The 138,876-nt window shown below is 39.8% G+C and overlaps 4 protein-coding genes and 1 long non-coding RNA gene across 5 annotated transcripts; 2 read left to right on the forward strand and 3 right to left on the reverse strand.

Annotated features, from left to right (window-relative positions):
• Positions 1-2,731: 2,731 nt before the first annotated feature.
• Positions 2,732-10,028, reverse strand: c20h10orf88 (chromosome 20 C10orf88 homolog). The gene is made up of 6 exons (XM_048551458.1): positions 9,896-10,028; positions 7,651-7,851; positions 6,225-6,297; positions 5,935-6,141; positions 4,492-5,000; positions 2,732-3,825 (listed from the first exon to the last, which is right to left on the reverse strand). The coding sequence occupies exons 1-6, from the start codon at positions 9,994-9,996 to the stop codon at positions 3,597-3,599; spliced, it is 1,320 nt and encodes a 439-aa protein (XP_048407415.1). The 5' UTR covers positions 9,997-10,028; the 3' UTR covers positions 2,732-3,596.
• A 17,793-nt stretch (positions 10,029-27,821) lies between these two features.
• zgc:174164 (uncharacterized protein LOC570656 homolog) lies at positions 27,822-79,212 on the forward strand. Its single transcript, XM_048551200.2, has 22 exons — positions 27,822-27,971; positions 32,816-32,907; positions 34,541-34,617; positions 40,212-40,290; positions 41,398-41,474; positions 46,422-46,611; positions 48,819-48,884; positions 48,982-49,053; positions 49,612-49,781; positions 53,398-53,482; positions 56,323-56,456; positions 58,128-58,299; positions 59,512-59,601; positions 67,496-67,691; positions 68,094-68,199; positions 68,283-68,457; positions 70,379-70,459; positions 71,141-71,246; positions 72,310-72,445; positions 73,106-73,169; positions 73,795-73,844; positions 76,333-79,212. The coding sequence occupies exons 1-22, from the start codon at positions 27,911-27,913 to the stop codon at positions 76,487-76,489; spliced, it is 2,436 nt and encodes an 811-aa protein (XP_048407157.1). The 5' UTR covers positions 27,822-27,910; the 3' UTR covers positions 76,490-79,212.
• On the reverse strand, positions 67,368-82,825 carry LOC125461884 (uncharacterized). Its single transcript, XR_007249566.2, has 3 exons — positions 82,762-82,825; positions 71,921-72,015; positions 67,368-68,441 (listed from the first exon to the last, which is right to left on the reverse strand). It is a non-coding gene; the product is annotated as an uncharacterized LOC125461884 (long non-coding RNA).
• Positions 82,826-82,948: 123 nt separating this feature from the next.
• On the forward strand, positions 82,949-107,273 carry LOC125462044 (L-seryl-tRNA(Sec) kinase; the record flags this gene model as incomplete). The annotated part of the gene is made up of 6 exons (XM_048551523.1): positions 82,949-83,197; positions 89,312-89,600; positions 93,192-93,393; positions 99,285-99,360; positions 101,281-101,374; positions 106,042-107,273. Coding segments are annotated over 6 exons (1,116 nt in total), but the record flags the coding sequence as incomplete, so codon positions are not given.
• Positions 107,274-113,838: 6,565 nt separating this feature from the next.
• Positions 113,839-133,611, reverse strand: LOC125461987 (zinc finger protein Pegasus-like). The gene is made up of 4 exons (XM_048551446.2): positions 133,367-133,611; positions 125,283-125,449; positions 122,561-122,740; positions 113,839-120,944 (listed from the first exon to the last, which is right to left on the reverse strand). The coding sequence occupies exons 2-4, from the start codon at positions 125,413-125,415 to the stop codon at positions 120,013-120,015; spliced, it is 1,245 nt and encodes a 414-aa protein (XP_048407403.1). The 5' UTR covers positions 125,416-125,449; positions 133,367-133,611; the 3' UTR covers positions 113,839-120,012.
• Between the last annotated feature and the right edge of the window lie 5,265 nt (positions 133,612-138,876).

The following is a 138,876-nucleotide window of genomic DNA, read 5'->3' on the forward strand; positions in this document are numbered from 1 at the left end:
TGCAGGTCTGTGAAGGAATCAACATTCATATCTTATAATATTTGTTGGAATTTGTGCATGCTTTTCATTCAATTTTCCTGCATTGTAGATTTATGGTCTGTAGGGCTAGTGATGATTTCCCTCGAGTGTTTCTGGAATTTGATTTCCTATAAGACAGATCAAAATCCACCAGAGGAAGAAGTGATATTGTGATTGGACGTACTCAGCTCTGAACAGTACTCTGTAGGTACAATTAACAGCTAGTTTTGCATTATCTGTACACATTCGTCAAAAATTGTGCAACATCGTGACTTAAAAAGGTTTTTAAAATTACATATCAAATTTTTCACTTTTATTACACATTTTTTATTAAGTAGTGGGTCAAGCATATTCTGTACCCACATTTCAAATAATGAACAAAATTAATTTGAAAACAAACTAACAGAGCCTAGCAAAAATACAAAGCACAGCATGGAAAATAAATTAGAACAATGAACGTGATGGAACTATTTAACAAATGGAGTAGGCTCCAATTTTTCAGGAGTCTGATAGAAGGAAAACCTAGTATTAACCTTCCTGCAAATGAGGCCACCTCCATAGTACACCATTGGCAGATGCGGCTTCTACATCCCTGATACTGAGAAAATGTGTGTTCCATCTGGTCCATTAATGCCAGTCAGGTTTTCATGCTCCACCTTCCTCTTTCACTAAGTGTACACACGTTTGTTGGCTCTCATGTATTTTATTTCTTTCTTAAAACCTCCCTTTGTCTTACAGTGTCATATCAGTTAATTAAGTGGATCCTATTCTCCAAGTGATCCCTTTACAGATCATTTTTGTTTTCCTTTGCAATTTGCCATTCCTTCAATCTACTCTTCAGGTTATATAGCTGTATATATTTTATTTCTGATGAATTGCTATTCCTGGAATGATTAACTTAACACTTCGCTCCAAAGTTGCAATGCCTGACTTAAACAGTTTCTGTCACAAGCAGAATATCTAGTAGCTCACCCCTGTTTTAGCTGATGCAATATTTACTTTGATGGTAAAATGCTCCTCTCCTCTTAAATGCCACTTACCATAGCAAAGCTAAAAAAAAAAAACAGATTTTGCATAAAAAGGTTAGACTTATTGGCTTTAAAGAGACAGATTATATTAAACTTTGTTGCAACTACACAGAAGGTTAATATTTTCTATAATAAAGTGTGATGTTCTGCCATATCAATGTCTATTGGCAAACTTACTATGAATGTCACAAATTATTACAGTACATTTATAAGGAACACCCGACTGAATGTTTTAAGGACTGAATTTTAGCAGTGTTTTATGTAATTAACTGTAAATTCAAAATCCCATATTCAAGCAAAAACCCTATGGTAATCAAAATCAGTTATCAATCACAACCATTGAATGCTGGAAAAAATCTGCAAGTCAAGCAACAATCGTGGAGCGAGAAACAAAGTTAACATTGTGCTTAGTACAACTCCTCTTCAGAAATGAATAACTAGACTCAAAACAAAAAAAACACAAAAAAAATCGCTGGAAAAGCTCAGCGGATCCAGCAGCATCTGTGAGGGAGCAAACAGAGTTAACATTTCGGGTCTGGTAACTGTTCCTCAGAGCTAATGTTAAAACCCTGCTTTGCCATCATATATTTAAGTTTAATGAGTATTTCTGTCACAAGAACAATCAAACTTATAACTGATTCTTCAGAATTCTGTATTCATATGACTAAGTTCACACTTAAAACAGAAATAATCTAATGAGGTACTTGTTCATTTGTGCTAATTCTAGCATTCAAGCAGTCAGAATAAACCAGAAATTACTCATTAGTTTGTCTGAACACTGCAAAAATTTAAATTCCACAAAAAAAAAACTTAATTACATACTTTGAAATTCAGATAGAACCCTGCATAAATATATCATGGGTTTTAAGACTTTAAAATGTCCGCAGTGTCTGCAACAAATGTCTTTTACAAAAACTATTTCAAATACAGTTCACCACAAAAACGTTTACAAGAAATGTATTTCATCTAGAATTGGACAGTCAATATATTAAACAAACTTTGGAAAACCTTATAATAAATTACAAATATGTACCTCCCCCCTTTTCAGTTGCTCACTTTACATTTTATCTGGATAAATTCCCATTGAATTGTATCTGCTCAGCTGATAGCATAATTCAAACATTACTTGCTATGTATCCATTATAATTTCTCATTCCTGCACTCAATCACTTCAACTCCTTAAATGGCAAGCCAGCCAGACAAGAAAATTAAAGCTATTGGGAAAAGGGTTGAAGGCAGTTTTTCTGTTTGAAGCAGCATATTCAAAAGAAACCCACGTACCTTTCCTGCTTCTAATATATTGCAGCTCCACCTTGAGGCAGCTTTTGTTTTAAGCAGCATATTCAAAAGAAACCCACATACCTTTCTTGCTTCTAATACATTGCAGCTCCACCTTGAGGCAAGTCCACTGAGAAGTTAACACCATCAACTTACAGTGCAACTGTAATTTTACACTGCTACTACCTTGGTATGAATGCCAACAGGATACAAATTGTTCTCCTTAAGTTCAATATGTATTTAATCACACTAATTACCCTCTGGGGAATTAGGGCTAGCGAATAAACGTTAGCCTAGCCTACAACACCTACGGCCAGTCAATGAATAAATAAAAAAAATTAGAATGGTGATTAATGGCAGTGATTTACAAATCTTTCTAACACGTTGAAATGAATGTTTGAGAGTAGTGAGACAGCAAATAACGTTTAATGATTTATCATTTCAAGTAGTTACGCTAAAGTATACTTGTCCTGGAGTTTTAAGTTTCTCCTGCAAATGTCCAAACAGGTCAAGGTAAGCATGTCAAAAAAAAAATCAAATTTCAGGACTCTTTATATTCTTAATATTAACCATTCCAGGGACTAGTAACAACAACTGATAGGATATCAAAAATATTTAACACCAGTAACACATTCTCTCAAAATCACAATACAATTGCTAGACAACTTTGAATTTTAGTAATTTTGTATTTGCTGCAAATAATTTTGTTTTTTTAAACAGAGAACACATTAAATCCAAAAATGTCACAAATTGAAAACATTACAGGAGGGAAACAAATTATATGTTCTAGTTTTCATTTCAATTTTCTGGTGATGTGTTCATTAGATTGGGCAAGTCCAAGCTTTTCTGTGGACCATTCAAGTGCATTCCCCAGACATTCATGAGCCACGTATATAGTTTCCTGTTCCCAATAACTTGCCACTAAAATTTTTGACACATTCCAGCATCACAGTTTATCACTCATCCATTAGTGTGACAATAAAATGAGAAGTGACCATCCCAAAACTTACTGGCCCATAAAACTCAAAGATAAAATGTCACAACAAACAAATGCAGCAGAGTTGCCTGGGTTACTTGCCATGCATACTGGCTGTATATAGGAGTGTGTTATTCTGTGAATCATATCTGCAGCAAATTTAATGGGCTCAAAGTTTCAATCTATATGGCCAGAGTCATAGTTTGGACACCCTTGCACTAAATATAACATTCAGGGCATCTTGAAACTAAACCAGTTTCACAGTAATCTTTCAAAGGATGAGAAGAAAAAAAAAATCAAAGCTCCCCATTTGTTAAAAGTGTGTCATGCTCGTAGTTTTTAGTTACAGTTCTGTTCAAGACAATAGTTTCAAGCAGTTTGGTGAGTGAAATAAACTTTTCATCAAGATCAGCTTGTAGCATGTTTATTCGACAATCAATGTAATCCTTCAGTCTCCTTTCTATGGACTCCATGTGTTCAGCAATGTGCTTTTCTAATTTTGAACATAAAGCCTCTTGGTAATGCCTGTGAAGAAACAGAACAACATGAAAACAAGCAGTATGTTTTCAAAACGTACCTTTAAAACAGACTGTACCTACAAGGTTTCCTTCCAGAACATCCACAGTTCATAAAAAAGATCAAACTGTTCACATTTCTACCAAGGTTTCTTTCAAGGAATATTTTCTAAATTTCTCATGAATGGTCTGGTTCTTTTGTTAAGGCTTTGATAACAGGCCATGAATTGAAATGTTACTCCCTCTGTAGATACTGCCAGAGTTGCTCAGTATTTCACGCATTTCCTGATTACAGACGGCAACCTCAGGACCTCTGCATTTAACTGTACATGTGCTGGCACCAGAAAACAAATAATGACAATGTCTTCATTACCACCATACAATTCGGGACATAATAAATCGATATCACACTGTCATTTTATTCCATTTAACAAGTGAATAGCATTAATTTCATTATCACAATCTGCAAGGGTTGAATCAAAAGCCACCATGAATCATCACATTCCACATGTTATACAGTGATCGTGCAAAGCTAGGTCAAGACTGCTATATATTTCTTAGTTTCTAACAATGGGTAAGAGAATTAAGAGCTAAACTGAACTCAATTTTCAAGTTTTTTTTTATGAAACAAAATACACAAAAGAACAGCTGTGCAATGAGCTGCACAAAGTCATACCCGTCATTGGTTCTGTCCTCAGTGGCTGTGCTATTTTCAGTAACTTTAACCTTTTCTTCCAAACGAAGTTCATTCACCTGACCACAAAGGTCCCGAAGGAAAGGAAGCATTTCAGAACGAAAGACATTTGGTTCTCCATTACTTTGCTTGCACAGAAATGTTGATACAAGCTCTTTCAAATCTCCTCTCTCAAATTTTTGTTGATCTACATCTTTTGTGCTGTCTTCAGAATCAGAAGTTCTCTTTTTATTGTTTGCTCCAATGGGCAAGACTGAGCCATCTATTGTTTGTGTAGATTCAGCATTAAATATGGTTACTCCTTCAAGATCCTTTGTTTCTTCCAGTTTTGAGCTAGGCAATGGGTCAGTGTTGCTGAATACATGAGAAGAGATCACACCACCCTCAGATTGTGTGGTGAACATCTGCGGTGAATTCACAATTTTTCCAACTTCTGTTACATCTTTTCTTCCAAGTAGACCTTGAAATAGTCCACCTATTGCTGCTTGATTCTACATGGAAAAACATCAATAATATAAAACAATTACTATTATTGTTACAGCTAACTAGCAAAATCCATCATAAGCAGAGCTGTTGATTTAACTGGTGCAGATGCACCAAGGCCAATTGTAATCACCAAAGTCGAGATCAGATATCTCTGTATTGACCAGAAATCACACGAAGAGCCTTAAGGCTGTAGGCATCAGTTAGATATAGCATTTTCCAATTGAGCTATCAAAGGTCAAGGACTCTCACATCCCTCTAACATAATCCATCATATTCAAGATACTGTCTTTATTAGCATACAGCCATAGGTAACACACAGTACCATTCATATTATTGATCTGTAAACACTGAATTAGTCTTATATAAAAATACAAACTACCAAGCTTGCAACGCAGCTGTTTGACAGACAGTTTATGTCGTGAAGAATAGAATGCAAATCTCATGGGGAATCATTCACCAAGCTAAAATTCAACAGACTCATTATATTTCTTAATCGTATCTTGGTATTTAATTATTGTGTGTTCAGGCATGTCGTAGTCTTTATTGGATGTTTACAAAATCACAGTGTCTGTAAAATAATAAAATGTTTTGAAGTGTTTCACAGTAGGTTTATAAAACAAAAGTAAATCTTGAACCAAATAAAGCAATATTAGTGCAAATGGCCTAAAGATTTATAGAATATCTCAAAGGACATGGAGTCAAAAATGTCCAGTGATGAAAGTCCAGAGCCGGTATTTATAATTCTGAAACAGGAAACTGCTGTAAGTAAGGCTATGGGCCAAGTGCTGAAAATGGAATTAGAATAGATGGATGTTCACCGACTGACATGGACATAATGAGTCAGAAGGCCTCTTCTGCATGTTATAAAAACTTGAACTCTATTTTACTGCAGTCAGCATGTCTTTTTCAAGTCTTTATGCTGACCAATGCATTACTCACCTTCTGTTGAAATTGGACCATGCTAAAGAGTTGCTGAGCTCCAGGTGACAGCTTTGCTCCCATTGAATCCATCATCGTTTGTACTCGTTCCATGTCGATGCTTTTTCCTAATGGAGAAAAGCCTCTCGAGATCCCAACTGAAGCATTTTTTATTCCCAGCAATATTTTACCAATTCGTACTTTCTCCTTTCCACCTAAAGACAGCAGCTAAAAATAGGATATTAGTCAGAAGATTCACAAGAGTAAAACACAATGAGTGCAAAGAAAACAAAAATAACTCAACAAATTACCTTTAGTTCACAGGATGAACTAGGAATATCCAACTTAAAATACTTCTTAAATAAGCAGATTTGTTCATGGTCACTGAAAGGCAATTTAAACACAGATGCATTCTTAGTGACAAAAGATATATACAAAATATAAAATAAATATATTCAAAATGTCAATAGTTCCAGGACAGCAATTGCAACCATAGTGATCCCTGTTTCTCTGAAGTGAACTGTCATCCTTCTTTGCAAATCCTGCTGAGGTCTTACCCCTCGCTAGCTCCATATTCTCAGAACAGTACCAAAATGCTTTGAATACTTCCATTTCTATAATTTTGGCCTCTTGAGAGCCTTAAGCTTAATTGTGTCACAATGGTGGCTGTACCTTCAGCCACTCCAGACCTAAATTCTGGAATTTCCTCCTTAATCCTCTCTTTACTCCTTTAAGACATCCCTTCAAATCCAAGCATTATACCAAACTGTTAGTCTTTTGCCTAACATGTGATAATGTTCCCATAAGTTAGTGTTGGTTCTCCTACCTGGAGACAGAATTCTATCACAGTAGCTGCTGTTGGAATCTAAATCAGTAATTGCAGGAAAAGAACTCTATGCAAGATCTGTCAATATTGGAAACGAAGAGTCATGGTTCTTTGACTAAGTTTTGAAATGTCTCTCCCTTGACTATTTTTTTAAACCTGTACTGACATAGATGCAAAATTGGTTGTTAAAGCCAGCAAAGGAATTTGGACTGTGTATATAGGGCACTAGTATTATTAAATAGGCCTAAATTTGGAAGTGTTGTGATCACCTTTTTGGAGGCACAGCAAAACTATCCAGCATTAGTCTCGATCTTTAAACACAATCACATAGCATCACCCCTTAAACCAAACCATTGTCTAACAGTAACAAATATGTCATTAAATGTAAACAATCTGTTAATGGAACTGTACACTGAAAAACAGCTTCCTATAAACCACTGTATCCTCCTACACATAGCTGCAAGTGGACCTATTTTACTGTGTGTGTTTTTGGCAACACTGATAAGGTCAGCATTTCTTGCTCAGCCCTAATTGTCCTCAAGAAGGTTGTGAGAATTTGTCTGGAACTGAGTGGTCTGCTAGCCATTTCAGACAGCATAAAAAAATCAAGTATATTGCAATGGATTTGGAATCACACAAGCCAGACTGTTAAAGATGACAGATTTTTTTCCCCCAAAAGCAGCACTAGTAGGTCAGATGGTCTTTTTTTAAATGACATTCTGGTTGTTTCATAGGCAGTGTACTAGAGAATTTAAAAGGCAGTGAATTGGACCTTTGAGAAATATCAGAAGAATCTAACTAATGGCAAAATTTATAATAATCATTTAGAGTGCTCAGCTGATATTTTACAAACTCTATTAGTCTGCTGACTGCCGATTCGAGGTTAATACTGCGAGCTAAAACAACGTTACCCATTTAAATGTAGGTTGTCTAGTCTTAGGCCACGGCTTGTTCCGCAGTACTCTCCTGTGTAAACCTCCATCATTCTTGCTTCGCTCCATACCTCTACAAAGACTATGTCAGCAGGTTGTTGAGGAGAGAACCGTAGATAGAGTATACATGGAGTTTCCACAGTATTGGTTTGAGGCCGTTCCAAAGTAACAAGTTCTGCACTGAATCATAACAAAGGGAACAATGTCACCTTTAACTTAAAGTAAAACATTTTATTTCAAAGTTATAGCCTATTGTAATTTTCTTTTCGTCTTTCCATCTCAAATAGTGTTATATTTCTGGTATACCACAACATTTTCAATGAAGTGAAAATTGAATACTGATTAAATCAAATACTTCACAATTACGACATGCCGTTTGCAATTCAATAAAATTGTACTCCCGGAGTTTAGAGACTCAGAGGAAACCTAAATTGAGGTATATATTGAAGTGGACTGACAAAGTGGACATAAACAGGATGTTTCCTTAAATGGGGCAATCTAGAACATGAGGTCATAGTTTTAGGCTAAGGGGTAGAAGATTTAAAACTGAGATGGGAGAAATTACTTCTCTCAAAGGGTCATGAATCTGTGGAACTCACAACCCTAGACAAGAGGGAATGCTGGGACGTCAAGCAAATTTAAGGAGATAGATGGATTTTTAGTTAGCATAGGGTTGAAGAGTTTTAGAGAACAGTCAGGAAAGGACAGTTGAAGCTGAGATGAGATCAACCATGGTTGTGTTAAATGGTGGAACAGGCTCAAGGAGTTGAATTTCCTATTCCTCCTCCTAGTTCTTTTGAGAATAAGTTACTATGGTGGAATGGGAAAATATATGAAAATATTTAAGGTAAGCAAGTAATAGCTAATATTTAAATAAATATTACATGTTTACCATAAATATACCTTCCCCTAAGACATCAAAACCAACAAAAAGGGTGAGTCAAACATGGCTAACAAAAGTTAAAGTCTGCATTAGGTCAATGGAGGCGATTTAAAAGATTGCTAGAGAAAGCATTAAAGTTACTCTTATCCAGCCTGCCCCAGGGATTTATCTGAAACGAGCAAGGGTAATTGTCAGTGGGAAGCCTCCCTTGGCCAGTGAATCTAGAACCCAGAGACAGTTTCATTATAAGGGGTGGACCATTTATGATAGGGATGAGAGAGAATATCTGCACTCAGAGGGTGATGAATCTTCAGAATTCTGTATTCCAGAGGGCTGTGGAAGGTCAATTATTGAATACATTCAACACAGAAAGTAATGGCTGTTTTGATATTTAAAACATAATGTAATATGGGAATAGCTTAGCAAAGTGGCATTGAGGCAGCAGATCAGCAATAATTTAACTGAATGGCAGACAAGGCTTGAGAGTAGCAAAAGTAGACTACATTTAACATCACTTTATATCACAAAGAACTGACCAATCATCAAAATCACATTGCTTATTATGTTACCAAAAAGACAAAACATTAAAGTGTATTTGTTACCACCAATGAATGGAGATAAAGATAATAAACCCCAGGATTTATGTCTATTATCCAATTTTATTGTGTGCTAGTAATCTGGAAAGTTGTTTAACAACATCTGGATTTTCAATCAGTCATGTGTGACAAGCAGCCAAAGTACTCAGCAGCACCACCACAGGCAGTAAGATGGGTCAGCCATCAGGAGCTGGGAGTTAGGCTATGAATTTAATCGTCACAACGTTGCCCAAGTAAGTTTTACTTAATTTCACCAGAACCGTCTGCGGTCTGCCACTTAAGCAGGGCGAGTGGAAAATTCAGCTTCCCCAGGCAATGCCTACAGAATCTGCTGTGGTGGGTATTCCATGGGTAAGTCCCACCTACATTCAGATTAACGATTAAATAGCCAATGGTTCTAAGGGATACCATAGGCATTTTGACGGTATTTGTGGCATCAGCGGCGGCGAAATAAACTCACAATAGCAAGACTCTGTTTAAAAAAATCAAATCCACAATGAGAAGAAACAGCGGATCAGTCTTTTTAAAAAGATTTGTATTAGTGTCTACGTTTTGTCTATAGTCCAGTGGCTCGCGATAGAAGGAGGCAGTGAGGGGCTGGATGCACTACACTAACGCCGGGCCTGCACACACCCCTCTTCCCCGGAGTGGGAGTAGGGCTCCGGCCCAGTCTCCCCACCGAGCGGGGCCCTGATCCGGCGGGTCCCCGCAGAGACCACGAACCGATCCCTGATCTCCCCCTTACCAGGCAGCGACCTCTCCATCATCCGAATCGCACTCAGTGACCGAGACCCGCAACCGGCCCAGGCCGCACGGCCAAGCGGCTCGGACCGAGACCCGCTCCATCCCCGGCCGGAAACTGACAGCGCGCAGCCGCACTCCCTGGCCAGCGAGCTCAGCTCAGGGAGCACGGTTAACAAGCACTAACTAGCGCCGGCACAGCTCAGGGAGCACGGTTAAACAGCACTAACTAGCGTCGGCACAGCTCAGGGAGCACGGTTAAACAGCACTAACTAGCGCCGGCACAGCTCAGGGAGCATGGTTAACAAGCACTAACTAGCGCCGGCACAGCTCAGGGAGCATGGTTAACAAGCACTAACTAGCGCCGGCACAGCTCAGGGAGCACGGTTAAACAGCACTAACTAGCGCCGGCACACAGCTCAGGGAGCATGGTTAACAAGCACTAACTAGCGCCGGCACAGCTCAGGGAGCATGGTTAAACAGCGCTAACTAGCGCCGGCACAGCTCAGGGAGCATGGTTCACAAGCACTAACTAGCGCCGGCACAGCTCAGGGAGCACGGTTAAACAGCGCTAACTAGCGCCGGCACAGCTCAGGGAGCACGGTTAACAAGCACTAACTAGCGCTGGCACAGCTCAGGGAGCACGGTTAAACAGCACTAACTAGCGCCGGCACAGCTCAGGGAGCATGGTTAACAAGCACTAACTAGCGCTGGCACAGCTCAGGGAGCACGGTTCACAAGCACTAACTAGCGCTGGCACAGCTCAGGGAGCACGGTTAAACAGCACTAACTAGCGCCGGCACAGCTCAGGGAGCACGGTTAACAAGCACTAACTAGCGCCGGCACAGCTCAGGGAGCACGGTTAAACAGCACTAACTCGCGCCGGCACAGTTCAGGGAGCACGGTTAAACAGCACTAACTAGTGCCGGCACAGCTCAGGGAGCACGGTTAACAAGCATCAACACAGCTCAGGGAGCACGGTTAAACAGCACTAACTAGTGCCGGCACAGCTCAGGGAGCATGGTTAACAAGCACTAACTAGCGCCGGCACAGATCAGGGAGCATGGTTAAACAGCACTAACTAGCGCTGGCACAGCTCAGGGAGCACGGTTAACAAGCATCAACACAGCTCAGGGAGCACGGTTAAACAGCACTAACTAGTGCCGGCACAGCTCAGGGAACATGGTTAACAAGCACTAACTAGAGCTGGCACAGCTCAGGGAGCACGGTTAAACAGCGCTAACTAGCGCCGGCACAGCTCAGGGAGCATGGTTAACAAGCATCAACACAGCTCAGGGAGCACGGTTAAACAGCACTAACTAGTGCCAGCACAGTTCAGGGAGCATGGTTAACGAGCACAGTTAACCAGCACTAACTAACACTGGCACAGCTCAGGCAGTATGGTTAACCAACACTAACTAGCAATGGTACAGTGTGGAGAGCACAGTTAACCAGCACTGGCACACTTCAGGGAGCACAGTTAACCAGCATTAACAAGCATTAACCAGTACCAGCACAGCTCAGGGAGCACAGTTAACCAGCACTAACTAGCATTAACACTGTGTGGGGAGCAGGATTAACAGGCATTAACCAGCACCAACACAGCTCAGGGAACAGGGTTAACCAACTCCGACACAGCTGAAAGAGCAGGGTTAACTAGCAGCGACACAGCTCAGGGAGCACGGTTAAGCAGTACTAACCTGCACGGACACAGCTCAGGGAGCAGGGTTAACTAGCGTGAACCAGCACCAACACCTCTCAGTGACCAGTAATAATTAGCATTAACCAGCACCAACATAGCTCAGTGAGCAGCGTAAACCAGCTCCAACACAGCTCAGTGAGCAATGTTAACCAGGATTACCTACTGTAATACCAGCACCAACACATCTCAGGGAGCAGTGTTAACCAGGATTACATGATGAAATACCAGTAATAACATAATTCAGTGGGCAGCTTTCCCTGGTGTAATACCAGCACCATCAAGGCTCAGTGAGCAGCATTATCTGACATAATAAGACATAAGATATAGGAGCAGAATGAGGCCATTCAGCCCATCAAATCAGTTCCTCAATTTGATCACGGCTGATACATTTTTCCTGCCTTCTCCCCATAACCCTTGATCTCTTTGCTAAGCAAGGGCCTACTTATTTCTGTCTTAAATGCACTCAATAATTTGGCCTCCACAGCCCTCTGGAGTAATGAGTTCCACAGAGTCACCACCCTTTGGTTGAAGAAATTCTTCCTCATCTTAGTTCTAAGGGGTCTTCCCTTCATCCAGAGGCTGTGCCTTCAGGTTTTAGTCTGTCCGATCAATGGAAATATCTTCTCCATGGCCATTCTATTCAGGCCTCTCAGTACCCTTTAAGTTTCAATCAGATCCCTCCCATCCTTCTAAATTTCATTGAGTACAGACCCAGAGTCCTCAACCAGTCCTCATATGACAAGCCCTTCATCCCTGGGATCATTCTTGTCAACCTCCTCTCGACCAACTTCAAAACCAGCACATCCTTCTTTAGATTTAGGTCCAAAACCACTCATAAAATTCCATATGTGGCCTGACCACAGCCTTATGCAGCCTCAGCAGGACATCTCTGCTCTTATATTTTTGCCCTCTTGTAATCAATGCCAACATTGTGTTTGCCTTCCTAATCGTCATCCGAACCTACATGTTAACTTTAAGAGAATCCTGAACTAAGACTCCAAAGTATCTTTGCACTCCCGATTTCCAAAACTTCTCCCAAATAGAAAATAGTCTATGGCTCTTTTATTCCTACCAAAATAAATAACCTCACACTTTGCCACGTTGTGTTCTATCTGCCATGTCTTTGCTGTCTTGCCTACATGTCTGACTCATTCTTCAGTCTCCCCACCTCCTTAACACTACCTGTCCCTCCACCTACTTTTGTGTCATCTGCAAGCTTAGCAACAAAATCTTCAGTTCCTTTGACTCGATGGTTAATGTGTAACGTGAATATCTGTAGTCCCAACACTGACCCCTGTGGAACTCCAATAGTCACTGGCTGCCATACTGAAAAATACTCCTTTATCCCCACTCTCTGTTTTTTGCCATTTAGCCAATCCTCTGTCCATGCCAGCACTTTACCCCAACACTATGGGGTGTTATCATATTCAGCAGCCTCCTATGCAGCTCCTTTGTCAGAGGCATTCTGATCGTAACAGCTCAGTGAATTGCATTAACCAGCATTACCTGCTGTAATACCAACACCAACACAACTCAGTGAGCAGCTTTGCCTGGTACAATATCAACATTAACTCAACTCAGTTACCAGTCACCACCTGGTGTATTAACATAATTAATTCAACACAGTGACCAATCTCTGCCTGGTGTAATAACAGCACTAATGCATCTTCATGTCCAGTCACTGCTGGGGTAATATTAGCATTAGCTCAACACAGTGAGCAGTCACTGTCTCGTATGATATTCGTATTTAAATAACTCAATGACCAGTTATTACCTGATGTAATATCCATATTAAAAAAAACTTGAAAACCAATCATTTCTTGGTGTAATATCAGCAATTCCAAAGCTCAGAAACTTGTCATTGCCTGGTGTAATACCAGCATTAACACCACTCTGTAACCAGGTCTCGCCTTGCTGTTGTATGATATATACTCCGACATTCATATTTTCTATGTGTGTGGGTTCTTTGGGGTGACACCATTTAGTGAATGTGACAATAGACACTTCCAGTCTTATAAGAAGCATTGTGTACATTAAACAATACATAGTTCATTACATCTCTGCAACTATCTACACGTAATAATAAACACTACATTATTACACTAACTTTTAGGATGATCAGTTAAACATCTGTTTTGCACAAAATCCTACTTTACTTCCAACCAAATCCCCACAACAACATCACAGTGAGTGGTGCAAGTAGGTCTTAACCTTTTCAGATCCAACAACAACAATGTCAGATCAGCTTAAACCCAATTTGGAAACTATCATTGATAACAAGGTGAAGAGGTGGATGAACACAGCAGGCCAAGCAGCATCTCCAACATCTGCATTTCCTACTATCTCTAAAACAATTTTAACCCCACTGTGAAGCTTTTTCTAAGGATGCTTCTCCAGCATCTGCAGTTTCTACTATCTTAGAATCTGTCATTACCTGTTGTAAAATCAATACCCAAGAATTCTGGCATCTTTCTACCCAGTGGATCAGATTTTTTTTGTTTTGGGCTTGCATAATGTCATTACGTCTCGAACTTTTCAGTTCTGACAGGAAGCCACAAACATGACAATTTGATAAACGAGCAAACTCCATAAAAAAAGAAATGTGACATTAAAATAAACCACATAAATGACTTTTAATCTCGCCATTAAACAACTACCAACCTTGGTGACTGCAGGTTTTCTGGTGCTCTTCCGCCATTCTCAATAATTCTTAGTGCGCTTCATTCCAAGGACACACCGCCATCCCTGTTTGTGCCATGTGCATGGCAACCAGGCAGTGCTCCTGTTCCCTAGCTACACCAGGCTTCTATGTGACAACCATTTGTCTACTGTTCAGTTAATTTGCAGACCTCTATAAGACCCCAGTTGTCTGTGGAACCCAGTTTGATAGACATTGATGTAAAGCACTGTTCAACTCTCTCCTTGAGGAAATACTCTCACTACTCTAAGATTATCATGGGCTGTAACCCAAACTCTTCATATTAATACAGCCTCCATTCCCCCCACCCAGGATGTTTGAAGGCACAGTAAATTGTGTAGATGATAAGTTAGGAATAGAGATCATCTAGATGAATTGGGCAAAACTACGGTAGATGCAAAGATATTTGATCATCCGCTTTGAATCTAAGAAATAAGAATGTGAATATTTTTTCATGTTGACAGACTAAAAGCTGAATTGGAACAATGGGATTTTCTATTCTCATCATAAATATCGAATACAAATGTGCACAAATACAAAAAGAAACCAACAAGGATATTGGTCTGTTAACCTATATTTGAAGAGGTTTAGGAATTCAAAAGTACGCAACTATATTTCGGTTGCACAGAGCTACAGACAGATCTGATCTGGTGATCTGTGTTCAATTTTGAGAATTAAATCTCCAGAATCATGTTTCCCATAAAGTTGTGGTCAGTTTAAAAGTACAAGCCTGGTATTGAGTCATTAGGTAAGGGTATCTGCAATAATAAAAACAACTTGCTCCTATGTAGCATTTTTAACTTAGAAAAATGTTCCAAGGCACTTTACAACAATATACCAAACAAATTTTGATACTGAGCCACCTTGGAAGATATTAAGACTGATGATTAAAAAAAAGGTTAGCCAAAGAGATAGGTTTATGAGCATCTGAAATAAGAAGTGAAAGATGCAGGAATGGAGAGGTTTAGAGAGGGAATTGCAGACTTAGATCCCAAGCAACTTAAGACATAGACACCAATAGTGAAGCAAAGGAAATCAGAAGTGCACTAGAGGATAAAATTAGAGGAATACAGAGTACTTTAAATTTTACAGTTGGACAAAATGACAGTGATAGGGAACGGTGGTAAGGAACAAAACAGATGGTAAACACACTGACCTTACCGATGAATCATGATCTAGTTGATTGGTAGAACACGCTTGAGCGGTGGATAGCATTGTCCTATTTCTATGTTTCTGCCCTCTTCATCTTCAACATTAATGATGAGGACTTTGAGGATTTTTGTACCTCCGTGACCAGCTGCCTCAATTACCTGCTGCCCACTTCAAACTCTATCCAACCATTATATCGTTGCCTTAGAGCCAAATCACAGTGCAGCTTCCCTGCATTTTTTCCTCAAATATTCACCGAACCTAGCTCCATCATGGTACCTACCTTCAACTCTTTCAAATAAGTTGTTAGTGCACAGGCCATCTGTTGCACACCCAATATTAAGGTTAGTTGATATTTGAAGATGTTCTCATTTCTGAGCATTTTTCTTAATCTCTACCTAATTTATTTGCATCAAATTCAATGCTTAGTTGCTCCAAGAAGAGCACTGCCTCTCTGCTATAACAAGGTGTACAGGTGGATGAACACAGCAGGCCGAGCAGCATCAGAAGAGCAGGAAAGCTAACGTTTCAGGTTTGGACCCTTATTCATCTGGGAACATAGTAGGTCAGGCAGCATCAGAAACATCAGCTTTCCTGCTCCTCTGATGCTGCCTGACCCACTGTGTTCCTCTATCTCCACACTGTGTTATCTCTGACACCAGCATCGGCAGTTCTTACTATCTCTGCGTGATATTACACCTGGTACTGGGTTGTCTGGAAAGCAAAGTGTTGCAGCTGAATTACAAGGCCTACAGATGGCACTGTTAAGCTTAAGCAGTTCTGAATGAAAACAGAGCAATGGATTCTTATTGTGTTGCAGAGGAAAAACAAATATGCATGAAGATATTATGAACAAGTAATGGAACAATACTTTGCAAATACAGCAATGACCTAGTTGCTTATTGCTAGACTATTAATCCAGAGACCCTGGTAATGACCTGGGGACCTGGGTACAAATCCCACCATGGCAGACAGTGAAACTTGGATAAGTATCTGGAATTAAAGAGTCTATTGCTGACTGTGAAACCAATGTCGATTGTCAGGAAAAATCCATCTGGTTCATTAATATCCTTCAGGGAAGGAAATCTGTTATCCTCACCTGGTCTGGCCTGCATGTGACTCCAGACCCACAGCAATGTGGGTGTCTCTTAACTGCCCTCTGAGAATTAGGGATGGGCAACAAATGCTGGCCTAGCCAGTGACACCCACATTCTTTCATTGAATGAAACCAAAGTTATTTGCCAACCATACTTCAGATGTATTAATAACAACTGAAGAATGTTAGAGTTTTTGGATTGTGCCTCTCCACCTTCCACAGTTTGAATTTGGTGACAAAACTAACCTTTGCTTAGGAAAATGTCTGCTTTGGTGCATTCTTTCTCACTCCATATCCCTTTCATACTTTCATATGGGAATATGCAAATACTCCAACACATCAATGTTGTATTTCCCTATTAACGATGGATAGTTACTCAAGTCGCTATGTGTAATTATATTCCCAATCATAAAAATGATAAGATGAAAGGAAGTACGTATTGAGTCTCAGTGTACCCCAAAATACTTCTTATTACTTGGACAACAGTAACAGGCAAGATGAAACCCAGTAAAATCTCACAGAAGGCAAATGAAAGAATAATATACAAGTATAAAGATAACAGGTAATGAAAGAGCAGGTAATGAAAGAGCAGCAGATCCAAAAAGCTTACCCCACAATTATAATGCTTGCAGCTTGTAGCGTCATGCCTGAACTCTTTGCATTCCTTACAGCACGTAATCACTTTGAAGAAGTGAAAAGATTGAAGAAAAGAAACAATAAAAGATCATCTGAAAATTTCCTTGCTGACACTACTCTGATAATTGAAACCAGTCTAAAAAGTTGTACTTGACCATGCATATATTAGCTGTTTAACAATAAAGTACTTTGGGACAATTTGATACATTGAAAACATTATAAGCATGTAAGTTGCTTTTGTTCCATGATACAATATCTGCAACAGGCAGGAGCCAGTCTGGCTCTGTCTTGGAAGGTACAAAGAGTCAGCACAAACTGCATTAGCTACAATTTATACCAGAGGGTCACAGTTTTCTGGGAAAAGAAGAATTGCATAAAATCTAGCAATTCATATTTGGGCCAGGAAAATGTCTTCGTCAGTAAAAATTCCACTGATGCCCACACCTCAAAATGGATGATCATGAGCCCAAAGATCGTACTCCGGGAAATCTTACCCTGGACTTCAATTACCTTGAGTAAGCAACTATAAATCAGTTTGAAGACATTTTAATGAGCATGAACAATGTTTTAAAAGAACCTAAAGTTTCAATACAATTTTGGAAGTATATTAAGGCCTGAGAAGAATCCAGCAAAAAACTGTGTGCAATTCTCAAGAAGGCTTTCTCTGCCTTTGGTACCATAATTGAATGTGTTCAAGTGGAATCACAAATCAGATCATTAAGAAAACTTGTGGTCACGTGAAGCATCAGTTAAAAATATTTGTGGCACGATACATTAACTTTCATTGTACAAATCTTGACAAATGGAGAGGATTTTTTTTCACAGGATGTGGGGCATTGACGATGTTATGTCATTTAATCGTCATTAACACAGGGTACCTGACTGGGCCGGATTTCCCAAAATAGTCTCTTTTTTGATGACAGTATCCAGGATTGCCTCATACTGGGATGCTGTTTACTTTTTGTTTTATGTTAATATTACGTTTCAGTGCATTTGCACTCTTCCTAAGGCCCCGCCGTGACAACTGCCCAAAATCCACCAACCTGACCCTTAACTATGACTACTCCAGGAGCTTCCTCACCTGTCCAGCTGTTGCTTGTCAAAGTAGTTCTTTAATTTATTATGCAACGATAGGTCATCCTATGTAAACATTCCAATCATACATGAAGGATTTGTCAGACAATAACGCTCCCAATTGCACTTTTGCTCTTAGGACTGGTAAACAATGTAGATTTATTCAATTGAAAATCTAAGATAGAATTGCCTACCTGACAGAAAAATTACAGAAACATGGTGCTCGTAGTTATAGAGAAACATGACTATCACTTCCTCATATTAGCAACCTGCAACCTGGACTGCTCATGGCTTCTCAAAATGTAATTACCCTGTTCCCTGGCTTATTTGCATATTCAACCCTTAAAGAAGTATGACTGAAGTAACTCCACAAAGGCCAGTGTCCCATCACTAAGTCATCATTTCAGTGATCACAGAATGGGCCTTTAACAAAATTCACTCCGGATCCAAACCTTTAGTTTGTCGAAGACTTCAGCTAGACTGAGAACTTCGACAGGGGAACCTTTATAGATTAAGCGTACAACTTTAGATCTGGTATCATCTGAGAAGCAGGTGGCTCAGTTATCACTGATTGTATAAAAGGTTCAGGCCCAAGCTTGATCAGGTGAAATTGGATGAGAAAGATTCACCTTGATTGGCTCAACATTTTTTGACTGGAAAATGGCTGACTGAGTGAAGTCTAGTTAAATATCTGTAAGATTTTCAGGGAGGTCTAGGGAATATGAAAGGAGCCAAGGCCACCCTGCATGTTGACCAGGAAACAATTCCATGATTTTGCAAGGCCCATCCAGTGCCATTTGCCTTACAAGCAAAAGTAGAGGCTGAAATCAGGAGGCTGGAAAGCAAAGGAATCATTGAGCCAGTCCAGTTTGTGGAATGGGCAGCATTGATCATACTGATGGTGAAGCGCAACGGGTAGATTTGCCTTTGTGGGGATTTAAAACAAAGGGTAAGTTGTTTTTCACACCTTGGTAGATATCCAATCCTTCACATAGAGGACTTGTACGCAAAACTGGCAGGGAACTGCCCTTCATGAAGCTGGACATGAGACATATGTACCTGCGATTGCAGTTTGATAAAGATCCCCAGAAATATGCTATAATTAATACCCATAAAAGTTGTCCCAGTATTTGAGACTGCCATTGGGCTATCATCAGCCTGTGCAATTTTTAAGCAGATGATAGAGAACATCTTACAAGGTCTACCTCAGGTTGCCATTTATTGAAATAACATGATGGTAACAGAGAATATCAATAAAGAGCACTTAGAGAACTTGGATGTAGTCCTTAGCCATTTTTCCAGGCAGGCGTATGACTTAGAAAGGGAAACAATTGTGTTCCAGGCACCTAATTGTGTTACAGAGTCGTCAAGACCGGGTTTTGCCAGTTGGAAGATAAAGTGAGGGCAGTCAAAGGTGCCCCAGCTCCCATGTCTGTACCGAAGCTTAGGTCTTTCCTTGGGCTGGTGAATTATTATGCAAAGTTCATAGATAACCTAACATTAGTATCAACTCTTAAAAAAGGGTCAGCCATGGAAATGGTCATTTAGCCAAGCCTTAGCTTTCAGGGAAATGAAGAAACAACTATCATCCTCTAAGGTGTTGGCACTCTATGATCCCAAGGGAGATCTGTAATTGACATGCAATGTCACCCCATATGGCATTGGAGTAGTATTAGCTCATGGGTGGCCCAATGGATAGGAATTCCCAATATTGTATGTGTCCAGGACTTCAGCTAATGCAGTGTGTAAATATGCCCAGATAGAGAAGGAAGGTTCAGTAGTCATATTTGGAGTCAAGAAGATCCACCAATCTTCACAGATGTAAATTTCTAATAATCATGACCACGAATCTCTGCTAGGTCTACTTAAGGAGTACAAGGCAATGCCACCCATAGCTTCAGGCCAAATTTGGCAGTGGGCTGTAATACTAAGTGCATATAATTTTTAAGTTGGAACACCATCCCAGCTGACAATATCAGACTTTGGACACTGATGGATCTGGCCCTGGTAAAACTGAAACAGCTGGTGGTGATGGGAGAAACCAAAGGACCATCTCAACCAGAACTGAAACAGGAATTGAGGATGGTGTATAATTGTGGGGAGCAAGAGTGATTGTCCCAAGCAAAGGTCACCACCAGATATTGGTGAACTCCATCAGGGTCATGCAGAGGTTTCCAAAATGAAGACATTGGTAAGAAGTTATGTTTGGTGGCAAGGATTAGATGTGGCAATGCCCAGAGTGCCAAGGACAGAAATTACCACCAGTAACTGCCCCACATTCATGGGAATGGCCATGTAAACCCTGGACTTAAGACCATAAAACCATAAGACATAGGAGAGGAAGTAAGGCCATTCAGCCCATCGAGTCCACTCCGCCATTTAAATCATGGCTGATGGGCATTTCAACTCCACTTCCCTGCACACTCCCCCTAGCCCTTGATTCCTTGCAAGATCAAGAATTTGTCGATCTCTGCCTTTGAGGCATCTAACGTCCCAGCCTCCACTGTGCTCTGTGGCAATGAATTCTACAAGCCCACTACTCTCTGGCTGAAGAAATGTCTCCTCAGTTCCGTTCTAAATTTACCCCCTCTAATTCTAAGGCTGTGCCCATGGGTCCTAGTCTCTCCGCCTAACGAAAACAACTTCCCAGGGTCCACCCTTTCTAAGCTATACATTATCTTGTAAGTTTCTATTAGATCTCCCCTCAACCTTCTAAATTCTAATGCATACAATCCCAGGATCCTTAGGCGTTCATCATACGTTAAACCTACCATTCCAGGGATCATCCGTGTGAATCTCCGCTGGACACGCTCCAGGGCCAGTATGTCCTTCCTGAGGTGTGGGGCCCAAAATTGGACACAGTATTCTAAATGGGGCCTAACTAGAGCTTTATAAAGTCTCAGAAGCACATCACTGCTTTTATATTCCAACCCTCTTGAGATAAACGACAACATTACATTTGCTTTCTTAATCACGGACTCTACCTGCAAGTTAACATTTAGAGAATCCTGGACCAACACTCCCAGATCCCTTTGTACTTCTGCTTTATGAATTTTCTCACTGTTTAGAAAATAGTCCATGCCTGTATTCTTTTTCCCAAAGTGCAAAACCTCGCATTTGCTCATGTTGAATTTCATCAGCCATTTCCTGGACCACTCTCCTAAACTGTCTAAATCTTTCTGCAGCTTCCCCACCTCCTCAGTACTACCTGCCTGTCCACCTATCTTTGTATCATCGGCAAACTTCGCCAGAATGCTCCCAGTCCCTTTATCCAGATCATTAATATATAAGGTGAACAGCTGCGGCCCCAAAACTGAACCCTGCAGGACACCACTCGTTATCGGTTGCCATTCCGAAAAAGAGCCTTTTATCCCAACTCTCTGCCTTCTGTCAGACAACCAATCCTTCATCCAAGCCAGTAGCTCACCTCGAACACCATGGGCCCTCACCTTGCTCAGCAGCCTCCCATGAGGCACCTTATCAAAGGCCTTTTGGAAGTCTAGTTAGATAACATCTACTGGGTTTCCCTGGTCTAACATACTTGTTACCTCTTCAAAGAATTCTAACAGGTTTGTCAGGCACGACCTCCCCTTACTAAATCCATGCTGACTTGTTCTAATCTGACCCTGCACTTCCAGGAATTTAGAAATCTCAGCCGTAACAATGGATTCTAGAATTTTACCAACTACCGAGGTTAGGCTAATCGGCCTATAATTTTCCAACTTTTGCCTTGATCCTTTCTTAAACAAGGGGGTTACAACAGCACTTTTCCAATCATCTGGGACTTTCCCAGACTTGGTTACATGTCGACTGCAGAGATTATTTAAGGGATTCAATGTTCTTAGTCATTGTTCACACCTACTCAAAGTGGCTGGACACGCATTAAGTTAATTCATCAAACACAGGGATGATGACAGAAAACTGCACACAACTTTTGGAATACATCAACTCCTGAAAGTGTTGGCCACAGATAATGGGCCATCATTTCCCAGCAGGGTATTTGATTATTTCCAAAAGTCAAATGGCATTAGATATAGCCTCATACCATCCACCATCCAATGGTTTGGCAGAAAGAGCAGTCCAAACTTTGCAGGCAGCCTCAACGAAACAGCTTCACTAGATACCAACTGACCCAGTTCCTGTTTGATTACTGGACCAACCCTAGTGCAACTGCAAGGATAGTTCCAGCAGAGTTGCTAATGACGAGAAGACTCCACACTGGATAAAATCTGATCTTCCTGGACCTGGTGGGGAGGGTGAAGCAGTATCAGGAATGCTAATGCCAGATGCCAGACTCCACTAAATGAGAGAGACAGTTTATTTTAGGGGACAAAGTTAGGTGTAGGAACCATGGGACTAGCCATCCAAGGGTAAGAGGCAGGGTTGACACAAGGTCAGATCCAGTTACGTATAAAGTTCGGGTAGGTGCGATGGTCCTGAACAAGCACGTGGACCATATGTAAACTGCACAATCACCAATGGTGTGGGACCAAATGTGCTCAGCTCCTCTTCAGCCTTTTCAATTATTCTGGAACCCATGTGTTCTATCTCTCCGTCAAACATTGGAGACACCTTGGAATTCTGAGATGGACATGGCAGATCTTGCCACTTCAAGGAGAATGAAGTTCTTCTGAGATACTCCAGGTGCAAGAGGTAAGCTACTGTGCACTACAGAGGCAGAGTTAGAAGAAGCTGACCTGGTGCTAAAACAAACCCAAGACAACCTACAAAAAAAATCATCTATGTCTTTGAACACAGGCAGGTAGGATGTAGTGATTGTAATGAGGTCAGCCAGGTGGACCTCTTAGAATTTGAGTTTCTTAATTGGGGCTGTTAAACTGGTCTAATCGGGGAGCCCTGGCTGACAGATAAGAACAGGGATGTCAGACATCCTGACACTCTGAGAGCTGGCTCTAAGAGAACTGGATCAATGACAAGGACTCTCCATGTGTAAAGGGTGATTCGGAGACAGGATACAGGTCTCTGTGGAGTTATTTCAGTGCCGTGTAATATGATTAAATGGCATTGAAGTCTAAGAGATGCACTTGTGAGTGGTTTGTGCCAAAACATTTCCAATGACTTGTGATCAGTTTCACAATGAATTGTTTCCCAAAAAGATGCATACGGAACTTTAATATATTTTAAATCTTTATCAATATGAGGGTTGAGTCTGTGTAAGGGAGTGAATCTGAGTGCATCTAATTGAGAGAGTGACTCTATGTGATGAGTGAGTCTGTGTGAGGGAGTCAGTGTAAGTGTCTGTGTGCAGGAATGAAACTGAGTGAATGAGTAAGTGAGTGATAGCCTGTGAGCAGACAAGCGCCTATGGTAGGGAGTGAAGGTACACCTCTGGATATAGAGTCTTACTGCATGTGACTCCTTCTGTGGCCAAAAGCCTAAGCAGGCGGCACAGTGGCTCAGTGGTTAGCACTGCAGCCTCACAGCACCACGGACCTGGGTTCAATTCCAGCCTCGGGTAACTGTCTGAGCAGAGCTTGCACATTCTCCCCGTGTCTGCGTGGGTTTCCTCCAGGTGCTCTGGTTTCCTCCCACAGTCCAAAGATGTGCAGGCTAGGTGGATCGGCCATGCTAAATTGTCCATAGTGTTCAGGGGTGTGTGCGTTATAGGGGATGGGTCTGGGTGGGATGCTGCAAGGGGCAGTGTGGACTTGTTGGGCTGAAGGGCCTGTTTCCACTCTGTAGGGAAACTAATCTAATCTAATCTAATCAAGAGGCACAAACATAAAATGGGCTGAATAGTTTCTGCAAGCAAGGCCTAATGGAATGCAGGAATATAGTTGTAATTGGGGATAGTATTGTCAGGAGAATTGACACTGAACTTTGTGACAACCAGGATGGAGAATCCCAAAGGCTGTGCCTGATTTCTGGATATCTCATCTGGGCTGCAGAGCGTCTGGGAGTGGAAGGGGAAAGATCCAATTGTTGTGGTCCATGTAGGTACCAAAGATATAAGTAGGAAAATGTAAAAAGATTCTGCTGAGGAAATATGAACAGCTAGGGGCTAAGTTAAAAAGCCGAACCCAAAAAGTAATAATCTCTGGATTTCTATTGGAACCACTAACAAATTAGCACGGTGTCAACAAGATTAAATAGGTAAACACGTGGCCTAAAGATTGGTATGGGCAAAACAGGTTTTAAGTCATGGGTCATTGGCACCAGTGCTGGGGAACAAGGGAGTCTTCCAATAGGACAGGCTCCACCTGAATCCCGGTGGGATCACATTCCTATTGAATCATTCAACTAAAACTATGAATAGGGCCTTAGACTAAATAATGGGAGAGTGGGTTCAGTTGTATGGAAAATTATGGGAAAAAAATCAAAGAAGGTGTGGGCTCAACAAAGGTTATTAAGGTTTCCAGAACAATTAATAGGACAGAGAGAATGGAAAAGATCAGGAATCTACATGCACACCAGATAAGGGGACAACTATGAGAAGCAGGCAGTCAGTGCAGGATTTAGGGTGCTGCACTTAAATGCAATGTTTAACAATGGGAGAATTGTTATAATCCAAAAGCATTAAGAGGTGCTCAGCCAGAACTGTAGGAAGAGACATCATGTTTGCGCATTCCCAAATTTCGACCAGATTTCTTTGCACCATAGAGTATTTAATATCTTGAATAGAGGACGGGCACATCCAGGATAACCTAGCCTAACCTCATTGGGTGCAGTGACCCCTGTCCTGTGACCCCTTTGGCTGAAACCAGAGAACATTCCTGAAGGGATCAGAAATGGGGCACTAGAAGGGACATCTGGCAACCTTTCCCTTAACAAAGAGTCAGCTGGTGAAGACTCCATGTGAGACCTACCTTTGTACCAAGAAGACCCTGAGAGTATCTATCGATGGAGCCCAGTGAATTAGATCCAGCAGCCCAATAAAGTTCACCAGAACGGGTAGTAAATGCGTTTTTCAGGCAGTCAGCCTAGTTTGGGAAAAAGTTAATCTAATTTGTTGTGTAAGAGTTGGTTTTTTAACTTGCAACTGTTTTAATAAAACTAAGTTAGAACCGCAATCCTTTTTGTTTGTCTCATACCGTAAGAGCACTTGGATAAATGTGTTTTATAATAAGTATTTGTATAGAATATTCACAGGCGATAAGTATCTGACGAGTTACAAATGGCACTGAATATTGTGCAAACATCAGTGAAGATCCCTATCTTTGACTTTATGATGGAAGGAAGATTATCAATGATTTAGATGAAGATGATTGGGAGTTCTGAATAAAAGTCATGTTTGACCAGAAATGCTATCTCTGTTTCTCTCTTTGCAGATGTTGCCAGACCAGCTAAATCTTTACAGTAATTTACATAAGAATGTATGAAATAGGAGCCAGAGTCAGCCATCTGGCCCCTTGAGACTGCTCAACCATTCAATAAGATCATAGCTGATCTGATCTTTTCAGGGACTAAGTTTCACTTACCTACTTGCTCACCATAACCCTTAATTCCTTTACCGTTCAAAAATCTATCTTTGCATTAAAGAAATTCAACGTGGTATCCTCAGTTGTTTCACTGAGTAGAGAATTCCATCGATTCACAACACTTTAAGTAAAGAAGTTCGTCACCAACTTAGTCCTAAATCTACTTCTTCTTATTTTGAGGCTATGCCCCCTTGTTCTAATTTTCTGTTGTTATTTCGATTTCCAGCATCTGTAATACTTTGCTTTTATAATAGGGCATTGGACACTACCCTGAGGTTGAGATAATTGTCCTCCAATAAACACGATCATATTCTTTGGGCTTGAAATGACTCCAACCAGTGGAGAGCTTTCCCCCAGATTTCCACTAACTCGAGTTTCACTGGGGCTCCTGATATCACACTCAGTCAAATGTAGCTTTGTCCTCCTCTCTGCAGTTCAGTTTGCTTGCCCATGTTTGAACTAAGGCCGGAAAGGTAAGTTCCTGTTTTTATACAGCAAACGGCAGAGAAGTGCAAAGTCATTCTGTAATCTGTGATGATTCAGAAGTCATGGCTTATTTTCTCTAATAACAACAGCTAATCACCATTTTTCTGCACCAGTTCTTGGCACAGTGTAGATGACAGCGGCTTAGGCCATTTTCTCAAGTTTCAGCAAAAGAATTTCAAGACTTCTGCTGGGAAAGAATGTTCCAGCAAAGGCGAGGCCATATACAGTAAAAGAGAAACAGATTGACTTGAACTGAACCCGCAGTTATCAGTCTCAAAATGCATTCTTTTGGCTCAAAATTGCAACAGATCTATCCATCATATATGACATTGATTTTCTCCTAGTCACTGACTGCGAATCCAAATTTCCAAATTATAAGTCACATCAAACAAAACTGGAGCAGATGCAATGAATGCAATAATCAGTCTGTTTTATACAGCTGACAAGGGATCACAAGTTACAGACCTTTTAGGGACATGGAGTTGCAGAATCGTACAACACAGAAACAGACCCATTGATCCAATTTGCCTGCACCGACCAGACATCCCAATCTGACCTAGTCACATTTGCCAGTGTTTGGTGCACATCCCTCTAAACATTTTTATTCATATATCCATCCAAATGCCTTTTAAATGTTATAATTGTATCCACCTTCACCACTTCTTCTGGTGGCTCATTCCATAGACGCAGCACCGCATGGGTGAAAAAGTTACCCCTCATGTACTTTTTAAATCTTTCCCCACTCACCTTAAACCTATGCGCTCTAATTCTGGACACCCTACCCTAGGAAAAAGACCAGAATTGAATGCAATATTCTAAAAGTGGCCTAACCAAAGTCCCATACAGCTGCTACATGACTTCCCAACGTCTATACTCAATCTTCTGGCCAATGAAGGCAAGTGTGCCAAACACCTTCTTCACAACCCTGTCCACCCGTGATTCCACTTTCATGAAACTATGAACCTGTACCCCTAGGTTTCGCAATCTGGCAACACTCCTCAGGGAGTGTTCTGACGTACTTGCTGTTTCTGACTTCCAAAACTGGATGAGCAGAGTCTTTTTCAAATAAAGGTGTTGAGAAGAATGAAGCCATTTCTGATCCTGAACTGAGCTCCAACCTTCTCCACAAATCCAAGTCTACTTATTTCCTATGGCATGCTTCACTTCCATTAACTGTATAAGTCCTGCCCTGGTTTGCCTTACCAAAATGCAGCGCCTCACGTTTATCTAAATTAAACTCCATCCGTCATTCTGCAGCCCATTTGTAAATTCAAAATAAATTTAAGATGTGCAATACAGTGACATTCTGGAGAAGGGATAATGGGAACTGCAGATGCTGGAGAATTCCAAGATAATAAAATGTGAGGCTCACATTCTGGAGAAGACTGGTTTTAACAGAATAAATTAACTTATATCTCCGCAGTCCTTATTCGTTCAAATACTTCTGCCAGGATGCACCCATATCACAATACACCAAAAAATGTAGTTCATTTTAAATCAGGAAGATTGCACTTGTCAAACTTGACCTGGTACAGCCATTGTTTTAGTGCGACAATTAACCTCCCTAAGAAAAACCAGTTTTTCAGGTTAGTTTGCATAGTTGTCCGTTTTGGAATGTGAAGTAATACTGAGCAAAAGTGAAATCCAAGCTAGTGTAAACACTGCAGGTGAAGGTACAGTGTTCCTGTATCAAGTACACGGTGAACAGGATTGAACCGTGAATAACTCAAGAGAGTCTGATGTTGCAGTCTATGGAACTTTTCCTCATTTTCCTGACTTTCTGCATTCACAGCAAGACAGGTAATCCTCACTCTAAATCTGTTAGTTTGTTCCTGGTCAAGTGTCAATAAAAGGCCAAATCAATTAAACCCAAAGCTACTGTAGCCTTTTCTTTATAACTCAAATGTACTTTGGGGAAAGGGAGTTGATTATATTTTTGGTATAATTATTGCCAATATTAAAGGACAAGCACAATTTGTAGCTTCATTGAATTTATTTCCTTTTTTAAATTACTTCCTCATGGGCTCCTCCCCTGATTTAAAGATGCATAGAAAGCTACCGTCTCCATTGTGTTATAGTTTTTGGCGTTGAAATGGAAAAAAACAGAATAACTTGTATTGATTTCTTGTTTGCTCATTTTCATGCAAAGGATAAAAATCTAAGAAAAAATGATTGAATGAGGCAAATATTCCTGTAATCAGTGTAAATGCACTACATGGTTGGGAAGTGACTCTTTTCAGCGTTGTATCCAGGGAATGAATCACAACATCATCCTCTCAGTAACCAAAACAGTTGCAGTAATCAAGTCACAGTTTGCGTTCTGATATTCTGGAGTTTGCTCAATATATATTTTTCAATATTTTATTGGTTTCCTTCTCTGTATCTAAGACTTGGTAAGATACCAAACCTGATGTTTTCCACCTTGGCTATCCCAGCAGTATTCATGAGTATGTACATTCTTCTGAGGATCATACTTCCCAAAGCGTTATTACATTTAATTGGCCACAGCTCCATTTACTTAAACTTTCTCTTGATTCACTTACTTCAACTCTGTTCCTTAGATTGATATTGTTTTCTTTCCACATCTAAACCAAACACTAATAGTCCCAGTAATGATTATCCAATTGCCACAATCATAAATTATGTTTCTTCCCATGTATCAATAGATTTCTTTAATTTAATTTTAATTTCAGATCCTACATGTACATCAACAACATCCAATTGTTCTTCACTGATATCTATTACAGTCCCACCATTGCCTCTGACGTACTTGCTGTTTCTGACTTCCAAAAGTGGATGAGCAGAGTCTTTTTCAAATAAAGGTGTTGAGAAGAATGAAGCCATTTCTGACCCTGAACTGAGCTCCAACCTTCTCCACAAATCCAAGTCTACTTATTTCCTATGGCATGCTTCACTTCATTGGAAGGGTCATTGAGTATAAGCATAGGCAAGTTATGCTGCAGTTTTATAGAGCTTTAGTTAGGCCACACTTGGGACATTACATACAGGTCTGGTCACCACACTACCAGAAGGAGGTGGATGATTTGGAGAGGGTACAGAAAAAAATTACCAGGATGTTGCCTGGTATGGGTGATTTTCACTATGTAGAAAAATTGGTTAGACTGGGTTTGCTTTCACTGGAGTGCAGGGGGTTGAGGGGCGACCTGATAGAAGTTTATAAAATTGTGAATGGCATGGATCGAGTGGAATGTATGATGCTTTTTCCCAGGGTGGAAGGGTCAATTACTAGGGGACAAAGCTTCAAGGTGCAGTAGGGGATTATGTTTAAAAGAGATGTGCAAAGCAAGTTTTCCACGCAAAGGGTGGTGAGTGCCTGGAACGTGCTGCCAGAGGAGGTAGTGGAAGCAGACACAAAAGTAGAATTCAGGAAACACCTGAATAGGGAGGGAGTACAGGGATGTGGATCCTTAAATGAAGACAGTTTACGTTTGGAAGGGCAAATGTGTCGGAACAGGCTTCGAGGGCTGAGGTCCTGTTCCTGTGTTGTATTACTTGTTCTCCGTAATATTGTCCATTTCTGTCCTCAACCCTACAGTTGCTGAAAGCCTCCTCCATAATTCTATTCCCTCCAGGTTTGACTATTCCAAACCTCTCTGTAAACCCTGTATAACCAATGGCAAGAGAATTCAGCCTTGTGGAATGCTCTTACTGCAAAATGTGGGAAATCAGGGACACCTCCAATATTCATGATGACCATGTATGCAGGAAATGTGTTCAGCTGCAGCTCCTGGTTTACCACATGGAGCGCCTGGAGCTGGGGATGGATTCACTTTGGAACATCTGTGAGCCTGAGAATGTCATGGATAGCACATTTAGTGAACTGGTCACACCACCAGTAAGAGTTGTACAAATAGAGAAGAGTTGGGTGACCATCAGGAAGATGAGCAAGGGTGGGCAGGCAGTGCAGGTGTCACCTGTGGCCAATCCCCTCTCAAACAGAGATACTATTTTGGATACTGTTGCGAGAAGCGAATGACCTCTCAGGTGAAAGCAGCTGCAGCCAGGTCAGTGACGCCATGACTGGCAATGTCATACAGCAGGGAGGGCCAAAGTATAGGGGGCTCTATGGTTAGGGGCAAAGATAGACATTTCTGTAGCCACATTAGAGACTCCAGGATTGTGTGTCATCTCCCTGGTGTCAGGGCCAAGGATATCTAAGTGGGCACAGGATATTCTGAAAGGGGAAGGAGAGCAGCCAGAATCATGGTCCACATTAGTACCAACAACATGGGGCAGAAAGAGGGATGAGGTCCTGCAAACAAAGTTTGGAAAATTATGAAGGAAGTTGAAAAGTGAGACCTGTAGAGTCGTGATTACTTCCTGTGCAAAATGCCAGTGAGGTGAAGAATAGGAAGGTAGTACATTTAACTACATAGCTAAAGAGCTGGTGTAGGACAAGGGCTTCAGTTAGGTCGGTCTTAAGGAAATCTTCCAGGGCAGGTGGGATCTGTATAAGGAGATGGGTTGCACCTAAAATGTAGGGCACCAATTTCCTAGCAGAGAGGTTTGCTAATGCCATTCAAGAGGATTTAAGCTAGTGCAGCAGGGAGCCATGAACCAGTAGCCAGCAAGTAAAATGATCTAAAGAGGAGTTAGAAACTAAGGTCAGTAAGGCTAAGAGAAGCAACAGTAGGAGAAGTTACTGAACATGGCGGGAGTGGCATTCTGAGGTGTATATTTGTTTTAATGCAAGAAGTATGTCAGGTAAGGCAGGTGAAAGTAAAGCTTGGATTAGTGCTTGTAACTATGGTGTTGTAGCTGTTACAGATATATGGTTGCGAGAAGAACAAGATTGGCAGCTTAACGTTCTGGGATTTAGATGCTTCAGTTGAGATGGGGAGAAATGTAAAAGAGGTGGGGGAGTTGTATTACAGATCAAGGAGAATGCCACAGCTGTAATAAGGGTGGACACTTCAGAGAGCTCATTCAACAAGCACATTTGTGTAGAGATTAAGAATAGAAAGGGTACAATCACTTTGATGACACTGTAATACAGGCCTTTCAACAGCTAGCAGGTGATAGAGGGACAGGTATGTGGACAGATTATGGAAAAATGTAAAAACAACAGGGTGGTATGGTGGGTGATTTTAACATTGCCAATGCTGACTGGGACTCCCTTAGTGCCAGTTTCTTGGATGGAGGACAATTTGTTAGATGTGTCCCAAAGGATTTTTTGAAACAAAATGAAAATAGTCCAACCAGGGAAGGGGGTATGCTGGACTTGGTATCAGGGAATGAGCCAGGCCAAGTGATCGAAGTTTCAGTGAAGAGGCACTTCAGGAACAGCGACCATAATTCTGTATGTTTTAAGTTAATAATGGATAAAGGTAGCAATAGCCCTTGGGTGAAAGTACTAAAATGTGAAGACTAACTACCACAATATTAGGCAGGAACTGGGGAATGTAAACTAGAAAGATTTGCTACAATAAAGATGCACTGTAATTCCAAATGTTGTTGTCATGATTAAGGCTTCATACCAAACCTAGAGTGATTTTGGTGCCTTGGTAAAACATTCAGTCTACTCGGAATGCTTTTTCTACAAAAAAAAAGAGTTGAGATGGATGAGGCAACAAGGTGTACAGCGGGATGAAAACAGCAGGCCAGGCAGCATCAGAGGAGCAGGAAAGCTGACGTTTTGGGTCTGGACTGTTCTTCAGAAATGTACCTACTGCTCCTCTGATGATGCCTAGCCTGCTGTGTTCATCCAGCTGTAAACCTTGTTATCTCAGACTCTAGCACCAGCAGTTCCTACTATCTCTGAGTTGGATGAGGATCTCCTTTCCTGGAGACATTTTGATTATTGTTATTACTGCCTTAACAGGGTACAATATTTCACAGTAAAATACAATGAAATCAGTCCTAGTATCTCTCAGACATCACTCCTGACCAGATTTCTTTTGCAACAGTAAGTCTGGCCTGACACTTCAGTTCAATAATGAGACTGACAGAGCTGTGGTCTTTTAAATGGGATGTTAAATTGAGATAATTTCTGCTCTTTCAGGTGGACACAAAAAAAAATTCCAATGCACAGTGTTGTGAATATGTTTCCCACAACAGCCATCACTAAAATAGATTATCTACATTATCTAATTGCTGTTATGTAGCCTTGCTGTTTGCAAATTGCATGCCACATTTCCACTACTTCAAAAGTAATGACCAGTAGAGAGCACTTCATTGTCCGAAAACACATCAAGAAGTAGTGAGGTTGTGAAAGATGCTACGTATATATGCAAGTCCATTTTTTAATTCTTTACCATCTTTTATGATTAGAACTTGCAAATCAACCAAAAAGCTATCAAGTTCAGAATAATTTCCACCAATATGGTTTTATCTTGATTTTTGAACAGGAATGACAACCTAATAAAATATTAATTCCCTCGGTGCGTTACTGTCTATAAGCATACCACATTAGTAAGAATGCAGTATTACTACTGAAGTCTTTAATTATAATGTAAGTCTTTTCTTGACTATAAGGTTTCATTTCAAAATATATTAACATTTATAGAACTTCAATTATTGACCAGTTTTTGACTTTAGGACATTTGCACAGGACAGTGAATACAATTTGTTAGGAGCTGAAATCATAATTCAAATCTTAATTTATTTTGGTTTTGTTCCATTAGATGCATCTTCCCAACAGACATCTCAGTTTTCCGCCTATGAAATCACTACCCCTAAACTTATAAACGAACGACAAAAGCGAGATGTTGGCCAGGTATGTGCTGCCTTCCCTTGAAATGTTAAATACACTGATTAGGACTTTTGCAATTTATATAAATTCCCCACTATGCTTGTTAATCTGTATCTCTTTATACATGGTACAACAAAACATGTAAAAAGGTTGTTATAGTGCCATGGAATGTCATCACCAGTTTTATTTCACATTTTTATAATGAAGATTTTTTCCTAATTGCTAATTTTATTGATTCTGTGGGGTGATAATAATGTCTAGTATATAATATTAGTCTGTTGTGTCAAGGATAGCTTGAATAAATGATGGCAATGAAAGGTTGTACTCCAGTAAGAGCTTCTACATTGAAAGACTAGACTGATATGTCGCAATAACCAGTAGCATTCTGCAGAGGAATATAATTGGTGAATAAGAGTGAGATATTGCTAAGCAGTCATTTCTAAATTAGAATGCTGTTGATTACTTGCTTAATGTATCAAACTTGGTCTGTTTCTAGTGACTCATTGAAAAACAATGGGAAAAAAATTCAATAAAGAAAATTTGTTGGCAGCATGAAATCAAGCCCATTACAAGTCACATTTTCCTTTCCACTGACATACCCTACAGAAAACAAAGAACTCTAGATGCTGGAGATCTGAAAGCAAAACAGAAGGTACTGGAGAAACTCAGCAGGACTGGCAGCATTTGTAGACAGCAAAACAGAATTAATACTTCAAGTTCAGTAACCCTACATTAGGACTGCCATCTTTTTGAGTTTCTCCAGCACTTTGTGTTGCATTTTCATTTCAGATCTCCTACAACAACGTCAATTTGCATTCTTAGATTCTGGAAATATTGGTGCATTTCTGTTTTGCATGTGTTGGTTTAGGGTCATTTACAATTTAAATTTACTTAATTGCAATATAATCCACAAGGCTCCCTCTGCCCCAATGGAGAAGGTTTCTTCACAAAGGCAGCTTTTGAATTTGTATCAAGAGCTGTCTTCCGCCTTCAATAAATCAACTTACCTAAATTCCGTTACCTTTCTCCTTTGACATCCTTCTTTGACCCCTGTCTTCATTGTCCTATTTAGTATCTTATATCCAATAAGATTAATTTAAAATCATTGTTCTCATTTATTAATCCTTTTCAAGCCTTTAGCCACATTCCTTTTGCATCTTCCTCTGGTCTCATACTTCCTCCAGTGCTCATGCTGTGCATAGTCCTCTCGTCTACTTTACTCTCCATCTACCTTACCCTACTCTCTGGAGGACTTTCCCAAAGCACTTTCCCCAACTGCATTATTCTTCATGCTATTAAACAGTAAGTTTAAATTCATGTTTTCTAAGATGCTTTTGGTTACCTCTCTGAGCTTCCCATGGAGATTTGATGTTTGAAGCAATGCCCTCAGGTGGCAGGGTTGGAAGCAGGGATGGGTTGACAGGTACCAAAATCCCAATGAACCATTTCAGGAGGGCTCCTGAACACATTCATGCAAAGGCTCAGAAACTGCATATAGCCCAATGTCAGTATGCTGGCAAATTTCTGGTCCTCATTAAAAGTGCGATAAAAATTGAAGTTTCTCTATTAAAATGGTGGTTAATACATTAAACAACATAGAATGCCTCCTTTGTAACCTCTTTAAAGCTGAAGTTTATATTTATTATCTTTGCTACAGGAAAAATGGAGGGATCAGATAACTTATTCAGTTTATTTGGAAGGCGAAGTTTGCATACTAAAACTGGAAAGGAACAAGTAAGTTATTTATAAAATTCCTACATGGAAATTGGGCATTGCTGGCAGAGACAATATTTATTCATCTCTAATAACCCTTAAGAAGGTAATGGTGAGCTGCCTTCTTGAACCACGGCAGTCTGTGTGATACAGGCATACTCACAATGCTGCTGGGTGATGAGTTCCTGGACTTGATCTAGCAACAATGCAGGAATGTCAGTGTTGTTCCAAGGTCTGATGTTGTGCAATGTTGTTGAAAACTTGCAAGTGGCAGTGTTTCCATGAGCCGTTATACATGTTCTTTCTCCACAATCGTGGTTTGGGTATGTGAAAATGCTTTTGAAGGAACCGTGGAGAGTTGTTGCAGAACATCTAGTATACAGTACACAGTCCCACTACTGTGCATGAGTAGTGGAGGAAGTAAATCATTAAGGTGGTGGATGGAATGCTGATCAAGGGGATTCAAGGTTTTTGAATGCTCTTGAGTGGCAAAAAATCATCCAGGATAGAATAATTTGGGAACACAATAAATAGGAACAAGAGTAGGCATATGTCCAATTGAACCTGTCTGGCATTCACTTCAACAAGCTTGAATTTAATTTTCTTGGTTGCTCTTCATACCTTTTGTTTGCTCAACAAACCAAAATTCTGTCTATACCAGCCTTAGATGTACTCAAACATTCACAACCCTCTGGAATAGGGCATTCCAAAGATTCACAACTTTTTGAATGAAATGATTTCTGTTTATTTCAGTCCTGTATGAGATTCCCCTTACTCAATATTACGACCCTAAATTCAAGATGTTCTTCTGCTGGTCAGGTAATCCCTCACCAGCTACCCTATCCCACTTCTTCGGAATATTATCGGTCTCAATGAAATTGCTTCTCATTCTTCTAAACTCCAGAAAACAAAGGCCCAATTTATTCAACTTCTCATTATCAACCAACCACCACATGGAAGGAACAATTTAGTAAATCTTTACTGTAACGCTTCCAATGCACTGTATCCTTTCATAAATGTAGAGACCAAACCTGCACAAACTATTCTAGATGCAGTCTCATAAAAACCCTGTAAAGTTATAGGAAGATATCTTAATCCCACATATTCCAATATCCTTCTGCTTACCTTCTTAATTGTACTTGTACACAAGTTTCACACCTTTTATAAAATATTCTGTGTTTCTATGATATGGTAGCACCACTGTTGGGCTGGAATGGATAAAGTCAGAAGTCAAGTGACACCAGGTTATAGTCCAACAGGTTTATTTGAAATCACAAGCTTACAGAGTGCTGCTCCTTTGTCAATTGAAGTGGAAGGAAGTGCACAGGCACAGAATATACAGGCAGAGAGATAATGGCAAGATAATTTCAAGTACAAATGGTGTGAGTGGTGTGCCAACAGGCTGAATAACAAGTCTTCACAGGTAATCAAAAGTATCAAATGGTATGAGTAAAGCATCAACAGCTGAATAGCAAGTAAAGGGGTAGCCTATGAACCAACTAATTAAGGCAGGGAGGTAATTACGAAAAATTGAAAGTAAGGTGGTGCTAGAGTCAAAATAAATGGCTGAAAGTAACATGATAGGCATCTGAGTCACATGGCAATGGTCTAACCAAAGTAACAAGTAAGTAAAAACTATACAAACTAATTAAGGTAGAGAGATCATAACAAGTTATCAAGCTAATGGTGTCAAACAGGACAGCAAGTAAGATTTTACAGATACAGAACAGTGTGGTGGAGTAACATGCAGCACAACATGAACCCAGGATCACGGTTGAGGTCATCTGCACAGGTACGGAACTTGGCTATCAGTTTCTGCTTGCTGATTCTGCGTTGTTGGGTTTCTCAAAAGCCGCCTTGGAGGACACTTACTCGAAGATCGGAGGCGAAATGTCCTCGACTGCTGAAGTGTTCCTCAACTATGAGGGAACACTCCTGCCTGGTGATTGCTATGCAATGACCGTTCATCCATTGTTGTAGCATCTACATGGTTTTGCTGATTAAGCAAGCCTCAGGGCACTATTTCCCTGCTGTGAAAAATGTAGATAATGTTGGTCGAGTCACATGGGTACATATCATGTCTATGATGGGTGGTGTTCCCATGAGTGATGGTGGTACACAGGTTGATAATCTGACATGTCTTGCAGAGGTTGCTATGGGAGGGTTGTGAGCTGCTGTGGTCGCTGTTCTCCTGATGGCTGGGTTGTTTGCTGAAAATGATGGTCTGTTTGTGCTTAGCCAGCTGTTTGAAGGCAAGGTTTTTCACTGTGGCATATTGGAACTGTCAGTTGATGAGTTGAGCGACATATCCTATTCTTACAAATGCGTCTTTCTATGTCTGTGGATGTCCATTGTGTCCCTCCTCATCTGAGCAGATCCTAGGTCCATATGGGATGGTTTCTTTAACATGTTTAGGATGGAAACTAGTGAAGTAAACCATTGTGATGTTATCCATAGCCTTGTAATAGAGTGAAGTACTAAGGTGTCCATCCTTGGTGGAGATGTATGTGTCCAAGAATGAGACTAATCCTGAAGAGTAGTCCATGGTGAGACTGATTCAATGTATAAGAATTGTGGGCGTCAACTTTGAATTCTCTCTAGCAATAACGTCTTCACTGTTTCCTTCTCTGCTGGGTTGGTCTTCCGTTAGGAATGTACATACCCAGAGCTGGAGATAAAAAAAAATGATAATGGGGCAGCACAGTGGTTCAGTAGTTAATACTGCTGCTTCACAGCCTCGGGGACCCAGATTTAATTTCACCCTCAAGCAATTGTAGTGTGGAGTTTGCACTTTCTCCCCTTGTCTGTGTGGGTTTCCTCCGAGTGCTCTGGTTTCCTCCCACAGTCCAAAGATGTGCAGGTTAGGTGGATTGGCCATGCTAACTTGCCTGTAATGAACAGGGATGTGCTGGCTAGATGGATTAGCCATGGGAAATGCAATGTTACAGGGATAGGGTGGTGGTGTGGGTCTGGGTGGGATGATGTCAGGGGGTCGGAGTGGACTCGATAGGCCAAATAGGCCACTCTGTAGGGATTCTATGATCTGTAATGTTGACTGACAAATCTGATTATCTGAGTATGCCTGTGCCAGGCTGTTGCTTGACTAGCCTTTGCAACTTTAGCTCAAAACCCCAGCTGTTAGTAAGGAGGACTTCATAAAGTTGACAGGCATGGATATGTTGCTGTCATTTCTGGTGCCTAAGTGCACGCCAGCTGGTCTTTCCGGATTTATTCTTTTCTGACTTTTCTGTGCAACTGAGTGGCTTGCTTGGCCATTTCAGAGGACAGTTAGAGTCAACTCATTACTGTGGGTCTGGAGTCTCATGTCGACCACTTGAAGCTATGGACCACTTGAAGCTTTTCATCTGCATTGTGTACTGCAAGACTAGAATTGTCATGTGTCCAAGTACTTTAAAAAAAAGCATAATCATTTTATAGTAGGCGCAGTGACACCTATCAGAGAAGGCGGACAGCAGCTCCTGAGAAAACTAACTGTACTGTTATAGTTAGTATTGTTTCTTCACTGTTTAAGCATTCATTGATACGCTGTACTATATGACTACCATGGTCAACATATAGTTGGTTCATTGGAATGATGGAAAGGTCTTTAAATGTTCTTAAGAATATAAGATATAAATTTACAACATCACATTCTCACTGCCCATTATTTTTTGGTCATGTAATTCCATGCTGTTTGTCAATTTAATTTTCATTGATAGATAAACTCAAATGACCTCAGCATACCTTTAAAAGATCAGTACTTCAGGTCAGAATGAAGTAGTCAACATCCTCCGTGATAACAACAAAACAGCTTAGTTTATGTCCCAAGAACATTTGCCAACTCCACTCAGTTATGACAGTAACGAATGCAACTACAAGTATAAGTCTCTGTGTTCTTAAACTCAAAGGCATGTGATAACTGTTGCTTTGTGATCCACCATGACTCATAGCAGTCCATGCCAATTCTCCTTCCCTAAGTTTCTGAAAGGAGGCTTAACTGTATTAAAGAGATGGCAAGAACTGCCAATGCTGGAGTCAGAGATAACACAGTGTGGAGCTGGATGAACACAGCAGGCCAGGCAACATCAGAGGAGCCGGAAAGCTGACATTTCAGGTCAGGACCCTGCTTCAGAAATGGCATTTTTGAAGAAGGGTCCCGACCTGAAACGTCAGCTTTCCTGCTCCTGTGATGCTGCCTGGTCTGCTGCATTCCTCCAGCTCCACACTGTATTAACAGTATTAAATCTCAGCATAATCAATATTCCACGTATATTTGGGCTATGACTGGAAGCTGAGACACGAGTTGGAATGTAGCTAACTGTTTAGAGCCTGGCTGAGGCAGGTGGGCTATAAATGGCAGTCGGAAGAAAGCCCTGTGCCCCTCCAGCACCACAGCAGACAATCAGAAAGGAACTGCCCATTGATCAGAGTCAGACAGCTAATTCATGCAATTGTAACTGCTAATGGCCACTTTCTGCCCCCACCAGCACTTTAGTGGCATTGGGTTGGCCCGTGTTGTGCCTAGGACACTGCCAGAAATATCAAGATGTCTTTTCAGAGGCATCCCAAAGCGCCTTTCCTTTATGGTCATTTCATGGCCAGCACAGGGGACCCATGGTAGCAATGGCTGCCTTGACAGCTCTGAGGCTGGCATTGGAGTTTTCTTCAGAGATAATGGGAACTGCAGATGCTGGAGAATCCAAGATAATAAAGTGTGAAGCTGGATGAACACAGCAGGCCAAGCAGCATCTCAGGAGCACAAAAGCTGACGTTTTGGGCCTAGACCCTTCATCAGAGGAGTTTTCTTTCCTCTGTTTGATGAAGCTTCCCTACCTGGCAGTAGCACCTTTTGTGAGGACCTCAATGAAGAGGAACCTTCTTCTTCTCCCTGCAATCGTAGCAGAGGCCAGGCCTTGTGCATCAGTGGCACTGCTGAGGTTGCTCAGATATTGGGCTGGAAGCTCCCTCAGGCAGCCCACTGTGCTTAAAGAAGGTGGTATTAGCAGGGGACCTGTTATTTGCCTGTGTACTGTGTAATAAAATTCCCCCAGATCCCAGTGTACTGCCTGCTTGAGTGGGCTGAGGTCCTGCTTTCATTTTAAATGTGAGATGAGTTACCTACTGGGAAAATCAAGCCCCAAAGTGGTCAATTTTCATTTGCAACTTTCCCAGTGGAGAGCTTTTGTACAACAGGGTCATATTATTGAGAGTTGAACGTACTTCTTCGTTTCATATTTTCAAGTGTTTACATTATTTTGCATTTTTAAATAAAATCACCTCTATTGAGCCTTGCTGAATGCAACACAACAAAAGTAATTTATTGGTCTTGAAGTGTTTCACAACAGCCTTATAACATAAATGGCAGTACACGGCCAAGAAAGAAAAACTAGTAAATCTTGTGAATGACACATATAGGTCTGCCTTGTTTATTATAGTTCATAATGGAGCCATAGGATGACCAGTACGTTCATTTCCAAGTGTTGCTAGTAGCTTTTTTTTAAAGCCAGTTTTTCCCTCTGAGAAATATAAGTTATTTCCCTCTTAGCACACCAGTTACCTAAGAAGCCACCCAGTGGAATCCTAAGATGCTAGGTACATTTTATTTTATTTTACAGGAAGCTGCTTGCTAAGGATTTTGTGCAATATGTATTTGACAAAGAAGGCAACATGAAGTCATCCAACCCCAAGATTCAAGTAAGTGCGCCACAATACAGCTGTTTGACCTCTATCTGTCAGCACATCTCACTTAAGGTTTATTACAGGTCCAAGATCTTTCACTGTATTTGGCCATTTATCTGTTAGCAGACTGAATGATTGTAAGACAACTAATTTAGTTGCGTTCATTAAAAATATTCAGTCTTTCAGAATGATTGTGTCATTATGATCAAATTCAATTTTTTTCATTTGTTGATTTTTTTTAGCCACACTGACTGCTTAGAAAATATGTGATGGCAGATGGGGTTTCTGTTAAAGAAAAGGCAAGAAATTTCAAAGGTTGAAATTCTGAAAAGAATAACTGAAAATACTATTTATGCTCAAGTCAATCAGCATTTGTGGAGAGAGAGAAACTAGCATCGGAACATGTCAGCTGCAAGGTTGTAAAAGTAATGAATCTGACCAACCCTGTTTAGTATGAGCCTACCAAACAGAACACATAATTAGGACAGATTAGCACCAAAATGGATTTCTTGCTTAGACACCAGGTTTAAGAATTCATCTGTTTTGATGAATTGACTTTAATTGACTAGTAGGAGCATGTTACAACAGAGAAAATCAGCTAGGGGTTAGGTAGATTGGCCATGCTAAATTGCTCAAGAGTGTCCAGGGACATGCATAATAGGTGGAATCACCATAGGAAATGCAAGTTTACAGAAATAGGGTAGGGGGATGGGTCTGGGTGGAATGTTCATCAGATGGGCACCATGGACCCAATGGCCTAAATGCTCTGATTCCACTCTGGAAGGTTTCTATGATTCTATGATCTAATTACCATCCAATAACTGCTACTGATAGGGATTGGGGCGGACAGAACAACACACAGTAACATGCCTACAGTAGTCACCTTGCTTACACACAAAGAATAGTCAATTAGGCTGGGGTCTGGACACTGATTAGAGCCCATAGACATACCCTCTAGCAGGAAAGAGGAAGAAATTTCATTGCAATTTTCCCTATGGCACTCAATTCTTCACTGAAATCCAAAACTCTATTTTCATCAATGATGATGCCATAGCAATAATGTCAATGTTAATTGTATTGTAAAACCAGTAATTAAAATCTACAATGAATCATTCATTTCAGACGCACTGTTACTTTCATGGCATTGTGGAGGGCGTAATGGATTCCAAAGTTGTACTCAGCACATGCTCCGGTGTCAGGTATTATGTTATAACTGTTTTCACTTTATGGCTAAAAATGGTTTTGTACCCCTACAATGAGTTTGAAGTCTCACTGACATTTTAAATATCATACTTTCATTCAAAGCTATTTTGAAAAATAAAATTGCACATACATGGTACCTAATGATAAATATCAGAAGTTGCCAAATTCCAGATTCATCTGAAAGTGTTTCACATTTATTGAATTACATTTTGATACAGAGCATCTTATTTTGTTGGTAATTGTTTGTGCACAGCAAGGGAGGAACATTGTCATGTCATAAGGCGACAAGATAACACCAGGTTCATTTTTAAATGTGCTGTGGTATCTTTAACACCAGTTTTACACCTGCATCTCAGGTTCACGTATAATTCAACAAGTGTTACTTTCAACAATGCAGCACTTCATCATTGTGGCAGTGTAGTATTGACATTGGCTTTGTGCTCAGTTCCTGAAGTCAGGCTCAAACATTCTAATCTAGAGGTTGGATTTTTACAATGTGACCCTATTTTAAACCCAGGATCTTTAAATAAACTTCTTCTATGGTCAAATTTCATCGTCATATGCAAGGATTTAAGACAAAATATAATCTTTAATTGATGTATGGTTAGAGGACAGTGGAGGATAGATTGTGAACCAGACAGTACAGATACAACCCATTTAGCATTTTATTTTTAATGTGTTCTGCATATTGATGTAATATTTTGATTTAAAGGAAAGAACTTTTGTTTATGTAGCAGTTGATACCAGGGCATTCAAAGTATTTTACATCCAATTTAGTAATTTTTAAATTTTTTCATTGCAGAAACATCAGCAGCAAATTTACACACTGGAAGTTCCTTTAAACTGTCATGAGATACATGGCAGGAGGGCCTTTTAAGAGATGTTGTTTGATGGATCTATATTAGCCAGGACACCACGGGAAAGACCATTTGCTCTTCTGCAAAAAGGTCACACGGAACCTTTCATGTCCATCTGAGAAGGTAGATGGAGCCTCCATTCAACCTTCTGGTCAAAAGAAACAATGCAGAACTCTCCATTCTGCACTGAAGATTGTATTTCCTGATTTATGATAGTGATGGATTTTTCCATCACTTTGACAGATAAGAGTTCAGCAAGGAGGCTAAATGTTCACTGCCGAGATTGGTGTTGTCTTATATGTGATATTAAACCAAATATTGATTTTGTAAACTCAATCAAAATACTACTGTGAAGTCACTATCCGAAATGTGGGCAATGGCACTGGTTCATACATCTTTTAGGAACCTCATGCCTGTTCTCCTCAAATGTTGAGACCCTTGATGACAGAGACTTCGCCATTTGAATCAATCTAGGGTATTTAGCTTTAAATGTAGTGAGGATAAATTACAGACTCTTGAGATTGATTTTCAGAACATCCTTGAATCTAAGCTCATAACTTAGGTGCAGGTATTTGTGTCCAGCTGGCTGTTAAATGCTGCCTTTGCCTTTAAATTCTGACAAGTGCCAAGTATTCTTGTAGGAATTTTGGGGATTAAGAATTTTGTTCTTTTTATAATTCATTAATAGTTAAACATTATCTGTACTTATCTGGCTATCTAGTCTATGATCATTGGGTAGTATTGTTTCATGGTGGATAGCATCCCTGCCTCTGACTTAAAAGGTCAGGTTTGAGTCCTACTCCAAAATTGGATGGCCCTTGGAGGGTGTGTTTGTGATGTGGTCAAACAGATTAAGTATCAACGTAAAAAAACCTTCTGAAGTGCCTACAGCAGTTGGTAAAAGCAGGAGAGTCCACATATGGTGCTGCTCAAGCTACAGCCTCTAGCAATAGGCTAATGAACCACTGTAGGAAAAACTTAGCTGTGGAACAGATGCAAGCACAAGCTTCATCTGTTTCACATGCCGTTAGGTGTGATGTGAGAAGAGAAGATGTCTCTTATTTACTTATCAATATGGTGTAGTTTAATCTAGTTCAAGCATATTTACAGGTAAATAGCAAAGCCTATTGGGCAATTTTGTGGAACAAAGGAGTAGATTTGTTTTTTGCACACAATGAGTGAAAAACTGAGATTCGGAGCTGAAGTGCTACAGTTCTGTTATTTGTGCGTGTGTGGAATATTTGTATAACAAGTTTACTTCCACTTATAGAATCTCTATGCTGAAAGTGGCTATTTGGATCATCCAATCGACACCAACCCTCCAAAGAGTGTCCCACCCAGATCCACCCCCCTACCCTATCCCTGAAACCCTACATTTCCCATGGCTAATCCATCTAGCCTGCACAATCTTTGACATTATTGGCAATTTAGTAGGGCCAATCTACCTAACCTGCACATCTTTGGACAGTGGGAGGAAACTGGAACACCTGGAGGAAATCCATGCAGAGACAGGGAGAATGCACAAATTCCACACAGACAGTGGTCCTACTGTGGAATCCAATTGAGCCACTGTGCCTCCTGGTGTCAGAATGTGAGAACAATTACAAAAAGAAAAACTTGTAGTGGAAACCTGGCAATATATATGTGAGAAAAATTGCAAAAAAAATTACAATGCCAAGAGGAATTAAGGTTTTGTAAGTGGGAACAACCAAGTGGCTGGAGATCCTGAAGGGCCTGGAGATTAATTTGTGCATGTATCTCCTTAAGTTAGTGAAATCCAATTTTGCACCATGGTCTTCAAACAAAACCTTAGTAATGCATGCAAGTGATCTAATATCTCTTTCAGACCTTGGCCATGCATGCATTTGCCTTCAACCTATAACAATATACTAGCTACAATAATGCAATATTAAGCTCAAACTTCATGCCTGCCACACTGGTAGGTCAAACATTCATTAAGTAGTTCCATTGAATTGCAAGGCTCAGGTTTTTAAAAAAATCTCTTACAGATGTGTAGCATACAGAGATGTTCAAATGTGGTAATGACATAAATTCAAATTATAAATGGATGAACTCCTTTAAGGAAATAATGACCAGAAATAACTTTCGGTTGTGGCTCCATGGAACCATCCTTGCTACAATGCTCCAGTGTTAAAGATTGTGGGGATGAGGGACATCTAATGTTTCTGAGGCAAGCGGGTAAACTACTTGATACAGCACAGTGGCACATTCTCTGGTTACTTTTGATGAGGGAGGGGAAAGTATTCATCAAGGATCTAGTCAACAATTTTGCCCTTTAAACTGCTGACAAAGTAAACCACATGATTGCTCATGCAGAGATTCATTAACCTTGCTCCACTCAATGTGCCAACCCTTCATTCTTCAGGTTCTAGCTCCTTCAGGGAAGTAGGAACACCTCAGTAGGAAGAACTTTTCCATAACTGTCCTGATATTTGACTTGTGTGAAATGAACAATGGTGTGATGTAAGCTGGTGTGACTGAGTTTATGCTACTTGCTGGAAATTTCTGCTATCTGGTGATAGATAGCACCACTTTCCCACAAAATATATGGGGCAACTATGTTTGGAAACATAATCAAATTACAATTGTAACTTACAATGATTTATTCTGGTTTGTTTATTTCTGCAATAACACTGAACTATTTATGAACATTTAAGTAGCCTTTATAGAAAGTTTAAAAAGTTTGTGAACTGAAATGCCTTAACACAAACAAGTTTTGGTGATAATGCTTCTGGGTATTAATGCACATTTTATACTTTTTGTCCACATCAATGGCTGGAGAAAAACACATGCCACACCTGGCAGGCCTGACAGTAGAACTTTCTTGGACACAGTAAGGGCTGCAGAAGCGGGAAGCCAAAGTCAATAGATGTGAAGCTAGAAAAGCACAGCAAGTCAAACAGATCTGAAGGGCAGAAAAGTCTATGTTTCAGGCCGAAACATTAACTTGCCTGTTCCTTGGATGCTGTCTGATGTGCTGTGCTTTTCTAGCTTCAATCTATTAAGTAGAACTTTCTTTATTTGCTGTTAACAACAGACTGTTTCAGATGCTAGTGAACATGAAAGTCAGGTGCATTATGAGGGTTCAATGTTGTGGGTAATGTCCTAAATTAAATGAAAGCAAAATACTTCAGAATCTGGAGATCTGAAATGAAAACAGGAATTGTGAGAGAAACTTAGCAGGTCCGGCAGCATCTGTGGAAAGAGAAACAGAGTTAATGTTTCAAGTCTAATTGACTTCTTCCATATCAAAGCAGTATCTGATGGCCAATTGTCTTGTGGAAAGTATGTGCTTTTAGGTTGTAAAAATGCCACATGGAATGTAGCTGGCCTAGACTGACCAATGAGGAGGGTGAGGTTTGCTCAACTTGCCAGTGATTAAGCATTTTTAGGTCCTACGTAAAATGATTTCCTTCATAGCTTCATACCTGCCTTGGGCATACATTGTGCAATTGCACAAAATGTGGTTTTACATTTTGAAAATATTTTCCTCTTGTTATTCAACTCAGTTGAGTGTGTGTGTGGGTATATTTGTGTGAATGTTTGTGTGTTTGCATGAACTCATTTCAAAAGTACTAGCTATGCATTCAAAGATTGGTTCTATGAGTCTGGCTCTCTTCTGATTTTGATAAGGTTTATTATTGTCACAATTACCTAGGTACAGTGAAAAGTATTGTTTTGCATGCAGTACAGGCAGATCATACCACACAAAGTGCACAATGGTAATAGAACAGAGCTAGGAACACAATTTTATGGCTGCAGAAAAGGTGCACCAAAGCAAGATCAACATTAGATTTGAAATTTGACAAGTGCATTCAGAAGTCTAAACAGCAGGGAAGAAGCTGTTCTTGAATCTGTTGATATGTGTGTTTAAGCTGCTAGATCTTCTGCAGGTTGGAAGAGATTATAACAGGGTAAGAGGGATCTTTGATCATGTTGGCTGCTTTCCTGAGGCAGCGAGAAGTATAGATGGAATCTGGAAGCAAACCATCATGGACATTGTTGTTTAATGGCTTCATCACAATAACTCAATATGTATTCTTTATCCTTGTGTATGTATTACAGAGGAATTATTTTGATTGGTGAACGAAGTTTTGGAATTGAGCCATTGGAAAACTCATTTACCTTTGAACACTTAATTTATCGACTAGAAGATGTGCAAACAGAACCCTTTGTGTGCGGAGTACCTCATCACAGTCAATCAACAAACAATGATGGTCATTCGAGCTATGGGAGCTTGGTGCAGCACCTGAGAGTAATTGCAGCTTTATTTCATTGTTTAATTATCTAATAACAAACAAATTAGAAGCGTCAAGTTACAAAATAAATCATAGGTTCCTGAACGGTTTAGAAGCAGCACTAATCAATGTTTAATTGGTTAAATCAGAAGTGATAACAATTGAACATACATCTTTGAAGAATGCAGTGTATCTAATTAAGCAGAATAATCCACACAACATGGTCTAACAAAAGTATAAAATTAGAGCTGAATTTTCTCAGGGAAGATCATAACCAGCAACTGGGCTTGAAAGTAGGAGCCAACCCAGGGCAGGCATTTTAGCAGCAGCATCAAGTAAAAAGCCGTAGCATGGAACTACCATACAATTGAGGACGGTAGCCTAAACCCAAAGCTTCTGGCCAGATAAGAGAGCCAATAGTTTAGCAGCTTTGTAGCCCTTGCTGAGATGGCAGGTTGACGGTGAACTGTGCCCTAGAGGTGCCTGTGAAAATGAGCTGTTTAATGTTAAAAGCAGGTGCCAGGCAGGTGCCAGAAATCAGAGAACGGGGTTCTTAATAGACTGGCCATGCCCTGTATGGGAGTAGACATTACTGCTGTAGGTCTATAAGGAAGGTGCATCCCTTGGAGACTGTCAGGGGAAAGTACTACTAAGGGTGAGAGCCAGCATTTTACTGGTGATTTATGTTACCTGGTTAACCTTCTGACAGGAGCTGGTGGTAATACATCACATTGGTAGGAAAACAATAGGGTCCCATCTCAATGCCTTGCACTAGTATGTTACCAACCATCACACCTCATAGCCCATTATTTTTGGTCCAGAAAAATTTAGCCCTTTGTATTCCCATAATTATACAGCCAGTTTGAGTGTTAATGTCCCTGTCTAAACCATTAAATGATTTTAACTTTACCCACCTAGTGGCAATTTAGCCACAATCAATTAAATGCTCTCAGGATTTAACTGCCTTCCTCTCCCCACACCTTTGATGGTCTGCATTGCCCTGACTGGGTTTTGCACATAAAATCAGTGAAAAAATGTGGGTAATTTACTGGTGGTGGTTAACAGATGAAAAAAACCACACACAGATGATTTGGTATCAAAGAAAGAAATCACTCCGTTGCATGCAACAGTTTCTGGCTGTTGAAAGAAACAAAGAGAAAACAAATTAAATGCTCTCAGCAACTCTTCTGAGCAAATAAGCCTGAGTTCAAGTCCCATCTGCTCCAGAGAGGTATAATAACATTCCTGAACAGGATGATTCAAAAATATCTCAAAAGTTGTCAGTTACCTGGATTGGAGTTGACCTTCCCCAATTTTCACCAGAAGAGGCCACAACATCCTGTATTTCATGATTGGGTTTGCATGTGAACATATCCTTAACAGTCCTTCATTGATGGTCTTAACATTTAAGCAAAGTTAACAAATAAATATGATTCAGAATGCATGCATGTTTTGAACATTTGGGTTTATTATAAATATACGTTGCAAATATTGTTCTAACAGTCTGTTATCCAATTGTGCTTTAAGCTTAGAGATCCTGCAGTCATCAACATTCTCAACAGTAATCACACAGGGAATCCCGACTCACCTCTGAATTCAAGTCCCTTCTGTATTTATGATGTCTCCACACTTAGCCTCAAAACAAAATTCCTCCCACAGAAAGAGATGCACTCATTTCAATCCCACAAAAGTTCTTTGCGCTCAATTCCAAAGTCTCACAAGGTGGCTGCAAAGGGATGAGTGTGCAAACAATGAGAGCATGTGCCTTACAGCTTAAATTAATTTTGCTAGTGTTGCATTTTTAACCTTTATCGAAATCAATCCTTTTACAAAGCAGTTTTCCTTTTAGCAAGACCAGTTTTAAAAGTACATTGAGTCTTTTCTTTCCGGTTGTTTTGGAAGATTACCTTTAGCTGTTTCAGAGGAGTACATTTGTTAGAAAGTGTTCTAGACAGTAATGCACTGGGTAATAAAACAATGTTCAAATCCATTTTCAATACTGAAAAGATACTGGTATCCTGATATATAACAATAAAAGGTAATAACGCAGACAAAACGTATGCACACTGATATTATAACTATAAAATAAGATATAATAAAATCAGAAGGCTGCAAAGTAAGTAATTGCATCTTATATGCAAGCTGCATAATTAGGAATCAGGTATATATATAGAATTTTCCAATAAAATATTAATCTAATATTATCTTCATGTTTAACCATTAGAAAAAACGAGCTGTTTTACCAACAACCAGATTCGTGGAGTTGGTTTTGGTTGTTGATAATGATAAAGTAAGTATCAGTTTCTTCAGAGGATTCAAAATTATAGTAAAAAGGGTATCACTGTCACTAAATCTACTGATGTTTGGTTATGTCTTATGTTTTTCAGTATAATTTGCACAACAGGAATGAAACTCTGATTCAGGAGCAAATGGTTGAACTGGTTCATATCGTAAATGGAGTATGTATGGGTATTTTAGGGGGTCAACTTTCAGTTATTTAATCTAAATGTGACATTCCTGACTTTCAACATTCTATCTTTTATCACCCTAGAGAGCCACAAGATTTCATATGGTTTCAGGCATGGTTAAAGGCATGAACCAGTGATTATAGATTTTGTGTGGTATCATGCTATCTATGACTATCTTTATAGATGGCAGGAAAGGTTAGAAGATCAATGATCACATGGATTACTGTACATTGGTGGTGTGCATCACATCCCTTTATCCATGCTGTACCTCATTAGGTACTAGGCCACCTAGTTGACCATGATTAATCAAGGCAATGACCTGAAGAATGAACCAAAGAATCACTGTCCCAATCAGCACCCTCTTCTTCCACAGTATAAAATGCTTTTCCCCTTTACATTGGTATTTTTGTAAATGTCATGATGAGTACAAGATGAAAATCTTTGAGAAATTGTATATTGTTCTCAGTAATATTCAAGTCCTGTGCTATCAAATGACTAATTAGAAAACTAATTATCAATCAAAAATACATTTTTAAAATCATTTGTTAGATGTACAGCTCTCTGAATGTCCGTGTCATACTGACCGGGCTTGTGCTCTGGAAAGATAAAGATCAGATTGTCATCAATGGAACTGCTGGAGATGTTTTGGGCAGATTTGTAAGATGGCGTGAACGAGTCCTGATCCCTGAGAAGCGGCATGACAGTGGGCATCTTATTCTGTAAGTTTTTTTATAAGGGAAATTTATCTGGTCTTCTTCAGCTCTGTTGCAACTTTAATGGAAACCTCTTTAAGCACTTTAACAAGTACGTAATCCATGTTTTAAAAAAACTTGTTCAAAGGTTTTATTACGAAACCATAGAAAGGAGTGACCTACCAGATGTGCTGATTAATACTAATTAGTGCAAAAGAAATGAACCTAAACTGTCAACAGTCTATTGAACGAGTTACTTTTGTTTTGCCTTAAAGGATAATGGGAATAATTGAGGCTTGGGTGAGAGTGTTATGGAGGGAACTGTTTCCTCAGAATGCTGAAGGGGGAGTTTGGTATTGGCTTCATGCAGGAAGAAGCAGAATTAGCAGGGAATGATTTGTTGAATACAGAGGCTGATGGAATGCACTGAATGCATGGGAAGCATGGGAGGAAGGTGATGAAATGAGAGTAAAAGTTTGAGAATTAGAGCACACCTGGTCAATTGCAACATTGACAACCATCGTGTAAGGGAATCCTCGTATATTAGAATACATATATTGGAAGTGCTGGCTGTTTTTGTTCCCGGTCCAAAACATGGTTCTCCAACCAGCACAATGTTTAATATAAACACAGGTAATTTCAGACATCTTTCAAGTGTTGCTTTTATATTTTATCTGCATTTTGATATTAATTAATATGGGCAAGTTGCAGAGGATGTCAGTGCTAAAGGTGGCAGTCCGTAAAACTAAACCTGTTTCCGTAGATTATCTCTAATGTGAATCAAATATATGTATTGAAGAAACTTATAATAGTTAATTAAAAACCAAAGGAACTGCAGATGCTGTAAATCAGGAACAAAAACAAAGTTGCTGGAAAAGCTCAGCAGGTCTGGCAGCATCTGTGGAGGAGAAAACAGACTTAACGTTTCGGGTCCAATGGCCCTTCTGAGGAAGGGTCACCAGACCCGAAACGTTAACTCTGTTTTCTCCTTCACAGATGCTGCCAGGCCTGCTGAGCTTTTCCAGCAACTTTGTTTTTGTTATAACAGTTTAAGCCCTGCAATCAGCTTTTGGGTATTAACAGAGAGCTACGGGGTTGATGTTGTGTAGGTGCAGCCTTGGTATTGTCTGATTTTCATGGCCTCAGCACAACAGGAGCACAGCAACAGTGAAACAAAAATGGCCAAACTCATTCAAATAGTGGTCACTATATCAAGATTAGCAATCAGGATTTTCAGACAGACAGACCAAACTGAATTGTTTGTAAACTTTATCTTAGTTTCTTTTAAGGCAAATGTTACTGCACTTTGATTAATTTATACTAATACTTTAATTAGTATTACTGCCTTCATCTCCTGGTGGTATTGGGTAAAGTCAAAGTGCCTGTTTGTTGGGTTTAATTGCTCTTCCACTCTAAGAATAACCACTTTTTTAAAGTGAACCTACAATAGGGTTGCCTCAGCATGACGAGCTGATCTTGTTTTCAGCAGGAGTCACTGGACAGTGAAGTTTGAGAAACATGGTTGGAATTTTCATAGATGGATTGTGGTCCTGATGTTAGCCTCAATTCTGTCTCCGAAAGCCCCATCTAATTAAAGACAGTGGTGGACCAGGAAAGAAGGATGTCCAAAGGGAGGGTCCACTGAGATTTATAAACAGCATCCCATCAGGAATAGTGGGAGCTGCTGGCCAGGAATGAGTGGGGTGTAAATAATGGAAGTCGTTCCCTGTGGTGTTGTGAAATATTTTAAATTCCACATGGCCACAGATGTCAGGTTAGTTGTATGGAGGGGAATTCATGTCAGTCTATGGGTGGGGGGGGGGCGGGGGTAAATGAGAATGAGTGACAATTGCCCCAACTAGCTGCTGGGAGGAAATCTCCAGCTCAGTTTTAGGCTCTGACCTCTGCAGGGGGTGGGGGGGGGGCATCCAACTATCAGTAAGATCCTTTCAATGAGTCCATTAATGGATCCAAGGGGGCCTTGTCTCTACCAAGTGAGTGGCCTCTAGTACATTGACTGTAAGATTGCTCCAAGGTGCACACACCAGGTATTTGATCCAATGTGTTACTTTAAACTTCGGTCCTGGTTCCAATCCCTAACCCACCTATGTGGTGCTGAAAAATACCAGCCAAGAACGACACTTTCAATGTCTTCTTCATTACCCTAAATTGAAATCAGTCAACTCAGTACAAAACCAGATTTTGATCATGGTCATTGTCATGCTTAACTGGACACATAAATGTAAGCAATTTGTGGTGTTACAACAGGGAATGGCCAAACCCCTCTGATGATTAAACTAAAACACAAGCCCCAATCTGTAATGACAAGAGTAGGGGTTCCCCTCTAATTATCATCCCACCAAAAAATACCCAGAGAGGCTCATCTTTCCCTTCATAATCAATTAAAAGAATGGTTAAAAGAAAGAAAATCCTTGATCTCCATTTTACAATTAACAAAGAAGCAATTTATCTATTTAATCCAACAATGAGCAAATTAACAAAATTACTAACAAACTGACAATTCCCCTTTCAACACCTAACTGATCTAAAGTCTACTGGGATATTGTTTAAATAAGGACAAGTTCCACTAACAAAAACCCAATTAATAAGGAGCAGTAAATTATAACTTAATCTCTCCAGGTTTGCACAGACTGTCTCCTGGAATATTCTGTCATCTCCACCCTTTTCACAAATTAATTCTGCTGTCAGGAATGTTATATCTCAAGACTGAGCTAAAATACCATGATACCTTTGATTAATTTGACGGGCTTTCTCTAAGAGCTGAATGCTGCTAACTCTGGCATGTGGCAGTTGCCACTCCCCAGTTTTCCAAATGTCCTCATCTTATATAGCCATAATGACATCATCAAATTCTTATAATATGATTGCTTTCAGGTTGTCAACTCCATCAGATTTAAATTCAATTGGTTTTCTGTACCTCTAGTTGCTTTGTAGAAATTAATTGCCTGAATTTAAACTCGTCACTACATCAAAACAAGACTGCTGTTTTGCCTGCCACCTGTAAGGCTTTGATACCTTTGTTTCACTTTGATGCTCTGTACTGGCAACTTCAGCTGCTATTCACAGACATACGTACTTTTTAAAAAATTTCTAAGTACAGACTAAGCATAAATCTCTTAAAGGAACTATACGTTTCAGCTTCCTGCCTTCCACTTCACAACTACTCTACCCAACTTCATAACAGTGGTACAAAGCAAATATGTTATCAGGTTTTACATCGCCTTAAAATACATCAGCTTTAAGGAACAAAGGCCAACATTGTATTGACAGAATATGATGACTTGACATGGGCTGAAAGCCAAAACAAATACAATTTTATTTGCCAGTTAGACCAACACACCTTTTATTCAGACCTATTGAAGTCAATGGAGTTAAATGTTGGACAGAATGTATATCAGTCAATTGATGTGACACAAAAAGCTACATCTAGGATTGTTCTAACTTCATGATCAATATTTTCAAATATCTTGCACTGCAAACATATGTTTAGATTATTCTCTTGAAGAGTCAGCGGAAATGTATTTTTAACTTTGAACAGTCAGTTAGCCTGTAGAGCTAAACCAGTTTGTTCAGGTATATTAACAGTGACATCTCTCATTTCATTGTTTTCTCTCTGTTTCAGAGGTAAAGCTCAGTTCAGTGGAATTCTAGGCTTGGCCTTTGTAAGCACAGTCTGCTCAACCAGGCTTGGAGGTGGAATTGATGTTGTAAGTGATCTGCTTTATTGCTACAGGACAGCCATTGACTAAATTGGACTTTGCGGGCTGATTCAATAGGCTCAAGGTGGGTAGCAGAATTGGGGAAATTAACAGGCTTAGCACACGGACCTCAGGAAACAGTGCCCCGAAGGCAGGATCTTCCTTGGAGTGAGGTGGGGGAAAGTGAGAACGTGATGCAGTCAGATCATCAGTCCAGGCACAGATCCAATGTGATTGCATGGATGGCCAAGTGGCAAGGTGGGATCTTTAAAAAATTTTCTCTGGAACTTAGTCCCCATTGTTTTCTGAAATACTGGGCCACCTAATTTTCAGTCCTCAGCCCTTCACTCACTCCCCATTACCACTCATGTATTCCATATCTAATCATGTCTGCTACACACCAGTATCTTGCCCCTTACAGTCCTCTTGCCAACTCATGGCACTTTCAGGTCATTCACCCAATATGCACTTAGCACAGATCCAATAAACTGTGCAGAAACACTGGCCTTGATGGAATCGCATGAAAAATCACAACCTAGTGCTAATTTTATTTGAAAATAACTGCTTTTATTACAACCCTAAGGAAGTGTCAACCAAGTAGGTCATACCAATAATGGAAATTATAAGCACCTGACATCTCTCTCACTTGTACAAATAAAAAAATTGAACCATTGACAAAACAGATCACGGAATGGAAGGCTTGTAAATCTGATGATGACCTTGGAGGAATTCAGCCAGTATCTGGCAGTGACCTTTGCTCAGGACAATCATTATTGCTCCCCATAATAATATGCTGTCCTCTACTGTGATCTGGTTTCTCTGGTTTCAAAAAAGTTTCCATTCTGGTTGTGACAGCCCTTTGGTTTCCCCTGTCAACACCAACTGTTTCAGTTTTGCTAGGACCAGATCTTTCTCATCCAAAGTCTGATATTGTCAGCTGTGACTGGAAATGTGTCCAGGAAATTTAAAACCATCACAGATTCTTCTAGTGACAGTACCACCAGTGGTGTGTTTGCCAGCATGAGGCAGCTCAATGCATCCAGATTTGCTAATTGGCTTCTCGGACATTGCTTCAACTTGTAATTATAGGCACTTAGTATTTGAGTCCACCACTGACTTCAGCCTAAAGCAATGGGCAACACTGCCCTGTCCATTTTAAACAGATCTGGCAGGGGTTTGTGGTCTATTATTGTTACAAATTTATGTCCGTAACGATATTGGTGGAATTTCCTGATTCCACATGCGACTGCCAAACCTTCCTTCTCTACCTGGACTTATTTACGGTCTACATTAGCCAAAGTTCTGTGCGCATATACTATTGAATGTTCCTCTCCATTGGACCACCTATGAGCTAATATTACCCTGATGCCGAATGGGGAGACATTGCATCTCGATACAAGATCTCAGTTGAGACGATAGTGTGTCAACATCTTAGAGGATGACACCTGTTTCTTCACTTCCCTGAAAGCTATGGCTTACCCTGCAACTCACATACTCGATTTGCCACTTACTATGACTCATACTCAATTTGCCACTTACTATGACTCACATACTCGATTTGCCACATTTTCAAATAGCCCAGATAGGCTTCAGCTAGTAGGTGCTTTTGCAATAATCCCATAAACCAAATGTTCTGTCAGCATCTCATTAAGGGTTAAACTAAAGTCACATGCCTCTGCTAATCATCTTAATCTCATCAAAAATCCGAATATGGATTCACCTGGTTCCCAAATTGTCAAGTAAAACCAATAGCATATTAGAATTAGGGGAGGCTTGAGATCATAATATTTCCTTAGCTAAATCTATCAACTCTTGAAAGGTTTTAGTATCTGGTGCCTCGGAAAGTTAGAATCCTAATAACCAAAACAGTTGCAGGTCTAGTCGAATTATTCATTGCTTTTCATCTGCCCAATGTCATTTGCCTAGAAAAAATAACATATTCTTTCCACATAGTGGGCCCAATCTTCACCAGCAGGATCAAATGAGTCAAGGTTTCCAAATAACAGCATGATGCCAGAAATGCTTACTGCAACTCAAAGACAACTGTTGCGAGCGAGTTTCTCCAGGAATGTGCTTTTGTCTTGTTGCCACTGAAATAACTCCACAAAAGTGGTATCTCATCAACAGGTTACCCTTTATTTACACATGAAGAGTCCTTGACATTGATCCAGCTCCCTCAGAGCTAGCTCTCAATGTGAACAAGATGTTTTACATTGTTGTTCTTATCTAACAGTCTGAATCAGGGAACTTATATTCTATGAGGTACACTTGGCTGACCTCATTATAATCACTACACTTTGAATATCACCATTACCTTGTCAAGTAATACCTTGACTTAAACATTATTGTCCTTGTTTTCAAACACTCTGTGGCCTTGACCTCCTTTGACATGTGTGTGTTGCTTGAATTCTGGCCGCTTGAGCATTCCCAATTTTGATGATTCACTGTCAGTGGTCTTACTTCAGTTCCTTGTGTTCCAAGTTACAGAATTTCCTCACAAAAACTATCTGACTCTCTCTCACTTTTTTCCCTGCAGGGACACTTCTGAAAACCTACCTTTTGACCAAGCTTTTTGTCATCTGACCCAATTGATTAAGATTTCAGATTTGGGTTTGAATTCCTATTTCCAAACTAGGTCACAGGAAAAGTTACATCGTCATATACTTAAAACCTACACCTGACCAAACATTTGTCCTAAAATTACCTGTCATGGTTCACAGGTCAAATTTTACTTGCAAAACTTCTACAAAATGTCTGAGATATTTTACTCAGACTATAGCAGTATAAGTTGTTCTTGTTCTAAAGGTACTTTTCCTCTAATCAACAAAATCTATTCCTTTTTCAATTAGTTTCATAATAGCAATGTGCCGACTGCAGCAACAGTTCTTGCTCATGAATTAGGACATAACATGGGCCTTAGCCATGATGATCAACGACCATGTGATTGCCCAACTAATCACTGCATAATGTTCAGTTCAATTTCGTAAGTATGGTACTGGCTTATAATGTGAGAAAAGGATATTATTTTCTGTTTTTTTTCTCTATAATACTTAAAATCAAATTTCAAATAAATGTCAATTACAGCTTACAGGAATATAAAGACAAAGCTAAATGCTAAGGAAAATTCTGTGGTGACATGTTACAGTTCACTCAGACATAGAAACACATTACTTACTCCACCTCAACACCTTTCCTGAGAAAGAAGTGTAATTATTTCTGAACAGCGTAAAGATGGAACTGAGTTAGTATAGTTGATGCTTTCAAGATTATAGATAAAATTAACAAAATTATCCAGACAAATTATCTGCTAGGTTGAAGAATTTAAATTTCAAAGACACATTAAAATAAGGAAGTCAAGGAAAGAAATGTTGAAAATGTCAAAAAGCCATAGAAACAGCTACTACCATTAAGTTCAAAATATAGTTGATTGACTCAGGAAAGAAAGAGAAAATAGGTATACCAACGGGGGTCACATGTGATGGAGTAACGGACAGATCTTATAGAGTCCGTTCTGGTCAGTAAAAGCTTCAACCATAGAGTCATGAAATGATTTGCCATTCAGCCCAAAATACTTGTGCTGATGTTTAGAAAGAGCTATCAAATGAATAACTTTCACCACAAGGTTTCTGCTCCAAATATCTTCCAATTACTTTACCAAAGTTATTACAAAACTTGCTGCCATCTAAATTCAGGCATTTCAGACCATAACAAGATGAGGGACTGGCATTGCATCAGAAATGTCACTGGAGGAGTCATTCAGAAGCCCAGGCTCATGCTTTTGGAACATGAGTTCAGATCCAAAGAATTGAACTTCAGGTAGTATTTCTGTAATGAAAAGCTAATTTCAGTAACTGCAACTAAGAAATTATTGTCGATTATCATGAAAACTGATCTGTTTCACTACTATTCCTAAAGGAAAGAAATCTGACATTCTTATTTGCGCTGCCCTGCATGCAACACCAGATCCACAGAAAGGTGATTGACTCTTAATAGCCTCTGAGATTGCCTAACTGCCACCCAGTTCAATATAAGTAGGGATAAATAACAAAGGCTGGACCTGCCAGCAACACCACATCACATGAAAGAAAACATTAACTGACCAGTTCTGTCACTGTCAAAACTCTTCATGCTTTTGAACACCAGTACTAAATCCCCTGAATATTTTCTACTGTCAAGGCAATCAATCTCTACACATACAAGGAGGAACTTCTTCTCTCAGATTATTGAGAGTCTTCGGAATTCCTTGTCACAGGAAAACATGGGGAAAGAGTCCTTGTGCATACTTAAGGCTGAGATGGATAGATTCTTGACCAGCAGGGGAATCAATCATTATGGGAAAGGGACAGGAAAGAGGTCGCAAAGAGCACTCGATCAGCCATGATCCTATTGAATGGCAGAGCAAGCTCGAGGGGTTGAACAGCCTACCTCTGTTCCTATTATGGCCTTGTAAATGATCCATTGTATTAATTTAATACACAATCAAAATAGTATCTGTAATTACAGCTTTCTTTTAAAGAAATACGATGATCGATGTCTTGAATATCATTGTACAAAATAATTGTTTGGCCAAGATTAATTTAGCAACTAACAGGCTAAGAATTAGTTGGAATAAATTACATATATATATATATTACAAATATTGTCTTTATTACAGAGGTTCAAGGAATTTCAGTAGCTGCAGTCAGAATGATTTTGTAAGGTTTATCGAGAGAGGAGGCGGACTATGTCTTCAAAATGAACCAGAATTAGAAGATCAGTATTCCCTACCATCCTGTGGCAATAACATTGTTGATGAGGGAGAGGAGTGTGACTGCGGTACACCACAGGTTAAACATCAAATCTCATCACATTTTCTTTCCAATTTCTAATAAATCTCTTGTTTTAGTTAACATGAAGATAGACGCTCTTATCATATTGATTTTTCTGATACTCATCTGTCTAACCTCTCATTCTCAACTGTTCACAAACTTAAATTCATCTAAAACTCAGACAGTCATTCATCTTCTTGATGAATAATGTTAGATTTTAAACCCCAGTGCACCAAGTTTAAAATTATTCTGTTCATAAACAAGAAAAGAAAAACTTAATGAGAGATAATGGGAACTGCAGATGCTGGAGAATCCAAAATAACAGTATGGAGCTGGATGAACACAGCAGGCCAAGCAGCATCTTAGGAGCATAAAAGCTGACGTTTTGGGCCTAGACCCTTCATCAGAAAAGGGGGATGGGGAGAGGGTTCTGAAATGAATGGGGAGAGAGAGGGAGGGGGATTGAAGATGGATAGAGGAGAAGATAGGTGGAGAGGAGACAGACAAGTTAGAGGCGGGGATGGAGCCTGTAGAGGAGAGTATAGTTGGGGAGGTAGGAAGGGGATAGGTCAGTCCAGGGAGGATGGACAGGTCAAGGGGGCGGGATGAGGTTAGTAGGTCGGAAATGGGGGTGCGGCTTGAGGTGGGAAGAGGGGATAGGTGAAAAGAAGAACAGGTTAGGGAGGCTTGGACGAGCTGGGCTGGTTTTGGGATGCAGTGGGGGGGAGGGGAGATTTTGAAGCTTGTGAAATCTACATTGATACGATTGGGCTGCAAGGTTCCCAAGCAGGAATATGAGCCACAACAATGCTAGCCGAAGGTTGCAGGAACAGCAACTCATGGGGTCTAGTGTGCGGGTGAAAGTTTTCTAGCTCCGGATATCACCCCAGTTTGACAATATACCCAGTGATGCCCAGATTTTTTATAAACTAAAAAAGTAGAAAAAAAATCGGTCAGTATTTCGGGAGGCCAGTTCCAGTCCGGCATAATAGGTAGACTACAGCACAGTTAACAAGAGAAGAAAGAAGCAGCAAAATTCTACAAACCTGATTTGGAACCTCCTATTATGTTTGACCACTATGATGGTATGTGCATTGGCTCCACTGAACAGCTACAGAAAAGCCTGCTACAATCAAACACAAGAATTGGATTAGCAATATGTTTAAATTTTAGAAATTCTATGAGTCAATCTGTTCATTTTATGTTATTTTTAACTTGCTTTTTTTCTAGAAATGCTCTAATCCTTGTTGCAATGCAGCCACTTGTCGTTTAACGTCTGGGTCACAATGTGCTCACGGGAGGTGTTGTGAAAACTGCAGAGTAAGTAAATGAGATCTTCTGTAAAGTCAACAGGCTCTGAATTGTAAAGTTATTATGTAAAATATTTCTTTGTATTTTAATAGAGAATAAGGCACTTACTAAATTCACCTCATGATGCAACTGTCTTCAATCACAGTACCTTTATCAACAACCTCACAGAAAGTTAACAACAGTGCAATTACATTCACTTCCTTTAAGAAAACACATTTACTAATATAGGAGAGCCATTAACACTTGCAAAGTAAAAAAAATGTTTTCCACACAAACACCTAAAAGCATTATTCCTTTGTGGTTCAGATTCCCAGCACTGTATCTTTTTATCTTCATACGATATAATCATGGATCTTCAACTTATCAGGCTGTAAATTGTTTCCCTAGTTGCATTTCGCTCTCACTATAAGATTCAAATTAAATTTTCCTTTTATAGAAACTAAAAAGGATATATTTCCAGTAGGCAGGCCCAGTAGCTTGGGAAATACATGACTTGTCCTCCTCTTATTTAAATGATGTTTGCTAGATTGTTTTTCCTGACCTTCCTTTTCATTATGTTCTGTGTTGCTCTTCATTATCAAAGAACATGTGCAGAAACTTTGGAGACTGGATGCCCTCCAGGCTTGTATTGGTAGATCATGGCCACGCTATCCTAAACAAGTTCAGCTTGCCATGACTCCAGGTCATTTTCCTGGTTTGGATTAATCTCATACACAGGGAATAATTGCAGCAAGATTTCTGCTCTGTACCTTCTTCTTTGGGTGTCAATAGTGCAGGATATTTACAGGTACCGGAAGCCCCTTAAATGTTTCCAAATGTAGAGATTTTGATGGCTCCGAAGGAACTCTGTTGGTGCCCAGTTTTGGAAGGCGTATAGGAGAGAACAGTAGCTAAATTAGATCACATCCTTCTAAAGGTTTTTCATTCAATAACTGCTAAAGTGTACATACTGCATTTCATATTTCAGTCTTGCTGTGTAACAGTACTACTGAGGTGGCATGGGGGAAATACTGTGAAGTGATTTATTTGATGTATTGTTTATTGTAGTCACATGCGCTTAAGAAATCTGTACAGTGAAAAGCTTCGTCTGCAAGAGTGCAGGCAGATCATGGTGAGAAAGGACATACGGATCATAGGGTGCTTAGACAGAGTGAGGCACACAGGCTACACTGCACAGGAGGTGCATGAAGCATGATCAATGTTAAAATGATCAACATTATTTGAAGTTATAGAGTCCTTTCATCAGTCTAATAACAGCAGGGAAGAAGCTGTTCTTGAACTTGCTGGTGCATATGTTCAAGCTTCTGTAACTTCTGCCTGACGGAAGAGGTTGTCCGATAGCTTTATGGGTGGGAGGTATCTATGATGACGTTGGTAGCCTTTCCACGACAGCTAGAAGTCAAACTGGAGTCCATGGATGGGACATTGGCTTCTTTGATGATCTGGGCTATGACCTTGTGTGGTTTGTTACAGTCCTGGGCAGAACAGTTACCTTACAGGGCCATTATGGACCTGGATAGTATGCTTTCTGTGGTGCATCTGTAACAGTTGGCGAGGGTCCTTATGGACATGCTGACTTTCCTAAGTCACCTGAGGAAGAAGAGGCATTGTTGTGCCTTCTAGACTGTCACATCTACCTGGGAAGTCCAGGACATGCTGTCGGTTCTCTAGGAAATTGACGCGCTTAACCCTATCAATCACTGGTCCATTGATGTAGATGGGATATGTTCTCCTCATATCTTTCTGAAGTCAATGATCAATTCTTATGTTTTGCTGATATTGAAAAAGAGGTTGTTATCACTGCATTATGTCACCAAGCCCTCTATCACCTTTCTGCATTCTGACTCATTGTTGTTGGATGGCCATTTGACCACCGTGTTGTTGTCAGCAAAATTATGGGCGGCTTTTGTTTGGAATTTGGCTACACAGTTGTGGGCATACAGTTGTGGGAGTACAGGAGGGGCTGAGAACACATCCTTGGGGGGCTACAGTGTTGTGTCAGGGAGATGCAATTGTCTATCTTCACTGATTGCGGTCTATGGGTCGGGAAGCTGAGCATCCAGTTACAGAGGGTAGGAGCCGAGACCTAGGTTTCAGAGTTTTGAGATCAGCCTGGAGGAAATTATGGGTGTTGAAGGTTGAGTTGTAATCAATAAGTAGGAGTATGAAGTAAGTGTCCTTGTTGTCCGGATGGGTGCAGGGTTAGTGAGGTGGCATCTACCGTGGACCTGTTATGTTGGAATGCAGATTGCAAGGAATCCAGACAGCCTGGGAGGCTCAAGTAAACTGGTGCCTAAGGTCTCACCATTATTTCATTAATATTTAAATGTCAGGGCAAACAATTAGCAGGGGAACAACATACTTACTAATGTGCCAGGGAGAAAATCTTGCAGGCTAAAATCAATGGCAGTAATGTGATAAAATGTTTCAGAGCCATCTATGGCCAAGAGCAACTCCATGAGGATTCTAAACCGATGACATTATGCAGCAAAAGCTTACAGACAAGGGAGTCAAGGGTTATGAGGTACAGAAAGTAAAGTGGAGCTGAGGCCATACTCAGATTAGCCATGATTTTAATAAATAATGAAGCAGACTCAAAAGACCAAATGGCCTACTCTTGCTCTTAAATCCTTTGTTTGTGTCCTATTTTCATAAAAGCAAATAGATACTGCCAGTAAAATAACCTTGATGGAATAATAATGTGTATGTATAATCTGTACTATAGAAGAGCAAACTGAAAGTATATCTTCTTTTTGGCACAGAACAATGTAGTCAAGGGACAAAAACAAAGTTTGCTAGAAAAGCTCAGCAGGTCTGGCAGGTGAAAATAGAGTTAACATTTTGGGCCTGGTGACCCTTCCTCAGACATGATGGTGGCAGGGAAAACATCAGTTTAAATGCAGAAATTAGGAAGGTGGGTGGGGTACAGAGTAATTGATAGGATGGAACCCAAAGTGAGAAAAAGACAGTTGGACAGTCAAAGGAGTTGCTAACGATCAGGCTGGGAGGGTGAATAGTTGTTAATAGGGACTGTTAGTGACTAACAACAGGGGTGTGTAATGGAAAGCTATGTGGTAACAAGGCCTGGTGTGTCGGGTAAGGGGCTGGGATATGGGAGATTTTAGGCCCTAAAATTATTGAACTCAATATTGAGTCTGGAGGCCTGGAGGGTCCCCAAGCGGAAAATGAGGTGGTGTTCCTCAAGCTTGCATTGGGCTTCGCTGGAACACCGAGACAAGCCAGAGACAGAAATTTTGGCCAGGGAACAGAGTAGTGTATTGAAGTAACAGGATGAAGGGCCTAGGCCCGAAACGTCAGCTTTTGTGCTGCTAAGATGCTGCTTGGCCTGCTGTGTTCATCCAGCTCCACACTTTGTTATCTTGGATTCTCCAGCATCTGCAGTTCCCATTATCTCTAGTGTATTGAAGTGGCAGGCAACAGGTAGTTCAAGGTCTTTTTCGCAAGCAGAACATAAATGTTCTGTGAAGCCGTTGCCAAGTCCACGCTTCATTTCCCCAGTGTAGAGAGACTACATTGTGAGCAGCGATTGCAGTAGACTAGATTCTGGGACGTGCAGGTGAAGTGTTGTTTCACCTGGAAGGTATGTTTGGGCACTTGGATACTGGGGAGGGAAGAAGCAAATGGCAAGGTGTTGCAGGGGAACAGGGGAAGATGCCGTAGGGCTGTGGGGAGGTGTTGGGGGTGAAGGAAGTGTGGACCAGGGTGTCCTGGAGGGAACGGTCCCTGTGGAGGATTGACTAAAGAGGGAAGGGGAGTATGCGTATGGTGGTGGCACCCTGCTGGAGGTGGCGGAAATGGCATCTTCACCTACCATCTTCTGATGGTATGGTAGGTGAAGATAAGGGGAACTGTATTGTTGTTGCAGGTAGGAAGAGAAGGGGTGAGGGCGGAAGTGCGGAAGGTGGATCAGACCTGGTTGAGGGCCCTGTCGACAATGGAACTGAGGAATCCTCGGTTGAGGAAGAAGGTGGACATTTCTGAGGCTCCCTTGTTGAAGTTGGCCTCATCTGAATGTATACAATGGAGAAGGAGGAACTGGGAGAATGGGATGGAGTCTTTATAGGAAGTGGGGTGTGAGGATGTATAGTCCAGGTAGCTGTGGGAGTCAGTGGATTCGTAATGGATATTAAGGGCCAGTCTATCCCCAGAAATAGAAACAGAAATGTCGAGGAGGGTCGGGAGGAGTCAGAGATGAACCAGGTGAAAGTGTGGGCAGGGTGGAAATTGGAGGCAAAATTAATGCAGTTTTACAATTCCAGACGAGAGAGGAAAGCAGCACCAATTACATCATCGATATATCAGAGAAAGAATTGTGGGTGGGGGCCGGAAATAGTACTGGGACAAGGAATGTTCCACGTACCCCTCAAAGAGACAGGCATAAAAGGGCCCATGTGGGTATTCATGGCAACCCCTCTCACCTGAAGAAAATGAGAGGAGTTGAAAGAAAAGTTGTTGAGAGTGAGGACAAGCTTGGCCAAGTGGAGGAGGGTGGTGGGTAGGGATGGTTCAGGTCTTGGCTCCGGGAAGAAGTGGAGAGCCCTAAGACCCTCCTGGTGGGGCATGGACGTGTAAAGGTATTGAAAATCCATGATAAAGAGGAGGTGGCTGGAGACAGTAAACTGGAAGCTTTGAAACCGGCATAAGGTGTCAGATGAATCATGGATGTATGTGGGTAGGGATTGAACTGTGGGGAGAAGACTGAGTCAAGGTAGGAAGAGATGAGTTCTGTGGGGTAGGAGCAGGCTGAAGCAATGGGTCTGCCCAGATAATCCTGTTTGTGGCTTTTTGGCAGGAGGTAGAAATGAGCTGTGTGGGGTTGGGGGACTATTAGCTTGGAATTGGAGGAGGGAAGATCACTGGATTAAATGAGATCAGTTACCCTCGTGGATACAATGGCCTGATGTGCCATGGTGGGATCATGGTCCAGGGGAAGGTAGGAGGAGGTATCTGAGAGTTAGCGCTCAGCCTCTACAAGGTAGGGGTCAGTATGCCAGACTACAACAGCACCACCCTTTTCGGCAGGGATAGAGGAGAGTGTGGGAATGTGAATTCAAGGTAAGCTATGAACTTGTTCAATGGCAAAGAAAACACAAAGGCCCACTCCTGCTCCTGTTTCATTTGTTTCTGATTTATATTCTTAATGAGATCTCTTCGTTTCTCAACAGATTGTTGTGTATCTTGCTGCTTCTTGTATCATACCTGGAGCAAATCCCAACTGACAAGGCCTCACAGAGATGGCTAGTGGAGGTTCCATTTGGGGTTCCAACTCCAGCATACTTGTTTGGCACAGTCCCCAGACACTGCACAACGCTCAGAAAGCTTCAATATTTTTGTAGCAGTCCTGTGAATTCAGATCCCTAAGTTCCCTTGCAAAGGGAATCTTGCTGTATTCCCCTTGGAAGCACCAGTTATTTCTATTTATTTATTTTATAAAAGTTTTATTTGCTCCTGGGATGTGGACATCACTCACTTGGACAGCATTTATTCCCTATTCCTACTTGCCGTTGATAATTTGATGGTGAACTGCCTTCTTGAACTGCTGCAATCCACGTGCTTCAGTTTAACCCACAATCCCTTTAGGGAGGGAATTCCAGGATTTTGATTCAACGACACAGAAGGAATGCAATATATTTCCAAGTCAGGATGGTGAGTGACTTGAAGGGGAACTTGCAAGTGGTGGTGTTCCTGTGTATCTGTTGCCCTTGTCCTAGATGGAAGTGGTCATGGGCTTGGAAAGTACTATCTGTGCACAAAAAGAGAAGGGACATCAAGGCATAGATGTTGCAAGCACCCATGTAGGCACCAAATGAATGGGCGCTAAGAGATCTGTGGTGCACTCTGATCTGATGCGTGAGACATGTGCCTGTCACTACACAAACTGCCCTTGCAGCAGCATTGAAGAGGTGCTCGTCAAAGTGCAGTATTTAGATGTGAACTGTATATATAAGGTTACAGATGTGCATGATGTGGTAAGGCCGGTCTGTATCCAAGGCCCACCTCCTTGGGTGAAAGATGTAGGTGGAAACTGAGATGATGGGGAATATTAGCCAAGATGGAGACCTGGAGGAGCATTTGTAAAATCATAGCTGCCAGGTACCCACTCATTTATTTGAGGGTAACAGGGCAGTTAAGAAGGTTTACAGGACACTTTGCCTCTATCTCTTGTGGCACAGATTAAAAGAGTAGGAAGGTTAAAACCTTGAGTGTCGGAGCTGTACAAAACTTTGGTTAAGCCACAGTTTTAAGTGCTGGGTGTAGTTCTGGTCACCGCACGATAGGAAAGATACGATTGCACTGGAAGGGGTTGCAAAGGACATTCACCAGTATGTTGTCCAAGATGAAGCAGCTTAGCTATGAAGAGAAGCTAAGGATAAGGTTAGGTTGTTTTCTTTGGAGAAGAAAAGATGAGGGGGCACTGGATTGAGGTGTATAGGATTATGAGGGGCATGGAAAGTGTAGCAATTATCATGAATTCAGCCAGCTGAACATCATAGGATACGAGTTCCTTCACTGGGGCCATTAATCTGGTCCAATCAGTATCCTTGGCAGGCATTTAAAACGGAGAGTGGAAGAGATACAGACACTCTGAGAGCTGACTCTGAATGAGGCAGTATTAAAGTCAGGATGCCCATGTATATAAATGGGTGACTCGGTGATGGATATTGGCCCCTGTGGAGTTATTTCAGACAAGTTAGATAGAAAGCAGTTTTCTCCTTAGTTGAAATGTGATTAACAAGAGGGGATAATATTAAGGTGAAAGGCTGGAAGTTTAGAGAGATTTTGAGAATTTTTTTCACTTTGAGTGTTGTGGGTATTTGGAATACAATGCCTGAAATGAAAGTTGAAGCAGCAAACCTCTCAGCCTTTAAAATGTACTTGGATGACCACTTAAAATGTCATAATATCCAACAGAAAGTGGGAATAGTGTAGATTTAGAGTAGATTTTTGTAGCTGTATACAATGGCTGTAAGAGCCTTTTCTGTGCTGTATCAATTTAATTCTCTCCATTGCCTGATCAAATCGCAATGACTGACATTGCAGCATAAAATCATGAGATGCTAATGCATACGATTAGGGTTCTTGCTGCAAACCACCAGGGTTCTTGTCACAAAGTTAAAACCTTGAGTGGAAAATGGACTTTTTCCTCACTGTTGAGAATTTAATCTTTCCATTGTTGCCACAGTTGAACAACTGACTTGTCATTGCCCAGAATGTTAAGGAGGCTGTGAAGATTGTACCAAAAAAATCCAAAATGATTCTTTTTTTCCAACTCTCTGCACGGGCGCAATACATTACTCCTGATATTCATGTGACTGTTTTTCCTTAACATTCTTGTTCAGAGCTTGTTTGTGGGTCCTGCTATGTTCTATTTTCATTAGAGAAATGAGACATTGTGTGACTTGCTGGGCTGCTTGCAAAGGAAGGTGTCTGCGACCTCAAGCTGCAGCAGGCTTTTAACTTATACAACAACATAACTTATCATTGGGAAAGCATCCATAGTAGGCATTTTCTGTGCTAGAATTCCCAGAGTTCATGCAAACATCACAGAACCGGGAAATATACATGAGGTTAGTGCAATAAGTTGGAAAGGGGTTCTGCTCGTATTACCCATTAAAAAACTTTTCGCTCCTCTACATGCCTAAATGACAAAAAGATGGTAAATTGTTTCTTTGCCATATAAAGTAGAAACAAATGTGGACAGACCTGCTTTTTAGTCATTTGTTGTTTTATTATGACTAAAATCTTACCAAGTCGAATAGATTTCTTTTCATTAAGCACAAATAAAGTTTTGAAAGCTCATAAATAGAAATATCCATTTTTGTAAAACTTTCAACAAACAATGTTATTATTGTTTAATTGTCAGACTTATTATTCTATATAGTTCCGTGTTGCAGGGACTTTGTGCAGAGGAGCAGCGAATGTTTGTGATCTTCCAGAATACTGTAATGGCTCCTCACACTTGTGCCAGCCTGATGTTTTTCTCCAAAATGGTTATCCATGTGCAAATGGTATGACATACTGCTATGATGGTTTGTGTCAGACCTATGATGCACAATGCAAGGCACTCTTTGGCTCTAGTAAGTATGACAGTTATCACTAACATTCATTGGAAATATAAATCTTTTATAAATTTCAAATAAAATTAAATATCAGAAAAAAAATGCCATTATAACCTAAAGTCTTGGGGCTGCAGTATCCCTGGAGGTAAGGCTCAATACTAACCTTCTGAGGCCAATAAATACCAGCATCACTTAAATCGCAAGGACAAACAAAGAAAATCCCACAGATCCATCTAAAATGGTTAGATTTTGACTTGCTGTATTTGCCTGCCATTGTTTACACGAAACATCTAACTTTTCAATAAGATTTTCAACTGTTTAAGTGATATTAAAGTACTTAATGCTGGCTGCAATAATTAGATTGCAAGAAATATTATTCACGGTCAAATTTGTCACATTGTTTTTGTTATATATTAACAGCTTCACTGCGTGCACCAGATGTGTGTTTTGAACATGCAAATCTACAAGGGGACAGATTTGGGAACTGTGGATTCCAAAATCAGCGATTCAAGAAATGTACACTAAGGTACAGTACTGCTTATAAAACAATTAAATGCAAAAAATCATTATTTTTAACTTGAAAAGTTACTGTTTTCTTCCTCCTTTCAGTAATGCTGGATGTGGCAAAATTCAATGTATAAAAGTGACAGAGAGACCTTTTGGTGTTGATACAAGCACTTCCAATGTTAATGGCATTCAATGTGTTAATGCTGACTTCCACGTGGGCACAGATATCACTGATCCTTCTTATGTAAACACAGGCACTGGCTGTAACAAAGACAAGGTAAAAAAGAAAGTCAATATGCAGGAATAGAATGAAAGTGGTGCAATCAGAGATTTTATGAAAGTTAAAAATTCAAGTTGTAAACTGAATTGTTTTACAGTCAATAAGCTGCAGATGGGACTGCTGGTTATGTGATGAATTGCATATTTTTCACGTTTACATTTCTCTATCATTATTCACTTTCAAATGGCTCTCAGAAGCTTTGATCTATTTTGGGGTCGCTTCTAGACTCATACATTGCAAGTAATTAATATTAAATATTAGGAAAAGTTTGGCATAATATTTTCTCATACTTCTATACTGTGTGTAAGCAGCAGCAATGGGGTCCATAGCTCTCTATCTTCCATTCTTCCTGTATGTGTACAGTTTTCCTACGGCACTCCCTTAATAAACTCCTTGATCTCATGCTGCATTTTTGTTCTTTCTCCTCCTTCTATACTAGTATCCATTGAGTTTGCGGCTACTCCTTCATCGCCTTAAGAGTCAAACTTTCTCTTCATAACCATACTGCTCTTAAAGCCACTTCTCTTGCTTAATTAAATATACTAGGACCAATTTTCTACTGGCACCCTGCCATTTCTCACCCCAACAATGGGCAGCCAACAACTGAATATCAAAGGCTACTTTGGCTACACAATTCTGCCCAAGGCTTGTCTAATGTAATTTATAGGTGGTGTACAATTGGGAGGGTAATCTGTCTATCTGCTTCCTGCAGGATTCTGCTTAAATGTGCCAACTGGCATCCAAGGTAGGTTGTTTACAATTTTTAAACTCTCAACAGATAAATATATTTATGTTCCATTCCTTTGTGTGTGGTGGAGATAAACCATGAGTTTTCACGAAACAGCTAATGGCCACATAAGAATGACCCACAAAGCAAGTTCAGCTCTCTGCCACCCCATTGGAGGCTCACACACTAACTGCAGGATTACTTCCTAATCCACCCCCAACAACCCACAAATCTGATCTGCTGGTTAGCTCAGTGTGACAGGCAGCCAGTATTTCGCTCTCCCACAATCCAGTAAACTGCAGCAAGGCACCCACTTGGGACTGAAAGTTTGTCAGTTTTTAAAGGCGATTAAAATATGGTTCTCACTGCATTAGTATTTAGACATTTTAAATTATTGTCATTAAAAGAACTACCTCCTTCAAACTCTAGCCTCCCAATTTCAAATCTTCATCCTTTTAGTTTGCTTGAAATTATTTTGAATTCATATTATTCAAACTTTACTTGCCTATCAAGAGGCCTTTTTTGTACAAATGGTATGCTGTTAGACGTTTTTATAGACATATCAGACTTTAAATCTGTGCAAATAGATTATTTTTAAAATGAATTGAAAGCTCGCCTGGACAAAAGTGCAAAATTTCACTTGTTAGAGACAGGAATCCTGAAAATCTACAGCTGTTCTGGTGAATTAGGAGAAGATCAGCATAATGCCTGGAAACTAGATCAGATTTCGGAGGTACCACATCCTGGCATAGCAGAAAGATTTGCACAAGCTCCCCAAAGCCAAAACACAGCAATTAATTTAAAGAGTGTATGAAATCTAAACTCAAAGTTTGTATGCTTATCTTGATGGTACGTAACTTATAAGTTAAGGCAAACATGATTTACTCAACAGCACACATGGAAACAATCTAATGCTCCAGACCGGGATCGTGACCAGACCACCAAAGATTTTTCACCATATTTTATTTGCAAGGGGGTTCCCTCAGCAAAAGTGTTGCGGGGAGCACATATAACACTTTTGAATATCCGCACTCTTCATCCAACTCCACCCCACTGATGTACAATATTAAATGCTTTATTTCGACCCAAATGGGAAAAGATATTCTCAACTGTGGTAGAGGTAATGTGATATACAAATGAAAAATTAAGTACTTGTAAATTTGTTATATTTTAATTTCTCTGTATTTTCAGGCCTGCATAAATTTTGCATGTGTAAATGCCAGCAACCTTGGATTTGATTGTGATATCAAAGGGAAATGCAACAACCGTGGTGTAAGAATAATTCTGTTCCTAATCACAGGTTTTCCTATGATCATGGTTACTTACTTAATGCTTTATCTTTGCTACGAAGATAATAATATGCTGTTTTTCCTTCTAAATTAAGAATAACCAGATGTTGAAATTATTTTCTCAAAAAGACTAAATTATTTTATTTTGTTGTTATTTATTGAAGCTATATTGCAATCCAAATTATTTTCCTTTGACAATGGTGGGATTATTAACAAAACTACCTCCATCAAACCGAAGCATCCCAGTTTCAACTCATCAGTCCTATGTTTAGCTTGACATTATTTCTAATTCTTATTATTTGAATTTACCACTTCCCTATAAGGCTCCACCACTAATAGTAAAAATATACCTGTATTTAGCCTTTGATGTTTTCACACGCCCAGTTTTATTGTAGTCGTGCCACCGTTTGACAGAGATCATTAGTTTATTCTAGTGGTCCTGGATAGTGCTTTGTAGAGGATGCGGTTTGAACGGTAACAAATTCTTAGGTGTAGTGAATTATTGAAGTCAATTCAGCAGAAGCATATGGATAAATGTCATTAGTTGCAGTGCAAATATAGGCTGATATGACCAAAACATTAGAATGATAGCAATAAGGGTAAATTACCTTTAATCACTGTGTAATTGTAATCTTTTATTGAAATATTATTTGCATCTTATTAGGTTTGCAACAGTAACAAGAATTGTCATTGTGATGATGGATGGGCACCACCTAATTGTGATACTCGTGGTTTTGGAGGAAGCATAGATAGTGGACCCACTCGCATAGGTATTTTAGAAAAACGCATTATTGTACAACAGGTGTATTCTCCAATAGGCATACGAAATAGCATATTAGCAATTGAAATACAACCATTCTGATTGCTGATGATAGGACAATAGATATTACAAATAATTATTATTTAATTTAATGCAATAACATAAATGATGAGCATTGTTTTCCATTAAATTTTGCTTTATTCTTAGAAGGAAACTAAAATCCTTTATTAAATTTCCAAATGCGCACTTTTTCCTTGTTAAGGATTTTTGCAAAGAACACGTCAATTCTTTAAAACCCAATAGGTCAGTGGGAATCAGTTTCTAGGCCCAAGAATTATAACATAAATTGGAATATGGGTGTATTTAATCATGAGTTTCAAAGCAATTTAATAATAAATTTTTGCCAAGGTATATTTTCCAATACCTCTCCCACTCGTTCTTCTTTGACAATTGAATGTCCACGAGGAATAAATTCATCACCCCCAAAATCACATACACAAAACTCTAATTTCTAATACCAACATTTAAGTTATACAAAATCTAAGCTTCCAAAGAGGACAGGGTGCATGTCAACTAACCCATACAAGACTATCCAAAAGGGACATTCACTTATACAAATTTAATATATTTTCAGAAATAAGTTAAAAGAATAAATGAATTATTGAATAAATTGGACTTAATCACCAGAAATTTCCTTGGATCATCTCTTAATCCCTAACGGTAACTGTGGTACAGCTTCTCCAGAAATTCCTTTCACGTGTTGAAACAGAGTTTTCTCACTAAAATCAAGATGGAGGAATGGAAGAAGCCCGGAGTAAATTCCCAATGTAGATCTTATGAAACAAACACCTGGCAATTGTTTGGATCACAAATACAATAACTCAACCTACACTTAGATGATTAGAAATGCAGCCTTCCCAATTTATTGGCTTTAATGTAAAGTCTTTCTATAAGAGGGCAACTTTTAAAATAGCTTCTTTCAAATTTTCAACATTACCAACAATATAACAACTAGTGAATTTATCATTATGTAGGAAACCATTTAAGAAGTCTTTTTGATTTTTTTTCTTTAGATACTTCACTTCGAGATGGCTTGCTAATATTTTTCCTTTTGGTGGTCCCTGTACTAGTCTTCATTGGTTTAATCATTTTTTTCAACCGTAATGCGATAAAGCAACGTTGGAGAAAGAGGAAAGCACCACACGCAACGTATGTGACATTGGAGTTCATCTCCAACCTTTCATTGAGTTTTCATTAGAAATGCAGTTGCATCTTTATTGTTTCTTAATTAGTTTTTTTTCTATTAGTATTTTATTTTAGTTTCATTCTACCATGTGGTTTCTCCCTACCTATCCTGAAGATGGTATCTCTTAAAAGGTATTAAGGCTCTATGGGCCTTCAAGTTTGCTGCCTAATTTACTATTCTTCATGGGTGGACTTAGACAGCAAACAGTGGCATGACATTTACATTTGTGGCACCAAAAGCCAAGCTTGATCCTGACTTCACCAGATGGCCAATTCTACATTTGTGATTAGACCTCAGTGGATAGCAATCAGGAGTGGGTTCCCACTCCTGATCTTTCTTTACCCTAACTGTACACAGGATACTAACTAAGTTCAGAATGTATACCGAAGATGACAGGATTGTGTGAATGAGATTTATTGCAACTATTTATGTAAAGTTATGAATGCTGTTCACATAGCAGCTGGGGATATGTTCACAAGATAAAACATTTACGAAATCTATTATTCGTTCAGGATTAAAATTAGAATTGGGAAAACTATATAACCTTGCTGACACTGCAAAATCTGAGGCTAGTCGTTACTAGCTATGGGGTTTCTTATGTACATAACTGGTTTATCTTACAGGACACAGAATGGAAGACAATCAGAGAACAATTTGTCAAACCAAAGCAATCGGGCGAATAATCAAGTAGGAATCACTACGATTTCAATAACCCTCCTATATCATAAAATTAAAATTATAATACTCCAGGGTAATGATATTCTCTTAACCACATTATCATACATGTGAGTACTTTCTTATTAGTGCTACTAAACTGTCACTCAGATCAAGTGACAAATGGACCCGACATTCATCTAGATATTTTGTGAAGTTACAACTTAGATATTTACAAATATTGATTCCAGTTTAGACAAAACTATATCGCACAAAACCACATTTGTTACTATATAGATGGTTTTTGCCTTCCCTATACTTCATTCCATTTCACTTTCGTCCAGAAAGTGAAAGTACTTTAGATAAAATTTGTGGCAAAGGCTTTCACAAGAAACAGTTTTCTTAGTAGGGACTGTCCTGACATCCACTCAATCTGAATCTGTCTGTTGTCCTAGTATTCTCCACAGCTTCAGTCTTTTCCATCCACAGAAACAGGTTAATATATTTATTAAAACAACACACAAATTTCGTGCAAACATTAACATGTTTATTTCTCCTATTACATTAACCAGATATCTCTAATGGTGTAGTATATTTTAATATTACAAGGGTATAGGATGAAATAACAACATGCTGGATGTTATTTTTGTATTTTTAGGTTATTTCTACTGGGAATACAAATGTCTATTCAGATATTACTTCACAAGGGTATGTACATATAACGTAAGAATCACATTTTTGCACTGTGTGCTTAGATGAATTCTACTGAGATGGAAATAATATTCAATTCATTAAAATAGAAGGTCACACATTCCCCATGATGCAAGTGATAATTGTATAATATTTCCAAGACTTATGCTTATTCAATTGTTCAATCACAGTGAGAGTAGGATTATTTCAGCTGAGTGCTTGTCTTTTCAACTCTGAGTCAAAACGTCATGGATTCAAGCCTGTTTCAGGACTGGAGGACACAATCTGGACTGATCCTTCTGTACAGTGCAGGCAGGCATACAGTCTTTCTGCTGAAATGTTTAACCAAGCCCTGTCAGCTTATTCAGTTGGATGAAAAAGACACCATAACATGTTTCTGAAGTGCAGCAGGGGCTTCCAATGACACCAAAAACAAATTAACTGGTCATGCAACTCATTATTTACATGATTTTCCTGCTGTAATTTTCTATCTAACAAATGAGAATTTGGATAGAATTAGTGGAGTCTGCAGGAGGATATTGAGAATAATGCAGGATAAAGTTATCCAACATTTAGTGGAATAGTGTCTGCTGACGGAAGGAAGACATTGTATTGGGCCAATTAAAGGCTGTGTGCTATTATATAATCTTCTCAAAGAAAAAATGTAAGAAATCTCTGGGCAGTAAGCATTGTTTAGCTTGTTAGAAAGTGTCAAAGCAAGATGAAATAAATCGTGTGCAGTACAGAATTCTTCTCCAGAGGTCATGTTCCGATTCATCCCAAGCTGTTCAGAAGGTTTCCCTTTGCTCTTGATGCGCCTTTTGCAGGAATTTTACCAGAAGATTTTAAATCTTTCAACTTAATAAACCCCTGAGCCTGGGACTTTAATGTTGTGTTTGCTAGCAGTTTACTGGGACATGTCACGTTCAAGGGCACTCAATACCTGGTTAAGGGGCTTGGGAACGGGGTCAATCCCCACTTGCCTTAGAATTTTATACCAAACTCTGTGACCCTTGCCCTTGATCTCCATCCCATCCAACCTTTCTCGCTGGGGATCCAATGGTGATCACCGGGGAGTGCATCAGTGTATTAGTGACATGAGCCAACACTATTGGTGCAGCCAGTATGAGGAAGTATCAAGACTCTGACTAGTCAGCAGCTGTCAGGGATAGGATTCTTCACAACTCAATTCTGACTGAGCGGCCTATACTGTTCATGTAAGTGCCTGCATAACGTGAAACTACTTTTGGTTTCCTACGGAAAGGCAACAGAACCTCTATCAGTTCTTCACCACCAATCTTAGCCTTTATTTCAGGACTGATTTGATTTTGCCTGAGATCCATGACATGGCTCTGAGAATGTTTCACCCAAGACATTACTTGCCAAGTTAAAGCACACAGGCTTGGAGACAATTTGTGACTTGGTTGAAAATTAGTCAGTAAGTATAAGATAAGAGAATTAGGTTAACATATGTATGTTCACAATAGTAGGATATAATAAGTGATGTTCTCCAGGGACCAACATTAGGCTTCAGGTTTTCATTATCTTTATCAATGACTTCGATGAAGGAATGGAGAGTTGTATATTCAATTTTTCAGCTGACAACTATTTAGGAGACAGCAAATCGCGCAGACAGTAGCAGGAGTTTATAAGGGTATAAAGAGTCTGAAAAAAAGTTCATTATGGATTGAAATCATCCAACATGTATTCTAGAGAGACAACTTGGATTATTTTACAAATTATGACAAACTAAACTGAGGAAGATCTGAACATCTGGGTATCTATGTGCATGAATCATTTAAATTGACTGGACACAAAGCAAGCACATAATGTTTTCTTTATCTCAAGAGGCTGGAATACAACTAGGTTGAAGTTAAGCTGTAATATTATTGAGTCCTGGTCAGATTGCATCAATGCTACATTCAGTTCTGAGCACAGCATCTCAGGGAAGATATAAGCTTTATATTGGCTGAGTACATGTTCATTCGATTGATGTCAGCACAGGAAATAAGGACAGTGGTATAAATTTTACCTGCTTTTCTTTCTGTAGATAATTTAAGAATGATTTTATTTTCTTGTTTAAATTATCATCACAATCTGTCTTTTGCCATAACTGAGAAATTAGTCAAGCTCCGTCAGAACATTTCTGTGGTTTTAAAGATGTCTTTGCAACAAATGTACCCACTACAGGAATACTGCTCGTTGTCAGAGCTATGCTTTGTTAAAGTTTACTTTATTATTAATTGTTAACAGGACTTCCTCACTGGTAGTTTTGTCTTGTCATGAAGCAACACATGTCCAATTTGTTGAGTTCCGTGACACTGTTTGTATTTCTTATTGGTGTATAACAGAGTTGATTTCATTATTACATGCATTACACCATTCAGCTTAGTCGCTGAAGAGAAATACCTGCAAGTGTACCATCATTATACTCAGATTATTTTTATAAAAACAGCGAAAACCATCTTTTTGTTAATATTATCAAAGTTTTTTTTCTTTTTTTTAGGCAATATGCTTCAAATGAAAATCCAGTACCTTACGTAGCCTATACACCAAACCGTCAAAATCCCGTTCCACCTCCTAGGCCTACCATAACTCCTCAATCAAATGTGCCTCCAAGACCAGCTGTGCTCCCAAGACCTACCGCATCTCGACAGTCTTAAGTTAGACCTTAGCACCTAATGAACATTAACTGTGCCTTACATCCAGTAATATTCGTGATCAAATGGATACCTCAGGAACGCATTAAAAAGTTTACTATTTCTCTTTTATAATTATCCCTAATTATTTTTGCAACAAATAGATTCAAAACACATTTTTAGAAGTTTTATTCAGTATCAATGAAGCTATTATGGTATTACAGCACTTTAATACCACGGCTGCTTTTACAAGAGGCTCTGAATGCTTTGTGCAACGGTAAATTCTCAATAGGACTGGCAGAATAAAATGCAATTATTCATTAAAGGTCTTTACAGAGGATACGTTCAGTTCATGGTTGCTTGATTTTCATATGTAAAACATGCATGCAACTTCAGAATTTTGGAATGCAAATTGCTACGTCCAAGATGTGCCAGAAGTACTCCATACTGGCTGGGTAACTTTTAGTCACCCTGAGAGCACATCCAAAAATAAAAATAGTTGTTTCAGAATGCACATCAGGAAGACACCAGATCTAGGACCCTGAACTACAAAGCTCAAGGAAATCAGTGTAGGTTACAGACACTTTCTCCGCTTGATTATATCAGGTGTTGATTGTCTTAACCAGTGACCTTTAAAAGTGATCACTGGAGGCCTCTTAGGAAAAAATCCAGGGTAGTTAAGTTTTAGTTTTGAAGGTCCAGGAAAACAAGTGAAAAAATTACAGTTCTCGAAAGAACTCAAGACCATTGATGACATTCCAAGACATTCACTTTCAGCTAGATCAGCATAAAAGCCTGTTCTGCAACCCAAAGCCAAATTTGACTCAAACCTCAGGCATTTGTGGACTGATGCACAGACCGTTTTGTGTACAACTGAATTTCTTCACTTATATAACTAATATTTGTCTCTGTTCAAATTAATCCTACAATAAATTCTTACATTTATTTCTTTTTTGCACAGTATAAATTTGCAAGTCTTTTCTGGATGTCAATAGATTTGAGTGTAGTCCTAAGTATATGGACCTATGGGGTGTTAATCTGTCTTCATCTTAACTATGAACAGAGTATGTTTGAGAAACTTCAATTCAGAGTTATTTCAAATCAACGACTAGAAAATGTAGCTAATACTTTGGCATAATTGCAGACTCCGAGAGCATGATCAAGAATGGGAAACTTTACTGGGAAGATGTTTTGGTTAGGATCATGAAAGAATGAGGTTAAATTGGGTTTGCTTCTTTACATGATGACATGATCTAGAAACAGAAAATAGCAATTTACGTGTTGGAATGTGCTGAAAAATTTTAAAAGGGACACTGTGAATGGTGGATTAAGTTTCAGTATTCACCAGCTAAACTGTTAACACTTTGCACCACAGTGAACACCTAATGCAAAAGAACGCTAACAAATAGTGCTATGAAACCTTGCTATACAAACATAAGAAAATGTAAATAATCCTAAACTATGTAATTTTAAATTAATTAGTGCTCACATTGTCACTTTCCAATTCATTTGAACTACCCGAGTGAAGATTACTGCTACCGAGTTAATTGAGCAGTTGAATTGCACTTTAATCTATTACATTAGTAATAAATTGGTTGTCCACACAACAGGCTGTGATTGTTAATTTTGTACACTGGAGAGTGGGCCAGGGGTATTCTGTGCAACTGATTCGTTGTCCCCATCATTGAGAATGGTTGCTGATTAGCAATTAGGTGCTTAAGTGCAAGCTTCTCGGTATGCTGTGCCCGGACAATGAAATCAGACCGTATCAAAAACTGCTATTAAATCTGAGGCCAGCAGCCTGAAATGCTGAGTCCACTTTGAGTGATTGTAGAATAAGAGCCCCATGCAAAGAGTGGATATGTGGGATTAGAGGCAAAAGCCTTGGCGTTTTCAGAGCCTGCACTCTTGCCTCCTATCCATGCCTCTGTCACCAAATTGGGGACAAACGGAACCCACTCTCCCCCGCCTCCCTAATCCAACAGGCAGATTGCCTTGGCTTGCTGCTAAAGATTTTTCTCGTCTGCCAAAAAGGCACATAATTGGGGTGACAGTGAATTTAGTCCCTCCAGTGAGGGAGAAAGTATTCCACCCATTCTGAGGGTTTAAGAAATTAGTTTTCAATATTTTGAGTATTGACATAAAATAGTTGAGACACATTGAAAGCTATGTCCTTATAGTGCCTAGCCCAAGTAGTACTTTATCTGTAATTGTCTGGGATTGCTCTAGGATTGATCGCTAGTGATTATATTCATATAGTGAATGAATTGAAAAGCTATGAAAAAAAAGGAGGTGCTTCAGTTGAATCCAATATTGTAAAAAAAATGCAGAGGTCTCAATTTAAAAAAAGAGCCAGGCTTCTAGCAGTTTGGTATGAATTGCAAGTTTTTCTGCATTGTTTTGTTTTAATTAATAGTTACACATTCAGGATTTTTATAATTCTACACCCAATTTAAAGGACATCAAGAATGCAGGAGAATGTCTTGACGTTCTTCTGGATTATCAAATCAATATTTTGTTGCCATGTATACACTGTCAGAATGTGATGTATTAATACTTATTTTTTGAGAAAATATAGTCTACAATTCTGAATGATTTTTAAAATATAGATAAACAAATTATTTTATGTATTCAGTTACCTATGAATGATGATTGCTAAATGAAAGAATTGAAAAAATGAAAAAAGAAACTAACAAGCATTTATAGATGTACCACAGATAGAATCCCTGATTTATTAAACATTAATATTTATATTAGACCTGGACTACTGATTGCTTTTGCAACATTTATTTCTACTGATTTTAACTGCTTTAATTGTGTGTCACTCTGTTTTTACATTTAGAAGATACTACAACTATGAAAATGTAACTTAGAGAAACAAAAATTTAAGAATATTTGGTGATTTTTTTTGTTTTCATGAAGTGAAGGTGTTAACAATGAGAATGAAATACATTGGGAACGAAATGTTAATTGATCTTGAGTCAAAAAAATACAACACCTACAAGCATGACAATATTTCCTCTACTCGGAGTCCAGACATGTACCTTGAGCAAAACCTTTGTGATCATATTTAACAATTTTCAGATTTATCTATTTATTTACTTAATGGAGGTGTAGTAGTCAGTGTGGCATTTCATTAGACAGACATCTAGGTGAAAAGCAACTGAACCTGACTTTGAAAGACATAACCCCTAAATATGTGGGTTGAATTTTGGAAAATGCTATAGCATGGGACTGAATTCATTGCCAGTGTTGATAGACAAATTAGAAGGGTAACCACTAGAGGTAGTGCCATAAATGCAAGCCATGAAGGAGAAGCACTGAAGATTGATAGCAGAGGATGTCATGTTGTAAATCATTAGAAAGTAAATATTATTTATGTCACTTAGTCACAGCACGCAGTCCCACTGTTGTGAGCAGATCAGAAATCAGATTGAAAGCGATTGACTAGGACAAGGTGGAGGAAAATTAGAGTAGCAGCAATACTTATGAGAATTTTGAGATAAAGTGGGGTTTGGTGTAAAGTAATAGTTTGAGCAAAGAACGGTTTTCAAAGTTAGGGCTAATTGCAGCAGTTTTAAGGAGAGGAATCAATCATGGCCCACAGAGGAGGAGCTATTATATTTCAAAACTCATTAAACAAACAAGATATAGTACAAGATTCAGGAGCTGAGTGGGGAAAGAGAAGAACAATAAAGAAAATTAAAAACTTCAGTTTTTCCTCACACTACATTATGAGGAAGGAAAGTAGAAGCGATTTTGATTGAAGAGGATGTGGTAGTAGCATACTGAAATGGTCTTGTTCGATGGACTGAGCAGAAGCAGGTTTATTTTAATAGTTCTCCATGGAACAAATGCTCTCTATTGGCAGGAACTAGATACTCCACACAGGGTGGCAAGAAAAATAGCTGCCTCCACCCAGAGCAGATCAGCCACAATTACTCAGCCTTGTAAGAATATCCATATCCTGTATGACAGCAAGAAATCAGTCAGTTTCATCCCAACTTGACCAAGTATTGCTGTCTGTATAACCTAATGTTTTGGTGAATTTAGTAAGAAGATCAAATCCATAATCTACATTGGAAATTACTTTATTTGACAGAGCCACATGGAAGTACTCATGCAACCCTGTTTTACATTTAAATGGCAGACATCCTACATTATGAATTGTGTAAAAATATCAAAATAAGATCTGGTATTGAACACTGTGAATTTAAGTGAAGTTCTCCCCAACTCAAGCACTTCACACAAATTAAATGAGGATGTATGCAACTTTGGGACTGGCTTCCTTGGGGAACGTGACAAATTCGGTTAATGTTTTTGTGTGGTTTAAATTACATTTGCTTTCTGGCATTAATGGATTTTGTTCGTGATCGATCATGTTTGAATTTTCATCTTCTTGATACATAATTTGTGCCTGTGGGTGACATTTAAAATCCAAGTCATGACACAAGTATTTTTTGAGGTCCTGTCCGTGAATGCCATTGCTTATAACATGGAAGTGAGAGGCTGCTGAGGTGGTTTGCCCCACAACTCAGTGCCCGAAAATATCTAAGATAACAAAGTGTGGAACTGGATGAACACAGCAGGCCAAGCAGCATAATAATAAAATGTGAGGCTGGATGAACACAGCAGGCCAAGCAGCATCTCAGGAGCACAAAAGCTGACGTTTCGGGCCTAGACCCTTCATCAGAGAGGGGGATGGGGGGAGGGAACTGGAATAAATAGGGAGAGAGGGGGAGGCGGACCGAAGATGGAGAGTAAAGAAGATAGGTGGAGAGAGTGTAGGTGGGGAGGTAGGGAGGGGATAGGTCAGTCCAGGGAAGACGGACAGGTCAAGGAGGTGGGATGAGGTTAGTAGGTAGCTGGGGGTGCGGCTTGGGGTGGGAGGAAGGGATGGGTGAGAGGAAGAACCGGTTAGGGAGGCAGAGACAGGTTGGACTGGTTTTGGGATGCAGTGGGTGGGGGGGAAGAGCTGGGCTGGTTGTGTGGTGCAGTGGGGGGAGGGGATGAACTGGGCTGGTTTAGGGATGCAGTAGGGGAAGGGGAGATTTTGAAACTGGTGAAGTCCACATTGATACCATATGGCTGCAGGGTTCCCAGGCGGAATATGAGTTGCTGTTCCTGCAACCTTCGGGTGGCATCATTGTGGCAGTGCAGGAGGCCCATGATGGACATGTCATCAAGAGAATGGGAGGGGGAGTGGAAATGGTTTGCGACTGGGAGGTGCAGTTGTTTGTTGCGAACTGAGCGGAGGTGTTCTGCAAAGCGGTCCCCAAGCCTCTGCTTGGTTTCCCCAATGTAGAGGAAGCCGCACCGGGTACAGTGGATGCAGTATACCACATTGGCAGATGTGGTGAACCTCTGCTTAATGTGGAATGTCATCTTGGGGCCTGGGATGGGGGTGAGGGAGGAGGTGTGGGGACAAGTGTAGCATTTCCTGCGGTTGCAGGGGAAGGTGCCGGGTGTGGTGGGGTTGGAGGGCAGTGTGGAGCGAACAAGGGAGTCACGGAGAGAGTGGTCTCTCCGGAAAGCAGACAGGGGAGGGGATGGAAAAATGTCTTGGGTGGTGGGGTCGGATTGTAAATGGCGGAAGTGTCGGAGGATAATGCGTTGTATCCGGAGGTTGGTAGGGTGGTGTGTGAGAACGAGGGGGATCCTCTTGGGGCGGTTGTGGCGGGGGCGGGGTGTGAGGGATGTGTCGCGGGAAATGCGGGAGACGCGGTCAAGGGCGTTCTCGATCACCGTGGGGGGAAAGTTGCGGTCCTTGAAGAACTTGGACATCTGGGATGTGCGGGAGTGGAATGTCTTATCGTGGGAGCAGATGCGGCGGAGGCGGAGGAATTGGGAATAGGGGATGGAATTTTTGCAGGAGGGTGGGTGGGAGGAGGTGTATTCTAGGTAGCTGTGGGAGTCGGTGGGCTTGAAATGGACATCAGTCACAAGCTGGTTGCCTGAGATGGAGACTGAGAGGTCCAGGAAGGTGAGGGATGTGCTGGAGATGGCCCAGGTGAACTGAAGGTTGGGGTGGAAGGTGTTGGTGAAGTGGATGAGCTGTTCGAGCTCCTCTGGAGCTTTTGTGCTCCTAAGATACTGCTTGGCCTGCTTTGTTCATCCAGCTCCACAACCTGTTATCTCAGATTCTCCAGCATCTGCAGTTCCCATTACCTCTGGCCCGAAAGTATCTAGTTTTTTTAAAAGCTCAACCTGTTCAGGCACACCTCTTGGGTAATATGGGGCTTGGATCAGCGCTCTCAAAGGTTAATGACCATAGCAGTTCGCTACACGGGCCTTACCTGAGGTACTTCGAGCGCCCCCTTACCTGCAGCCTCAACGATTCGTCCTGCCCACGCGCCGCTGGATTGGTGGGCTCCAGACGACAGCTGATCCCTGATTGGTCATCCTGCTACGTCAATCAGGAGGCACCGACTTCCGACGATTCGCTCCGGAAGTTGGGAGCCGCGGGGTTCTTGCGGCTGATCGGCAGCGCTGGAGGAGCGACGGGTATGGCGGAGTTCCCGGGAGACTAGTCAGTCTCCGTCTTTGTGTCTGTGTCTGGTAGCGGGCCTTCCGGGAGCCGGGAAATCCACGCTTGCACGATGTCTGCTGAAGGCCCTGCAGTCGAAGAAGCAGTCGTTGCTGCTCTGTTACGATGAACTCATCCCGAGAGAAGCGTTTTCGCTTTTGGGACAAACTGACGCTGATCGGTTCACGGATAGCTCTGCAGCGACGGTCAGGCTTCTACCAGCAACATCTTAAATAGCATTTATAACCTGCCTTCGAATCACAGATCAGTGGAGTGCTTTTTACTACAGTCATAGCACGAAACTGACCCTTTGGTCCAACCAGTCTATGTCAAACATAATCCCAAACTGACTAGTCCCACCTGCCTGCTCCTGGCCTATATGCCTCTAGACACTTCTTACTCATGTATTTATCCAAATGTCTTTTAAAAGTTGTAAGTGTACCTGCAGCCACCACTTCTTCTGGAAGTTCATTTCACACACTAAGCACTCTGCCAAGAATAAACATGTTTGTTTTAAATCTTTCTCCTCTCACCTTAAAAATATGTCCCCTAGTCTTGAAATTCTCTACCTAGAGTAAACACCTGCCATTTTCCTTATCTATACTCATTAGATTATGAACCCCTATAAGATCCCTCATCCTCCTAGGTGCCAATTAAAAAACGTCCCAGCCTATCCACCTTCTCTTTATAACTCAAGCCGTCCATTCCTGGTAAATTTCTGCTGAACCCCCTCCAGCTTAACAACATCCATCGAATAATGGGTTGACCAGAACTGGACACAGTACTCCAGGAAAAAGTTCACCAGTGTCCTGTACAACCTCAATGTGACATCCCACATCCTGTACTTAAAAGGTCTGTGCAATGAAGGCAAGTATGCTAAATGCCTTCTTAATCACCCTGTCGACACGTCACAAATTTCAAAGAGTTGTGTTTCTGGATATCTCTTTCTACAACACTACTTAAAGCTCTACCACTAGTTCTGTAAATCCTGTCCTTGTTTATTTTGCCAAAATGCAGTACCTGGCATCTATCCATTTTAAAATCCATTTGCCTGTCGTACCTGTCGACCCAATCGATCAAGATCACGATATTTAGATAATCTTCTTCACTGTTCACTATTCAATGATTTTCGTGTCATCTGCAAACTTATCAACCATGCCTTCTATATTCTCATCTAAATCATTTTTATAAATGACAAACAAAAGTGGACCGAACATTGATCCATGTGAAACACTGCTCGTGACAGACCTCCAGTCTGAAAAACAACCCTCCATCATCACTCTCTGTCTCCTGCTGTTAAGCCAATTTTGTATCCAATTGACAAACTCACCTAGAGTCCCATGTGATTGATCTTTACTAATTAGTCTATCATGTGGAACCTTGTTAAAAGCTTTACTGAAGTCCAATTAAACAATGTCTATTGCTCTGCTCTCATCAATCTTCTTGGTTACTTTCTTAAAAAAAATCAAATCAAGTTTGAGAGACACAGTTTCCCTTGCACAAAACCATGCTGACTATCCCTAATCATTCTGTTGCCTCTAATCACTATCACTTATTTCTTTGGCCTTTAATATTGATTGTCTTCAGGGATATCTCCTGCTTTATGCTGTGCATTTGGTGGAAAACTTTTTTTCTTTCTCTCTCATTTCTGCCAGAGTTGGACTGTCAGATATCTCTGTCCTCGAGGGGCAGTTGGTTATATACCATTTTGCATCCAGTATGCAGACAGGACAAGGAGACAGGCCTTTATGAGCTACCATAGCTGGTGTGGGGATTGAAGCCACAATTTTGATGGTATTCTGCACTATGGCTGACTGAGCTGATACAACCCCCCCCTCCGGGATAGAGCAGGAGAATAGTCCTTGGAATTTCAATTATTTTGGCCACAGCAAATATTTAGTAAGGGGGAGGTGATGGCCTAGTGTTGTTATCACTGGATTCTTAATCCAGAGACCCAGATAATGTTCTGGGAACCTGGGTTCAGATCTCTCTGTGGCACATGGTGGAATTTGAATTCAATAAAAGAAAGTCTTGAATTAAGAGTCCAGTGATGACCATGAAACCATTGTTGATTGTTGTGAAAGATCCATTTGGTTTGCTAATGTACTGCCATCTTTACCTGGTCTGGACTAGGTATGACTTCAGACCCATAACAATGTGATTGACTCTTAACTGCCTCTGGGTAGTAAATGCTGGTTTAGTCAGTGTTGCCTTCATCCCATGAACAATTAAAGATACTCTTGCAATGCTGAAGAGAATGTTTTGACGCTGTTGTGTCGGGGGACGGTTGATGAAACTGCCATGGACGGCATTGCCAGCACATTTTAGAGCAGGAAGCTCTAATGTTTGGAAGTTTCTGCTCTAAAATTGAGCCACAACTATGGCACTGCAGGTCACTACTTTGTGTGTGTGTGTGTGTGTTGGGATTTAAAGGAGGGTGGCTATACTCTTGATCTATGAAGATCCTAACACAGGGATTCCCAAACATTTCCCGTTGGGATCTTGTTTAATGCCCAGAAAGTTGTTTTGACTTGCAAGACAGTGGATAGGGACACCTAAAAGTGGGGATGCTGTGGTGTAGAGTAGATGGTTGTGAGCAGATTTAATTGTTTTACAGACACATACAAAGTCAAAAATCACACATCAGGTTATAACCCAACAGTTTTATTTGAAATCACAAGCTTTTGGAGCATAGCCCCTTCATCAGGTGCTGTGAGATGAGAGCACACAGACACAGAGTTTATAGGCAGACAGAGGAAGAGCAGAGAAATCAAAGGATCATACAACTGGTGTGAGTGGCATGAACAAACCTGAAATGGTTGACTGCCTGCCTCTTGTTGAATCTTTAATCATTCATACGTTCCTGCATTCTAGAAATTGTAGAAGCAGGATATGGAGAACTCGGTTAGAAAGGAGATGCAAGTTTCGATTGATTATAATGCAAATTTCAGAATCTATTTCAAGTCACTGCCCTGAAATGATTAAAGGCTTCATCAATGTTTGCCTAACTTTCCAAATTTCAAATACGCAGAGCGATAAGAATTTGCAAAAGGTGACATCTCAGGTCAGACACTGAATTGTAGGTGTGAGGCCTTGTGCAGAAACTGTCTCAGAGTTTTAATATGGAATCAGACTGGTTTCATTCCGAAAGCAGGAATTTATAAAATGCCACACTGACTGACTGACTACAAATCCTGTGTTTCTTGAACAATTAGATGTTTCTTTATTTGCAGATATGTTCTTGGATGAAATAGTTTACCTCATACATTTGTGTGTGTATGTGTGCACACGAGAGAGAGGGTCTGTGTGTGAGAACAAGTGTGTGAGAGAGTAATAAGTAATCTAGAACTGTACAACCTAATTAAGGTAGAGAGATCATAACAATTTATCAAGGTGATACTGTCAAAACAGGACAGCAAGGAAGATTTTACAGATACAGAGCAGTGTGGTGGGGTCACCTTTAGCACGACATGAACCCAATGTGTTGTTGTGTTTTTCTAAGTCCGTCTTGGAGGACACTTACCCGAAGATTGGAGGCTGAATGCCCTTCACTGCTGAAGTGATCCCTGACTGGGAGGGAACACTCCTGTCTGGCGATTGTTGTGCAGTGTCCATTCATCCCATTGTCATAGTGTCTGCAATGTCTTGCCAAGATAGCGAAACTTTCAGACAGGTTCTGGACAAGGCCTCACACCTACAGTTCAGTGTCTGACCTGAGATGTCACCTTTTGTATATTCCTATCGCTCTGCCTGTTTGAAGTTTGGGAAGTCAGACAAATGCTGATGAAACCTTTAATTATCTCAGGGCAGTGACTTGAAATAGATTCTGAAATTTGCAACTTAATTAGTTGAAACTTGCATCTCCTTTCTAACAGAGATATTCATATCCTGCTTCTGCAATTTCTGGAATGCAGGAACGTCTGAATGGTTAAAGATTCTACAGGAGGCAATCACTCAGCCATTTTAGGTTTGTTCACTCCACTCACACCAGTTGTATGATCCTTTGATCTCTGTGGCCTTCATCTCTCTGCCTATAAACTTTGTGTCTGTGTGCTCTCCTCTCACTGCACCTGATAAAAGGGCTGTGCGCAGAAAGCTTATGATTTCAAATTAACCTGTTGGATTATAACTACATGTTGTGTGATTTTTGACTTTGTCCACCCAGTCCAACATTAGCACCTCCACATCAGAAGTGCATAAATTCTGCACTGCTCCAGGAGATGAGACTCCAGGTTAATTTGAAAAATTGCGAGGATCTGAAGCTGTTTCATTTGCTTGGAGTTTCATGGCAGCCATTATTGCCCTGGACTTTATGACTCAAAAATTTTGACCTCACTTGAGTTTGCAAAGCTCACTTTGGGAATCATTGCCCTAACCCTTCTTAATTTCATGCAGAAGCCATTCATAGGAACTAGAAAGATCATTTGTTTACAAAACAGTGTATCAGTCTTTCATTCAAAGAATGGTTCTTACCAGATTTATGGTCAATCACTGGGAATGGAGGTGCCCTTCAGCAGCTCCTATCTCTACCAGTTTTTCACTGATGGAAGGCCTGCTACTATTGGCCTTTCAGAGTTCGGAGTCCATCTGCTTCTTTAATTGGACATCTCGTCAAGTGCCCTTTAAGTCCTGAGACCAGGGGGATTGATGCCTAAGAATGAAAATTCAGCTCAGTTTATCTGTTTGAAAGTAAAATTATCACAAACATACTCTTTTTGCAGACGGATGCTAAGAATGCTGTTAACAATAACAATATTAATAGTGCACCACACACAACAACCATGAAATATACATAGGATATGAAGGTGATGTACTAATCTTGAAGTATCATAACATTTATGTGAAATGCACAGTATTCAATTTGAGAAGCTCAGGCCCACTCACTGCTGATCCAGACCCTAACCTTGCTACCTACTGCCATAAAGAACAAACATTGAGGGAAGCTTTTTGAAATTCCTTTCTAACTTCCTAAAGTAATGACGCAAGTTTATGGAGATCATGTTAGTCTGTGCACATCATAAAGTCAACTAACATAAGATATATCTAAGTCATCAGGTTATGGCTTTAAGACTCGGTTCAGATACTTGAGTCTATAGTCTAGGTTGCCATTTCAGAAGTACTTAGTTAGCTACAAAGTGCTTTGAATTATTTTGATGTGTGAAAGTCACGAGATAAATGCAGGAACCTTATAACTGGAAAGTGAATTGGGAATCCCCTCTTCATAAAAAGATACAATTTGAACTTAATACAGTAGTATCTATTCTCAGCTTAAGTTTCTACTTTAAAGAAAAAAGAAAAGAAACATTTCCAAGCATCCACCATTATTGCCTGCAGATTTTATCCGCATTGACTATTGTTCTACTGTCCTGATCTAATTCAAAGACCCTATTTGATGGAAACAAAAATAGAAACTGCTGGACAAACTCAGCAGGTCTGTCAGCATCTGTGGAGAGAAAATAGAATTAATCTTTCAAGTGTAGAGACCTTTTTTTCCTAATAATTTGTTAAAATAAATGTCAATTTACATTTAACTGCCTTACTTTAGTGAAGCACCATTCATGCAGGTCCCATTTGGGGTAAATCAGAGCCTGTCAAAGAATGATTTCTTAAAATCTGCTGTGTATTACATTATTCAATTTGAAATAACGCTTGCTTATTATCAACTGACTTTCTATAAATAAACTAAACTGAATCATATGTGAAATTGTATTCATAAGAATAAAATAAATAGAAGCAGGAGTTGGCCATCCTGCCCTTTTGAGCTTGCTGTGCCATTCAGTGAGATGATGGCTAATCATTTAATTCAAGCACACCCTCTCAATCTGTCCCAATATCCCTTGATTCTCTTGGTATGCAAAAATATATTGATCGTTAGCCAGAAGGTACTCAGTATCAGCATCTCAGCCCTGAAGGGTAGGGAATTCCAAATGTTCACAACCCTTTGAATGGAAACATTTCTCCATTTCTTAGTTCGAAATGGCTAACTCTTTGTTGTGAGACTTTTGACTTATGTGAGACTTCATAGCCAGGTGAAAAATCCTCTCAATATCTATCCTGTCAAAACAACAATTTGATATAATTAAGTTTATTTGACTTGATAATTCCTTGTAGGACAATTCCAGGAATAAGTCTAGTAAAACTTTGTTATGCTCCCTCTATGGTAAATATTAGGTGAGAACATCAAAATTATGGTTTAAATATATATTTTGTTAATAAATGTATTTATTTTAATCAAGTCAGTGCATTACATTTGTATTCATGTTGTGATGAATTGCACCATTTTGAAGTTTTTTTTTTAATTTGTGTTTTTGGATCCACAGGGTACCCTCTGGAAGCTATACAGGCATAAGCTGCTGGCTTACATTGAACACTTAATACAGGCTATTTATGGGAATGGCTACCTTTCTGTTTCTGGCAGAGAAAATGATTCAACCTGGGAATATTTCATTCAGTCACTGAAACAGCAACACGTTATCTCTGGAGAAACTCAGCTTGGAGTGCAGCAATATGCAGTATTGAATATGTATTCGAGACCTTTGGTTATAATTTTAGATGACAACTTCTACTATCAAAGCATGAGATATGAAGTTTATCAAATAGCACGGCGAAGTAAGTCTCCTGTCACAAACAATATATAGTAATACATCTAGAGCAAGCAATCTACCTATTAACATATATAAATAACTATTACTTGCACAAATATTGGCCTTTTTTAATAACAAAAGCAATTGCCCCATTTATTTCTGCTTTGCTCACTACCTACCTGCTGAGATGAAATGTGTATCCAGTGGCTGTAGTCCTTTCAGTTTTCTAAAGGATCATTTTATTGTAAAAATTAGGAGCATTGGCATTTTCAGGTAGTGTCAAGAAGCATGTAGCCTAAACTTGTTTTGATATATTTTCTTTTAGTACTTTGGTATTAACGTAAGTGCCTCAAAAATTACAACAAAGATACAAAAAACAGTAAATGGCACAATAGTGACTAGTTTTCAAAGACTGGGATATTGTCACCTATCTCCAGTACTTGGATAAGTTAGTAATGGTAATAATGGGGCAGCATGGTGGCACAGTGGTTAGTACAGCAGCCTCATAGCACTAGGGACCCAGATTTGATTCCACCCTTGGGCGACTGTCTGAATGGAGTTTGCATGTTCTGCCCATGTCTGTTTCCTCAGGGTGCTCCAGTTTTCTCCCACAAACACAAAAATGTGCAGGTTAGGTTGATTGGCTAAATTGCCCCGTAGATGGGTTAGCCATGGGAAATGCAGTTACAGGGATAGGTCTGGGTGGGATGCTCTTCGGAGGGTTGGTGTGGACTCGATGTTTTCACACTGTTGGGATTCTAAAAGAGTTCTAAGTCTAACATATGCCAAAGAAAGGCAAATACTTAAGTTTTTACTCTAGAGTTGCAAGTGCAGTGTGGGGAAACTACCCAACTTTGTAAGCCCAATTCAGAAGAAAGAGTTCCAAAATAAAGTTTTTACCTGGGTTTTGGATTGGGGTGGCCTGATTGTTAATCGGTGTTGGGCCTACCGGTTCTGGAAAGTGAGCAAGGGAGGCTACCTGAAAGGCTGGTCTTTGTGCTTCTGTTGTTTGTCCCAGCTGTAAAAGAGACATAAAAGATCTTTTACCCCTCACCATGTCCCTCCCATGCCAAATTATGCCACCTACCCACATACCCCGTGGCCCATTATTTTCTGCGCCTACCTCACCTCTTTTCCATTTTAGCCTCATATTCCTCCAATCCCATAGTGTCTCATATCCTCCCTACCAACTTATTCCTCTGTACCCAATCCCACAAAGCCCTTTACAGCTCTTATGCCAATTTATGCTAACCAAGCTGCTCAACCACCAACCTTTGTCAGGACTCTGTCAGTTCAACTATCTTGACAATGGCCTGAAGAGCCATGAAAAAGCTGTCAGATCTATTGATGTCTTCACGATTTAAAAGAAAATCTTCTCATATATAAATCTTCTCCAAATCTAAATTGTTTCAATTACAGCCTTGTAAAACATACAATAATATTCATAGCCTCACATCGAAAACTTCATAACTATGTGGAGCTATCAATTAAACTCCAAAGTGACAGGATTAATATGATAGTTAGTGCAATCGATTTTGCAGAACTAATCCAATAATGATAACCTTCAGGCTTATGTCAACAGACACTGAAAAAGAAAGCTTTACAGTTCCAATGAGCTTAAAAATTACAACGAGTTTATCCACATTTTATGTATTTTCATATCTACATTTAACAATTCTAAAAGACATTTGATCCCATCCAAAAGAGTCCCTGAACCTGTCCAAAATAGTTCTGTACCTCTCCAAAGAACTCTGGTAAACTACAATCTTTTCTCAAAATATAAAGTCCACAAATTGTGTTTGGACACCCTGTTAACAAAAGTTGCAAAATACAACAAACCCCGTTTCCCCGTTGTTGAAAATGTTAGGTGTTGAGTTCATGGGTAGAATTTGTGGAATTGCTGCTGTTCTGGCCGAGTTGTCAACCTGCTCTCTCCTTCTGGAAATTCAGGCCTGAGTTTTGCTATGAGTAACTTGGATTCCTCATTGACAGAAATGTTGTAGACAATATACTGAGGTACAAATTACATTTACAGTACATAAGTCGACTGTTTGCCCCTTGTGCTTTTATCCATGGAAAATGTGCGTTAGAGCCTAGTGTCAATTTCAACACTTAATGTCCATAGTTTTCGGTCATGGCATGTCAAGTGCATATCTAAGAAATTTTTAAATGTGAGGATTTTTCCTTCTGCCATCTTTTCAGACAAAGTTTCAGATCTGTACTGCCCTTTGGTTTAAAAATAATCTTCAAATTCCTGATAAACCAGGTATTGATGTCTCCTGGTATTGACCTCTCTGCTAAAGGAAATCACGCTTTCCTATCAGCTCTATTGAAGCTACTAATAATTTTATACACAAATTAAATCTCTTCTCCATTTTATCTGTTATAAAGGAAATAACCTCATTCTATTCAATCTTGCCTCGTAACTAATTTTCACTAGTTTTGGCAGTATTCTCGTAAAGTTTCTTTGCTTCCTGTCAAATGCAATCACATCCTGTCATGTGGTGACCAGACTGCATGTGATACTTCATTTTTAATTGTACCAGTGTTTTATACAGTTCTAGCATAATGTCCTTTGCTCTAATGTCGTATGCTTCAGATAATAAGAGTATAATCTGCCTGCATTCTTAATCACTTGATGTTCCTGCCCTTCTGCCTTCAGGGACCTGTGTTCATACATTTCAGAGATCTTATACACTTGTTATTATTCTGAAATCTCTTTTATATGTCCTTTGGCTTGTTTATCCTGATCAGTTATTAATAGAGAAAGTTCCAGTAAGATTTGCTGTTCTATTGAAATGGCTAGGAGTTCAGGAATTCTGCATCCTTCCTGGTCAAGTTGCTAGCCATAGTTTAGTGTGTGTTTACTCTTATTTCAAGATTGTTTCAAAATGATGGCTGAAACTTTTGGATGTTATTTACCAGTTCTAAACTGATTCAGGGAAACCAACAAATTTGTGAGAAGTTCAGAGCTCATAACGATGCAGTGCAGAAATTCACGTTTAGATTAGATTACGTACAGAGTGGAAACAGGCCCTTTGGCCCAACAAGTCCACACCGCCCCTTGAAGTATCCCACACACCCCTGAACATGACGGGCAATTTAGCATGGCCAATCCACCTAACCTGCACATCTTTGGACTGTGAGAGGAAACCGGAGCACCCGGAGGAAACCCACACAGACACAGGGAGACTGTGCAAACTCCACACAGACAGTCGCCCGAGGCTGGAATCGAACCCGGGTCCCTGGTGCTGTGAGGCTGCAGTGCTAACCACTGAGCCACCGTGCCGTTTATTAGTTGGATAGAGTGAGTTTGATGGTTAATAGATGCTGTGCCTGTCATGGAGTGCTTGATGCTACTACCATCACTACTAACATTTCATATTGTTCTTTATGAAAAGCTCAAATACAAGATGTACTTGTGTAAAAATTCTGCTTATATGCTTGCCAGCTAGGTATTTTCAGCCTATTCACATTTGTGGAACCAAAATTCCACGCTGGTGAGTAACGAAGTGGAATTTCTGACTAATTGCCTCTTTTAAAAAAAATGCCTTGTTATAATGTTGGAAATTATATTTAAGATCAATGAATTGCCAGCAACCTGTCTTTTTAATAGATTCCGTAAGCTTCCTTCAGCTGTTTCTGGAGTGCCCCCTTGAACTATGTTTACAGAGAAATCATAAAAGAAGCTGTCCGGTAAACGATGAAACAATAGTCCTGATGTCAACAAAAATACAGCCACCTGATCCTGTGAGAAATATATGGGAAAAAAACAGTCTGACACTGGAAAGTACAGAAAATGTGTTGGAAATGGATACGTAAGTATTCTAAGTAACAATCAATGATCATTAATTTACTTTTAATACATGTTTTTAGTTAGGAAGAAGACAATATCTTAATATACCAGTTCTTCTTAAAGTTAATTTTTTTTCCTCAATTAATTGTTGGAGTTTGATTTACTTTCAGATATTTCAGAATGCAGGATGCTTGCCAGTGACATTCACAAACCCCAAGATGATAAAACAAAATATCAGTGTACTGTTGTTATAGTTTAACCAAAATGCCATAATAATTCATAAATGTCTATTTGCATGTTTCAAGATACTAGATTTATATTGATTAGATTGTCAAGTGTAGTTAGTTATCTTAAGTTGGATAGATGGATGGTTTGTAATTCAGAGTGAATATCAACAAAATGGGGTTTAATTCCCACATAGATTGTAGTTACCATGAAGGCCTCTGGCCTTGCATGATGTGTAGTGACTTGTTTTTTCCTAACAGGCCTGTCCATCTTGCCAATGGCACTTTGCTGCATATAATGGAACTTAAGCTATCTTATTGAAGTGTGCTGGAGAACTCCAGCTTTATCAGCAACCTGTAGAGATTCAAAACTTCTAAATCTTTAAAAAGTCTGCGTGCAAGATGAAGTAATTCTATTTTGAGTTTTGTCCTCAATTATTGACCTAATGTTAATTCTGTCAATGGAAATTTGTGGTTGTGATGTGTGTTGCTCAAAACTGCATTATTTGTTCAACTTGCTAAATTGCCTTTGAGAAAGTCATGCTGAGTTATTTCTTGAACCACTGCAATCCATGTCACGTTGGCACATCCATGGTACTGTTAGGAATGGGGTTCCAGATTTTTTACCCAGCATTAGAGACAGTTCAGAGAAAGTTGGTTAACTGATATTTGGAACATGTGATTACCATATGAGGAAAGGTTGCACAGATCCTACGATGACTTGATAGGATGTTTCCTGTTTTGTCGGAGAGATTAGAGTAAAGTGATAGTGAGGAAAGAGGTAAGTCTGAGGCTGGTACATTTGAGAAGAGGAGCAAGTCAAATAGTCAAGGCAGAGGGTGAGTTAAGACTGATAGATTTAACTGCATTTGTTTGAATGCAAGAGGCATGAACTTATGGTAGATGAACTTAAGGCATGGTTGGGAACATGGGACAGGGATATCATAGCTATTACAGAAATGTGGTTCAGGGAAGGGCAGGTCTGACAGTTTAATGTTCCAGGGGTATAGATGCTATAGGTGGGCAACATAAGAGAGGAATTAGCATTTTTGGTTAGGGAGAACATTACACCTGCACGAAGGGAGGATATTCCTGGGAGTGCATCTGGTGAAGTTATTTGGGAAACTGAGAAATAAGAAAGGGATTAACCTTATTGGGATTGTACTATAGGGCCCTCCAGTATTTGGCAGGAAATTGAGAAGCAAATGTGTATAGAGGTCTCAGTTATCTGTAAGAATGATAAGGTGGTGATGGTAGGAGATTTTAACTTTGCAAACATAGACTGGGACTGCCATAGCAATAAGGGCTTGGATGGGGAGGAATTTGTTAAGTGTGAGGTTGTAGACATGCTCGCCAAACCGGTGTGTTTGTCTGCAAACATTTTGTCAGCCTGCTAGGTAACATTGTCAGTGCACTTCTCTTCTGTGCTGAATTCCAGGAAAGCCCTGGAAAGACCCAGGAAAGCCCTGGGAACATTGTAATCTTACCAGTGGACAAAGGACGCATGACAATAATCCTCAATAGAGCCCAATACATTGAGAAAGCTAATGCACTACTAGCAGATACTGGCGCCCACCAGCAGATGGTAATAGACCTGACACCACAGTTAAGAAATTACACAACTCAGGAGACATCAGCAAGACAGATTAGCAAAAAATGAAGCCAGAGGGATCCAACATACCCTGCTTCTGCAGACTCTCCAGAGTATGCAAAGTGGGGGCCCCTGTCAGACCCATTGTCTCACTTACAGGCACACAAACATGTAGACTTGCCAAAGAACTCCAACAGAAATTGAAATACTTGGTGGACAACACTACCACTTCATCCACTCACCCCAAGAATTCCTCAGCATCATCAAGGAAGACAGGATGATGATATTCTTTGACATAACAGCACTATTCACAACCATAAACATCGACCTAGCAAAAGAGAGAATCGCTACACTACTGGATGAATCAAGTAGGCAGGCACTCCAGAATACCAACAGCATCAATAAGGACACCACCATGAAACTACTAGATCTGTGCCTCACAACCCACTTCACCCTCAACGACGGCATATACAAACAAATCAACAGAACACTAATGAGATCCCTAATGTCAGGACAGATTGCAGAAGTAGTAATCCAAAGGTTAGAATGAACACTGGTCCCCACTATACAACCTAACCTTTGGGTCTGTTATGTAGATGACACTTTTGTGATTATTAAATGCACAAAACTAAAAGAAACCCACCAACGCACAAACAGCATCCGTACTGGGATAAAATTCACCAAAGAAGTGGAGAACAACAACCAACTACCCTTTCTGGACATAATAGTGGAACACAAAAACAATGGGGAACTCCAGACTAGCGTATATAGAAAGACCACGCATACGGACCAGATATTCGATTATGTTAGCAACCACCCTAATAACCACAAACAGGGCTGCATCAGGACACTGCTTAAATGAGCCAACACACATTGCAGCAACCTGGAGGTATGCACAGGAGGACCTATACAGAGTCTTCATAAGGAATGGATACCCGAAAAGCACAATCTGCCGTTACTTTCGAGACAGACGATAACAGGAAGACATAACACGACCAGACTCATTAATCACCCCACTGTACACCAAGGACATTTCAGAGATGACCACAAGATTACTCAGACTCTTAGGTATCAGAGTAGCTCACAAACCAATATGAACCCTACAACAGCTACTGACGAATGTAAAGGATCCCAATCCCAAAACTAGCAAAACTGATGTAATATATAAAATACCATGCAAGGACTGTGAGAAACATTACATAGGCCACCCTGGAAGAAAACTGACCATATGGATACATGAACACCAACTAGCCACCAAGAGACATGGCCAACTCTCACTTATCTCACTACACATGGACAACGAGGGACATGAATTTGACTGGGACAACACATCCATAATTGCACAAGCCAAACAGGGACATGCCAGGGAATTCCTGGAGATCTGGTATTCTTACTGGAACTCCATCAACAAACACATTGAATTAGACCTGTGTACCAACCACCTGAGAAGCAGAACTGGAAGTTGTACCAATCACCCCAGCAAACCAAGGCATATAAATAACAAGTGGGACAGAACACCGAGGCTTCAGTGGAGGTGCACTGAAGATGTTACCTAGCAGGGTGACGAAACGTTTGCAACCAAACACACCAGCTCAGTGAGGAGGTCTACAAACTCATCCACAACTTGAGCTACAAATCTTTTCGAAAACTTAAGTGTGTAGAAGAAACTTTTCTTAGTCAGTATATGGACGTACCTATTAGAGAAGGAGGAAAACTTGACTTTCTCTTGGGAAATAATAGGGCAAGGGACTGACGTGTCAGTGGGAAGCACTTTGGGACCAGTGATCAGATGTGCCAAGGAGTGGCAGATAGTGTTTAATTTAGATAGATGTGAGAGGTTGCATTTGGTAAAGCAAATCAGGGCAAGGCTTGTACAATTAATGGTAGTGCACTGGGGAATGTTGCCAAAGAAAGAGACCTTATGGTGCAGGTACATAGTTTGTCGAAGGTGGAATCGCAGCTAGGCAAGGTGGTGAAGAAGGCAACTGGTATGCCTGCCTTTATTGGTCAGGGCATTAAGTTTAGGAGTTGGGATGTCATTATGTGGTTGTACAGGACATTGGTTAAGCCACTTTTGGAATACTGCATTCAATTCTACTCTCCCTGCTATAGGAAGGATGTTGTTAAACTTGAAAAGGGTCCAGAAAAGTTTTATAAGGATGTTGCAGGGGTTGGACAGTTTGAGCATTTGGGTGAGACTGGGCTGGGATTATTTTCCCTGGCGTGTTGGAGGCCGAGGGGTGACCTTGTAGAGGTTTATAAAATCATAAAGGATGTGGATAGGGTGAATAACCAAAGTTTTTGTCCTAGGGTGGGTGAGTCCAAAACAAGAAGGAATAGGTTTAAAATAAGAAGGGAAAGATTTAAAAGGGACCTGAAGGGCCACCTTTTTACACTGAGGGTGGCCTGTCTATGGAATAAGCTGCAAGAGGAAGTGGTTGAGGCTGGTACGATTACAACATTTAAAAGGCATCTGGAGAGGCCTATGAATAGGAAGGGTTTAGAGGGATATGGGCCAAATTTCGAGTAAAAGATCTGTTTCTGTGCTGTATGACTCGAATTCCCATTAACTGCATTTAGATAGTTTACCTTGATGCCATTGCAGGTCAAATGCTGGTTCATGTTCAGTGCATTCTCTCTCACTTCACCTCTTGAATTCAACTCCTTGCCTATGTTTAATCCAAGGCTGTATTGAAGTTAGAAGCCAAGAGGCCCTGGCAGAACTTAACAGAGCATTAATGAATGGTCTATTGTGATTTAAGTGCTGCTTGAATACACTGTTGACATCACATTGTCAGTATTTCTGATGATCAACAATAGACTACTGGGGGGGTGGTATTTAACTGGATAAGACTTCTGCTTTTTGGGGGAACACACTTGAATAATTGTCCACTTTGTCAGGTTGATGTCAGTATTGCAGCTAATTTAATCCAGTCTAGAAGCATAACTAGTTCTGAAGTACAAATCTTTAGAAGTACCACTGGATGTTGTCATATACATTTGCTGTATCCAGTGTTTTCACCCATTTCCTGATATCAGATTGAGTGAATTGAATTGACTTGATCTGCAATTCTGTACTTGGATTTGTGCTTGCTTTAGGAACAAAAACAAAAGAAAGTGGGTGACATGGTGGCTCAACGGTTAGCATTGCTGCTTCACAGCACCAGGAACCTGGATTTGATTCCAACCTTGGATGAATGTCTGTGTGGAGTTTGCACATTCTTTTTGTGTCTGCATGGGTTTCCTCTGGATGCTCCGGTTTCCTCCCACAGTCCAAAGATATGAAGGCTAGTTGAATCGGCATGCTAAATTGCCCATTGTGTTCAGGCATGTGTAGATTAGGTGGGTTATAAGGGGATGGGTTGGTGTGGACTTGTTGGGCCGAAGGGCCTGTTTCCACACTGTAGGGATTCTTTGATCTACGATCATTCATCCAGTTAATGAAGATGATTGCTTCGGCTTTTTTTTCATGCATTCTGTCATAGATTAATGGTTATTGAGAAGAATGTAGAGTAGTTTGTTCAATTATTTGGTGAACCTACAGAATGAGAAACTTCAGTCATATGGAGCAGGAACGTTTCATTTCTAGTCTCCACTGAAATGTTTAATCTCACTGTCCTTGGCACTGTAATTTATGTCAGGTCACTCCAGAATATCCAGTGTCTCAGAGTTGTACAGTATGGAAGCAGATTGAAAGTCAGCATAATGAGGCCTCACTGTAGTGATGCTTAATTTCCAGGCACTTGGGTATAGTACAAAAAGGCAGCAAGTGTAGTGCAATCAGAAACCAGCAAGGATTCTTCTTCTATGAAAGCAGGATAAAATTGTCATATTTTTAAAAAGAAGACTGAAAATAACTGAAAATTTTAGAGATCTCTATAGCTGCTCCAGACCTGCTGAGTTTTTCAGGTGTTTCTGTTTTTCTTTACGAAGTTATTCCTTCTCTGCCATTTTTGAGAGTAAATATTGGCCACAGAATAATAATTCTAGTAAGATGCCAAAAAAACTGTCTTTTTTGTGCCTAGGCTTAAGTTTAAAGTAGTGTTAGATACAACATTACATTGACCAGCTACTTCCACATCCATTCATGTTTTACAGTCAGAAGGTGTTTGAACTACTTGATGTTTCTTTAGAAAACCCAGAAAAGCCATTTGAAGAAAACATTGAACAAAAGGTAAATGCAGTGGTTAATATAATTAAATGTATTCGCTGCATAAACTGTTTTTAAATGTTGATTTGGTACACAAATGAGAATGTAGGTGGAATTGAAGAATGTTTCTTATGTTATTACTTTTAACAGTAACTTTTTGAAGGGCTTAACTTGGGATCCAGTTCTTTTCTAAATTTGTTCATGGGATGTGGGAATTGCTGGTTAGGTTGGCATTTAATGCAAAATTATAATTGCCCAGAGGTCAGTTAAGAGTCATTGCTGTGGGTCTGGAGTCATAGGTAGGCCATAACAGGTTTAAGACGGCAGATTTTCTGCCTTAAAGGCCATTAGTGAACCTAATAGGTTTTACGACAGTCAGCTGTTGCCATTAGATTAGCCTTTTCTTTAAATTCAAGCCATGCAAGTTGACTCTGATTGGTCAAGGTATTGCCAAGGGGAATGCACCAGAAAAGGCCTATCTTCGAGAGGTAATAGGAACTGCAGATGCTGGAGAATCCAAGATAACAAAGTGTGAAGCTGGATGAACACAGCAGGACAAGGAGAATCTCAGGAGCGCAAAAGCTGACGTTTCGGGCCTAGACCCTTTATCTGATGAAGGGTCTAGGCCCAAAACGTCAGCTTTTGCGCTCCTGAGATGCTGCTTGGCCTGCTGTGTTCATCCAGCTTCACACTTTGTTATTAAGGTCTATCTTCTAACCTTGTGTTCAGGTAAGAAAGGGATAATGTGGGGATATATTCTTTTGGTTTGCAAAGGACAGGGCAGTACTTACGAATTTATGTGTCTTCCAGAATATTTCTTGTAAATGTGTCTGGCTGAGCATAAGATAAAAACTTCAAAGGTATATCTCTTTATTTCAGCAAAATTCAAATTGAATGTATTACTGGTCTTCAATACTGGTCTTTGTTGCGGCTCAAATCGACAAATGCCTGAAAGATGAATATACAAATAAAACAAGTGCACTAATATTTTAGGGCCCACTAACAGTTTCAATTTTTAATTCAAATATCAAGCATACAGTTAGTCCAATAATTACTATTTGTGTTGATTTCTGCAAACTATTACGATCTAGTGGCCCCAGTTGTTATGGGTAATGCCATATGACGTTTATATAAAACAACAACAATCTCCAACAAGAACATGGTGGATAGACCATCATTTTTAAAACCTTTGCTATCAAAGATATCTTTTAGTAAAACATAAGCACACAATGTTGTAGTTATTGTTTGACAATAAAACCAAACAAAGGTTTATTAACAACAGAAACAAACATAATGTAGGAAGGAAGCACTTTAATATCCTTGTGACACCAAATCAAAGGTTTTTAAGCACATGGTGAAAATAATCTAAGCACTCTTTATAGAACAGAAACAGCAGTTTTATATTTCGTCTTACAGCTTACAATTATTGTCACAATTCTAAGAACATCTACTGCTGTACATCTAACTTGGCATGAGAAAGATCCAGTCCAGCTTTGAAGGAAAAAAGACTATTTTTAAAATACTACTTTGGGATTAAAGTAATTAAAATTTCAACTCATCTGGTACTGTAGATAACCTTTCTTATTATTATTATGCTCTTGGCTTAGCTATTTTCCGGTGCTGTACTATCCTTTATGCAACTTCCTTTTCTTAAACTTTGAAAACGTAAATTTTCATCTTTTCCACTGTCTGTATCCCAACACTCCAGTCTGAGATTAACAATAACTTGTTATTCTAAGATAATTTCATTACTTTTAAACTCTTTTTCATAGGAATGCTGCTTAGTGCATTGAAAGACTTCTCAGCACATGGGAGTTTGATGGATGCTTCTCTCTCGAATTCTAAGAACCCAAACTTGCAACCGATGATATTTAAGTATATACATGTGAATTTCACAGTTTTAAAATGAAATGTTTAAAATATCTGCTTTTGACTGTCACACAGGCAATAGATCGTGCCATTTGTGCAGCTAGTGTTCTTCATCAGGCTGATCAAGCCATCCGTCGTTTGGTATCCCAGTCTATGAAAACTGCGAAAGGTACAACTGATACAATTCATGTACAATGAATACACATGACCTGTAATTTATATACTCTTGGTTTTTCATGATTTATTCTGATATAATTGTGAAAATAAAATTTAAACCATGGTTACCATTTAGTATATCGCAAAAGTAAATGTCATTTGGATTCCCAGAAGACCTTTAAAAGTAATGCATTGTGAGGCCAGAGTAGGTGGAGTTAGGGGACAAGTAGCAGAATAAATAACAGGCAACAGAAAACTGAAAGAAAGTATTTAGGCAAGTTGTGAAACTGCTGTGAAGTAAACATGCTGCGATCACAGTTACAATTTGGATTTAGGAAATAAAGTGCAATTTCAGAATTAACAAATGAGCCAAATTGAAGGACACAGTTAATACTGATCAAGAATTTGACAAAATATGAGATGTGATAACAACCTTTAAGAATTAATTCAATGCATCGCGTAGTGTTGCATTTTTTGCAAATATTAAGGAAGACTCAAATAATTGGATCATCGAGCTAAATGGGGTGGAACAGAGCAATTTAGGGGTCTAGGTGCAGAAATCACTAGAAGTCACTAATAAAGTTTTTTAAAAAAGCAAACTAAGTTGAGGGATAGATTGATGAGCACTGAAGTTATGTTTGCTTAGAACCTTGGTGCGACACCTGAACTACTATGCACAGTTATTATATTTGGAAAAAGAAAATAATGATACTGTGGAAGGTTCTAAAATGTTTCACAGGCTATCAGGACTGAAAGGATGTACTTTTGAGGAAAGATGTAATATGCTTTGGACTCTTTTCGCTGTAAAAGTTTTGGGGGTTTGCTGGTGATGGTAGTGGTGACCTGATACAAATCCATATGATTACAAAACAGTTTGATAAGGTCGAGTCAGAGTCATACAGTCTGGAAACAGACCCTTCATTCCAATTCCTATGTACCAACCAGACGTTCCAATCTGACCTAGTCCCATTTGCCAGCGTTTGGCCCATATCCCTGTAAACACTTAACTATTCATATACCCATCCAAATGCCTTTTAATTGTTGTAATTGTACCAACCTCCACTACTTCCTTTGGCAGCTTGTTTCATACACACACCATCCTCTGTGTGAAAATGTTCTCCTGCAGGTCTTTTTTTTAAAATCTTTTCCCTCGCATCTTAAACCTATGCCCTGTAGTTTTGGACTCTGCCACCGGAGGAAAAATACCGTGTCTGTTTGTCCTATCAGTGCCGCTCATGATTTTGTAAATCTTTATAAGGTCACCCCTCAGCCTCCAATACTCCATGGTAAAAAGTCCCACCCAATTCAGCTTCTCCTTATAACTCAAATGCTCCACTTCCGGCAATGCCCTTGTAAATCCTTTCTGCACTCTTTAAAGTTTAACAACACCCTTACTATTACAAAGACAACCAGAGTATTTGATTTGTTAAAACTCTGTTATATTTATGACTATTAGCTTTGAATTTTCCCAATAGAGGAAATATCTCCACTTGTTGGGAGAGTTCAAAACTAATAGTCATAAGTATAAGAGAGTTTTAACAAATAAAATAGCCAGAGAATAAAATAAAATTCAGGAGAAACTTCAGTATCCAAAAAGTATCAGGAATGTGAAAAATGGTAGCTGATTTAAATGACATTGGTTTATTTAAGAGGATGTTAAATAAGCATAAATAAAGAGATTGCAACAGAAGGATGCACTGGTAGGGGTAAATGAAGAGACATGGCAAGGAACCCTGTGTGAAACATAAATGTTGGAATGGATCACTTAGTCCAAATAGACTTTTTTTTTCTCTGCTTTAGAGTCTTGTGTAACTAAACTTCAGAAATAATGATAATGCATTCTAGCTAAGTGCTTATGAAAATGTTAGATTGCACGCTTCAGGGACTGAAATACTTTCATCTAATTTTTTTGTGAAATGCCTTTATTTTAATCAGTTGGAAATTACAGAGGGTTTGCTTCTCTGAATGTTTTATTTTAAACTAAGCGGTCCAATTTCAGCCTGATTAGGGGTATTTTCCTCTACATCATGATGACCCAGTAAACACTAGCCAAATTGAATTTACTGGAACTCCATGACAAGTCATTGAGTCTGTACTGGGTAAGAGTGACGCCTTGTCAGAATTGAAAATTAAAAGATAAGCAGGCATGATAACATCATACCACTCTTGATCATCAATAAAGTGATGAAAGGTGTCATCAACAATGCTATTAAGCAGTGCCTACTGACTGATGCCTAGTTGGGATACCACCAGGGCCACTCAGCTCCTGACCTCATTACAGCCTTGGTTCAAACGTGGACAAGGCTTTGAATTCCAGCAGTGAGGTGAGTCACCCGTAAAGGCCATATTCGACCAATATGGCATCAAAGAGTCCTAGCAAAACTAGAACCAATCTACTGATTATAGTCTTACCTGACAAATGCAAAGAAAGAAGTCAGTCATCTCAGCTCTGGGCCATTTCTGTAGGAGTTTGTCAGGGTAGTGTCCCAGGCTGATCCATTTTCAGCAGCTCCATCAATGACCTTTGCTCCATCATAAAGTTGGAAGTGAGGATGCTCACCAATGACTACACCAATGTTCAGTATCATTTGCAGTTCATCAGATACTGAAGCATTCCATATTCATATACAACAAGATCTGGACAATATCCAGGCTTGGGCTAACAAGTGGCAAATAGCATTTATGCCGTGCAAGTGCCTGGCAATGATTATTTCCAATAAGAGCCAATCTAAATACCACACCTTGACATTCAGTGGTGTTATCATCACTGAATCCCCTATTATCAGTATCTCAGGGAATACCATTAACCAGAAACTGAACTGGATTCACCACGTAAACACAATGGCTATAAGAGCAGGTCAAAGACTAGGAATATTGTCAGTGACTCACCCTCTGACTCCCTGCAGTCTGTCCACAATTTGCAAGCAGTGTGATGGAATACTCCCCACTCACCTGGATGGGTGCAATGCCAGCAACACTCGAACATCCAGAACCCATCCAGAACAAAACAGTCCATTTGATTGGCACTGTATCCACAACTGTCCATTCTGTCCTCCATCTGCTCAGTAGCAGTGGTGTGTATTATCTACAAGATACATGGCAGAAATTCATCAAAGATTCTTCGGCAGCATGTTCCAAACCGATGACCACTTCAATCTAGAAGGACAAGGGCAGAAGATATATGGGAACACCACCATCTGCAAGTTTCCGTCCAAGCCACTCATCATCCTGACTTAGAAATATAATGCCAATCCTTTACTGTTGAATATCTTGGAATTCTCTCCCTAAGGGCATTGAAGGTAGTTCACCATCAACTTCTCAAGGGTAGCTAGGGATGGGCGATGCATGCTGGCCAGCTCGAGACACTTGCATCCTATGAGTGAATTAAAAAAAAACTGGAGAAAATAAAGTAGAAAAGGAGACAAGCAACAGATTACTAATCACAGAATAATTAAAGGGTTGAAAACCTAAATAATTAATGTGCTTTTCAAAAGTATTCCCAAGATATAAAAGAAAGTTTCAGAGAAGCCAAAAAAAGGACACGAAACAACAAAAATGGCCAAATCAGTGAAAATCCATGGGAGACATACACAAAAGGAGTCTAATAGGGGACACTGGAGGAAGAGCAAAACAAACTGCAGAAACAGGCATGTGAAATTAAAACAGGATTTTTTTTTCAACACCTCTTACCATTTATTTATTGTCACTTTAGTCCCTAACTAAAGTGCTGTGGCAGTGCCTTCACAACATGGTTTCTAAGAAGGTTAGCCACCATTACTTTGTCAAAGATAACTAAGGATGGGAAATAAATGCTTACACCCCAAGACATTTTTTTAATAAAATGATGAATGACTGAAGTTGCTACCTTTCTGGTCTGCACTGCCCATCCTATTCATTTATTTATTGAACTATATGGAGACCCTGAAGGAAATTTTTTGTTCCAAGTAACTTGCTATGTTTTACGAGGTGTTTTTCTGTATCACACTTAGATTCTGACGTAGTGCTTTGTAACGTGAATGAACAGAATAAAAAGAAAAGGACTTGTGAAATATTCATGATGACATAGAAGAAAACCATTCATTTGCATGCTGATTGTCTGTGGAGCAGCCCAGTCAGACTAAGTTCTGTCACTGCACTTGCAAGCATTTTTTCTCTCCAGTACCTGCCCAGATGCCTCTTGACATTATTGATAATCTCTGCTTCCATCATCCTAGTAGGCGCATATTCCAGCTCATTACTACTTGGTGCACAAGAAAGGTTCTTCTTGCTGCCTGCAGTATCCCTTGCTTCAGGTAATATTTTTGCAGATAGATAAAAATCCTGATACTGCTTCTCTCTAACACAACTGTGGGTGTCACTAACCACACGAACTGCAACTTTTAAGGAGCTGGCTGACCGTTACCACCACAAGAGCAATTAGGGATGAGCAACAAATGCTAGCCTTTCCAGCAATACTCTGCAACATCTTTGGTTTGTTTAAAGCAATTAATGGCAGATGATGGGGGAGGGCAAGTTTTGTGCACTGTTAACAGAATTCTTCATTCACTTTTATTAATAATAAGTTATGCCAGTAATGTGAGAAATCCTTTAACCTTCTAACATTTTTTTGAAAGTTGGAATGGTGCACTGGTATTTTTATTTTTACAAAAATTCTCACATTGTTAAATTGTTTCTGTCTAGATAAGAAACTACCTGCATCCAATATGAAGTTATTGTCTGAAGAACTTAACAGGCTTAAGACTGTGCTCTTGGAGGATCTTCGACATGTCAATTTCCAACACAATTCCAAAAATCAGTGTGCTGATATTAATGCAGTTGTTGAAGAAGTTGCATACAAATTTGATCAGAAAAAGGAAGAAATTCTAATGAATTTTCTAAAATTCTAGAATTTATATTACTTAGTAATTTACAGTAGGCCTGTTGCTCCTGCATGATATTTTATGCCTCAGTGCTTATGCTTATTTATGAGACCTTGAATTTTACAAGTCAGATTGTTCTACTGGAAAATTGTGGCATCTCTTGCATAAGACTTGCAAAACTGGTATTACCTTTCTGTTGTTAAGGTACGCTCAGGAACAAACATGGTGCAACCGTTGTGTAATATGTAACAGCCATAAATCTGTTGCAATATGTATAAATACACTATATTATCTAGATGTAGCTCAAATATTCAAGATTACTGCTCTTCACTTTTTGGAGACTTGAGAATTTCTTCACACTATAAAATTTTGGTCCATAAAAAGACATGTTTTATTTAGTGTGAAGTATAATACTTTCAATTCCTTTCTACACTCCAACTTCCTTTTTACTTTTCTGGATGTAGTTATCTAGCTTCTTTGTAAAGTGGTCATTTAAACTAAGCCTGGACAGTGAACTATCAACTCTTCCTTTTTAAATGTGAGGCATTCTGGCTGAGTTCAATTTGGCCTTTATCATGTGTTCAAACACAGTTTATTGGGATACTAAGTAGTAATCAGGTGTGGGCATCTTTGTAAATTTTGATTTTCTCTCCCCAGCTGTTAAATGTTGAAGCTACTGGTATTATCCCAACTGTTATCACGTTGGAAGGCCTTATCTAGAAAAAAATAAATGTTGCAGATTGAATTTATTATCTTGATAATGTTTGTCGTTTGTGGAAACCTTATGGGTGGTTCATCTCTATATACCCTTTTGAAGAAAACAATCTTTTGTTTTGCAGATGGTTGCTTACTGCAGTTTTAATTATTGCTGTGTTCTAACATTGAAAAGTCATAATTACATTTATTTCGAGAACTTAGATAAACACATTAACTTAAGACTGTTGCGTAGTCATAGTCATTGTCCTGTTAAAGTAGTTAAGAATTCCTTTGTCTGGCATACTTCTTGCTGTTTTTTTTCTGTTCAGAGTAATAAAAAATATTTTTGCATCAAAACATTTCTCTTTGGGTAATTTATGTTGTCTTTCAAAGACTGAGTTGGGGACCCAGTGTGTGTCAAACACTTGAGGGAGATTCCTGCACTCAGAAAATATCTTAGTCTCACATTTCATAAGTACTGCTGCACTTTGAATTTACATTTAGGCTAAGTTTAGAATAGCATCATGGGCAATGCAGATGTGGTGGGCTGAAGGACCTATTCCTGTGCTGTATTGTTCTGTGTTTTATGCTGCTTTTAGTTGGCATCATAAATACGGGCCAGAATGGGGATTATTTGATAATTTTCCCATCAATCACTTGCTACTGGTAGATTGATGAGTACCTGATGAGTGATTAAAGTTTGTTCTGCCCCTAAGGTTCAAAGTGCTATAGTGGCTGATGTCAGATCAATAAAATGTATAAAAGCAAAATAAATATAAAGTTGAATGCAATAATTATTCAGTTCCTTAAACTCATTAAGATGACAAGTCAGATGATATGTCACAGTTGCAGTATGTGAGAGTTCCTGACTCTCAGTTTGGTTCAAAGCAAACATATCTGCAGCAAGTGTTTGAAATTCATGTTGCTTCAGCTCAGACTTTAATCTGGAAAGCTGATTTATAAACACTGCGACACATCAGAGAGGGTATGATTACTTGTGTTCTTTGTACCATGAGGCTGTGACACCTTTAGGGTTGAATCATTGAATTTGGTCGATGTTTAGGGACGAGAATCTGTGACTGTGAGTGAGGCAGATAAGGGGACCCAGAAGTTGGGAGCCTCACCCTTTTCAATTCTTCAACAAGTTAAGATTCCTTCAGCTTCTTTGGATGAGAGTGCAGATTGCAGGGGAATGAGCTGACTGTGACACTATGGTACAGCAAGAGACTCAAAAGGGAATTGAGACAGTAGTGGTAGTAAGGGACAGTATCATGATGGGGGTTAACACCATTCTTTACAGCAGAGAGAGAGAGTCCAGAAGCTCTGTTGTCTGCCTGGTGCCAGGATTTGGTGCTTATGCTTAGGGCTAGAGAGGAATTTCGATTCAGATGGAGGAGGATTCATTCATTGTGGTAAGCCTTGCACAGTCAGGAAGGAGAGATCACATCCAGAGTGAGAGATGCATGAGTGAGTATGTAGTTTGTGGAATTTGGAGCCAACTGATTTTAACTGATAAACTTTTCTTTCTCCATTTTAAAAGTTTAAAATTCAGTCATCAAGTGAAAAGGTAACTGACTTAGTTGACTGAGGAACAGTTATCAATCACCTTGAAGCTTAATAGATGTTAATTATTATTGAAGCTTAACTAGTGTGTGTCATCTTAGCTTGGCTCAGCTGTGTTTAAGAAAGGACCTGTTGAAAGTGCGCAATCCGTAAGCTTCGCAAGGTTAGGAAGGAGATCACATTTCAATAGAAACTCCAATGTTTGTTTGTTTCATTGATATGCAACTGTTCAGAACTGAACTACGTTTGTGACTATGTACGTAAATAAGGATTTTTTTATGAATAAAGTATATTGTTGAAATAAAAGAAAATCAGACTGAGATACAGCCTGAGATAATGGGAACTGCAGATGCTGGAGAATTCCAAGATAATAAAATGTGAGGCTGGATGAACACAGCAGGCCAAGCAGCATCTCAGGAGCACAAAAGCTGACGTTTCGGGCCTAGACCCTTCATCAGAGAGGGGGATGGGGAGAGGGAGCTGGAATAAATAGGGAGAGAGGGGGAGGCGGACCGAAGATGGAGGGTAAAGAAGATAGGTGGAGAGAGTATAGGTGGGGAGGTAGGGAGGGGATAGGTCAGTCCAGGGAAGACGGACAGGTCGAGGAGGTGGGATGAGGTTAGTAGGTAGCTGGGGGTGCGGCTTGGTGTGGGAGGAAGGGATGGGTGAGAGGAAGAACCGGTTAGGGAGGCAGAGACAGGTTGGACTGGTTTTGGGATGCAGTGGGTGGGGGGGAAGAGCTGGGCTGGTTGTGTGGTGCAGTGGGGGGAGGGGACGAAGTAGGCTGGTTTAGGGATGCAGTAGGGGAAGGGGAGATTTTGAAACTGGTGAAGTCCACATTGATACCATATGGCTGCAGGGTTCCCAGGCGGAATATGAGTTGCTCTTTCCCCCCCACCCACTGCATCCCAAAACCAGTCCAACCTGTCTCTGCCTCCCTAACTGGTTCTTCCTCTCACCCATCCCTTCCTCCCACACCAAGCCGCACCCCCAGCTACCTACTAACCTCATCCCACCTCCTTGACCAGTCCGTCTTCCCTGGACTGACCTATCCCCTCCCTACCTCCCCACCTATACTCTCTCCACCTATCTTCTTTACTCTCCATCTTCGGTCCGCCTCCCCCTCTCTCCCTATTTATTCCAGCTCCCTCTCCCCATCCCCCTCTCTGATGAAGGGTCTAGGCCCGAAACGTCAGCTTTTGTGCTCCTGAGAAGCTGCTTGGCCTGCTGTGTTCATCCAGCCTCACATTTTATTATCTGAGATACAGCCTGAATGAGTATATAATTTGGGGAATTTGGATAAGATGATGGCCTAGTGGTATTATTGCTGGACTGTTAATCCAGAGACTCTGGGTTGGAATCCTGTAATGGCAGTTGGTGGAATTTGAATTTGATAAATATCTGGAATTAAGAGTCTAATGATGACAGGAATCCAATATCGATTGTTGGAAAAACCCATCTGCTTCACAAATGTCTTTTAGGGAAGGAAACTGCCATCCTTACCTGGTCTGGCCTGCATGTGACTCCAGACCCACAACAATGTGGTTGATTCTTAACTGCCCTCTGGGCAATTGGGCATGGGCAATAAATACTGCCTGGCCAGCGAAGCCCTCATCCCATGAATGAATAAAAAATAGTGCAGATGGAAAGAGGTGCTTCTTGCTTGATTTTTGTGCTCATTGTTTGTAATGGATTTTTTTAACTGAATAATTTGAAGCTCAAGGTCAGAACCCAGCATAATAGAGTAACATCACAGGTAAACTGTAAATTCATTGATTGGTGATAGCTACTAACATGACTATAGTAGGTTCCTTTCAGATTGAAGATAAATAGGGGAAATATTTGTAGGCTACAAATTAAAAGGCCAGTAAAGAATTTTTAAGAATTATATAGAGATGTCAGGCCAGACGATCTCTTGTACCTGCATGATGTGGAGCTAGTGGACCCTATTATGGTTCACAGTGACCTCATCTGTGGCAAAGGTTGGTTGCTTGAGAACTCCAGTTCAGAGTTGATGAGCTGGAATCTGACTTTCAAACATTGTGACACATTAGAAAGGGGGAAGAGTTAGCTGGATTACCTGTGTTTCAGCCATACCCTTTAGATTAACCACCTCAAAATTTGGTCAGCGGACAAGAGGGTGTGGCTATCACGAGGCTGTTAGAGGGATCCAGGATGTAGTATTGAAGGAGCCTCAATCCATTGCTTGTTGAACAGATTTGATGTTCCTTCTCCCTATATGGGTGAGAATGGGGGCTGTAGGGAGGATGAGCAAACTGACCATAGCACTTCAAGATGGGGAGTAAAGGGACATATAGTAGCATTGGGGATACGATAGTCAGGAGAATAGACACTTCCCTGTGGCCAGGATCAAGAGTTCTGAAGACTGTATTGCCACCTGATGCCTGGGTTCAGCATACCATTTGGGCTGCAGAGGAATTTGAATTTGAGGGAAAATATCAAGCTGTTGTGGTACAAGTAGGTACCAACAATATAGGTAGAATGACAAGGTTCTACTGAAGGAATATGAGCAGCTAGGGGCTAAATCAGAAAACAGAATCAAAAAGCTAATGCTCTCCGATTACTACCTGAACCATGAGCAAATTGATACAGGGTCAACAAAATTAAATGATTAAATGCATGGCTCAAAGATTGGTTTGAAAGAAACAAGTTTGAATTCATGGGAGTTAGTAAGAACTGCAGATGCTGGAGGGACATAGCAGGCCAGGCAGAATCAGAGAACAGGATAGTTGACATTTTGGGTCGGGACACTTCTGCGGAAAGGTTACCGGACCTGAAACATATTAACTATGATTTTTTTTCTTCACGGGTGCTGCCAGAACTGCTGAACTTTTCTAGCAACTTCTGTTTTTGTTCCTGATTTATAATATCTACAGTTCTTTCAGTTTTTATTTCGTAGATATGATGTTTTAGGCATAACAGCAATATGGTTGCAGAATGACTCAGGCAAAGCTAGGAAAATAGGCAAAGTGGCGGAAGGAATACAATGTGGGAAAGTGTGAAGTTATACACTTTCATAGGAAGAACAGAGATGTTGACTATTTTCTGAGGGGGGAATGGCTTCAGAAATCTGAAGCACAAAGCGTCTTGAGAGTCCTAATTCAGGATTCTCTTAAGGTTAACATGCAGGTTCACCTGGCAGTTAGGAATGGCAAATGCAATGTTTGTTTCAAGAGGGTTAGAACACGAGAGCAGAGATATATTGCTGAGGCTGTATAAGGCTCTGGCCAGACTGTTTTTAGAATATTGTGAGCTGTTGGTGGCCCATTATCTAAGAAACGATATGTTGGTGTTGGAGGGGGTCCAGAGGAGCTTTACAAGAATGATCCTGGGAGTGAAGGGCTTGTCATGTGGTTGCGGGCTCCGGATTTGTACTTAATGGAGTTTAGAAAGACAAGGGGGGTATCTGATTGAAACTTCCAGAATAGTGAGAGGCCTGGATAGAGTGGATGTGGAGACGATAGTAGGAAAGACTAGGACCCAAAGGCGCAGGCTCAGAGTGAAGGGACGACAGTTTAGAGCAGAGATGAGGAGGCATTTCTCCAGCATTGAGGGTTAATTTACAGAATTCATTGCTGCAGAGGCCAAGTCATTGAGTGCAATTCAGACAGAGATAAATAGGTTTTTGATTTTTAAGGGGGTCAAGAGTTACGGAAACAAGACAGGAGAATGAAATTCAAACAGCAGAGCAAATCCAATAGACTAAATAGCTTAATTCTGCTCCTGTGTCTTGTGGTTTTGTAGTTTTATGGTCCATGTAGATAGTGATGACATAGGCAGGACAAAGGAGGTTCTGCAAAGCTGGTATGAGGTTCCAGCCACCAAATTATGAAGTAGAACTTAAGATTATAAACTCAACACTGTCAACTGTGCATATCAATATGGGGGAAAATCAGATTAGAGAGATGAATGCATGGTTCAAAAATTAGTATGGGAGAACTGGGTTCAAATTTGTGGGGTGCTGGTACTCGGCTGGAGATAGTGGGATTTGTATTGATGGGATGATCTCTGCCTGAACCATGCTGGGGCCATTCTTTTTGCCACCCACATAACTAGGGAAGGAAGAGGATTTTAAATTGAACACTGGGGGAAAGAGATCAAATCAATAAGTAGGGTCAAGCCCACAGAGAGTCTTATTAACATGGGAAATGATAAACAGATCATGATAGGAATGGACAGAGTCTGAGTTCAGCATCAACCAGCAGATATGACTCGAATTTACTAAATGTCTAAACTGGGATTATAAAACTTAGTTTCGGTATGTGAATGCACGTAGCATTTGATTCAAAACAAATGAACTGAGAGTGCAAAAAGAGATTAACAGAAAGGAACAAAATGATCTGGTAGCTATTATAACCTTCGCTGGAGGATGACATAGATTGGGACCTGAATATTGAAGGGTACAAGACATTTTGGAATGATAAGGTGAGAGGGATGACTGTTAACTAATTGACGTATTAGTATAATTGAGATTGATAACTTTAGTTCCAGAAAACGAGATGTGGAAACAGTTGGACTTAAATGAAATTTTTTTTTTAAAAGTCACTTTCGGTAGTGGTATACAGGTCCCCTAATTAACCATATTCACTAACTACAACCAACAAAGAAAGACCAAAGAAATGAGTAGAGAGGGAAACAGAGGATAGCATGTTCACAGTGAATGTAGACAGGTATTTAGTGATAGGGAGATCAAGAGAAATGGGGATGGGCAGAAAAGTGGAGTCCAGACAGATCAGCTGTGATCGGCTTGAACGGTAGAGTGGAGGAGGTACTTGGTTTAGAATCCCTACAGTGTGGAAGGAGGCCATTTGGGCAGTTGAGTCTGTACCAACTCTCCAAAGAGTATCCTAGTCGCCTACCCTATCCCCATAAACCCACATTTACTAGCGCTCATCTGCCTAACCTATGTGTCCCAGGATACTACAGACAGTTGAGCACGGCTAATCCAGAGTCAGAGCACCCAGCAGAAATCATGCAGACACAAGAATGTGCAAACTCTAGACATCACTTGAGGCTGGAATCGAACCTGGGGCCTTGGCACTGAGACAACAGTGCTAACCACTGAGTCACCATGCTATCCAAGTTTATATTTAGATCCCACTTCATATATTATTTCTCTCAAAAATTTCTCCCATTAATGTTTAGCTATGTGGGAGTAGCTTATTAAAATGTGATCCCAAGAAGGTTCCTCCATTTTATCTGCCATAACATTAGAAAAATATTTGTACAACTGTGTGGGAAAACAACGGAAAAAAAAAACAACTTTTAAGAAAATGTAAACTCTTACTTTTATTGTACAAAGAGCAACCAACACCTTCAGTTACACTTCATACTGCTGTATTTAAAGCAATGTGTGAAGGTATTATACAAAATGCAACTCAAAAACAACCGAATTTTCCAGCTCTGCTTTAGTTTACACAATCTAACTTGAAAACAGGAAACAATGTTTAAACTGCTCATATCACAGCACAGTGCAGTGCATCTCGGCACTGCAACTTGTAGGGGCTTGTAGTTTCGATAATCTCACATGAAATATCAAGGAACTTCACTTTTATGTATATCTTTTTTGAAGTACAAACATTGTGGCTAGTTTAAACACTGTTAGCATTTTTATGTCAAGCACTTGTACCAATATGTTAGCAATAGTTAATTTAGATGGCTATTTAACAGTCACATTAACAATTTATTCACATTTTTACAACATCTAAATTTAAATTGCATTGAATTATATGCACATTAATGTATGTACATATATACAAATGCACTGCTGAAAAATGACAAAATGCAAACAAAAAAGACACTTTACATTAGATACTGATATGTAACAAAACCTTTCACTTTACAGCATACAAATTGAACCAAAATAAACTTGGGCATATAAAACTTAGTTAGACAAAGCATTATTAATTATAAAGGCTTGGAAATAATCAAGCCAAAATCTCAAACACCACCACCACCCACTTTTTCCACTAAGTTCCTTCATGTTCAACTTAATAAAGTGCTATCTCAGTGGTGTCTGCCATCACATTAATAAACAGTTCTGTATATAATTATATACAACAAATAAATGATAGAATACTGGACTCAGGTCAGATTTTCTAGAGGATACTGCTTTTCATTTGGTCAGAAACACTGGAGGATGATTTTAAGGAATCTGAGCAAATTTATTACAATAAAGATCTTCTTGAACTGCTGACCATTATTGAAGGTTTCATACTAACCACTAATATTCAAGACTACTAAATAGAAATTTAACTCTTTGTTTTCAAGTAACTGAATAAGTAAAATATGATTTTATTAAATAGCATTCCAGCATTTTACAGATGTTTTGGAACTTAAATGTAATTTTCTCCATTTATAATTAAACCTATTTATAATGATGACTGAACCAAATTGCATTTTTAATTGCATAAATTGCTAGATATTCCAGAACTTTTACTGGAGTAGATTCTGCAAAAAAAACCTTAACATCAATGGCTTTCTTGGCGATGTGATTGTCTCAAATATGTTTATATAAATAACTAACAAATAGACCAGGAATGACTCTTGAACTTAGTCAAACCTCCCATAAAATTCAGCTGGTCCAAAGCTCTGTTCTCCATGTTCTGACTCTCATTAGGTCCTATTCATCGATCAGCCCTGTACTCACTGTGCTGTATTAGCTCATATCCAGGTACAGTCAAATGAAAATTCTCATCTTTATATTCAACTTGCACTGTGGCTTTGTTGGCACTCCTTTGTAACATCCTCAAATATCATAGATTTTCAACAACTCCATCTTTCGCTACTGTTTTCCTTTCATGAAGCCTCCATTTCCTTCATCTCTCTGCTGGCTACATTGAGTTATCTTGGCCCTGAGCTCTGAAATTCCCTCCGTAAACCTGTCTTTCTGGTCTCCATCAAAATGCTCCTTAAAATGGACCACTTTCCAAGATCCTTTGTTTCTTTGTGTCACGTCTTGTCTGAGAATGATGGTGTGAAATAATTTGGCTCAGCTCATTATGCTAAAAAAATGGTGTAGAATGCCAACTATTGTTTGACTGATTTTAGTCAATTATTCTAAGGATTCTAAAATTCATCTATCTGCAATTTTCGCTAAAATCTGTCATTTAATCTTACTTTAATTGTTTTAGAACGACCCATCTGGAACCGTGTCTTTGAACAATGAACTAGGATTCATCCGGATCAGCTATGGCAATCTTATAATTAATGTCTGCTATATAGGTTCATATGTTGCTATAACCATTGGGGTGGACGTATCAAGAGGACTTTGGAATTTGGACAAGGTAGATTAGTATTTTAGGAACAACTTGGATAAGCCCATGTGCTGCCGCGTCCAGCGGTGATTCACATGGATGATCCCTGGAATGGTAGGTTTAGCGTATGATGAACGGCTAAGGATCCTGGGATTGTACTCATTAGAGTTTAGAAGGTTGAGGGGAGATCTAATAGAAACTTACAAGATAACGTATGGTTTAGAAGGGGTGGACGCTAGGAAGTTGTTTCTGTTAGGCGGGGAGACTAGGACCCGTGGGCACAGCCTTAAAATTAGAGGGTGTAAATTTAAAACTGAAGTGAGACGACATTTCTTCAGCCAGGGAGTGGTGGGCTTGTGGAATTCATTGCCGCAGAGTGCAGTGGAGGCCGGGACATTGGATGCCTTCAAGGCAGAGATCGACAAATTCTTGATATCAAAAGGAATCAAGGGCGACAGAGAGAGTGCGGGGAAGTGGTGTTGAAATGCCCATCAGCCATGATTTAAATGGTGGAGTGGACTTGATGGGCCGAATGGCCTTACTTCCACTCCTATGTCTTATGGTCTTATATATTTCCTGTGTGTTAAAATACTTCACCCTGAAAACAGGTACGAACTGAATTTTCAAACTAAACAGAATTGCTTTCCTATTTTAAACTGCTAAAGTGCAAGAAGTGTGGAAGTTAAAATAAGGTAAATCACTGCCTGTTTGCATACATGCTTTATGACCAGTAGGTCCAACCCAATGTTAGCAAGAAACTTAAACTGACAACGAGAGCACACAGTTTAGTGAAGTAATTTTTGCATCATAAACTGCCTTCTCACAATGCACTAGCAATGAAATAATTAACCTGTTAAAAATCATTTTGGTGATTGATTGAAAGATGTACTATGGTTCACAAACTTGAAGAACTCCCTATTCGATTAATGCCATTTGATATTTGTTCTTGGGGAATGGAGAAATGTCTAACATCTTATCCACAGGTCTGCATCTTCAACAATTAAACATACCTGCATTACTGAGATACATAAATTATGCATTCAACTCCTGGCATTTGTTTAATCCACAACATTCCAACCAAGAGGTGAGATTGTACACTGAGGCAAAGTGATATATTTGCGATCACCTTGTAAAGTCAGTGTCTCTACTTAAAAAGAATCCAAAATTCCATCATTAAAACTTCATGTCTAAAATGAATTTGATTCATCTATTGTGTAAATACATTATAACAACATGTACAATTACTTGACATGACTTGATTAAAAACATGCTGTACAGATTATCTTCTGACTTAAATGTATATTTTGGAACCCTGAAAATGACAACATTTTTGTACCATAGATGTATTTATTTGTTAGGCACTGCTGGTTATTAATTTAGAATTTAATCTAAAATTAAGGCCAAAACTTATTAAATTCTGTACCAATAGCCAGTAATGCAGATTAGAAAGAAATGAACTTACCGAACATAAAACAAATGACTCTTCTTTCTCACTGACCATTGTAACCCATTTTTTGTCATCAATTTAGAATCAATAAAGAAGAATTCAGCAGACAGTATAGCTTTAAATTTACATAATCTCCACTTCCAAAGGGACATGAGAAAGATGATTGTTTTGGTCAACATGACACAGCTATTTTGTACTAAATACTAACCAAAAATATACTGAAAACAAGTAATCATAAATAAAATACCTTGTTAAATTCCATCAGTTTTCAACCTTGAAGGCACAAAAGGTATGTAAATTTTATTTGTTTTGGTGACAGGCATATTTAATGGAGTCAGTTAAAGAACAATCTAAACTTTACAATCAACAATGCACCATTCCTGTACAGCAATTGGTGGGGCCTGTGACAGACAGACACTGTAAAAATAATGTTGACTAATTGAGCTCTCATTGAAACTATCTTAGTACAGTCTCTTGTGTTTGAGTCACAATGGAGATTCATTTGCTTTTTCGTTTCTTCACTTTTGCAAATGTTGATAATTCACTTTGTACTTCCTTCCTTTGTAAGCAACGAGATAATTTCTGCTGGACCTCAATGCAAGGTCTCTGTACTCCAAGAACACAAGCAGCCACAAACTTCAGATATACACAAGTGAAGTGCCTTGCATTTATTTTACTCCAGAAACTGACCTTAATCCAACAACAGATTAGTGCATTCATATTTTTGTGGAATTTGTGATGTCACTCGTTACCAGGGCAGATATTTATATTATGGAATTAGCCTCAGAGGGAGGAGTGTATATCTACATTGTATTCCAACATAACATTTTTTTAAAAAGTGCTTCGAGTTTCCAAAATCTAATTGTAAAGGAGAGTGTTTGCAGATTATACATTGAACTCAGTTTAGAATATGTATTTTGCACGAAATATTGACATAAAAACAATCTAATTTGCTACTTAAAATTCTACATTTTTGATCTAACTATATCCAAAAAGACATCATTATATCTAATATCTACAGTATATGTTAGAGGGGAAAGTTCCTGAAATAAATTTCAAGCAAAACTCAACCTGTAAAATCTAAAAAAAGTTTGAAAATCAAGGGGTAAAATTTAATTGTGGTTATCCAGCATATCTGCCTTAATTTTGGCAGAGAAATTGCACAAGTCCCAGAAAACAAGATAATTACATTTTATACCTTGTTCCCAGGATTTTTGCAACTTTCTTCAGTCAAAGCTATTGTTGTTAAGTGGAAGCCCGTCTATGCAAATGCAACTTTCAACAGTGTGAAAGATACAGACTGTTAGGAGTTGCAAGCAAAGTAAAATAGCATTAGTAGTAACAAAGGACATTTAGTGCTGTAAGTAAAAAGCTGGAATTAGAATGCTGTGAGAGAGAATTAAGCGCCAACATGTTTATGAATGCGGTTATTATTCAAGGTCAAGCAAATTCCGGTGTGTGAGAAATGCACAACACAAGAAAATTCTGATCCAAAGTTTAGCTTAACTCTTAAAGCATGTGAAATGCCCAAAGATTAACAAACAGATTGAGCTGATGTGCAATGGCAAGAAGGGGATTTGTCTAGATGAATGCTCAAAGGCTCATGCACTGATCTCACTTACTGGAAGTGATTGAAAAGTGGAACATATCAAGAAATCATAAAACTCAATAAATGATCCTTCTGTAACAAATCAAAGAGTTTAGTTCATTAAAACAACAAAATTGTTTAACTGTATAAGTATGATATTAAGATTTCAATTTCATCACTATTAAATGTCTTGACTTTATATTGATTCAATAAATTACGATTATTATTGGACAATTCTGTTGAGTTCATGCCTTTGCAGTGAAGTAAAAAGATGAGGATTGTCCTAAAATAGGCCACAACATGAATGGTTGTGCAGTTGTAAGGTCATCCACTGACACTGACCACTTGCAAAATAAAGACCACTACTAAACATAGATAAAGTAGTTATAGCTAGACAGATTTTAGCTATTTTGAAAACGCAAAATTGTACCAAAACATTTTACATTTTTGCATCATTGATGCAGAAATGTTTCTCTGATCCTTAGAATTGGCATAGAGACATTTCTGAAAATTTTAAGGGACAACTGCTTAGTTTGACATACTTGAAGCAGGTAAATTTGACTTTACAATGGTGAGCTGTTAACTATTGAATAATGAGATGTGAATGCTTACCAGATCTAGACAGCTATTTTCAATATATTTAACAAGTAATTTATTTATTCCTTGATAGGCCTTTTGTAGTTCATGTCAAAATATAGAACCTTCAAATGGTCAGTATTTTCAATGCAGAAAGAACGTACACAAAAATGCATTCAAATAATCTATACAGCTACATGCTATTTCAGTGTACAGTAGAATATCAAAACATACATTGGGACAGTAACTGAAGATGACATCTTTTCTGTTATCTCTGCAGTAATGTTTTTTTCACACTAGTGGCTGATGCTTATCAGGATCAGCACTTAACACACTAGTGTTAGCCATGGTTCACTCAGATCACTGAAATCTTCACGGAGATAAGAAGTGATGCTACTGTGGAATTTATACGGTAGGAGATATATTAAATTGTGCTGCACCAATATACTTTGAAGTGGTCTAATCCTAGGCCATAACTACATCAGAGGACAGAAAAAAAGCATTCTAAAGTATCCACGAAAGGAAGAAAAAGTGAGGCAAGTAAATCATTCCCTCTTATTACATATTTAATATTCTCAATATGAAGCAACATTAGTCCAATAAGTATTGAAACTGAATACCAGCTCTTAATTAAGTGCTGTAATGTTAATTCTGCTTATGTTGACCCCGAGCAAAATGACAAGCAAAATCATATTTGTCTCTACATTTACATCCACATATGTTACATTGGAATGGGTTCTTGTAACCATGGCATCCCATGTGAATCGTATAAAGGATATTGTCTGCAAAATACATGTCACAGTGTTGGCAATGATGCAGAAGTTGGGGATCCTGGACTTGAAGAGCAGGAGCAGGGGTGCTAGGCTGGCTGTTCGTCACGCTGGGTGTACTTGTATGAGCACTATGCTCACTACTGGGGCCAGCCACAGGACTGAAGTTCCGCTGATTTTGCGTGTGACATGCATCTGGACTGATAGGGGATGAGCTTTGGGCCACACTGGAAGCTACCGTGGAAACGACTGGAGCTGTAGACTGTGAGATCACATATGGTTTTTCATCCCTGCAGGTTACCACCTCAGGAGATGCTGGAGCTTGGTTTTCAGGTGGAAGGCTGGACAATTGGCCTGCTAAGGTAGAAAGCTGGTTTAATGGATTATCCACCATAATATCTTGCGTGTCCCTCGAAATCCCACCAGACTGTACTTTTTGCAAACCCTCATAGGAGTTAGCTGACATATCATGAGAAAAGTCACTGAGGTAATCTGGCTTCTGTATCATCATGGAAGAAGGACTTAGATTAATCAGAAGTCTTGTCCCATAACTCAGGGAGTTGTTAGTTTTTTTCTGCAAAATGCCCAACATTTTCTTATTGGTCAGGCAGGTCCTAGCACCTTTCAAGGGAAGAAGTTTGTGCCTACGTCTACGGTGATGGGACAGGTTACTTCGATCACTGCAGCAGAAAGAGCAAAGCTCACATTTGTATGGTTTTTCACCCGTGTGTGAGCGCATGTGTGCTTCGAGGTGCCGCTCATACGCTGAAGCAAACGGGCATAGGTGACATCTGTGGGGCTTCTCACCTGTATCAGAAAGAATAGATCAGCAAACCTTGCCATTTTCTCTCTCTTTTTGCATTTTTCTCATTTTTCCTCCGCCAAGTAGCTTGTCCTTTAGCTAGGAGTGCGATAGAGCGGTGGAACTCTAAGATCACTGTCAACAATCCCATCTGGTTGTCAACATGGTTGCCATGTAAGAAGTCTGGATAGTTTTGTTTTTCTTTCCTCGTGGTGAGGTAGTTCAGATTTATGGATTATTTTCTGTAGTGGGTCAATTACAAACTGATGAAACTCTACCCACGTAGCTGATGGATATGTGTCGATTGGATTTTTGCACCCTACGCACTATCACGTTAAAGGTCTGGACTTTTAGCTAACATGGAAAATGACGAGGTGACTTGAAATTATCTTAACTACTGAGCTACTTGGTTATCCGCCATCTGCTTTTGAATGAGATCTCATTAAAAATGTTGAGAATGAAATATGTTTCCAATTGAAAAATCAACACAAAATAACTTGCCTCTTACAGGATGCATTTTGAAAATCAGAGGTGACAGCAGTTCCTGTATTTCCACATCATAACATAATGTATATTATGGCTGCCATTCTCTAATTCCAAAAAACTTTCAAACATTAATATCAGAATAAACTGTTGCTGTTATATGCTGATTTTACAGCATTATATATCCTACTTAGAGGAGCAGTACTGTACTATGCTATAGTTGGCTTAACCAGATGGTACTGAATACTTTAATCCTTACCTGCTTTTTCGTTAGTCGTGGCCCTTTTCACTTTAAACAGGGGAGACTCACCATCGGTACTCCTTTTAAAAAAAATCAAACTGTTACAAAGAATTGTGATCAAATTTAACATCCTTCAGTTTATGTGTTGTGAGAAAATTGGTACTTAAAAAGGGAGAACAATAGTTTCTGGAGAAATCCCTGCAAGAAGTCGATGTTCCTAAGTGACAGAACCTAACAGTGTGGAGAAACTGAAATCAACACCGATACCATAAAAACAACAGAAGAATCATTTACCTAAACTGAGTTAATGAATGTATCACAATGTCAATCTAAGTGCCTTACAGTGCCAAACAGCAAATGATCATAAACTACTTCCAACAATGAAGTTAGCACCACAACTTTAACCAAAGGAATCCAATACCGACATGGCAGAAAAGAAAAATTAACTGTATTTTAAGGGGGCTGTGATGGTGAGACTCCATTTAAGTCAATTTATGTTAAGGAATAGTTTTACACATCACACTCAATGAATACCACAAACTTAACATCAACCTGGATGCTAAATGCCGCGGTCTGGTCTCAGTTAAAACTTAGCAATTTTGTAGAAATTATTCTCTTCATTAAAACAACATTTATCAAGAGGCAAGCTTGCCCCGAATCATACCACCAACCATCTCTGTACCAACCTCATTATCAAAATGAGTCAAAAGGTTGATTATCTCATTTTTAATTGACGTTCCAGGAATTTGGATTTGATACTACTGAGCATGTTCATTAAATTAGTGTGTTTGCACCTTATTGTTCAGTACTGCTCCTTTAAGTAGTTAGAATAGAAATAAACATATTTGATAATAGCTTCTATTTTAGAACATGTGGAAGTCAATGTAGAGTCATTACCTGTGTGCATTCTGATATGCTCCATCAGGCGTGCGGTCCCTTTACTAGCGTAGTTGCAGTATCGGCATTTTAGTTTTCCATCATATGTTCTTTCAAACCCGTCAGCCATGAGCCCAGAGCCGTCATCCAATGAAACTTCAACTGAAGCATGATGGATTCCATTTTGATCATTTTCTGATCCTGCAGTAATAAATCCCAAAAAGTGGGAAGAATTAAAAATACAATTCTCTGCAATTTGAAATAAAGGCAGCTCCAATTAGAAGAGAATATCTTTTTAAGATGCAGGTGACACTAATGGAAATGTATTGTCATTCACAAATTATGTCAACTTTTCTACATTTATAGTAAATATTAAGAGCTGCATGGAAGACACTTTTGAAAATCTGTTTTCTACTTCTACAAAAATTTCCTGTGGCATTTCTCATTGACAGTAAATATGCTTGTGTAAATCATTGATTCTGGAATCAAAGTCAAATTTCACTTTAACTGAATGTAATATTTAGTCAGAAAACCATTCTCAGACATAACAATATGCATTCAGCTAACACAAACAGATAAAAGCTCTAATGAGTAAAATGCCAGCACAGCACAGGAACCATAGATGAAAAAATATGAAGAGATTTTCTTTCTGTAATTGACTTTCCATTAAGACGGAGCTTGAATTTATATAGTAACTTCCTTGGCCTCTGAACATCCTAGAGTAATTAAGCCAATTAAGTACTCAAAGTATTGTAATTGATATAATATAGAGATAACTTCGTCAATTTGTACGTAGCAAGGTCCAAACAGAAATTAACTCATCTAAGTGGCCTTTTTCTGAGGAATAAAATGATGGATAGTTTACCTAGAGAACTGCTCTGCTCTTAAAATAGTGTGTTAGAATGTTTATGGCCACCTGAGAGAACAGATGGACCTTTAGTTTAATATCTCATCAGAAACATGGCACCAAAGACACAGCAGCACTTCCACCGGACTGGATTAACATGCTTGATTCTCGAGCCAGGTTTAAGTTCATGACGTGATTCAGATGAACTAGTATAACCATTGAGGTAAGGCTAACAGTATAAAATTGATTTACACAGCAGCTTTCAACAAAACATATCACCTATGTATCAAATCTCCAATGGTAGTGCATGTAATAAAGTAGAATCTATTCTCTAACTGTATCTGTTTTATTTTCATTGTTGGTTGTCTCCTTGCCTCTCTTTTTCTGCCTGTTTCTCTCTCCTTAACTCTTTATTTCTCACTTTAATTTCCTTTGTTCCTTTCAGATGGTGGGTGGCATGGAGTGCTGTGGTAGGGTAATAAGTCATCAAAGGCCTTCAAATAAGAATTACACAGAAAATAAGGCTCTTACAACTTTCCTTCCCAACCCTTCCCTTTCTCCCCTTGCCCCACAATCACCCGTGCTCGTGTTTTCACATCGGAATTGTTCCCTGTACCTTTACCTTTCCATACCCTCAGCAGCTTAACCACCACTTATTCTACGATCATTCACTTCATCCATAACACTTTGACCTATTGTTGCCCTCTTACTGCATCCCAGGATAGTTTGCATTGCCCTCAAATCCATTTTATCTATATCTTTCTCAAAGAGGCATCATTTTATATTTTGAAAAGGCAGATTCAAACAGAGAAACTCTTGTCTGTTTAACCTAAGAATCATCTTTTGAACTGTTAACAGCAGACAGTGAAATAATGATTTGGCTTCAGAATTCACCTGGAGTTGTTTTTGTTGAAAGCTCAACTATTAGCATGAGGAAGAATGAAAACAACAACCACAACAGGTGTGCACTAAGTACATAATACGACTGTAGTTGAATAAAGCTTTTGAAGTTTGTCCTCTAGGATTTCTTCAATTAATTAGAAAAACAACTGCAAGGATTTGAAGGAAAATACAATATGGAAGAATGAATTGGCCACAGAGTTTGGGAAACAAGTGTGTGCAGTGTCAAATAGTGAAAGACAGGACAAGTACCACATTAAAAGGTACATAACTTTCCAGGTGGGGAGCAAAATACTGGAAAAGAGTGCTGCAAAAGATCAATAACAACCCTTCCTATGCATTTACCCCTCCAATACCTTTTAAATGTTTTAACTGCCTCCACCACTTTCTCTGGCAGCTCATACCATGCACATGCCACCCTCTTGTCATTAAAACACAACCAGTAACATTATTGTTAATGAATGAATTTATTGAAAAATAACAGGCTAACGACACAAATTTTCAATTGCTTTTTGTAAAATCAGGCAAAAGGTTTTCTGATAGCCTGATACATTTTTAAGTTGTACAATCTATAATCTACGGTACACTGTTGGCTGGTTTGCTGCATTTTTCTTCAGAAAGCATTTAGTTTATTGAAAAGAAAATATTTTCGACCAATGTTAACTCTCCTAGCTTAGGTCCTCAAAGACAGACGTTTAATTCAGTTGAGTGGAGATTTTAGAGATAATGGGAACTGCAGATGCTGGAGAATCCAAGATAACAAAGTGTGGAGCTGGACGAACACAGCAGGCCAATCAGCATCTTAGGAGCAGAAAAGCTGACGTTTCGGGCCTAGACCTCTCTGATGACGAGTGGAAATTTTAATTTGACAGTCCTGATTCAGGATTTCCTTTTTCTATGACTCTAAGTAACCGTAGCAGACAAGTCAGTCTGAGAGTGACATGCCAGTACTCACCATGCGCAAAACATAATTTTTGCATGTAAACATGACCTTACCAGTTTGTAGAGATTCTGGGTCCTTCTCCACACCAACTGAGCCAGATATCATATTCACATGTTGAGTCTGCTGAGTGAGGTACTCCTGGAAATCCTTGACGAAGTCTACAGAAGCAGCTCTTTTCTCATCCATAATCTCTCAATGGTTCAAGAAATTGCTTTATTTCCTTGAAAAAAGAAAATACAACTTTTGAGGAGTACATTGTGAAGAACAACACTGAAATTAAATAAAATGTGAATGTTATAGCAATAGCATTTTTTGACAAATGCCTGATATCTATTTATATTTCAATTGAGGTGATCGAATGATTACATTTAATTAACAGAACAGTACAACAAAGTTGCTCTGATGGAAACGTGAGGAGTTTTAATTGCTCAGTAGGAAAACCTAACACTACATAGCAGTATGGACTTAATATAGAGAACTGCTTCCTAAAACAGTTCTGTGAAATGATACTGAAGTGCTAACTCCCAAGTCTTTTTCAAAGCACATTTACATCAGCACAGAATCACATAAATAGGAAAACTAATTTATTCAGAAGCTTTGAAATCAGTGAAAACTCACTCAGCTGATATCACATCACTCCCTGTACATTTTTATGACTTGAGGGAATTGTACAAAGCATCAAACACTTGTAGAGTCCAAGCAACAGCACAAAATTTGTAAGAAACTGGTGTTCGCTTTATATAGCACTGATGGAATGGGTCTTCCTTCAAGCTGCTGGATGCATGTTCAGTTTCAGAGGTTAAGAGAGGATATTAGCTGCATTGTCGAGACCCAAAACAACATGTATGCTGTTAAGCTAGTTTGGAATGCTGAATAAAATCTTTAAAAATAGTCTGGCTTCTCTGTATTCTTCTGATGGTTGTCCACTGTGTGCACACTAATGTCCTCACATCTGTAGTACCTGGTATAAAAAGACTGAAATGTTTACAAGCATCAGGTGCTAATTTGAAGCTCTAACATCCTGTAGATAATATTATACTTGCAATACTTACAGAACTGCATGTTCACTTTAAAACCGGTACACAGCTAAGAAAACATGCATCTAAAAGGGCACAAAATTAAGAACTGTGATGCTGGAAATCTGAAAAATGGGTTACTTTCAGCACAGCCAACTAATTTTCAGCCATTCATAGTCCCCATCAACACCTATGTAGCTTTTCTTCTTCCATGGCTTACTACCAATAATCCTGACTTTCTTTCTCTTGCTGGGCTCTGTCTCCGCCTATTGGCGCACTCCTTTTCCTTCCGCCTTCCTTTGTCATCGAGATAAATAGAATATAGAACATCACAGCACAGTGCAGGCCCTTCGGCCCTCGATATTGTGCTGACCTGTCATACCGATCTCAAGCCCATCCAACCTACAGTATTCCATGTACGTCCACATGCTTGTCCAACGATGACTTAAATATACCTAAGGTTAGCGAATCTACTACCATTGCAGACAAAGCGTTCCATTCCCTTACTACTCTCTGAGTAAAGAAACTACCTCTGACATCTGTCCTATATCTTTCACCCCTCAATTTAAAGCTATGCCCCCTCACGCTCGCAGTCACCATCCTAGGAAAAAGGCTCTCCCTATCCACCCTATCTAACCCTCTGATTATTTAATATGCCTCAATTAAATCACCTGTCAACCTTCTTCTCTCTAACGAAAACAGCCTCAAGTCCCTCAGCCTTTCCTCATAAGACCTTCCCTCCACACCAAGCAACATCCTAGTAAATCTCCTCTGCACCCTTTCCAAAGCTTCCACATCCTTCTTGTAATGCGGTGACCAGAACTGTACGCAATACTCCAAGTGCGGCCGCACCAGAGTTTTGTACAGCTGCAGCATAACCTCATGGTTCCGGAACTCGATCCCTCTATTAATAAAAGCTAAAACACTGTATGCCTTCTTAACAACCCTGTCAACCTGGGTGGCAACTTTCACGGATCCAATCCCACTGCGGTGGATAGTGGAACTTGAATTCAAATAAAAAAATCTGAAATTAAGAATCTACTGAAGACAATGAAACCATTGTCAATTGTCAAAAAAAAAACTCCATCTGGTCTGGGAAGGAAATCTGCCATCATCACCTGGTCTGCCTAAATTTGACTCCAGACCAACAGCAATGTGGTTGACTCCAATTGCCCTCCAAAATGGCGTAGCAGGCCACTCAATTAAATCGTTTTGTACAAAGTCTCAAGGAAGAGATGAAACCAGACAAACCACTCACCACTGATCTAAGCTTTGGAACAGACAATGGCACAAACAGCTATGTCAATCTTGCAAAGTCATCCTTACTAACAACTGGAGGTTCGTATCAAAATTGGGACAGCTGTCTCAGAGACTAGTCAAGCACCAGACTGACGTAAGTCATACTTATGGAATCATACCTGACTGTGTTCCAAACGCTACCATCACCATTCCTGTATATGTCCTGTCCCAGTGGCAGGACAGACCCTGCAGAGGGGGTGACTCAGTCATAGACAGTCAGAAAGGAATTACTGTCAGAGTCCTTAATATTGACTCTGGACCCGATTATGTCTCATGGCTACAGGTTAAACACGAGCAAGGAAACCTACTGCTGATTACCAAGTACTGTCTTCCCTTGGCTGATGATCCAATAGCCCTGCCATGTTGAACAAAATTTGGAAGAAGCACTGAGGTGTCATGGATGCAATATGTACTCTGGGTGGGGAATTTCAACATCCATCACGAACAGTGGCTTGGTAGCACCATGACCAATTGAACTGGTCGAGTCCTAAAGGACACAGCTGCTAGACTGGGTCTGTAGCAGGTGGTGAGAGGGGAAAGACATATTTGACCTCATTTACCAATTTGCCAGTGCTGATGCATTGGTAGGAGTGACCAATGCACAGTCCTTATGCAGGTGAAATCCTGCCTTCACACTGAGAGTACTGTCTACTGTGTTGTGTAGTTAAAACAATGTGCTAAATTGGACAGACTTCAAACAGATCTCGCAACTCAAGACTGGGCATCCATGAGGTGCTGTGCACCATCGACAGCAGTAGTGTTGTACTCGAACACAATCTGCAACCTCATGGTCCAGCATATCCCCTACTTAACCATTACAATCAATGGTTTAAATGGAGAATGCAGGACGGCATGCCAGGAGCAGCTACAGGCATACCTGAAAATGAGAGATCAATTAGGTGAAGCTATCAAACAGAACTATTTGCATGCTAAACAGCATAAGCAGCATGTGCTACTCAGAGCTAAGCAATCCTCCAACCAATCAATCGGGTCTATGCTCTACAGTTCTGCCACATCCAGTCATGAATGATGGTGGTCAATTAAACAACTCACTGGAGGACAAGGCTCCACAAACATCCCCAAAGTCAATGACAGGAGAGCAAAAGCTTAAGTGCAAAAGATAAGGCCAAAACATTTGCAGCTATCTTCGATCAGAAGTGTCAAGTGGGTGATCCATCTTGGATTCTTCCAGTGGTCCACAGCATTACAGATGCCAGTCTTCACCCAATTCGATTCACTCCACATGATATCAAGGAACGGTTGGAAACACTGGATACTGCAAAGGTTATGAGTCCTGATAATATTCTGGCAATAGTACAGAACTTACTGCTTCCCTAACCAACCTGTTCCAGTATAGTTATAAGACTGGCAGCTACCTAATACTGTAGAAAATTACCCAGGTACATCCCCATAAACAAAAAGCAAAACAAGTCCAACCTGGCCAATTATCGCCCCCATCGGTCTATTCTCAATCATTAGTGAAGTAATGGAAAATATCATCAACAGTACTCTTAAGCAGTGCTGCTCATTGGCGCCCAGTTTGGGTACGGCCCGGGCCACTCAGCTCCTGACCTCATTACAACCTTAGTTCAAACAGGGTCAAAAGAGCTAATTCCAGAGGTAAGTTGAGAGTGACAGCACTTGACATCAACGCTGTCATCCGTGGGGAGCTAGCAAATTGGACACAAAATTTGTTTGAAGGTGGGAGACAGAGGGTGGTAGTAGAGGGTTGTATTTCAGACTGGAGGTCTGTGACCAGTGATGTGCCACAGGTATCAGTGCTGCATCCACTGCTTTTCATCATTTATATAAATGATTTGAATGTGATTATAGGAGGTACAGATGTTAGCAAAATTGTTGGTGTAGTGGACAGTAAAGCCCAGAGTAAAACAGGACGTTGATCAGGTGGGAAATGAGCTGAAGAGTGGCATATGGAGTTTAATGTAGATAAATGTGAGGTGCTGCATTTGGGAAGGTAAATCAGGACGGGGCTTATACAATTAATGGCAGAGCCCTGGGGAGTGTTGCTGAACAAACAGTCCTAGGAGTGCAGGTGCACAGTTCCTTGAAAATGGAGTTGCAGGTAGACAGAGTGTTGTAGATGGTGTTTGGTATGCTTGATCAGTGCATTCAGTGTAGGATCAGTTAGGAAAGCCACAAGTTCTGTACCATTGCTGGAACATTGTCAGGGTCTGTAGCCTTTGCAGTTGCACCTGTAAAGGACATTGGTGAGGCCACTTTTAGAATACTACATTCAGTTCTGGTCTTCCAGCTATCGGAAAGATGTTGTTAAACCAGTGTGTTCAGAAAAGAGTTTCAAGGATGTGCTGGGATTGGAGGGTTTGAGCTATAGGGAGAGGCTGTATGGGCTGAGGCTGAATAGGCAGAGGCATTTTTCCCTGGAGCATCAGAGACTGAGGGATAACCTTACAGAGCTTTATAAAACTATGACGGGCATGAATAGGGTGAATAGTCAAGGTCTTTTTCACAGGGTGCGGGAGTCCAAACCTAGAGGGCATAGGTTTAAGGTGAGAGGGGAAAGATTTAAAAAAGACCCGAGGGGGTGACTTTTTCATGCAGAGGGTGGTGCATGTATGGAATGAGCTGCAACAGGAGGTGGTGGAAGTGCATAAAACTGCAAAATTTAAAAATGCATCTCGATGGGCACGTGAATAGGAAGGGTTTTGAGGGATATGGGCCAAATGAGACTAGATCAGTTTAGGCTATCTGGTCTGCACGTACGAGCTGGACTGAAGGCTCTGTTTCTGTGCTGTTTAACTGTGACTTTTTGACTGAGTGAAGCATCATGGATCCCTAGCAAAACTGGAATCAATGGGTAAGAGGGGGCAAAGTCTCTGCTGGTTGGAGTCATACCTGGCACATAGGAAGGTGGTTGTGGTTTTTGGAGTTCAGTCAGTTCCTGGATATTTCTGCAGGTGTTCTGCAGAGTAGTGTCCTGGGCCTATCCATCTTCATCAATGATCTTCCCTCCATCATAAGGTTAGAAATGGGGTCGTTCACCGATAATTACACAATGTTCAGCACTATTCATGATTCCTCAGATATTGAAGCAGTCCATGTTCAAATGGAACATGGTCTGGACAATATCCAGGCTTGGGCTGACAACTGGCAAGTAACATTTGCACCACACAAATGTCAAGCAATGACCATCTCCAATAAGAGACAATTTAATCATGCCTCTCGACGTTCAGTGATGTCACGAACACTCTATCCCCACTATCAAAACACTTGGGGATACCATGGACCAGAAAGTCAACTGACCTGTCACATAAACACAGTGACTACAAGAGTGGCTCAGTGGATAGGTATACTATGACGAGTAACTCATCTCCTGACTCCTCAAAGCCTTACGACCATCTACAAGGGCCGAGTCAGGATGAATACTCCCCACTTGCTTGGATGAGTGCAACTCCAGGAACACTCAAGAAACTTGACAGCGTCCAAGCCAAAGCAGCCAGCTTGCTTGGCACCACATCCACTCTCTCAACCACTGATCCACAGTAAACATATCTGCTACTATCTACAAGATGGACTGCAGAAATTCACCAAAGATCCTTAGATAGCAAATTCCAAACCAACAACTATTTCAATATAGAAGGACAAGGGCAGCAGATACTTGGGAACACCACAACCTGCAAGTTGCTCTGCAAGCGACTCAACATCCTGACTTGAAAATATATTGCCGTTCCTTCACTGTTGCTGGGTCAAAATTCTGGAATTTCCTCCCTACAGACATTGTGGGTTAAACTACAGCATACAGTTTGCAGCAGATTAAGAAGGCAGTTTACCAGTTTACCACCATCTTCTCAAGGGCAACAAAATGCTGGACAGCCAGCGATGTCTACATCCCACGAGTGAATTTTTAAAAAAAGGAGACAGTTCAGGAAGGTGGCATGGAGGTAGGTGATCAGCCGTGATCCAGTTAATTGATGGAAAGACTTGACAGGTGAATGGCCTTCTCCTGTTCCTCTGACACAGACCTTACCTGGGGGCTAACATTTCATCTAAGCTGTGGAGTCACTCCAAGGGTCTGCACGTGCCAATCGGTGAGCTGATGCCACTTCCAGCAATGACTTCCAGATTTGGAAGTCACTGCTGTGTATGGATGCCAGAGGTTCTTGCAGAAGAAACTAAAATGAGGGATTGTACTTGGGGACAGTCCCTGGAAAACAGCGGTATAGGATGCCTTTTCAGAACATCACTGTTGCTAGGTCTTCAGCAACATCATTTTTGTCCAAATGGCAACAGTGTGAAAATGAAATTAAATGGCGATTGCCAAATGGGAAGGCAAAGCTTTGATAACTACTTGTCTTCAGCTGGGACAACAGGGGAATAAGTGTCTTGGGAGAATAACATAGGGCAGTAATTATTGGTGCAAGTCACTTCTACCTTAATTTCCCCTATTTTACACTGTTCAAAAATTCCCACGTAACAAATGAGTATAGATGAATATCGGTTGATATATAGCGGCAAACAAATATTATGTATTGCTCCTCAACACACAGATCGTAGAAATTAAGGACAGAATCTGTATGTATTAAGTTTATTTTACACAGTGTGCATATAGACAAATAACATTTTTAATGTATATTGTAATATTTCATATTCTGTATTAACGTTGCTACGGTGTTTCTTCCCAGCCACAGTGCAACTGAACACAGGGTATAAAAACATAAGAAATGGTAGAGATGGATCATTTGGCTCCTTGAACCTGCCCTGCCATTCAACAGGATCATGGCTCATCTTCTAACTCAATTCCACTTTCCCCTGTGAGCTTGACATCCCATAATTCCCACAATATCCATAAATCTATTGATTACCCCTGAATGTACATATTGACTCAGCACCGTTCATTGGTGTGGGATTTCCAAAAATCCAAGATTCAGTGAAGTGCCTCATCATCTCAATCCTAAACAGCCAATCCCTTATTCTCCTAAAAGGAGAAAATAAGGCCATCAGCACCAACCGTGCCATGTCCCTTGAGAATTTTGCATGTGTAATTGAGAAAGCCTCAATCCTAAACTCGGGTCTAATCAATTATTTCTCATAAAGCAATCTCTTCAAACCATAAACCTATTGAACCTTTATCGTACTCTAAACGAAAGATTCTAAACTATTCATTAAGACAATTGCGAATGACGTTCTCTTATAAAAGTTGTAAAATTATCAGAAACTAATCTTTAACTTAAGGTGATCGCCTTTTAGAGACGAGCTTCTTGTTTCCAACAGGTTCCACGATTTCTATACCATTCCATCTGTAATTGGTTTTATTTGGAGGGAGAGCGACTGAATGCTAGATTGCCGGCTCTGTGGGTGACGGACATCCACCCGACTTTGTTCTCAGTGAATTGGACCCCGTTCACTTCTCACCGGACCGTGTTGAGAGAGGGGCGGAACCGCCGCCGGGCCTGCTCGAGACAATTGGTCAGTCAGGTCGGTCGCCGATTCCCATTGAACCAATCCAATGTCAATCACGGACAGTCAAAGCATCAGGTTAGGCTGCGCCGCTAAGGCCGTGTTGTGGATTTGAAAACTGAGGGGGAGGGGATTAAAACCGACTCCCGAAAGGATTGGGAGGGGGGTTAGGACAGGCAGAGGCCGGGTTATTCGAACCCCACGGAGTTGGAGGCGGACATGTCCGTGGATCGTTGGACCGTCGCGTCAAGCGATGCACCCGGACTCCCTAAATATATAACGTACACCTCATCCTCCTCAAAAAGAACACTAAAGCTGCATCTCATCTCGTTGCTGTGTCGGACCTGCCTACCAGCATTTATTTTTAATCTTATTGCTTCACTTACCCTCTAATTAATGTCTGCCCTGGAAACGTCGTTTAACCAGAGTAACATCCCACTCGGGCTGGCGGTGGTGTGATGACCTTTTGAACGCGATCAACGGCATTGTCATCGACAGCGGCGGGGAGCTAATTTAACGGATTTCCAATTTAAATTATTTTTTCTTCCGCCGAATCCTCGCTGGAAGATTGAAGCGAGCAACCGAACAAAAGCCAGAAGGGGTCAGAGTTCGGGAGGGAGGAATCAGTGCGACAGCTTAACAAGTCCCCACGGAAACTGTCACCCTGGAAACCACAGCACCAACAGGGGCCAGTAATCATGGCAATGACTGACATCCTCACTTGTCAAACAGCAGAGAGAACCTTTAGATCACTTGAGGATCTTACCTGAGCTCGGGAAGGGTGAAATACTCAACGAAGGACGTGCTGGCTGTACAATCGATTATGTTTTCAGTATAGTACTGTATTGGGTCTGGTGCGACAGAACCAGATCTATGATTTGCATTCACTCAATTAGTAGTGCTAAAGGAGGGCGAAATATTCGTTGAGAGTAAAGACAACTTTGCAACCAAAGCCGAAGTCTGTTGCCTCACTAAGGCTAGTGTAAAACATTTTGGAAAATGAGTATGTAGGCTTTGAACAATCTTAAAAAATAAATTGACCTAATTTTTTTTAAAAAAGTAATTGACCTAAGAAATAAAATTAACATTCTCAAAGGGCATTTCAGCAATAGAAGACAACGTGAAAGAAGGTCTTGAAGGTGGCATTCTAAGAATTATTCTCAAAGCCAAGTACCATGGTCAAAGTCGGAAACGCTTAGCATATGACACCTTCCCTCTAGGCAAGGCGTTGGAAACTAGGTATTTGGGGTACTTTCGAAATCAATCTGTTCAGAGCTGATACCACGTCTCTGGAGCAGTTGGGACTTGAACCCAGGACTCTTGGTTCAGAGATAGGAATACTAACCTCCCCCCCGGGGGATGATGAAATGGGTAGGGAAACAAATGAGAAATAAACTAGAATAGACTTGCATGATGAGTTAGAATGTTCAATGTAGAAACAGCCTATTTTAAACATATAGGTAATGGGCAAGTAAAAGAAAGGGGAAGTGGCTGAATACAAGAGAAACCTTAAAATTGACAACTCGGAATCTGTTGGAAGAATTGTTCCAAAGAGCCATCCAGTGGTTTTAATATATAATTGCATTGTGATATCAACATCAGAAAAGTGAATGGGAAATATGGACGTTGGAATTTATAATGGAAATTCCAACAAGTAGACCTGACAAAACAATGCTTGTTCATCCTAAGACACTCATCCTTAGCCACTCATCCTTAGCCAAAACCATAACAATTCATACATTTATACTAATCTATCCAAAATTTGTTTAATTTGTCTCCTGTTGATTCAAAGAAGTGATCATTTATTTATTTGTCAACACCATTACGATTATTTCTTTTAGAAATATGCAGTTGAGGAAAGTTATATCTGTACGATGGATGCAAGTAATATTTCCTAATGTATTTACAAACTGGCTATGTTTTTCTATATTAAAATCATGGGAAGTCAGAAGTGTGGAAAAATGGCTTCCTGCATTCTGGCTTTTTAAAACATTACATAATAGGTACTACTACTTATGCACATCAGGAAAAGACAATAATAAAATACCTACAGTGGCTATCCATTCAACTTCCTTTCTTGAAAAACGTTTATCAACATTTCAAAATTCTCATTCAATATAAAATTAGAGGATTTGCTATGGAATTGTGAATGAAATTGGCCCGTCTAATGGCATAAAACAATTCCATACCATTATGAGTAACTTCTTTTTCCACCAAAATATTTTCTAGGTTCAAGTTACTTGAAGTACTATAGGTAATATAGAGTACCAAAATATATTCTTTCAAAAAATCAATTTGTTCAGATGCACTATGACACAGGACTGGAGCAGGTGGGACTTGAACCCAGGTCCTTGAGCCCAGAGATGTGGATGTTACTAATACACCACGAGAGGCCTCTCATCTAATAGAGCATTCATGGTTGGCTTAAAACTTCCTTTTCACACAGAAAGCATGTGGATGTTTATACTCAATTCTGCTGTAATAGCGTTAGGTATTAGTCTACAATTTACTGCTGGCATAACAAATGTCAGTGGTTCAACTCCTATTAAGATGTCCATGTCTCAGGGTTGCTACTGCTGAAACATGGCTAGATGTAGATAGGTTTCTTTTCCCAACTCTAACAGGTCATAGCAAAGTAATGGAATTAAGTCAAACATTAAAAAAAGGTGTTTCATTTTTGTCTTTTCTCACTATTTGGTTTTTCTTTTGGCTGATCAAACTGGAGGATATCTTGAAAAGCAAAAATATGTTGATTCAACAAGTTTCAACTTTAAAATTCAGTCAAGTTCACAATGAATACAGGAGTGGGAAACTAATTCATTTTGCAATTTATCCGGTATTTAAGTGCATCTTGCAAACAATAGATTTCACATTACTGTACCACTAATTTGTCAGCAAAATAGTGGTATATGCCAGCTGGGTTCAGGGAACTCACTCCTGGGAGCAAAGGCAGAACCACAGAATGTTAGGCAGAGCTGTACTCCCTTCATTGACAAGATCTTCTGATGTAATATATTAAATACATTTTTAATATCCTCCTGCTTTTAAAATTTTCATCAACTTTGAATTCAATCATTCACCACAATAATATTAACAGCAGAACCACTTAATTATCACGTGGTTTCCTAAATAACGAAGTAAAGAGGCACCTATGCAAAATCTTACCATTTCAGTTACAGTATTGAGGCTTTTGTGAGAATATATGGTAATAAATAATGCCACAGGATAGATAAAGGAGCAGACTTTTCCAGTAGTTATGTATCAATTGTGAGGCCAAAAATAAAAAATTGCACGTTATTGGAACTGAAAGCAGGAGAAGCCTCTTCAATTCTTAGTTCTGGAAACAAATTCAACGATTGAGGCAAAACTGTCAACATTCAAGATTACACCGGACAGATTGTCAAGGAGCCTGTTTCCATGTTGTAACTTTCTGTATTTTTCTAATTTGTTTAGCTTGAAGCAATTAACTGGGATTTCACATACTTTAACCTTCTATTCCACTGTTAAAACCATATTACACTTCACAGACAAATTCTCAAAACTCCATGACCCTAGTTTTATCCTTGCATATTTACAGAACCATTTCTTCCAGCTCACAATTAAGCATACAGAATTTTCCATTTTGTACTAACACCAGAAAATAAATTTCAGGTTTTTATGAAAATAGTTCAAAATTTTGAAAAAAAGGAATAGCTTAATGGCAGCTGTTCCTCAAGAAGAAAAATCTAATAATTTTGCTAATAGTATTTTACAAGTTTGCTACTTTTGAGCTGATGAGCAAATTTGTCTCACGCTGACATGAGCTTCACAAAACCTGCTTCACAAGACTCATATTTCCCCTTTTATGAAGTACATGACTTGTGCTCATCACCCACCATCTCCTTTCTCACACTACATCCCAGCCCTAAAACAGCAGTAAGATCACTTTGTCATTCAGCACACTTCACTGAGTTTTAGAAGATCATTGAATCCCTAAGTGTGGAAGCAGGCCCTTCGGCCCAACAAGTCCATACTGACCCTGACAGCATCCCACCCAGGCCCATCCCCCTAAAACCCATCTAATTTACACATCCCTGAACACTACAGGCAATTTAGCATGGCCAATCCACCTAGCCTGCACATCTTTGGAGGAAACTGGAGCTCCCAGAGCAAACCCACGCAGACACGGGGAGAATATGCAAATTCACACAGACAGTCACCAGAGGCCAGAATTGAACCCAGGTGCCTGGCACTGTCAGGCAGCAGTGCTAACCACTGAGCCGCCCCGTTAATAAATATGCATACTATATAGTGGGGCTTGCCCACCTCTTAACCGACTAATTCTTCTCTTTCCACTCCCCAGTCACCACATATCATGTTAATACCCCTCCCTGATCCTCATGCTATCAATGGATTTGATTCCACAGCAGCCTGGATTATCTTATTTGCAAACCCTTCTTTATAGTTTCCAATGCATTTAATACTGTAATTGACTACAACATTGGCATACAATGCCTCCCATCATCCAGTTTGATGAAATTGCCGTGCACAGATTTTATTCCCATTTTCTGAATGCACTCTGTATATGTTGAAAAACTGCATCTCTCCCTTCTCTATTTCTTGAATCCTATCCCCATCTGATTTGAGCAACCTTATTCATTATGTATATGAACTCCTAAACAGCCTCTGGCAGCATGTCCTGAATGAAGTATAGCCTACTTTGGTCCAAATCAAGGACAGCTGTTTAAGAATCTGCCACAAACTTAAGTCTCTTGACACCATCTGCATCCATGTCAGCTATTCTCAGTCTAAACCCTCTATTCGTAACCAATGTCTCATTTGACCCAGAACTGTGCTTGAGAAACATCATCCATTCATCACCAACAGTTTTTCTTTTCATCTCCATATATACACACACCAGTAACTCAAATGCACTTTTCCCACCATATTCATGCTCTTCTTCCATTGTTCATCTTTAATCAACATTTCCAAAATCTATCACATGGCCTGTTCTGCTAATACATTCTCTATTCCATAACTTCATCACCTCCAAAATAACAACGTTCATTACATTAGTGGTTGGCCTCAGACAATCTCATTTATGCTATTTCCTCTAATTTTGTAAACTCTCCTGACTATCCCATTGCTTGGAGTTTTATGTTCTGTGGATGTCAGTGGGTCTGGCAGCGACAATGAATGGAGAAGTAGATTTTAGGTAGAATCCAATGATACTTTACACAACTCAATCGATGCTGCCAGAACTGCTGAGTATCTCCAGCATTATTTATTTTCATTTCAGATCTTCAATATTGCACTATTTGGTGTTTCACTTTTGGGCATTCATTTTTAATTGGGAGCAGCAGAACTTAATTTCAGGCCAAGATTTCTTTCAAACCTTCTTGACTTAACATTCATTGACTTACACACCTATTTTGAAACATTCTGGGATATATCTCCCTCATAAAGGGCACAAAATGCAAATTGTTATTTGGTACTTGCACAAAAAGGACTAACAGGTGATTTCAGTTCAAACCTTAGCTAAGCTACAAGATGATTCTTTTGGACTTTTAAATTTCAAAGTACTCTAAGGTTACAGGGAATATAAAACTGCACTACAACCTTGAAAGCGTTGCTAAATTACGCTCAGAGAAAAAGTGTTATAGCTTATGATCAGGACGTACCTATAATTTCAAGTTCTTAAAACTTCAAAAATTTTAAACAGCTTATATTTCAAAATGTAACTTATGTTGGGGGGAACATATGTAATGGGAAAATATGTCAGTAGTTGCACTGTATAACGACAGGTACAGATTCAGTTTGAACTACATTAACATAAATAACAACAGTACTGATTTTGCTGAGATCAGTTTGCCACCAATGGCAAGTTCAACTGATAAACAATGTTATGCTTACAAAC

Source organism: Stegostoma tigrinum, chromosome 20 (assembly GCF_030684315.1).
Source record: "Stegostoma tigrinum isolate sSteTig4 chromosome 20, sSteTig4.hap1, whole genome shotgun sequence".
NCBI lineage: Eukaryota > Metazoa > Chordata > Chondrichthyes > Orectolobiformes > Stegostomatidae > Stegostoma > Stegostoma tigrinum.

Coding starts and splice junctions, on each gene's coding strand:
- c20h10orf88 (XM_048551458.1), bottom strand. CDS start 9,996: ATGGAGCGGGTCTCGGTCCGAGCCGCTTGGCCGTGCGGCCTGGGCCGG. Junction 7,852..9,895: donor GATGGAGAGGTCGCTGCCTG/GTAAGGGGGAGA, acceptor GTTATGATTCAG/TGCAGAACTTGTTACTTTGG. Junction 6,142..6,224: donor GTTCATCCTGTGAACTAAAG/GTAATTTGTTGA, acceptor TCCTATTTTTAG/CTGCTGTCTTTAGGTGGAAA.
- zgc:174164 (XM_048551200.2), top strand. CDS start 27,911: ATGTTGCAGTCTATGGAACTTTTCCTCATTTTCCTGACTTTCTGCATT. Junction 71,247..72,309: donor TAGTGGACCCACTCGCATAG/GTATTTTAGAAA, acceptor TTTTTTCTTTAG/ATACTTCACTTCGAGATGGC. Junction 73,170..73,794: donor GCAATCGGGCGAATAATCAA/GTAGGAATCACT, acceptor TTGTATTTTTAG/GTTATTTCTACTGGGAATAC.
- LOC125461987 (XM_048551446.2), bottom strand. CDS start 125,415: ATGGATGAGAAAAGAGCTGCTTCTGTAGACTTCGTCAAGGATTTCCAG. Junction 122,741..125,282: donor CCCAGAATCTCTACAAACTG/GTAAGGTCATGT, acceptor TTATTACTGCAG/GATCAGAAAATGATCAAAAT. Junction 120,945..122,560: donor GCATATCAGAATGCACACAG/GTAATGACTCTA, acceptor TTTCTGATACAG/GTGAGAAGCCCCACAGATGT.